The sequence below is a fragment of the Glycine max genome, chromosome 17 (assembly GCF_000004515.6).
Source record: "Glycine max cultivar Williams 82 chromosome 17, Glycine_max_v4.0, whole genome shotgun sequence".
In the NCBI taxonomy this organism is placed as follows: Eukaryota; Viridiplantae; Streptophyta; class Magnoliopsida; order Fabales; family Fabaceae; genus Glycine; species Glycine max.
Window position 1 is genome coordinate 31,585,324 of NC_038253.2, and position 135,045 is coordinate 31,720,368.

Genomic DNA, 135,045 nt, shown 5'->3' on the forward strand with positions numbered 1-135,045 from the left:
ATTACAAAACTACCCCTAATACAAAAACTAGTCTAGGTGCCCTAAAATACAAGGGCTGGAAATTCCTATATTTCTAGGGTACCCTACCTACAATATGGAGCCCTAAATACAAGGATCAAATATAATGACATCCTAGTCTAATATGTACAAAGATAAGTGGGCTCATACTTAGCCCATGGGTCTGAAATCTACCCTAAGGCTCATGAGAACCCTAGGGCCTTCTTTTGCATCTTTGGCCCAATCTTCTTGGAGTCTTCTATCCAATGCCCTTAGGGGGTAGGATTGCATCATTGGTTGTGGTTCTTCACCCTTGGTTTCCTCCAATCTTAGTGTTTTAAAGGCTCTTGGACTTTTCAGCACACGAAGGCTCGCTCAGCGAGCATGTCTCGCTAAGCGAGAGTAAATGAAATTCCGCTAAGCGAGAGTAAATGAAATTCCGCTAAGCGAGAGTGGGCGCGCTGAGCGCGATAAGAGACAACATTCTCGCTAGGCAAGCTGGCTGTGCGCTGAGCGCACAAATCTCTGACTTATCCTCTTCTAAGTTTTCCCATCTGCAAAGCAAGTTGGTTGCCTCGCTAAGCGGATGATGCTCACTTTGCCAATCTGCCTCGCTAAGCGAGTTCATCAACAACTTTTTGCACCTTATCTTCTTTGGCCTACAAACTGAGTTGGATTCAATATTAGGTCACAAAAATGGAGTTTCTACTCCATAAAATCACACAAGAAAGAAAATATATACAATTTCCACAAAAAGAACCATAAATTAGAGGCACATTGCTATTTTCTTGTAAATTTTCAATACAATACTAACTCATGAATAGCAACTAACAAACTCCCCCAAAGTTACAATTTTGCTTGTCCTCAAGCAAGGGAAATAACAATTTACTTGTCCTCAAGTGAAAGGAGTCAACAGTGGTTAAACAAAATTGTGTTTGTTTCATATGTATCAATGACTCAAACAGAGAAGACTATGCAATGCTTCAACCAACAACCTTTCACAGTGATATGCAGTATTTTCAAAGATATGAGCATGTCTATTGAGCATCACAAATGAAATAAGCTATCAAGCATGACAAGTATCAAGGAAGGTTAAACAAGCTTAATCCTCACGTCATTGTTTCTCTCATATGCACAAGTGTTTATGGTAATTCTTCAAATAAACAACCAACACAAGTCCCAACTTTTGCATTTCATCTCATTCCATACGATCACAAACACACAAAATGAATCTGAAGGACTTTCTTGGCTTTTAATGAGGTTGGGCTACAAACAATTCATGGTTTTTTTAGGATGCAAAACTTAGGTTCTAGAAGAGCATTCATCCTAAGATCACCTTCCTCTTTAATTCCCAACTTTTATTGATATGCCACAAGCACAATGAAGTTACAACACAATTAACAGTACATAAAGCTTCACTTATTCTTGAAATTCTCCTCTTTTTTTTTATTTTAGCAGTTTATGATTACTGCTGCTAGTTATTATTACTTTGGCTCTCTGTTTAGATGTTACTTTCCTACCTGCAACCAAGATCACCCAAACATACTCCCCCAAATTTGGGACAAATTTGTCTTAAACCATAATGCTCTCCTATAACCTAAGGAAAGGTAAACGGAGATCAAAATTGCATTTAAGCTCAGGGTTCAAAGACTCATTCAATCATATTCAACCTCAAAATGGGTGCAAGGGTTTAATCATTCATGAACAAGGTAAGGCTATTTGGCTAAGTGGCTAAATCAAATCAATCATGGCCTTCATCATTTCCAAATCATGCATTCATTCAGTATTCAAAGATTCATGCAAAAATTGGTACTTGATGCTAGTCATTCTCTCACAATTTAAGATTCACACATTTCACCGGGTTACAACAATTGATTACCTTCACTATTTACCTATCAAACAAGTTAACATTTTCACTCACGCCCTTGATTTTCATGTTCTTTCTCTTCTAGATACAACATACTTATTCAATGTATATGATCTAGTATCGCAAGTCACTCAATTCATGCAATCAATTGAATTCAAACCCATATCAAACAAACACCACTAGTAATTAAAAACCAAAAAGTGTTTCATCAAACCATTGTGCGCAATTAAAAACCGGTAAACTATTCAAAAAGCAATAAAAATATGCTAAGTAAATAAATAAAACTAAACTAAAATTGTCCAAAAAGTAGAATAATAAAATGGGGTCCTGTCATCAATCCTCCTGAGCTGGAGTTGGGTCATCCTGAGGTGGAATAGAAGTATCCTGAGTGGGAGTAGGCCATGGATCTCAAGTCCCCTGCACCATAGTGACATATGCTACATAATCCTCGTCAATTCCTGTCTTTGCTATGCCTCCCTCTTCATGCTCTTCCATAGGCGTGTCTGCTGGCATCTCCTCAGCCTTCACGTCTGCCTCTGGTGCCTATGGCTATGGTTCCAGGCCAGGCCACGTGAGCCATGAAGGTCTCCATGCTCATAATGTGCCTCTGCTGAGCTAAATTGTGAATACTCTGTATCACCAGGCAAAGGTCATGGTGAAGGCTCTGCAACATCAACATTATAGCATTTTTGCTCTGCATGGATGGGTCGGCTGGTGCTGAAGGGGCCGGAGGTGTTGGAGCTGGTGCTGGTGCTGGTGTTGGTGTTGGTGTGGGAGCAGAAGCTGAGGTGGAAGCATCTGAGAGAGCCCTAGCCCTGGCCTTGCGGGACCCGGGAAATGTAATCGTCGGATCATCTGGGTTCCAGTAGTTCTTGCTAATGTCAACCAAGTTAATGGTCGGGCTGAGGGACTCAAAGGTGAGTGAGTCTGGGACAACTCCTCTGGCAATGCACAATGTTGTGATCAATGCAAGAAAGCCAAGTCTAGAGGAGTTGGACTGGGCCATCTGGGAGATCTGGCCTGAGATGATCGAGCCCACGTCCATATCCATCTTCATCACGAGCCCGTAAACCAACCTCGCCCTGTCCAAGTTAAGGTCAAAGGTGTGAGAAGTGGGGGCGAGGTTGGAGTAGGAAAGGACACTCTATGTCTAATCCAATATGGCCAGGTCCTTCCTAAGGAGCTTCCATGGTGTTCCCTGTTAGTCGTTATTCAGGAGTTAGTTTTATGTTGAATATTTGCATGGAAATAGCGCTTTACCACCAATTAATGGTTCTTTTTGTAGAATTTGTACATATTTTTCTGTTTAGTGTGATTTTAAAGAGTAGATACTCTCATTCTATGAATTAATGTTGAATCCAACTCAGTTTCAAGCCAAAGAAGATAAGGTTCAAGTAGCCGATGACTCGCTCAGTGAGGCAGATCCGCTCAGCGAGTGGCATCCGCTTAGCGAGGGATACAACTCACTTAGCGGGTTGGGAAACCCTACAAGAGGATAAGTCAGAGATGTGTTCACCCAGCATGCAGCCAGCCCACTTAGTGAGGACATTGTCTCTTCTCGAGCTCAACGCACTCAGTCTCGCTAAGCCAAAATTCACTTACTCGTGCTTAGCGAGCCAGTCTCGCTAAGCGAGCATTCGAAAGATGAAAAGTCTAAAAGTCTTTATAACACTGAGGTTCGCAGAATTTGAAGAGAGAGCGCATTTTTTGAAGAATAGAGCGCAAGAAGAAGAGCAACAGATAGAGCTTAGGTTAGAAGTAGTGAAGTTTAGGGTTTAGAGGTTGTAGGAGACATCCTCAACCATCTTTTGCCATTTTCTTTCCCTTAAAGCTATTCCTTCCTTGTATTATGAGATTTCATTGCTTGTAATGGAAGGCTAGGCCTCTTTGTTATGGAGTTCTGCTAAAAACCTTGATGTAACATTCTTTCACTATCTAGTTAATGTTATTTTTATGTGTTCATTGCTTCTATCTATGCTTATTTTACATGCTTGTGGCTTGATCACCCATTTTTATGTATAGTTAGGATTTTTAGCATTGGGAAATGCTTTAAAGCCTTAGAACTTGGTAGAGCAAGCTAGAAATCTATATGTATAGGAATGGAGTGCAGTGATCTAGTCCATTTTATGTTGTAGACTTAATGCAACTCTTTTAGACTAAGTTTGTTGAGGGATCAAGGACGAAGTTTAAAGAGAGTTAGGCTCATTCACTAGAGGGATTTTGGTTTGAGTAGTTTCTTAGCATAAGAACACTAGGATAACGTCAAGTAAAGAAAAATACATATTAACATCAAGAAAACTTTAGTAGAACGATCCAACGCTTTTTACTTGATAGTTTTCACCTTCGTAATTTAGATATTTAGTTTAAGTTCAAATAGACTTTAGTACATAATCCAACTTGATATTTACTTTACTTTTACTCCATACAAATGTTTGCATACTGGATGTACAGTTTCTGAGTGAAACAAATTCCTTGAGGATATGATACTCAGTCTTACAGTTTTATACTACTTGAGCGAATCGGTACACTTACTGAAGAGCGAACACTCCCTCAGCATTAAGAACAAATCCTCGCCCTGGAATGCAAAGCTTCGTTGCAAGCTCCTATGGGTCTAGATAGGTGCTGCAGAATCGGGAGTAAGCCGAGTACCTCTCCCCAAGATCTAAGACCACTAGGGTCTCCAAAAATTTGTTAAGAGTAGCAGCATTGAATTTGATCAGCTTCCCCCACACCTTGCATTGCCTGGGGGAGCGATCCTCTAGATCATAGAGGTTTGTGTAGAATTCATTGACCAGGGCTAAATCTATGTGGTTATCTGGTCAAGGCTCTGTGCCACCTACACCTCTCGAGCTCCCAGAGGAACTCATCATACTGGGAGAAGGCCAACTCCACATTCTTCTCTGGGAGGATGTTCCTGGCATGGACATTCTGCTCGTATCGCTCCCAGGCAACCTCAGACACAAACCGAGATGAGTCATAGGGTTCTTGAGGTTTGGAGGTGGAAGCGTGTCTCTTTCTTAAGGCCATCTGCACCAAAACACAGCAAAGGAATCAAGTTAGACATGTTTTATTGAAAAACAAATAACAGAAAAACAAGCAGTAAAAGGGTTGGGCGCTTAGCGAGATGGGCTCGCTTAGTGTGCCTTCAGAAATAACAGACATGCGCTTAACGCGCAGGGTGCGCTTAGCGCGACAACCGAAAAACACTGACACTGGCTAAGTGAGACACTTTCACTTAGCTGAAACATAAGTGTGACTAAGCGAGAGTGGCTCGCTAAGCCTTATTGTTAGACAGAGAGCTAATTGCACTTAGCGAGCATGACTCGCTTAGCATGACACACTATCCAGGCTTAGTGCCAGTGGGCGCTTAGCGGGACTGACTACTGCAACATTAATGGCTTAGTGAGATAGGCTTGCTAAGCCTTATTCTAAGACAAAGTATGCACAAAGCCTACAAAAATTGAATTACCTTGGGCTTAGCTAGATACGCTCGCTTAACCCAATTTTATTCCAGAGGCACTTCTGGGCTTAGCGAGCATGGCTTGCTTAGCCGTGACAGGAATGCAAAACGCCTCTAAGTAACAGACTTAACTAAGTATACTCACTAAGCGCGGAAGCCTAGCTTAGCGAGTTCATGCAAACCTAGAAATTAAATACATAAAGTTAAAGGCTTGCTAAGCCGTAGTGTAGTGGCTTAGCGAGTTCATATGAAATTGCAGAAATTCAAACAAATATGATGAACTCGCTTAACGGGACAGGGCTTGCTTAACGTGTTCATTAGAAAACCCAGAAATTCACCAAAAAGGATGAACTCGCTTAGCAGGCAGGGCTCGCTTAGCGAGTTCATTGAAATTTCCAGAAATTGGGGCTTCTCAGCCTCAACTCCCTAGCCACTATTCAAGCATAGGAAGCTTGAGGTTTAGCCTTACAAAAAACCCACATTGCAACCTACATTACAGTGCTAACAACATACTAACTAAACAACAAACTAACAATAATCAACAGCAGCAGTAACACAAAATCAAAACGAAATCCTCTAAGGTCATCTATCCTAGGGTTCAAAAATTAAAAATAACAAGAGAAGAACGAAGACTTACTTGGATTGCAGAGGATGAAGTGAAAAAGGCAAGAAGCAGAGAGCAAGCGGTAGAGCATAAATGAGAAAATGATTGCAGAGGATGAAGTGGTGCAGTTATAGGATGTATGAAAATGTAACTGCCCTAAGGCAGTCATGCTTTTCTTTTGCAGTTTCGATCTGCTCGCTAGCACGAGTGACTCGCTAGGCGAGCACTCTGTGACCTTTAAATTTTCATAATTTAAATTCATGTGCTTAGCAAGACTGACTCGCTTAGCCCAATTTCGTAAAATTGAGAACCCGAGAGGTTTTCGGGCTTAGTGCGCTGATGCGCGATTAGTGAGTTTTGCAGCTCTGATTGGTCTGCAAATTCCGCTAAGCAGGCCATGGCTCGCTCAACGGATTAAATGCCTAAGGAAGCAGTAGTGGGGTCGCGCTTAGTGAGATGGTCTCGCTTAGCGCTATTGCCATTCTAGAGAGAGTTTTGGGCTTAGCGAGATGGTTCGCTCAGCCCAATTACTATGAAAGCCTAGACAGAGAGCCTTTTGCGCTTAGCGCATAGACGCGATTAGCGAGAGACCATGTCGCTCTTAGCGAGCTGACTCGCTTAGCCCAATTTCAATAAATGCACAACCCGAGAGGTTTTTGGGCTTAGCGCAAATGTCTCGCTTAATGAGACCCCAACAACCAATAGATGGGGGTTGGCATGCTTAGCGAGAAATGTTACTCGCTTAATGCATAACATATGGCTCGCTTAGCGCGGATGGCGCGCTGAGCGAGTTTGATGATTGAAAATTTTTCTAAGTTCTTTCCTCATCCTTAGCTTTAGAGAAGCTCTTGGCCAACCCCTTTTTTCATTAAAAAACATGCTTAACACTTTACTCTAACAGTCTCAAGTAAGTCAAAACCTAACTACATGCATTAATCAATAGAAAAATGATTGAGAAAAGTAAGAAAAAGTTGGGTTGCCTCCCAGTAAGTGCTTCTTTAACATCACTAGCTTGACATGTGTTACCTCTAAGGGTCTTGTAATTATAGAATGGTGGTCAATCTCTCAATGTTTCCACCATGGTATATCTCTCAATGTTCCCTTTTCGGAGTTGCTGACTGAGGATTAAATAATTCCACTGCTCCATAAGGCTTTACCTCCTTGATGGTGAATGGTCCAGACCATTTAGATTTTAACTTGCTTGGAAACAACTTTAACCTTGAGTTGAATAGCAGAACTTGTTGACCCGGTCGGAAGTATTTCTTCAGCAGCTTCTTGTCATGGTATGCCTTCACCTTTTCTTTGCACAACCTCGAAGACTCATATGCATTCATAGATAGTTAGAACATTACATCAAGAGTTTCCGTAGTTACTCCCCAACAAAGAGGTTCTAGCCTTCCATTACAAGCAAAACTTCAAAATACAAAGAAAGAAAATGTTTTTGGTGAAAGAAAATGGAAGAAGATGAAGGAGAATGTCTTCTCCAGCCTCTCAGCCCTATTCCTCTCTGTTTTTCCCGTAGCAAGGCTTAGCTAGACTCTGGTTGTGGTTCTTCACCCTTGGTTTCTGCCAATCTCAGTGTTTTAAAGGCTCTTGGACTTCTTAGCACATGAAGGCTCGCTCAGCGAGCGTGTCTCGCTAAGCGAGAATAAGTGAAATTTCGTTAAGCGAGAGTGGGTGCGCTGAGTGCGAGAAGAGACAACGTCCTCGTTGAGGGGGCTGACTTTTCACTGAGCGCGTAGATCTTTGACTTATTCTCTTCTAGGGTTTCCCATCTGCTAAGCGAGATGGCTGCCTCGCTAAGCGGATGATGCTCGCTTAGCCAATCTGTCTCGCTAAGCGAGTTCATTAGTAGTTTTTTGCACCTTCTCTTCTTTGACCTACAAACTGAGTTAAATTCAACATTAGGTCACAAAAATGGAGTTTCTACTCTATAAAATCACACAAGAAAGAAAATATATACAATTTCCACAAAAGAACCATAAATTGGAGGCACATTGCTATTTTCTTGCAAATCTTCAATACAATACTAACTCATGAATAACAACTAACATAGTCGTCGAGCCGACGTGATGGCATTGAGACTATTTTGGGAGAGAGTTGTGTTTTGTTAATCAACTCCTCCATAACTGGTTCCATAATTATTTTTGTTGAATTGAGGATGTAAATCAAAATTTAATTATATGTATGAACAAATTTATTTTTCATTATGTGAATGATGTGTACTGAGTTACTATACCTATATATACGTATTCACTTAAGTAATGGTGCATTGTTTGATGAATGTATATTGAGAAAAAAAAAATATTTTCATTTTTCATAAGCAAATTAATGAAATTTTCATTTAAAAATTAAAATTCTCGCAGTTTAGAGTAGTGATATCGTAACGACGAAGCAGGTCGTTACATAAAACAACTTTGCATGCTTGCAATCGTCACCTACACAAACAGCATGTCACATGTATACTTATATTAATTCAAACAAAGATAGATTAATGATAAAATTAAATTGTCCCAACATTTATATATTATAAGACCGAGACTAAATCTTTTAAAACAAAATTGACACAATATATGTTTGAGCACCAAATAAGTCATTTACCCAAAATAAAAACTACTATGTATTTTTTAAACAAAATTAAAAAATATTTAAAAAGAGAAGAGAGAATGAGTGGGAGAGAGAAATAAATAAGTCTTTAAAATATAAATAATAAACTATCATATTGTTCCCAAATAATATCATAGAAATTTCAAGTTAGGTGGCATAAAAGTTTAAACTCTTATCATTACATACGACGTCATCATCATTCAATAATTCATTCCGCCTTCAGTGTCGTCGCGTATCTTTCCAATCATAAGTTGAAAGTATAAGATAAGGCATCCCTGGTAAGATAAGAAACAACTCATTTCTGAAAAAGAAAAAGAAAAAAACACCGTTAGTAAGACTTTCACCACGGCTATGCCATTTTAATTTGTGCTATTCTTGAATTTTAATGTTTTTATTTATTGCGTCACAATGAAACGAAGCAATTAGCAGAATCATTATTGATTATACCATTAGCCATTTAGCCATGACATACCAGTCACGTAAAATAATTAAAAACACTGTCTTAATAGTTAGGTAAAATCAACATCTTATTTAACTCAAAGGGTTGATATAGTTTTATTGGGTTCAGATGAAGAAAAACGATTTATTTAATTGAAAATTTGTGTTTGATTCTTATCGTATATAAAATTTTCTTAAATTAGTGATAATTACATATTGTGAGCGGAATTAGACTTTGATCCGTCCAATAAGTTAGAAGATACTCATCTAAATTAGACAAAAAATTAACATCTTATTTTTATTATTCAAATGATTGGTTAAATACATTTCAGATGCTCACCTTGGACTATAATTTATTTCTTACATTTTTGAAATCACTAATTTAGTTTACAAATATATAAATATTTACATATTAGTCCAACTTATAATAAGTTTCAAACATTATCATGGTATCTTACAAAATTCCGACTAATCATGCCATGCGATCTAATATTATATTAGAATTTTTCCCATAATATTAATTCAACATGTCTGTCTTCCAATCAACCATTGATTGTGAAACTAAGTCAAATATTATGAATATGTCTCATCTTCCAATTATTTTTACATTTCAATAGACATAAATCATTCTGCCTTGAGTCTCTTGTAGTATAATATCTCATTTCCTGATCCTATCCTTCAAAATAATAATTCTACACTTAATCTTAATTAAGCTCAACTTCTCCAAAATGACACTATTCGGTAACTTCAGTAGGTACAATTAAACTTAACTAAAGTTCCAAAATCTCGTTACTACAGTACTACCAGGTTTCAGTTAAAGTAAACTAGAGCTAATTAAAGTCATATAAGAATGTAGATTTGGAGTAAAGTTACATAACTAAGATAATTCTTTAGGTGTTGTTTGCATGGTTATCTAATTCTTGTGACAAAAACGCGTTTTTATGATGGTGTTTCTAAGACAGTCAAGGTTTTAGAAAAGCAAGGGTGGCATTTTTGTAATTTAGTGGTAGTTATTTATGTGGTACATTCTAAGATCATTACAAAGAATCGAATGTAACCAGGTGGTAATTTTTTAATTAGCTCAAATAACACAACGACGGACATCCCTATGACCGTCTTTGTAGCTACTCGAACATTTCGAACGATAATCAAATGAACACTCTAGCCCGCAACTCCAACGTGCCCTAGCTGAAACCCCTGTAGTTAACACTCTACCTCGCGTCGTCAAGCACTCTCTCCTTGAAACCTCTCCGTGAAGCAGTGGAGCTCAAACCCCTCTCTCCTTGAAACCTCGCCGTGAAGCAGTGGAGCTCGCGTCGTGAAGACTGTCTCCCTCATACTGACCTCGCGTCGTTTGCCCGTGGAAAGCGCGTCTTAGGTCGTCGTACAGGTAAGTCATTAAACCCGCTTAATGAATGCTTACATGCATATGTCCACCTGATGGATTTGATTTTGTTGTTGTTGGTCATTCGTATATAAATAGAGCCTTTGAGGAAGGCCTTGATTTCTGCTCTGACTGAACACTGATAGGAATAGAGCCTAATCTAGCAGGGTCCAAACGATGGCACACTGTGTGTGAAAAATTTGTCCTCCTAATCCAAGAATTACCATCTTCCCCCATGTTATTCTCAACTTTTCTTTTCTATAAAAACCTTATTATTAAGATCATGCACTTGCAAAACTGAAACTCCGTCACCTCTGGCAGTAAACAGGTCTCAAAACTAGATTGATTTCACGAGACCCATCAACAACAATGATCGGAGGAATCACAAAAAACCGATGTTTTCATATGGAAAAAAAGGGTAGGATTGGTTCAATTAAAAGTTGCAGATAAAGGCAACACAAACACTGTTCAACAATGAACTTGGCCCTCCATAAACTCAACAGCCAAACACCCTGCTAGTCAAAATCCCACCTTCTGTAAAAGCCAGGAAAATCCCACACAGATATATCAATAAATTAATCCATCAAACAAAATAATAAAATGAACATAAACAATAAAATATACACAAAAATAAAGACTAATTTTTGTGTTGATGATGAAGAAACACCCATGATTACGTCCCTAATGGACACCGAGGAAAAAATAAGACCAATTATTGTATTAAAAGAATCACAAACACATTAAACTATTAGCAGATAAGGGTAATCCAGATTTTAAAAAGAAAAAAAATGATGCATGTAAAATACTAATAAAGCATGCATTACCTTATGGGTCACAAGGCTTTCACCAAGGTGGAGAGATCAAATCCCTATGCTAGAAAGGGTGTTTCTGTTTGGCAATACCTGTCTTCTGTCAATTTTGTGTGAGTTTGTTTTTCTATGTCTGGACAATGAGAAGGAGTACTGAATATGGATGTTTGATTAACTGATTGTGGTTCATGCTTAGTAAAACACTGCCTGTCAAGTAACAATTTAGGCTATAACTCAAAACCATACCCCAAGCTTCATATTAACATGGTGCTTTGTTTCCTTCACATTTCAATGTGAATATTTACTTAAGATAGATAGAGTCCAAAATTTGACAAGATAGAAACTAGCTAGTAGCAAATGCTATTTCCTGCTTCATGTCTCCAACATGAAGGTCCAAGTAGTAAGTATTTGAGAACTCATCAACTTCTTCCTGCAACTTCTTTGTCAGTCCAGATAGAAAAAGGAAGTACCTTTAAAAGGAAATATTGAAATCAATATACAATCACAAAACCTTCTATAGGATTCAAATAAGTTTATATTCAGTCATATAAGTCACTTAGGCTGTCAGCAGACAAGCTTCTTTTGTTCATAGCATTCTAACACCCAAGAGTAATAAATGATATCACCATGATGCTTTGCAGCTTCAAATTTAAACCCTACAGTACAGAAAACAATCTTTTATTAGATCTTAAGACAGTAAATTTGTCCTTTTAAGGCACAACATTTGCACAAATACATAAACACTAGGTTCCCATTTGGAGCTGTGGTCTTTTGAAACAATTCCCTCATTTCTAAAAAAAGGAAGAAAAGAAATGCATAACATGAAACACTAAGACCTAATAGGAGGGCAAATGTACAGAGGAACAAAAAAAAGTAGAGGATGATAGCCTTTGAAATAGTGGAGTTGTGCAACTCCCTAATAGCTGTGCAACTAAGAGAGGGATTTAGTTAGGATTGTTGTAATAGAAATAAAAGATGAGAAGGGGGAAGGAGGAACCAAAAGTTCAGACTTGAGACAGCATTGGTCTCTTAAACACAAGAATCTAAGACGGAGGGTCATGAATGATGTTAATATCTTTAATTTCAACTATATATATATATATATATATATATAAGAGGCATATTAAGTAAGAAATCCTGCTTATGAGAAATGAGAATTAAAAATTTGGATTGTAGAAACATACATAGATGGTTCGGAGTAAAACTTAGTAAACACATGGCCACTTAAAAAAAATATGTACATTTATCATTTAATCTTGAACATTGAAATATGATCTAACTGTCCATATTTATACTACTTATTTGTCATAGTTAAGCAAAAGCATGTTTGTTATCTTGTTTTTTATCAGTTTTAATGTTGTTTAATTAAAATTGCTTCGAGAAGCAATAATGGGAAGTTTCACTATAAACTTAAGTGAGATGATTGAAGTCATTGAACTATGAACATATATTGATATTTTTGAGACTTTTAAATATTTGCAGCATAATCTTGTTACAAGGACCACCTGGGACTGGAAAGACGTCTTTATGTAAAGCATTAGCTCAGAAATTATCAATTCGATTCAATTCGAGGTGCATTAATCTATTGTCAATACTTTTTAAATAGTCTACCAATATTTCCCAATGAAGACAAGTAAACAGAACAATAATTAACTTGCCTGCTTTTGCCCTATTCAGATACCCACAGGCCCAGCTTGTTGAAGTGAATGCACATTGTTTGTTCAGTAAATGGTTCTCTGAAAGTGGCAAGCTGGTATGTATACATGCTTTTATGTTTCTCACTCTTTCTTGCTGTAATGGATTTGGTTGTTGAAGTGAATGCACATTGTTTGCTTATTGTTTGTTCAGTAAATTAGTTCATGTCATCCCCATCTGGACACTTAAACACATACAAAATTGTTTCCTTTTTTTCCCTTTGTAAGATTCCAACAAATTTTGACTTTCCTAATAGATTTTGACTTGGGTAATTTAGAATGCACAGAGAATTATGTGGTTTATTTAGTATAGTCAGAGTTGAGAATATAAATGCAATGTATATTAGTTCGCATGTGAAAAAAAGGTGTGTAAGGTTGCCCTACTATTTCTTTGTTTGTATTCATTTTGTGTAGATACCACACTGTATTAGTGGCTTACTTAAAAGTGGAATCAGACAAATTATCTGTAGTTTCCTGGAAGTGAATGACCTTTGACTTGCATAACATTATGTAAAAATGACCACACTGATGTTGCTTCTGAAATAAAATAAAATAAAACTTCTTTCAAAAATATTGTTTAAATGTAAAAATGTTAACTCAGTTTAAATATAAAGACATCAAAAGATATGATGAAGATGCAGTAAACACATGCATGAGAATCATAAAGAAAACCAAGACAACACACACAAATTTATATTAGTTCACCCATAAATCTTGGAGGCATCTAGTTCCTATAACTGTATGATTTTCATTAACATAGACACCAAATACAATGTACTGTATCTCCTCAAACATCCTCAACCTTTCCAGGATTCTTCTTTAGCCTTTACAGGCACCACCAGTATTTTAAACCTCTGTAGGTTTCACTACTCAATATTCTTCTAGCCTCTACATGGCCTTCACTATTGTTTTCTAACCTCTGCTAGCTTTCCACTAGTATGAGTGCTTACTTGTATAGGCCGTCACCATTCTTGTGTAAGCCTCTACAGGCTTTTCACCTGTATTCTCAGTCTATGTAGGCTCCACTCAACCCAAGTACTATTTCACTAGTCTTTCGAAGCTTATTGTCCACCCTAACATCAACCTTGTTTTGTTCACAACCAACTCCAACAAGAGCAATCCCCAGATTGCTCTTCTGAGTTTTGGAATCACAAGGTTCAATATAAGGACAAACTCCTATAACATCTCTTAGGATAATTTGTTCACTGTGGATCCTCTTATAAAGGTGTTTATAAACGCTCTATAGTGTGTGAAGAATTTGCCTCTAATCCTATATTATTTTGGCTAACAAAGACTTGTATCAAAACTTAGATGTTTTCTCTATTCAATTCAAGCTCTTTTCATCATACCCTGTATATTTTATTTCCCTTCCTTATAATGAAGTTTAACAAGTCGAGGTCATTTTAAATCCTTGAGGTATCCGTTTGTAGTAGATGGAAAAGATTGGAAGTGAAGTCGTTGAAAGTGTGAGTGGTCCCTTTCACATTGCTGGTTGTTGGCTGTCTCTGCTGTATTTATTGTTGTTTTCTGAACTTTTTGTGTTGACACCTCTACTTGCCTAAGCAATCTTATGATATGGATTAATCTAACTACAATTATATAACTCTATAACAAGTTATCTCTAAGTAATATACGACTATAATATCAATGCTCAACTGTCGAAGTAATTAATCAATGTACCTTTACAATTATGATGAATACAGTTTCATCCAGAAAGAAGCTGTAGGACATTGTGAACAACACAAATATTAAGATAGTAGAAATTTGAAAAATAAAAGTAACTTCATTGAAGTAAATAACTCTAGAAGCAACACTTTCCTTCTACACCAGGATCTGGATCACCAACCAATTTCCACTATTTGGAACTGATTGATTTAAAGGAAAAGAGGGAAGAAATTTTAGTCCCTTCAATTTCCTTTGTTTCTCCTCCAAACTTACAAACGAAATAAGATATTTTGATTTCCCTCCCCTCCTACCAAACAGTGGTAGGTCTCTTGCACAATGCCCTTCATAAATTGATTACTAAAATTATTTCTCCAATAAACATCGAATCTAGAAAAAGATGCCTTCCTAGGGGTAAAAAGTAAAAACAAATATTGACAGCAACAGGGAAAAAAGAGAAGGGGCAAAGAGTGTCTATAAGATACACTTTGATAGCAGAAAGCCAAAAGCATTTAACTATACCAATCAAGAAAGAGGATTGAAAAAGTAAGCACAGATAGAAATAGTAAAAGAAATGTCCTGCTGCTGCTATTCCTCTGAATGGCTCGTGAGAGTTCTATGTTACCAAGCTCAACATTCTTAGTAGCTTCAACAGCCTGTAAAAGGCAGCAGAAGAACTATTATATTTCTTGGAAATTGGAAATGCAACTATTTGTGCAGATTAAACATTTTGTACAATACAATGTTGAAACCTGTGAAAATATATACCTTGATAGTATGAATTGCTAATACATAGAGTATGGATATTAGGATTTTTAGGTGATTAAAATACAGATTATTTATTTCTAGGATCACTGGGTTATCAAGTGGGATTTGCATAATATTTAGATTGCAACAGAGATATGATAGATGGCGACCTTAAAATGTTCACAAAATAATAATAAAAAAGGAGAACAAGGGTGAAGAATATGATATGTTATCTAACTTGATCATACAGATGCTCAATTTGCTGAGCTTGATGCAAAACATGTGTAGACATGAGGTGATTTAGTGCAGACATCTCCACCATGTTAGTTTCGGTTTCTTGACCTGTATTGAGAAGACTAGTCAATTCCACCTACACGAAAAGAAACAATGGCAAATGGTTAGTTATAACAATGTAATAGCTTACAATTAAACAAATGACACATGATAGAATAACTCCCACTTAAACTCATAAGGAAATCGATTTTTATCACCTGAAGGGCACGTGTTTCATCGTCTAAGAGTTGCTGTTGGACTCTTAGAGGCTCAGAGCATAACTCCTCAGGTTCTCTGAACTCCATGTCACCTGACTTAGAGGTTTCTGCAGAATGTTTCCTGGCTCCACAGTTAAATTTTCTTCGTGGTATTGCTTTGTTAATAGCGTCCTGCTCTGAGCTGATCAAACTGTGCGGTAACTGAATGGAGTCTCTCACTTAAAATTAGAACCTAAAATCAGAGCCAACTAAACATTAGCATACAAAGAAGCAAATAGTCATCTCAATTCATGAATGTATTAGTATTCAGGAGTTCAATGGAATAACATTATCAACCATTGACTGTGCATATGGGATCAAGATGGTTGTCTCATAGCCAGTGTTATTCAATTTTTTTTCCGGGGGGGGGGGGGGGGGGGCTGTTGTTATCCTGTGTCTTGGAGAAAAACTGAAAGTAACACTATTCTGCAGAAAATGTGATTCATATTTTCATGATCAACATGGACAAAGACAAATAGATAAAAAATAAATGTTCCTTTTAAAGTATTAGAAAAGGATACAACTGCTGACCCACATCAATAACTAATAACTGAAAAAATCAACAAACACCATAAATCAACAACTAACTGCTGACCCACAGGTATAATATGATATATAAAAATGATAATCCTATCACTAATTTAAAGAACCCAAATAGTGGCATCTATGGGATCATGGGATAGTTAATTAATAGTATAGTAACATGCATCGTAATACTTATAAATTGTCTATATATTAGTAAGTTTTCCACTTGTGATCACCTTCGTCCTATTATGACATTAATACTAAAATATTAGGAATTATAACTATATAGCATGCACAACTAATTGTAGATGGTCATAGCCTCATAGGCAAATATTCTTTTACCAGCTTGTGTTTATATCACTAAACAAATGATGCTTATTTAAAATTGCACGCCATATAATATTTTACCTTTTCTGTTTATTTGGCCATTATTATGCATTTATGCATAATATAGCTGAAGGTAGACTGGTAGAAAGACATTATCGGACAATGGATCTTGCTACTCAAATGCCTGCCCTTTATTTAACTGACTAAATCTGAATGAATTGGACTCAATAATAAGTCATGAGTGTGAATGGATTATTGTTATCTGTCTAATCCTATCAATCTAATGACATACTGAAAATACAATTGATGAATATATTTTGTCCCTGTATTGATGAATATATTTTGTTCCTGTATTGGTTCAGTCTAATCCTATGAATCTAATGACATACTAAAAATACAATTGATGGATTATTTTGTCCCTGTATTGGACTCAATAATAAGTCATGATGGTTTGCTTTTTTTAGCTGACTTGATTAGTCAAGAAGCATGTTACCATAACAAAACATAGGAATTAGTCAATCATCATTCATATAATACATTTTGGCCTAATTAGTTGACATATGAATATAGAATATTGGTGGAAAAGAGAAAGAAAGAGGGGAAGAGAGAATGATAACAGCAGAGAGAGACAGATAAAGAGAGATCAAAGAGTTGTGCAGTGCACTTGTTATTATCTAGTAGTGATGTATTATTACTAGACTTAGTTATTTAAATATTCTGAACTTTATGATTTATCGTTTTGCTTTATTATATTGTTGAAATTTTTAATTAGTATGTTATTTATATATATTTTGTTGTTATTTTTATATGAAGTAGATTCTTACGAGTCTACGAGTTGAGTCTATGGAGCTCTCACTGTAAACTCTCAAGTTTGATAACCAGGTAATAAGTTAGTTTAAAACTTTTCAACTTTTAGTTAGTTTTGTCTGATATAACCTTAATATTTTAAAGTGTTGATAAATATGACTTTTATTAATATAATTTTTAAATTGAAGTTTTACTGCATAAGGGTACTATTTTATTTTTTTAAGTTAAGTACAACAACATAAAAAATAATCTAAAGTGTTAAAAATATTATACTATTTTACTAATAAATTCAATTAATATTTTTCTGACCTATATATGTATATTTCCTTAAAAAAATCTAAACTGTATAAAATTTATATCAGGATATTAATTAAGACATGTGATTTTTATGAAAATATATAAGCTAAGTAACTATTAATTTACATGGAGTTCTTTTAGCTTATTGTCTCAATTTTAATATCTTAAATGAAGGTGGACATCTAAGAGGGCGGTAACACATGCATCCGTCATGTAATAAAATTTAAAATTGAAAATAAAATATGAGGAAAACATTGTAAGGCATATTAATTTTTGACCCAGCGAACACAAGGCTTGATACCCAAGAGCCCAAAAGGCCCAGCTTGTTCGCAAAAGATAATAATAATAATAATTTGAATAAAAAGAAAATAGGGTGATGAGTGGGTGCGTAGACATCGAACAAAGATGAAGCTGAAGGTATATGCGGACCGCATGTCCCAACCATCCCGTGCGATTCTCATATTTTACAAGTATTTTCTCTTATTATCTTTGCTTTTCCTTTCTTATTTTATTTTTGGAATTTGAATTTGGTCTCTGCCGCATGTTAGAGTGAATGGAATAGATTTTGAGGATGTCAAAGTCGATTTATCCCAACATCACCAGCTATCTCCCCAATTCCGAGGTACTTAATTCGTTATTTCTCTTCTCTTTTTTTTTTTTTTTTTTTTACTTTCACGGAAAACGCTTTGTCTCTCTTACCCTTTAACTTTTATTGGATTTTCCTTCAGTGATTAACCCTTTAATGAAAGTCCCTGCTGTTGTTGATGGAAGGTTCAAACTATTTGAGAGGTACTTCAACTTCATTTTTCATGCAATTCTGCTATTGATTTATCTTCATTCTTCATTCTTATTAATTTGTGTGTTATTTTCTTCTTTGCACTTGCAGTCATGCTATTCTCATATATCTTGCTTATGCATTTCCAGATAAATATATTTTACAGTTGCATGGTACAAGTATACAAAGAGTTTTTTCTTACAAAAATCGATATTGCAGAATTAATTAAATGTATCTGGACACCGGGAGAGTCCACATGCATCAGTCATGAAATAAAATTTAAAATTGAAAATACAATACGAGGAAAACATTGTAAGGAATACAATATAAGAAGCCTCGACCTTGGACTTGGAGTCTCTATTGTATATCATTTTCAATTCCAATCTCTCTCTTTCTAGACATAGATTTTGTGCAATGGCTGAAGAGAGACAAGTCATCGGCTTCCACACTGGTGATGCGTGGAAGGGCAACTCTAGAATGCAAAAGACTCCAAAAAACTGGTCAGTACCAAAACTTCTTCATTTGCTTTTTGCACCTTCCTAGTTTGAAGTTTCTCTTCTTTCCAACGTTGTTTTCCTGAGATCTCTTCATTTTTTTTTTGTCCCTTTATGTCTTTAATCCCTGTGGATTGCTAAACTTTCGAGTCCCTTGCCAGCAAATTATTAGATTGTCTGAGAAAAATGTGGTTCAGCCATTATTTTAATTTATAAAAAATTAATATTTTTTTTGGGAGGGATCGAATTTGGGGGCTGTAATTAATCGAGGGCCGAATGTGATTGAGCATTTTGATGTTTTCACTACTCAAGGAGGTGGAATAGAGGGGTTGTGTTGGCTTTGCATGGTTGGTGTTGGTGATCCATAGATTCTATTGGAAAATGATGCACACATGTTGTATTCTAGTGAGATGTAGTTATGTACAAAACTCTTGAGTCTTGATGATTGAAGCTTAAGACGTGCTGTTGCAATGTTGTGATTACATCACTTTTATGTAAGTGATTTGAGTAAAGAGAATTGTGGGCGTGCATTGATACGACTTATGGAGTGGGTATACTGTAAGTTTGCAACTCTTATTCCATGGGGACGGGCTTGGCATGATACAAGTCACTTTGGGATTGTGCTCCTGCCTCTGGCGGCACTATCCTAATTTCGACCTCGAGGACGAGGTCTATTTTAATGGGAGAGGTGAGGTAATGTGATGATTGTTGAGTTGTGTGCTGACTCTGTCAAGTTGGTTACAAGGACAGGTGGCAACTATAGCTGAAAACAAGGGAAATGGATTGGATTTGCAGGAATTCCTACTTCATGCTTGTGATTTAATATTATGAATAAGTTTCTGTGTGTCATTGATTGCTTTACATTTTATACATTTGTCACTTCACTCAGTAGCTACGATTACAGAATCAAGTAGAAAGTTTATGCTTTTTGATATTTTATGGGCAGCACTGGCAGAGGAAAGACTTTTGATATGAGAAACGATAGAGAGAGAACAACAGGGTGTGGAGGTGGGAGTGGCTCAGGAAAGGACAAAATTGATTCTCTTAGTAGGCTCCTGTAAGTATTAGCTGACCCTCTAATCATTTTTTATTTTTTCACAAACATTTTCTCTTTTATTTCCTTTCTTCGGAGCTACCAAATGTGAGTTTCTTTTTTTTTTTCTTTTTGTATTGCAAATCACAAAGTGGGTATTTTTATTCTTTGTATGTGTGGAAAGAAGTTTGGCAAAGGAAACCTTGTAAGCAATATTGTCTTTGCCTTCAGATTTGAATAACAGACAGAATGAACTTTGTGATATGTCTTAAATAAGTTGTTTTGTCATTGATTCTTGTATGAAGAAAATTCACTCAATTTATCTGTTTAATATCTGAAGGACACGAATTTTACGGCATATGGCATCTGAATTGAATTTGAATATGCGGAGTGATGGTTATGTAAAAGTTAATGATTTGCTAAAGCTGAATCTGAAGACATTTGCTAATATTCCACTGAGATCGCACACTATTGATCATATTAGGGAGGTTAGTTGTTTTCATATATGTTTTCTTCTCAACACATGTTCATTCCATTTTTTATGCTACTGTATCAATACCATTTCTGTTGCATTAGATTCTTGCGTCAAATTATCTGAGAAGAATTTGGGTGAAAATATAAAACTGTCATATAGTTGATATTAGCTAGACTCATCAATTTGGTTTTTATTGTTATGAAGCATTAAAGATCAATTCATTGCATTATGTATATTGACACTTTGAACCTTGAAAACTATTATGCATTTTATACTTGTATTGATTTACTAGTTTCCTTCCTCACTTCCTTAGAAATTTAGAAGATTGATACTTGTCTTTCTCTTGTAAAAGCTGTCAGGATATGGTTAACAGCCTAAGAATTTACCTGATCCGTTCTTTCTGCTTTCAACAACTAATTCTGTTATAAGTTAATAATTTATTAAATTGACTAGACACATTTTCATGTTTTTTTATCAGCCAAAGAATTTATTTGTTGGTTGTATGACTGGTTTTAACCTACTCTAATTTTAACTTAATTCTACGTAATGTCTGTAGGTTATGTTGATTTTGAATGACTATTTATGTATATGCTTACTTAACCTCTTCTATATCTAAATTATACTTAAATGTATTTGTTGAAAAGTCTATCTCATTATCATATGAATTAACTGAAAGAAAAACATTTTATTCTACAATATCTCTTGGTTATTCCTAGGCTGTTCGAAAAGATAATAAGCAGCGGTTTAGCCTCTTAGAAGAGAATGGGGAGCTACTAATACGTGCAAACCAAGGCCACACAGTAAAGGTAAAATAATTGTTTTATCAAGTGTTGACATATCCAATTTGCTCTTGAAATTTGAAGTGTTGAAAAAATAATAGAACTTAAAGTAATTAGGTCCTTTCTCTGTAATGCATTCAAATCCTAATGCACCGAATTCTCTGTTTAATTGATTTAGTTATTGTCATGTTCAAATGTCATTAATGAAAAATTCTACTATTGATTAATGTCTTGCTTTATTCTCTCTTTCTTTTATTGACTGCCTGAGTGTTTTGTTTTCTGTATAAGAACTGCTAATATGACTTCATAGTATATCTATTGCTTTCATGGTTAAATAAAGTCCAAAAGCACTTTAGATATGATATTGTTAGTAATGAAAATAAAACATATTTGTCATGTAACTAACATGATCTATTGTTCCTTTCCTTTTATGCCTTTAGATTGTTCGGTAGTTTTACGTCCTATTTGGATAAATGTCTCCTTAAGCATTTATCGTGGAAGAAAATAAGAAGGTAAGATGCATTGAGCTTCCATGAGCAAACATCAGCTTATGTAAAATTCAAGTACATAAGTTTATTTTAGCTTATGAAAGAAGCTTAATTCACTTTATATTTTTATTTTCTTCTCCTATGGCTATAAGTGCTTATGGAGATGTTTATTGAAACAAAGCCTTAGGCATATGAACACAATGGAGTGGAACAGTCTATTCTATTTGGTTTGAAGGTGGAACCAAAGTAATACTATTTTTAACCTTACTATGCTCTGTTCTCATTTTAAAAGACACCAAACATAGAACATAACTCACGTATTATGTTCTATCCTGTTCTACACTGCCTGAAGGTTGAGGGAGGCAAAACATTAAGGAATTGAAATAGAATGAACACTAGTTAGAAATTGGGATTGTTATAGCTTAATATTCTGTCTTGAAAACAGAGAAATGTTGATAATAGTTAATGGTTTCTACTGTCAATGAGCTAATTTTTTTTAACCATTGGTTGTATATTCCCTTTCAGTACAATTATTGACCTTTCGTCTGCAGGTCGTTGAAACTGAAAGTTTGTTGAAACCAATCCTTTCCGCCAAAGAATTTCCAGGTGCATATTATTTGAGATGGATTTTTTTTATGATATACTTGAGTCTTGGTGAACAGTGTACATTGCAATACATTCACTTCTGAATGTTATGTTATTATGTTATGTACATATTTATAATTTAAAAATTATCTTTTGAATGGCTGATATGTTGCTATTTATGGTTACTGAAGTGCATATTCTAACTTTTATGAACACAATTCTAATTACTGAAGAGTTGTATATCTGTTTTTTCAAGTCATTCTATAAATTTGGATTTTTTTTCTTCTGTTTTGTTATTTTATTTGTTTCATATGCTTGATTTTGCCACTATACAGTTTGTTTGCATGGAACCTACAGAAAGAACCTAGAATCAATTCTAGGATCTGGTCTGAAGCGCATGAAGAGATTGCATGTTCATTTCTCTTGTGGTTTACCAACAGATGGAGAAGTAATTAGTGGTAATGTGATATTCTATTTAAAATGAATCCTATTTACTTATTGAAATTTAAATATAGATATTTTATTTTATTTTGGTTAGGCAAGTTAATTTTCCTTCAGGAATATTAAGAATATTAAGGAGGGCGAGCCCTGGTGCAGCGGTAAAGTTGTGCCTTGGTGACTTGTTGGTCATGGGTTCGAATCCGGAAACAGCCTCTTTGCATATGCAAGGGTAAGGCTGCGTACAACATCCCTCCCCCATACCTTCGCATAGCGAAGAGCCTCTGGGCAATGGGGTACGAAGTTTTTTTTAATATTAAGGATGTTAGTATGGTTCTCAACTTTAAAATACATAAGGAATGACAATCAAGATGTCTATTATAATTGATAATGTAGCTTTGTACCAAAGGTGGAATCCAAATGAGAAATTTCTTGTTTTGCCTCCTACCCTTTCACTTGTATGTTTTTCCCCCAAAGCCGGAATATTAAAAATTTTAAACTTATTTCATTAAAGAGATTCAAATAATAATTTGTTCATCCTCCGAAGTCTCAAATATGGTTAAGTTAGTAACTTGGAAGCAAAAACCTGTATACTTTAGTGCTTTTTATTAGTGACTAATCATTTCTCATCCTATTATAGATAATTGTTTCAATTTAGCAATACAATATCTTTCACAGTTACTATTAATGATCACAGCTTGAATCTATTCGCATCTCTTTATCCCTATGCAACCAACCTGTTGGAGGGTGGAGACCTTGGAATTGGAAATCTCCTTTTTTTTGGCTGACATGGGAGTTAATGTGTCCTGTGAAATTTGTTTAGAATATTATAGTTGTTGCATAGACCATTTTACTCAATTCTTTGAAGAAAATGGTCTCGGCTTTTCGAGTACTAATGTGTAGAGTGATCTTTAGTAGTTTTCTGTTATTTCATGAGTTGTAGTAAGTTCTAGTACTTAGGTTGGACTCTTGTGTGCCTGTTACTTATTATTTACATCCATTTTTCCAGGTATGAGGCAGGATGTCAATGTTCTGATCTTTCTGGACGTTAGAAAAGCATTAGAAGGTATGATATGACAATATTCCAAACATGTTCTGAACTGAATGTCTACAAGTTCATCTTGAAATGTTGGATTTTTTGTTGTTTGTTGATAGTGAGTAAAATCTACAACAAATAAGATTACTGATCGCTACTTCTCTATATATTTTTTCATCCTATTTCAGAAAGTATAAAGCTTTACATTTCTGACAACAAGGTGATCTTGACGGAAGGTTTTGATGGTGTTGTTCCTCCGAAGTATTTTGAAAGGATAGAATCATGGCCGAGCAGACAGCCCATTTCTTTTTAAAGTTATTTTACAATTTTGCTTTTAGGATCACAATACGTTGAGGATTATTTAAATAAAATAATATGAAAAAGATATAATATATTTTAAATAATAAAACATTTCAAAAATATATAACATATTAAATAAAAACATAAAAAATATACAACATATTAAATAAAATTGATAATAAGTAAAATTAAAATTATTTATTTAATAATTAATTAAATAAATATTTTTAGCAATTTAAAAAAAATTGAAAACAAAACAAAACAAAATAAAAAATGTCTAAAAAATTCTTAATATTATAAAATAATATATAATATCATAAAATAAAATAAAAAGGCACAGTGAAGTCGTAGCCAAGTTCACGACTTCAACTCCATGCACTTCTAAATTAAAAAGTAAGGATTACGACTTTGAAGTCATAATATAAAAAAAACTTTCGTAAAATAAAAGAAATTACATTGAAATTATAAATAATTTTACGACTTTAATTTTTTTAAAATGTTACGCCTTTAAAGTTATAAAATAAAAAATAATTTACATTGAAGTCATATATAATTTTATGACTTTAGTTAAAAAAATTAAAGTTGGATTAGATGTTACGACTTCTCACTCAGATGTCGTAACCCCTATTACGACTTAAATAATTCAAAAACAATCTCATTTAAAAAAAAAACAAAAAAAATATCCCTTTTCACTAAAAAAGCCAAATTGTGTTCTATTTTATTACCATTTATAATTTATAATTTATGTTTTGTTTTGATATTTGGACTGTTTTGCGTAGGTCTCAAGAGTTTGAGAACTACAAAAAGCTTGTTCTTTTTGCTTTTTTAATCAAAGCCTTATTTATTGCTCCAAGTCTTCAACTTTAACGACATTTACAGCAACCAAGCTTTATTTAGTCAAAAAATAAGAAATTGATAGTGTTGCAATGAAGAAGATCATCATGCTGTCGGACCCCACTCATCATATTACACTTTGCTTTCAGTTAAAGAGTTAAACAGTTAGGAATTTCAAATTTAAAGTTTTTATTTTTATTTTTATGTATATACTATATAGGATAGGATAGTAGTAGTTAATGTGTAATATCATATCAACAAATTTTAAGATCAAGTGAATTTTTTTTTTACTAAATTGGAATGTTTTTACATGTATGATCCACACCAAATGTGCTTTTGACATTTTAAATGCATTTTAGACATTTAGAGTAATTTATTTAAATAATAAAAGTCAAAAACATTTTACTGAGATGGGATTATTTTTAAGCAGCCAATTTTACTTAATAATATATTAGTTAAAGTATTTATTATTATTTTAATAACTATTTTTTATTTTATAACATCTTTTTATTTTATAAAATATTTTTTGAGACATAAAATTCAAAGATACGCTAATGTAATAAAAATATATTAATAAATATACAATATCGTATTTAAAATTAATTTTGTGATACATTTTTTCTATAATTAAAATAGTGTGTACATGTATTTTTTTTTAAAAAAAAGAATGTACGTTTATTTTTACTTTATGTCTATTGTGTCTTATTAATTTATTAATTTATATATACAATTATATATATTTATCTATTGTTAAGAGTTACATGACTTACATCACTAAAAGGGTTATTAATTTTATTTTTGTGTAAAATGAGCAATGTATAAATTACATTAAAAATTTAGATAACATTGAAATGTTTAATAAATTACTTCAACTAACATCATTATTCATAATAAAGTAATTAAAACATTAGTATGTCTAGGTGATTTATTTGTTGAATTCAAATTTCTTGTAATTGCTTTTCCCACACATTTACATGGGTGGTAATTTGGAACTGTATGATAAAAATCAAACGACTAATAGTTTATTTTGATTAATTAATTATATTTAAAACATGCATTTGATATTTGAGGCCTTCAATCTTCATCTAAGGTTACGAATATGGTACCTACGTAAATGTGTGAAAATGGCAACTGCAGTAAATCTACTTGGTCCATATGTGTCTCCTCTATTTCTAACTTTGGTTTTCAGTTTTAATGGTTTTTGAAATGATACTGTTGTGAACTACAGAATAAGCCTAGAATTTGAGGTCTAGGACCTCCAGAACAAGGTTAAAGAAAAAGAAAATTGTTTTATTGTTATCCTCTAGAGTTACATCTTTCTCATATATATAGATGTTCTGCTACAAATTCTAGATGAAAAATCTAACAGATTTTGGTAGTGTATGCCTTGGAGGAATTCAAATGCACTACCAGGGGGGACAACCTATAACAGCACGAAATGATTTGTGATTCTATTTCTAGAAGGTCAATGCCAGCTCAGCCTTAGCTACATAATCTTCAAGGTATCGTGGCCTGCTGATTTCCATTTTTGGCCTTTTGGCCTCTTCCTCATTTGGTTCTGCCTCATGCTTTGTCATTGTTGCATCATCTTCATTCGATTATGCTTATTGTTCTATGTTTTTCTTTCCATTCATAACATCCCTTCGGGCTTCCAAAACAACCTTGTCCTCAAGGTTGTAATCTTCCTTAAGATTTTCCCACTTCTCCTATGAAGTGTCTTTCGGGAATAGCCCTGACCATTGAACCAATACTAATAGTTGCTTCCCTGAAGCCTTCCTTTCCCACTTTGTGTCTAGAATTGTGAGTGGTGTGATGAAGGGCTGATTGTCTTCAGATAGAGCCGACAATTCCAGGGGATGTCTGTTGTGGCTGACTGATACGACTTTAATAAGGAGCAGTCGAACACTGGATGGATCTTTGAGGTTGCCAACAAGTCCAACTGATATGCAATTGCCCCTATCCTCTTAGTAACTCGAAAGGGTCCATAGAATCATTTTGCTAGCTTGGAGAACTTACTTTCGGCGGTGATCGTCTACCGGCGCAGCCACAATTTGACTAGTACCCAGTCTCCTTCTTTAAAACTTACATCTCGACGCCGTTGATCTGTGAACTGTTTCATTCGTTGTTGTGCTTTGGTAAGTTTCTTCCCATGGTCATGCCGGAATGGGTAAGGGACAAAGTAATCTTGGTTGGCACCGATGATCATATTTTGTTTGTTGGCATGTGATGCAATTGGCAACATATTGACGGGCATCCTGTTTCATGCTTGCCCAGACGAAGTTTTCGCGAACCCATGCTAGCGTCTTCATAACCCCCATGCGTCCTTTGGTGGGTGTGGAATGAAATTCGACGAGGATGGTTGGTATTGACTGAGCTCCCTATGGTAGCCAGATGCATCCCTTCTGCAAGATTAAATCCTGCCGGAGAAGACAATCAGAATGATTGTGGGATTCGTCCATGATCTTCTATCGGTACCCCAAAAATTCCTAATTAGTTAAAAGCTCTGCCTTCAATTCCTACAAAAAAATACAATTGGAGATTGTTAGCACAAAAAATTCTCCCGAAGAAATCTGCGGTCGACGTGACAGGGCATCTGCCGCCAAATTCGACTTGCCAACACGATATTGAATAGTATCATCATAACCCAATAATCGTGCGAGATATGTATGTTGCTTAGGGGTTTGAATTGCTTGCGCCATGAGTTCCTTAAGATTCCAAAGATCTGTTAAGATCGTGAAAAGGTGGCCCAATAGGTATTGGTGCCACTTTTTGACTGCCGCCGTGATCACCGCCAGTTCTCGCACATACGTGGACTCACGAAGCAATTTCGAACAAAAGGGTAAAAATCGAAGAGGCCCAAGAAGCCACGTAAGGCTCTGACAAACCGTGGTGTCGGCCATTGATGAACAACTTCCACTTTGGCAGGTACAGGTTCCACCCCTCGCTTCGAGACGATATGACCCAAATATTCGACCTGTTGGGTTGCGAGTGAACATTTGGATAGTTTGAGGAAGAAGTTGTGATCTCGGAGGGTCTGAAGAGCTATCTTCAAGTGGTCGAGGTGTTTCGAGAATGATTTGGTGTAAATTAAAATATCATCAAAGAAGACGATGATGAATTTACGCAAATAAGGGCCAAAGGTCATGTTCATAGTAGCCTGGAAGGATGATGGGGTGTTATAGAGGCTGAAAGGCATCACCAGGAACTCATAGTGGCCATGATGAGTTCTAAACGTCGTTTTGCACACATCCGCCGCCGCCATCAGAATCTAATGATAACCCTATAGCAAGTCCAACTTGGAAAACCAACGTGTGTCACCCAATTCGTCTAGCACTTCATCAATCGTTGGAATCGAAAAGCAGTCTTTAATGGTGATCACATTTAGAGCTCTGTAGTCCACGCAAAATCGCCAAAAACCATCTCTCTTTTTGACTAATAATACCGGTGGTGAAAAGGGACTAGTGCTTGGCTTGATAATTCCGTTTTGGATCATGTGTGCGACTTGGGATTCAATTTCTTGTTTCTGGAAATAGGGGTACCTGTATGGATGAACGTTGACCAGGGTGGAATTTGGTGAAAGGTGGATAGAGTGATTGGTGGTTTTGGAAGGAGGAAGGGTTGTTGGTGTCTGAAAGAGGGAAGAGAATTGGGTGGTCAAAGTAAGGATATATGGGTGGGTAATTTAGGCAGGTGGAGCTTGGGGACATACTCTGATATGGAAGTATTCACTAGCACTCCTGGTTTGAGTCAGTCGTCGGAGCTGAGGAGGAGTGATTGCCATCAAGGCCATGTTGGAGTTGCCCTTCAATTCAATTAAGCTACCATCATAGACAAACTTCATGGTCAACTCATTGTAATCAGTTAACACCGGTCCAAGGGATTTGAGCCACTGGACCCCTAGAACAACATCAGCCCCGCACAGGGGAAGCACATGGAGGTCCACCGTGAATGCGCGTCCCTGTACATGCATTGCCACGTCCCGGCATAAGTTGCAACTTTCAACTTCATTACCATTGCCGACAAGCACGCGCAAATTTGGAGTAGGTTGGGCCCTCAGACCCAGGGACTTCACCAAGCGTTCTTACACGTAGTTGTGCATATTACCTCTGTCAACCAAGATCACGACGTGCTAGTGAGAAATCTGACCCACTATCCGAAGGTCTCGGGGGCGGTTTGGCCCGAAAGGGCGTGCAAACTGATTTGGGCCTGAAGCAGTTCGGTTTGAGGTTGGGTAAGGTGCGGGTTATTTTGTGGGTCGGTGCAGGTCGGGTCATCTGAGTGTGGGTAAGGGCTGGCTATTTTAGGGCTCCAAGCTTCATCCCCTTGTTCCTCATCTGCGACGAGAAGAAAAAATCGCGAGGCACAACAGTGACCCCTCGTGAACTTCTCGTCACAGTTAAAGCATAGTCTGCGCTCTCTGCGACTTGCAAGTTCTTCAGGAGTGAGTCGTTTTAAAGGGAGGGGTGGGGGCTTTGCTGGGGAGGGTAACAGGGGAATGTTAGGGGTGGGTGAAGGTATGATGGTCGGTAAGGGTGAGGAAAAATTAGGCCCCAAAGGCATTCGTCCACGAAGGCCCTTGCGATTTTCATGGATTTTCTCCTCCTGGAGTCAAACTAAACCGGCCGCATGCACCAGGGTCAAAGGCTGAAGAGCCTGCACCTCACAGAGGATATCTAGGTCGAGGTCGGAGATGAAGCAGTTCAAAAGGAAGGGTGGCGGCAGCCTGACAATCCTGTTGGCTAGCACTTCAAAGTGGGTCAGGTATTGAACCTTTCTGTGTGAGCTTGAAGAGGAGTCCAGTGGGATCCTCATACGGTGAGTGTGCAAAATGGGCTTCAATGGTTTGTAAAAAACTAGGTCAGGTAGTGAGTTGATGATTTCTCATCATCCATTGAAACCACGCTAAGGATGGCCCCTCCATATAGAAGGAGGCTATGGTAAGCCGTTCTGACTCACGTGTGGCATGATATTCAAAGAACTGTGTAATTTTGAATACCCAGCCCGAGGGGTTTGAGCCATCAAATCTTGGAACATCAAGTTTCATTCTGGGTGGGTTAACTATATGGGTGTTTGGTGTAGGTATGGTGGAAGATGAAGAAGGAGAGGTCGAGTGATGGAAGGTGGTTTCAAGCACGGCCACGCGATGAATCAGGTCGTCAAGCTTTTCGGTGATGTGAAGGTGGTTTGAGGCTAGTTTGGCCATAGCCTCCTCCAAGCGTTCCATGTTGGATTTAGAGCGAGTTGATTCCACCATGAAAGTCAATGAAAGCACCAAGTTGTTGTGAACTACAGAGCAAGCCTAGAATTCGAGGTCTAGGACCTCCAGAACAAGGTGAGAGGAAAAGGAAATTGTTTTATTGCTATCCATTAGAGTTACATCTTTCTCATATATATAGATGTTCTACTACAAATTCTAGATGAAAAATCTAACAGATTTTGGTAGTGTATGCCTTGGAGGAATTTGAATGCGCTACTAGGGAAGACAACCTATAACGACATGGAATGATTTGTGATTCTATTTCTAGAAGGTCACTGTCAGCTCAGCCTTACTTAGCTACATAATCTTCAAGGTATCGCGGCCTGCTGATTTCCCTTTTTGGCCTTTTGTCCTCTTCCTCATTTGGTTCTGCCTCATGCTCTATCATTGTTGCATCATCTTCATTCGATTCTGCATACTATTCTGTTGTTGCGTATTGTTCAGTGTTCTGTTTTCCATTCATAACATATACACACTAGATTTCATTACAAACTTCAGTTTCAGCCCAACAAAAATATCTTTGTTGGTCGTAAAAATTGAGAGAAAGAGCTAGATGAGAAAAAGAAAGTTGAGGGGTGAGGCTCAAACAGAAGAAAGAAAATAAAGGTTTATAACTAAAAGGGGTTAAAAAGAAAAAACGAAATTAAAGTGCAACAAAATTGAGAATTAAAACTTTAAATAAGTCAAATAGTTTTTGTACATACACATGACATAATGTAAATTATTTTTATACACTAGGACACATGACAACATGCCAATTATTATCACATTAATGAAGTTACACAATGTATTTACATTTGTCGAGTCACATAAAAATAAGTAAATTGTTAATTTACACTTAGACATATAATTTCAAATCAATTATTTTACATTTAAATGAAGTGACACAATAATTATACTCATCAAGTAATCTGATAATATGTAAATGATTTTATACACTTAAACTCATATGACAATATGTATACATATTAATAAAGTGACATAATTGTTAAACTTATCAAATTATATGACATCATATTTATTATGTACATGGATGAAGTGATATAATAATTAAATTTATCAAACCACAGGATAACATATTAATTATTTAATTTACACTTACTACAATATATTAGTTATAATACATATTAATAAAATGAGAGAATACATAACATCACATTTATTATATATTTAAATAAAGTGACATAATAATTACACTTGTGAAGTGAGGTAAGTAACAACATATACAAATTATTTTTATACACCAGGACACATGGCAACGAATTTAAATTATCTGCATTTACGCAATTACGGTGGATTCATTGCTGAAGATTATGAGTGTTGTGATTAGGGGTGGGAATAGGCCAGACCAGGCCAGACTTTGAAAGGCCTGAACCTAGCCTACGATGAATCTTTGAGGCCTGAGTCTGACCTATAGTCTATCAAAGACTTTTATTTTGGCTCGGTCTGGCATTTTTAAAAGCCTGGTGTGGCCTGATAGCCTTTTTAAAAGTCTTCTTCACAATAAATATTTAATATTTTATGGAATAGGAACGTAATAGGAAAGTTAAAGAAAAAGAAAAATCAATCAAAATAATGAGGAATATAAAAGGGCACATGACTCACACATAAATTGTTGTAATTAAAGTCCTTAATTATAGGAATAGAAGTTATGGAACAGTAATGTGTAATCAAAATCTAATAGTTTCAAAAAAAATTAATTGTATCCAAAAAATAATATAAGTATATATATATATATATATATATATATATATATATATATATATATATATATATATATATATATATATATATATATATATATATATATATGTCGGCCTATCAGGCTTATAAGGCTTTTTAATAAGCCTAAGCCTGGTCTATTTAATTTAATAGGCTTTTAAAAAAGTCTGAATCTAACCTTTTAATTAAATAGGCTAGTTCAGGCCAGACTTTATGTAGGTCAGGTCATAGGCCCCTATAGACTGACCTGACTTATTCCCACTCCTAATTGTGATAAAACAAAAACCTAACAGTCGTGAATCTTACGTGTAAAAAATAACCATAATCCCAAATTATTCATTTTTTTAATTTACACTTTTGATAAATTATTTTAAGTTGTCTTATTTTTATCTACAATCAATCCATTTTTTTCCTGAACAAATTAAGGTAACATTTCAATAACTTTTTTTATTATTTTAACTATGTTTTTTTTCTTTTGATAATAATGGATATGCTTTTCTTATCCCCGAAAACTACATTTCTATTGAATTTTATATTGCCACAATGCCAAATATATTATAATTAATTTGTTATTAAAAAACTATCTTCCTTTCTTTTATATATATATATATATTCCTCTGGAGATAGGGGTAGCAGCCCTTTACCACATTGTGTGCACTGTGCACCATGCTACGTGTTTGCATGTGCAGTAGACCCATGATCTCTTATTGTGGATGAGTTTATTATTCTCTCACGACGACAAATTTTATCATCTATGCATGTTTGTTCTGTTATTTGTCCGTGATGCCTTGTCTTGTGGGGTTTTAGAATTAATTTGCTTCCATGTGACAAGATATTTCACATTCGTGGTCTCGTGATTTTGCCTTTTTCTTCTTCTTCTCCCTTTCCTCCACAAGAGAAAAGGAAAATGTATACGCATGTTAACTTTTATAGATAATAATTACTAATGAAGTAGTGTTTTAGTTAATGTGTCAAATTAATATACCATATATAGGTCATGAACTGATCTGTACATTAAATATATTATTTGCCTTTCTCTTCGGAAAGAGATGGGTAAATCCATAAATATTAGCTTTTATAGATAATAATGGAGTAGTGTTATATAGTCCGTGTGTGAAATTAATATACTATATATAGTAATTATAGGTAATGAGCTAGTGAGCTACGTACTCTGTAATTTGGACATATCTGTGCTACTTTCTTTTTAACATTCGTGTGAAATATCTATAAACTTTATTAATGATGAATTTTTTATTAAAACCTACATGTTGATTAGTTTCACTAGAGAAATTCAAAATTTTCTAATTGTGAAGATAATATTCACATATATTAATTAGGGGGAACTGTCCCACTATATCTTGGATAAATCTATCCTTTTTAGTGAAATCTTTTCTTCTATCATATATATTTTTTTTCATTTGTAAAACTCAAACTCAAGATTTTGTTTAAAGATAATTAAATTCAAATTCATTTGAACTAACCATGTAATGATACCATGGTATATGTTTGAAACCAAATTTTAAAAATATATTCACACTCTTTTTTCATGTTCAAAGATTTAAAAACTATTTCAAATTGTTTCAAGTAAATGTGGGTTTTCACATTATAATGAGTGTCCAAACATTCCAACAGTTGACAAATAATCATATTTGTTAGGCATATAGTTTGGATTCAATCTTAAAGTATGCGTGTATAAAAAATTCATTAAGAAATACTTCATTAGTTTTTAATTATAAGATTATTTTAAAAAAATTGTTTGTCCTTTTTTTATAAGGTTATTTTCTAATTTCTAAATGTATTAATAATTTTAGTTCTCTATATACCTTTACTTGATTTTTTTTTTTTTGAGCAAAAGGGGCACTAAGCTGAGGCCATGTGTTTGTTGTCACAACAAGCAAAAGACCAGAGCACCAAAGACCAACTATACCAACAAAAATCCTGGTGGCATGTGAGGCAAGTCTATTTACACATGAATTGCCTTCACAACAAGTGTGACTCACCACTAAGGGTGGACATGGATTGGATTTTTAAGAATCCAATTCATATCCAATCCATATATACTTAAATAGATTGGATCTTAAATCTATATCTCTATTTTTTTAAAACAATTTGGATTCAAGATCCAATCCATTTAAGTGTATATAAATTTGGTCATACTCAATCTACATCTACTTAAATGTTATATGCATTCTTTTTTTAAAAAAAAAATATGAATATAAATTTAAAAATTCACAACGAATATTCATAAACCCCAACTCTTACACCTACACCATTGCATATATTAAACCAAGACCCGTTCCAATTCCACTGAGATCAAAAACTGAAATAACAAATCAAAAGAAACAAATTTTATGCGATTTCTACCACTTATCCCTACAACAAAGCACTCAAAACACACAACTAGCAAAAAAAAAAAATTGAAGTTCCACAAACCTAGGTCTGGCAATGCAAAATTCAGAGCAAAGAAATTTCATAAAAAAAAACACATATTTGAACAGAAAGCATCAATATCCCTTCCAAATTGTTCATATATACAAGTTAGTTAGTAGAAATTGTTCAAATTATAACCAAATAGGAGCAAAAGTGTTGGAAAATGCAAGTAACTCAAAATCCAAAATCTCACAGCACGTTTTATCTATAAATAAACATCTTTCACTAAAACCAAAAATGAAGAAAATAAATAAGAGAGATACCAATAATTAGTGGTAGTAATTGGAGAATAATTGGGGAGTTATTAGTGGAAATTTAAATTAATCAAATCGGTTGCTGTAGAAACACTTTCTAAGCAAATGAATGATCAATGATCCCGTAGACGAATACTAATGTATAAGAAACACATGATTATTGAAGAATGGATAGAGAGAGTTGATGAAGTAATTTTGAAGGAACAAGGATACAACTAGATGTTGTTTTTGATTGGTTTGGATTCAAATGTTCACTTAAGATCCATGTATCAGATAATAGATTTTGGATCTTAAATAAGATGTGGATGAATTTTAAAAGTTTAATTCATTAAAGTGATTTAAAACAGATGGGACTAGACTCAAAATTGGTTAATTTAAAATATTGAACATTTTTGCCCAAGTCTACTCACCACAAAAATTCATTGATTTGGTGAGTCAAACTGTATTTTGTCACTTGTTCTGAATTTGTCATGAGACTATCTCCACAAACTTTGGAGTTAGGACCCCTAATATAATTGAGAATCACATTCCAAACATAGATTCTTCCAATTCTTATCAGAGGCTATTTCAATAGCTTTTGGCAACATTCAAAAGCTTTGCATATAACACAACTTGATTCGTGTATTCAAAGCATGACAAACCAAGATATATACTTAATTATTCTCTTTTTATACATTAATGATAAAAAAATTAATTAAGTAAATAAAATAATAAAAAAATGATAATTTTTTAATAATAATATAAATAATTAATAAATTTAATATGATTAATTAAATTAATTATTTTTCTCAAAGTAACATAAAATAGTTGAAAAAATCTTGTGAGAGGAGTATAAACTTAAACAAATCTCAATATTTCTAGATATTGGTGTTTGGCTTGAATTCACCCAAATAAAAGTATTTTTCTTACCCCTGAAGACAATTAATTTCCGTTTCTATGTCTCTTTCAAGTCCTGAAAACGATTAAAGAAACACCCAATATCAATTTGTAAATCTGTATATTATTATATTTTGAAAAGGCTATCGAAGATATATAAAAGTATAAGGAGACAGCTAGCGCGAGACATCGTAGTTTGTCTCTCTGCAATGTTTTTTGAATTCCCACTGTACAAAGCTACAAATGCAACAACAAGATGGATACAATTGTAGATGGGATGTTTCCTTTTTCCTTGAACGTCGGTGCGAGCTATTTAATGCCGAGGATGAGATGAGATAACACAGTGCTATATAAGGTGGGTGTGTATATAATTATGTTTCCTCATGCATGCATGGGTGGCAATATGTGGTGACCCCATTGGAATGGATAAATAAGGAGAATAGTAATCATTAGCCTTGCGACTCCCATTTTTTTATTTATTTTGTATCAACAAACGTCTTTTGAAAAGGAAAAGGAAAAGGAAAAAAAAAAACATTTTCCTACTCGATCGCAGTTATTCATTAACTTGGTGATGGCACGGAGCAAATAAAAATTAAATAAAGAGAACAAGCTTAATAAGTAGTAGCATATTACTATTTACACATTATCATCAAAAGAAAACAACTAAAAATAATCGATGCTTCACATTGTAACTAATCCATCATCAACACTTTCATTTGTTATAATCACTATTACTATTCTTGTTATTATCGTTATCGCACCATTTATTATAAATAATAAATAATGATATTAACTTTCTATTAGACAAGTAATCGTTCTATGATTATCCCTTAAAATTATATGAATGTGTTGTTTTCTGGTTTCTACCAATGATTTGAATGTTTATTTGGAATAGTGTAAAAAGGATAGAGAAGACTTTTCAGGTAAACCGATCTATTTCTTTCACTTTTTGTTTTTATTTTTTATATTTGTTTGATTAAGAGACCTCGCTCTTTAACTAACTTCAGACAACAAAAACACATAATGACATCGACTTTGACAGACACTAATTATAAAAAAATTGACGTTGACATTTTCGATAATTATGTTGTTGCATCAAATAAAACATATACCAATTAACATTGGATAAATGGACCCATAAGTGGTCACTAAGAAAAGCCAAACAACTCTTCTTTTTTTTTTTAAAAAAAAAAAATCATCTTACGACGCTATTTTGTTTTTAAAATTCTTTGCAGTCCCAGTTCTTGCACTCGTTAAATCCATTCCAAATATTGGTGAGTTTCTAGAATGGATAAAGAATAAAAGAGCTATGGTTAAAGAATCAGAAAAATGAAGTCAGAGAGAAGCCTGCACTCGTTAAATCTATTCAAATTGAAGTACGCAGTTCAGAGAATAAAGCTATTGTCCAAATCCTACCAAAATAATAATATAATAATGCTACTTTAAAATTCATCTTCTCAATGTTCATAGCTACATGATGGAAATATTAGAATGGTAGGTACATAAAGAAACGCGCATACAAGAAGCCACTACCAAACTGGAATCGCACGGCCCAAATATTAGGTCTTAAATTTTGCTAACTATCATTATTTCTTTTGCCGACAAAGTAAGTGCTTGTTTGCAAAAGCTCCAATTTGCTTTAAAATAATTTGGGCTGTAAAATATGTATTTAATTAGAGTTTGGACAAGAAATTGAGTTCTATTATTCGTATAGTATTTTTATAATTTTATTTTTTATATTTTTTCACATTACTTATCATATTTTGTTAATATTAATTTTTTTTATTCTTAAAAAATGTAGAAATAATAATAGAAAAATAAAATTTTTCTAATAAATTGTGGGCCAATCTACACAATATGCAATTGGGTGGACAAAATATTAAATCATTTAAGTGGAGATTTACGCAAATGAAATCATTAGGTTTGAATGGCATTTTGTTTTTGTAAAAATTAGTGTTTTTTTCTCATGAAATTTTGAGATATTCTTACAAGTTTACCTTTAAACTGACTACTATGAAGTTAATTTTCTAATTATACTTAAAACACTAAAGTCTAAACTCATTTTAAAATGAAAAACAAGTTTACGACTTCAAAGTCTTAAACCTTTAAAAAAATTAAAAAAAAAGTTTTACAACTTTAAAGTCGTAAAACAAAAAAAAAGTTATAAATAATTGTAGGACTTCGGTTTAAAAAAAGTAAAAATATTTATGACTTTGAAGTCGTAAAAAAATAACATTTGAACTGAAGTCGTAAATAATTTTACGACTTCAGTTAAAAAAATAAAAATAAAAAATAACAAGTCGTAACAGGTGTTACGACTTCTGACTACTCTGTTTTGGATAATTTTTTAAAATATACCCCGATAGGAAAATTGGAATTTTTTTTCCCCTAATTGGGCCCATTTCGATTCCTCCAACCCTAATTCGGCTAGAATTCTCAAAGAGGGAACCTCTACTTCAAACGGAAGCACAACCTTCATCCCGTACACCAACGAGAACGGAGTTGCCCCAGTTGATGTGCGTATTGAGGTTCGATAACCATGTAGCGCAAAAGGGAGCATCGCGTGCCAATCTTTGTATGACACAGTCATCTTCATAACCATTTTTTTATGTTCTTATTAGCATCCCCAACTGTCCCATTCATCTTGGGCCTGCAAGGCATAGAATTGTGGTGTTTGATCTTGAAATCCTCACACATTTCCTTCATCATTTTATTGTTCAGATTGGTGACATTATCAATGATAATCTTCCTAGGGAACCCATACCGAAAAATTATCTCTTTCTTGATGAACTTGACCACCACACTCCTTGTCACACTGGCGTATGAAGCTGCTTCAACCCATTTGGTGAAGTAGTCGATGGTAACCAAAATGAAGCGATGTCCGTTCGAAGCCTTGGGCTCAATAGCTTCAATCAAGTCTATTCCCCACATAGAGAATGGCCAAGGCGTCGTCAAGACGTCCAAAGGCACGAGCGAAGCATTGACATTATCTATGAAGGCCTGACACTTATGGAATTTTCTCACATGGAGGCAACAATCGTTTTCCATAGTGAGCCAATAATACCCAGCCTTCAGAATCTTCCGGGCCATGGCATATCCATTGGCATGTGTTCCAAAGGACCCATCGTGAACTTTCACTAGCATTTGCTCAGCCTCCCTGGCATCCACACATCGGAGCAAAACCATATCATGGTTCCTCTTGTATAGGATATTTCCACTCAGGAAGAAGCCGACTGTTAACCTTTGCAACATTTTCTTGTCATTGTCGGAAGCCTCCCATGGGTACTCCTTGTCTTTGATGTATTGCTTGATATCGAAGTACTAGGGTTTATCATCTTGCTTCTCTTCTATCAAGCAGTAATGTGTGGGTTTGTCGCGACATCTAAATTCGATGTACGGAAAGTCCATGTGCATGGTCATCTAAAACATGGATGCTAGAGAGGCAAGTGCATCAACCATTTGATTCTCCTCTCTGGGAATGTGATGAAAGGAGATATCATCGAAGTACCCTATCAATTTTCTAATGTAAGCCTGGTAGGGTATCAACTTGTGATCCCTGGTCTCCCATTCTCCTCTCAATTGGTGGATCACTAAGGTTGAGTCTCCATACACCTTGAGCAACTTAACCTTAAAGTCAATTCTGCTTGGATCCCAAGGGCGCACACCTCGTATTCAACCATGTTGTTCGTGCAGTCAAGACCCAATCTAGCAGTGAAGGGTATACATTGGTCGTTGGGGGTAACCAAAACCGCCCCTACTCCATGGCCTAGTGTGTTGGATGCACCATCGAACCACACAATCCACTTGTCCCTGTCTTCATCCTCTACTTCCACCTCAAACAAGGCCATGATGTCCTCATCTGGGAATTCTGGATGGATAGGCTAGTAGTCGTTCATGGACTGCTGAGCCAGGTAATCTGCCAAGGTGTTTCCCTTTATCGCCTTTTGAGTGACATAAACAATGTCGAATTCCGATAGAAGAACCTGCCACCGAGTGATCCGTCCTGTGAGAGCAGGTTTCTCAAATATGTACTTGACTGGGTCCATCTTGGACACCAACCAAGTGGTGTAGCTCAGCATGTACTGCCTTAAATGGTGGGTTGCCCACACCAGGGCGTAACATGTCCTTTCGAGCAAAGAATAGTTTATTTCACATGCCGTGAACTTCTTGCTCAAGTAGTAAACGACTCGTTTCCTCTTTCCGGACTCGTCATGCTGCCCCAACATACACCCCATCAACTTATCCAACACCATCATATATAGGATGAGGGGTCTTCCGGGCACCAACGACACAAACACAAGAGGATTCATAAGGCATCACTTAATCCTTTTGAACGCCACTTGGTAGTCGTTGTTCCATTGGACGGACTGGTTCTTACGCAATAGCTTGAAGAGAGGCTCACAAGTAGCGGTCAGCTGCGATATGAAACTCGCTATGTAGTTCAGACATCCTAGGAAACCTTAGACATGCTTCTCAGTGTGTGGCTCAGGCATTTCGAGGATGGCTTTCACCTTGTCTGGGTCCACCTTCTCATGTCATGGAATAATGCTACCCTAGCCCATTGGTAGGTTGCCCCTACGTTCTTAAGCCCAAAGGACATTACTTTGTAGCAGAACGTTCCCCACAGGATGATGAAGGTCGTATTTTCCATGTCCTCTGGTGCCATCTTTATTTGGTTTTGCCTGAGAACCCGTCCATGAAAGAAAACAAAGCAAAACTGGTCGTGTTATCTATGAAGACATCGATGTGCGGTAAAGGAAAGTTATCCTTTGCACTGACTCGGTTTAGATCCCGATAGTCCACGCATATTTGCACTTTCCCATCCTTCTTGGGGACTGGCACAATGTTGGCAACCCACTCCGAGTATCGAGCCACAGCCCAAAAGCCAGCGTCAAACTGCTTTTTCACCTCTTCTTTTATCTTTAAGGACATCTTAGGCTTCATCCTTCTCAATTTTTGCTTTACTGGGGAATACCTGGGATTCAGAGGTAATCTATGTTGCACGATGTCGAGACTCAAGCCGGGCATATCTTGGTATGACCAAGCAAATATGTCTTGGTAGTATCGCAGCAGAGCCACCAATTCATCCTGGATGTGTGTGGTCATGCCCGTGCCAACCTTTACCTCTTTTCTTTCTTCGCCAACACCCAAGTATACGATCTCCATTTCTTCTTGGTGTGGCTTCACTTCCTAGTTTTCTTGTTTGACCATTATTTTTAGCTTTGGGGGAAGCCCCCAATCCTTATCTTCTTCATCCTCATCTTGGTTTATTGGCTACTCAAAATCGACGTCCGGGTCCTCGGTATCATTACCTTCATAGGACTTATTGTCGGATCTGTACCATTTAATCGCAACAAAAATAAATATCCAGAAGAATAAAAATGGACGACAGTGCAAGAGAAAATGAAGAAGGATTGTATATTTATATATTTGTGGTAACAAAAGACATGCCCAACAAGGAGAAAACCCTAAAGCCTAGGCCCGACGATAGGGTTAGGACTAAAGAATTACATTGTGTTTGCCACGGAAACCGTGGGTTGTTTGACCATTCGCTAGTTCCCTAATTCGAACTCTGGAAGACACGACCGCATCCAGTTTAGTTTCTCTTAAGGGGTCTCTTCATGTATCATGGCGACCCGCCCTTCGCTCATCCAACCCACACTGACAAAGTTTTCGTTGATGTGACACAAGGGAACCCCTTTCGCTTACAGCCCTTGCCACTGACCCACGCTCCTTCCCCTCCTTTCTAGGGCACTTCTCCTCATGTCGACGTGCATAGGCTTATATCCTAGTCCGAACCTTCCACGGTTCTCCATGAACTCTACCAAGCTCGCCACGCCATCGTCGTTCCGGCCCAAACCCATTCCGGGCTCGTACCCATGCCTTAACATCACCCGAGCTACCATTAATGCAGCCCCAGATGAGCGTGGTTGTACTGAGGGAGACTCCACATAAGCGTTGCTTACCACTTCCAAGGCTTGGAAGGATGTCTCCAAGGACTCCTCCACGGCTTCCACATAAGGCGTAGAAGAAGAACAACTCACAAGAATATCCTATTCTCCCGAGACTATGATTAACTGCCTTTCCACCACAAACTTCAACTTTTGGTATAGCGTTGAAGGGACCACCCCCACTGAATGAATCCAAGGCCGACCTAGTAAACAGTTGTAGGCAGGGTTTATGTACATCACTTGGAAAGTAATTTGGCATATGTGGGGTCCAATTTGAATGGGGAGATCAATCTCCCCCCTTACATCCTGTCGGCTGCCATCAAAAGCCTGTACCACCATGGAGCTCGGCCTTAGGTGTGACACATTAAAAGGAAATTTGTCCAAAGTATCCTTTGGCATGACATTGAGTGAGGAGTCATTGTCAATTAGCACTTTGGCCACAATGTGGTCCAAACATTTGATGGACACATGCAAGGCTCTATTGTGCCCACGACCCTCCACAAGTATTTCTTCATCGGCAAATATGAGGTAATTATTGGCCATGATATTGTTGATTATGCCCCCGAAACCCTCAAAAATATGTCTTGGGCTTCGTTCAGAATCTTGCCCAATAGCGCCCGATGAGGTTCAAAGTTCATGAGTAGTTCCAATAGGGAGACCCTAGCTGGGGTTTTATTAAGTTGTTCAATTACCTTGAACTTGCTTTGCTAGATGATTTGCAGGAATTCATTTGCTTCTTCAGCAGATATTCCTTTTTTGCTGAAGTCTTCCTCTCACTTAGCAAACCTCCTAACCGGGACCTCCTCATCTAGAATCAGGCTTGCCTTGTCATTCTCTTTCGCACCCATCTCCGCCTTTCCCTTTATGTCCTTGGACCGCACCAACAGCTCGGGTGCTGCGAAGATTTGCCGGCTACGGGTCATACCACTCGTGCCAGAGACGTTAGTGACCTTGGCAGAGGATAGATCATCCTTAGCATGTATGACAGAAGCGTCCTTCTTACCGTTGGGCCCTTGTGTGGCGTACCTACATGGCACCGCCTTGTCACTTTTGTAGGGGCTTTTGCATGGCCACATCCCTGGTGAAGTGGATCACCAAGGGCTTGGGTTTGCTCGGGCTCTTATCAGACAATTGCATGCACACATCTTGCTCCCCCTTCCTTGTGCCACAAACCTCAAACACGCCTTTGTCCATCATTCCTTGTAGCAAATCCTCTACCGCAGGGCATGCCTCTACATCGTGTGCTGCTCCTAAGTGTATCAAACAAGCATCTCCCTTGCCCCTTTTGAGGCAAATCATGCTCGCTTCGTGCAGCGCCTCCAACATGAACCTCCTCGAGGTTAACACATCTTCCATCAACTTCGACCTCTGAGGCCCACACTCCTCCACCGCATTAACCATTGGTCCCCCATGACTGGCAAGAGGATTTGTCCTTACATTTGGGTTGTCCTCTTGAAATGTTAGCCACCCCATGTCAATCAAACTCTGGACCTTATGTTTGAAGGCCACACATTGTTATTGAATGCCCTGGGCCACCTCCATGGTAAACACAGGTTGCACTAGGGTTGTGCTATCGAGGGAAAAGAGATTGATAGATCTTCCTAGGGCTCACCACCGCCATCTGGTTGGTGATCAAGGACGATAGCAGATCAATATACGACATCGAGATCAGGGTGAATTTTGCAGGCTTCTTTGTTGGAAAATTCCATCCTGAATTGGTGCTTGTGCTAGGGTTGGAGTTGCCGGCAGGACGAGATTGTGCGGGAGCTGAGTTTTGTGGGGGATTCCTTTGTGGTTGAGCAAGCACTCTTTGTTGGACGGGCGTCGGTTTGGAAGGGTTTCCGACATGGGCCGAAAAGCTTGGTTGGTGTGGGGCATATTGGTAGGTGTTGTGAGGGGTTTGCTGGGTTTTAGGCCACGTCAGAGCTAAAGTCACCACATATGCATCTCCCTCCTTCTTCTTTGCTCCGCTTGCCCCAAACCTCCTATTATTTGTGCTTGTGGAGGCGGCATAATCAAACTTTCCCCTCCTTAAGCCTACCTATTCCTCTTGCCCACAAATACCAAATCAGCGAAGCTAGAGGGCATGTAACCACACCATCTTTTCATAGTAGAACACTGACAATGTGTCTACTATCATAGTGATCATTTCTCTTTCCACCATGGGGGGTGCCACTTATGCTGCCAAGTCCCTCCATCTTTGGGCATACTCTTTAAAGGACTCATGCTCCCTCTTGCTTATATTTTGCAGTTGGGTTCTGTCAAGATCCATGTCGGTATTATACTATGTTGGACCTTGTGGCCTCAATAATCTTAAGAGGGATAGGCTTAGAATGCAGAAGAAGCAACAATAATCAATTTAATAATGTTCTATAAACATGCAAGGCAAAATTGATTGCAATAACATAAATGAGATAAGGGAAGAGAGAATGCAAACACAGTTTTATACTGGTTCGGCCACAACCCGTGCCTACGTCCAGTACTCAAGCAACCCACTTGAGATTTCCACTATCTTTGTAAAATCCTTTACAAAGTCTGAACCACACAGGAACAACCCATCCCTTGTGTTCAGATGCTTTACAACAAGAGACTCACAGTCTCTTAACCAATCTCATTGAATAAGAAGAATAGAACAAGAATTATCTCTTCAAGAGAAGAATATTACAATGAAGATCATGTAAGAATCCTTATAGATTTTGCAAGTGTTTGGTCAAGGATTTCTTTTGAGAGAGCATTTGACAATGAAGTTCTTTTGGAATCTCTCTCATTGTCTTTTGAGAGGATAAGACATTTTGGACCAAAAATACTCTCTCTCTAAAATTCGTGCCCAAGTCACCTATTTATAGGCCTTTGATGACCATTCACAAATCTAATGAAAAGATGTGACTGTTGGCAGATTTTTTGAAAACTTTCCACTGGTAATCGATTACAATGTTTGTGTAATCGATTACACAGTTATAATTTGAAGGGTTATGACTTTTGAATTTGAATTTCCAAAGTTTCGTTGCTGGTAATCGATTACAGACATATGGTAATCGATTACATGTTGAAAATTCAAATTCAAAACCTTTTTCAACAGCTATTTCTCAACCCTGTCTTCTGGTAATCGATTACACTTCCTGGTAATCGATTACCAGAGCCTTGCATGTCTTGAAAGCACATTGTTTTAAGGCAAGGCTTGGTCTTTAGTGAATCTTGAAACAAGGCTTTGTTTGTTGAAGCAATCTTGAATTATTCTTGAAGCAAATGCTTATCATTTGAAGCAGCCTTGTTAGATTCTTCTTTGACATCATCAAAATCATGTATACATACATTCACATACTAGTACTACCTGATAAAGGCAGTAATCAAGTCCTTCCATGAATGGATCCGAGAAGCCTCCAAATTGGTGTACCAGCTGACCGGTACTTTGGCCAAACTCTCTTGGAAGAAATGCATTAACAACTTCTCGTCTCTGGAGTATGCCCCCATCTTTCGACAGTACATCTTCAGGTAATTCTTGGGACAAGTAGTCCCCTTATACTTAACGAAATCCGATACCTTGAACTTTGAGGGGATGATAACGTCAGGTACCAAACACAAATCTACTATGTCAGCGAATGGGAAATCACCAAAAACTTCGAAGACCCTTAATCTCTCCTCGATGAGATCCAGCTTCTCCCTTTCCTCCATGGTCGAAGGCAGTCTCCCCACTGAGAAGTGCAGAGGTTGTAGTGGGCGGTGTTGAGGAGCTCCCATGGTAATAGGCTGAGGCATAGCATTAAATGCTGGTCCCTCGGTGGTGAATGTGGGGTATAGGTCGAATTCACCTTGAGCATGATCCCGAGGCTCTTCACGGGTGTCCCCTACAAGCTGGGGTTGTTGGCCTTCAAGGGGAACGGGAACGGCACGGTTAGCGTTCTCGTTGGGAATGTGTATGGCATTGGGTGGTGTATAGTTGGGGGGGGGGGGGTAAGCATTCCTATTATGCCCTATGTGTTGAATGCTTGTGCTGACTAGCACCTCTCCTCCTTAACCCACCATGTCCGGCACCAGTTGGTTCGCTTGGTTTATGGCGGATGGATGGGTAGGATCCGCCTCAGCGGCGACACTGTAGTGGAAACTATGACCTCATTGCTTTCCATCATTCGCTTCATGCTTAATATGGCCTCTATCATGGAGGCCATTTGATCCTTCAAGGCCTCCATATCGGCCTTCATTTTCTCTTGCACCTCCTTTATCTCAGCCATGTTTCTAGTTTTGGAACGGGTTTGATAGGGGTGACGTAAATCATGTTTGGTTATGGTGTTTACTACTAAAAGAACAAAATGCAATGAGTAATGCAACAAAGAATGTAAACATGAATGCATGCTAATGAGAAGTTGTCAAAGTATTGGACCCACGCAAAATTTTTAGCAAAGACATAGGATTGAACCAAACTCATTTTCATTAAGGGAAAAAATTGTTCATCTCGTCAAAATCAAAGCGTAAATACAAATGCCCTAGCGGTTCCTAATTATGTGGGCCATCAAATTGTCCATATGCTGACAATAATCGAAGAGCCCACAAACTTCCTCGGGAGTCAGGTACACGTCCGCCATTGCCTTGGCTTTGGCTAGCAACCTTGGAAGCTCTTGGCTCCCATTCAAAGTGAAAGCAAACCTATCCATCCACATTATAGCCTCTATGTGTAATGAATCAATCACTCTATCCTCTGCTTCCCTTTTTGCTTGGAGAGCCGATACCTTTGCATGCTCGTCCTCTAATTTTTGCTCATGGCCAGCAGCTAGATTTAGTTTCTCTTTGTACTGGTCAATGATCATCCACATGTTTGCTTTTGTCCTACTCAACTGCTCAGTCAAACTTCTCTTTGACCTTTGACAAGCCTTCAACTCATCCTCTAATATCATACCTTTGAATCTCGACTGGTCTCTCTCGGCCCTTCGAAGCTTAAGTTCATTGTTGCTGCCCCACAAAGCCCTTCAGAACTTGTTTCGGCCCCATTCTTCTTTTCGGGCCCTCTTCGTTTCCCATTCTAATGCCTCAGTTGTGGCCATGCTGACGTCCCTCATTTTGTCGCAATCTTTCCAGACCTTGATGGTCGTCGTCTTGAACTTTTCCTTGACCACTTGGGTTCTTTCAAGTTCCGCCTTCAAGGCTTGCACCTCTTCACTCTCCTCAGGGGTTTCAACCTCTTCCTCACTTGAAACCTTTAGCTTTAGGAGCCAGTCTGTCTCTTGCATTCGAGCCTTCAACCACTTGTTATAGCCGCCGATGATCTCATTGTTGCTTCCTCTAAGCTCCTTATCCTTTCTTTGCACCACATTCCATGCTTTTCGGACTCTTTGAACCATTCTTGCATTGGGGTCACTGAAGCCTCATGCGATGAATGACGCGATACTCTCTTCTGACGGTGCTCCTTTCATGGGGTAGCCAAGTTGTCTTATGGCAAGTACATGATTATAATTGATACAACCCCTCATTCCTATCAAAGGGACATTAGGGAACCCTTCACATGAGGACCAAACTTCGGCCCCCACTTCCTTCCATCAGGGGAACCAATTAACAGATGCCCCTACCATACTAGCCAAGAGTTGTTCCCAATTTGCTTTCCCTTTCTCGGCACACATGTGGTGACCTTGTAGGGGACAGACGGGTCTACGTTCATGATGAAAGTTGTGAGAGACCATCCATACATAAAGAGTAGGTGTGCAACAAATAATCCTTGCGTCGCTCTTCTCGCATCTCTAGTCAAATGTGTCATAGACATTAGCCAACACAGCAACGACCAGACTTTCCTTGTTGTGGTGATAAGCAAGGAAAGCATTGATGGCCGCTAGATTCACTAGCCCATCCACATTCGGAAATAGGACGATCCCAAACACTAAGAGTGCCAGAATATCAATGAATGAGGCCCACTCTCCTTGATCTACCAAGGCCTTTGCACTTTCTTCCAAGTGATTCCTTGGTATCCAAATCACCCCATTTCTATTTTGCTTTACTCGATCCAATTCTTAAGCCGAGATCTTAACCACCTTCGCTACTCTTGCCATAGAAGGGTACAACCCAGAAACCATATACGACTTCCTTCCTCCTAGCAGGCATCCCAAGACTCCTTCAAATTCTTCTATGGTTGGTACTAACTAAAAGTCCCCAAACGTGAAGCACCTTAGCGGTTGGTCATAGTATTGAGTGAGGGATGCGATGGCTTCAACAAATACTTCTATCATCGCCAAATACCAGATCTTTCCATATGTCTTGCGGAAAGCTTGACGTTGCAGCTGGCCCATCCGTTTCCCTAACTCTTGCAAACTCGCTACTTCTAGGCTTTTGATTTTGACATGATAGAACCTTTTCTTAGAAAAGGGTGTTTGATTTGATCCCATGTTTGCTAGAATGAAAAACTCTGCTGATCAATACTTCCATATCCTATCATGGAGGAAGCATGATGAATGCATGATGGAATGTTTATGCTATGCATGAAAAAAAAACATTTATTTACAGACACGAGAGCCCAAAAGATCATCTCTTCCTACCCATAATGCATTGAGCATTATGGTTCATTTATAGTCATTACCATGGTGCCCCATGCATGCATTTAAGAAGGTGATACGGACCTTACGACTTCCCGTGACAAAATAAGGAGACAAAATGCAATGCATGAGTGACGACACGGTATGAATACACATGCTTGAGAGCACGTGGTTGATAGCACAAAGACAATCATAGTGGAAAAATAAGAATGGTAGCACAATCAATTAATGCCAAAACAACATGGCAAACATAGGAAATACGCACACAATCATGGCATCATAAAGATATGCATGACAATATCAAGGAAACAAACATAGTGTGTTTGCTTCATGCCCCTATTTCAGGAACCTAATGAGAGGGACTAAAAGTTTGCTACTTAGTGATAACCCCCAAGGTAGTTGCATATAACTTTCAAAGGTTTATAGAGATATCATCCTCTTTGATATCAAACATTGTGGTGGTAGGGACTACGAGCAACAATGTATCATCAAAGAGAAAAACTCTAAATGAGATTTCACTGTCATCAAGCGAGTCAAAGACCTTATGTGCAAAAGTGTAGGTGCCTTGTGTGCATGTACAAATATTTAAACATGCATATGATAAAAAAAGACAAATACACCAAGTAAAAAAACATCCTAAGAGTTATATGAATACAAGAACATAAAGGAATGAAAAGGGAAACAATGCAAAGAAAAAGTCATGATAAATTTTCACACAGGTTAAACGACCTAACTCTCTAAAAAAAAAGTCCCCAGTGGAGTCGCCAACTGTCGCAACCTACCCTTTGGTGGGAGGGTGAGCGAGACTTAAGGGTGCGTCTTCCAATAAAGAAAAACGCATGGGAGTCGCCACCAACGTTTATTTGAGGAAAACGATAGAAAAACCAAAAAGGGTTTGCGAATTTTAAGAATAAAGGTTCAGGAGTTGTTTACGTGCAGGGAAGGTATTAACACCCCACGTGTCTGTGACAAGGAACAATAGACTTTAATCAAATGTGCAAAATCATGACTTTAATATTTATTTTATTTTTCCTTTTTTATATTTTTTATCTTTTTGGGGTCGACAAGAGCGTGGCTTTTGCTCCTACGTATCCTCAAGTGCGATGAGGAACTCAGACCTACGTAATTCTTATTAGCAAGAAAATTACATATAGGGGTTGATTTTAAACTTTGAAAGGTTCATTTTAACCAATAAAAGTAAAGACCGTTAAGGCATTGGACCTTTGAACGGATTCAAGCGATTTTCTTGTGGATAAAAGCTTGATTATATGTTGATTTTAACTTTAGTTTCACTTATTTACTTTCAAACTCATTAAAAGAGGACTTGCAAAGTAAATAACCGGTTGAAACTTTATTTTACAATGATTAAACGAGGTTACAACACAATTAATTGGTGGAAACTCACTTTACAATGATAAAAATGAGATTACGGCATAATTAATCGGTCGAAACTCGCTTTACACAAAGAAATGAGATCACTGATGGTAGAAGAATGAAGATGAAGATGTGAAAAGCAAGAGAGAACCCCTAAGGGTGCATAGAAAGAATTCATAACTTCAAAAGTAAAAACTAACCGGTCGATGGATGAAGAACGATGAAGAACGGATGAAGAATGGTGAAGAATGATCATGAAATTGATCACGAAAAAGTTTCGGAAGCGACTCGGCCTTGTTTTTTCTTCTTTGTCCTTCTTCTCACTAATTTTACTCAAAATCTCTCAAATTCAGATGCTGGACCTTTCTCCTCAGCCCCCTCACGCCTATTAATAAGAAATTAGGGGTGGAGGTCATGCAGCAACTCGCCAAGGCAAGCTCAGCTCGCCTAGGTGAACTGGTTGCTTCCTCTAGAGGTAACCTTGCTCGCCCAGGCGAGCTGGTTACTTCAACCTTAAGCCTTTTGGTGGCCCAAGCGAGCCAGGGGCTAGCCTGGGGAAGCCATGGGCCTGAAAAAGTCACCAAATGACCATTTTGCCCTCCATTTTGGGTATTTTCACATTCTTTTCCGAAACGTCAAAAACCTTACGGATTACACGACAACTAAAGTTAAGCAGCTCAATTCGGCTAGCAAGAATCCAAATGTTTGCAAATGATCGTCCCTAGATGAAATTAGGGTATGACAAACCACAATTAACATTCCAAATTGAAGACTACACCATAGAGGGGGCCTTGGAATATGAAGATTTGTGGTAACAAGTTATCCCTATTTGAGATACTATTGCATAGAAGATTATATAAAAAAAAAAGGCTAAATAGTTGAAAATGGGGCTGTTTTCTCTTTGGTGTAGGTGTACTCTTGTGGGAAATACTAAAGCATGTCTTCCTTGAAATATTTACCATCATCTCAATCAGCCTAACATAAAGTACCCTGTTAATAATTTATTTAACATCTTAATAAGCTTAGTAAGATGACTGTTGTAACCTATTTTATGCATAAGAGCCCTATTGCATTGTTGATCCTTTAATTGGTTGTTGTTATTTCTTGTCTTTTATACAGAAAAAAATAGACATCACAACATATTTTCATCATGGTTGTACTTTCCAAATTTTATAACAAATTCTTTTGTATAAAAAATGCTATTTGAACAAAATGTGTCATGTTTGTTTGTAGGTTAAAAAAAAGGTGAAGAATGTGGGTGCAATTATTTTTATTGGGTTAGACCTGAATGGGTTAATGACAAAGATGCTACCATCGCGAGACAAAGAAGGCACATCCCCAATCCGCAAAGTAAACTGAAGCAATGTTTTTACCATATGCAATTTTATTTGATCCATGTTTGTACCAACATGGGATTAATTAATTGTATTGGGGCAGTTGCATATAATTGTTAACATGAAAAATAAGCCCAGTTGGATGAGCCATTATGTTGATTTGTTGATGTTGTGATATGGTTAATTTTATAGGTAAATGGTATGTAGATATAATGCAAATTTTAACATTTTCAGTGCCAATACTAAGATTGGTGTCTAGTTTTACGGGCAAGAATTAAATATGGCATGATGTGCTGCCCAAGAAAGAGATCCCAACCCCAGGAGCCCGATAAAATGGTGATTGAATTTGGATTTACATGTTGGGACCAAGCCAATTTTGGAGCAGCTTTGTGATAATGAAACCAACCAGCAAAAAGCATGAAGGCTGCAAAGACCAATGCACCAATTGTTTGGCCATTTCTAAAAAAAATCATAGAAATGATGGAACCCACCCAATTTTTATAGATGTCCTATTTTATTTACTACTACTTACTATGTTTTATTATATCCACTATCAATACAATTTATTATTTTGAGGTTGAATATTTAGAATGTGTGTGTGTGTGTGTGTGTGTGTGTGTGTGTATAAAATCGTGGTTGGGGAGGTTAGAGTAGCAAGAGGGGATGTTTAAAAAAACTTCATTTTATTCTTCTTTTTTACAACTTAGTTGAAGAAATTCCATTTGTTTAATCAGATTCTTCAACCCCCTCTCTTTTTATTTGTTCACTACGTATTATATGTAACAAAATATTATATTTTAGATCACCTCATATATTGTAATTCATAAGTATGCAATGAACCGCTAGAATAATTGTAAATCCTTGTAAATTATATAAAGTAAGAATTAGGGACATTTAGATTGACTGCAACATATATGTAATTATTTGGCATTGCACGGGGAGTCCAAAATACAAAAAAAAAAGTATCTTTCATGGTTTCTACTAGACTTTATATTGAAATATTGGGCAAATCAAAATCAATATTGATAATATATTTTTAATATTTCCTTTTATATGCAATATTAAAGATATATTAAATGATTGCCCATCCCGTTCACCAAACAAAAAATACTCCAAAAAATATAGTGACTGTCAATGTTTGCCATGAATACAGTCATGCCAAGTGCGTTTTGCATTTCTGATCAAGTCTTCCTTGTAGTGGTTGTGTGTCCCTAGTCGCAATATCATTGTCACCTTTATTCTCACTGCCTTTTCATCAAGTTGCAATTTCATGTCATAAATTAGGACATTTATTATGTACATTATGGAGTACATGAAATAAAAATGTGGTTGCTTTAAAATAAAATAAAAGTTATCAAATTTTAACCATAGGTGCAACATTCCTACCACTCCATACAAGACACTCACAAATGATTGCTCCATTTGTTTCCACTCTAGGACCCATAATGCTGATTTCTCACTGCAATTGTATTAATTACATTTTTTTAAACCAAAAACATATTTTATGTATTTCATTATTTGTGAAATATAACATGAATTTATACTAAATGGATTATGTTTTTAAAAGTAACTTGGATCCACAATTAGGGATTCTTCTAGCTTCCACAATGTCCCAACTATCCATTCCATCAAATCCAAAAAGCAAATCTTGTGTTTCAAACACAGTTTGGAGAACAGTGAGCATGACATGACCCTGTTTATATATATCAATATTATTATTGTTAGTCAATGTACATATAATAATGTGATTAATTTGATAGTTAATAAATTTGATATATAAACAAACCATGATTTTAATAGTGACTTTTCGATCATATGTGGTTTGACTTGTTAGTTCACAAACCAGATGATAAATTTTTTTGTCATGCATGTGTATGACCATCAGATACCAATGATCCTTATTTTGATGGATGGGTATATATATCTGAAGAAAAAGTAATTATCATTAATTAATATATACCATGTAATAATAATTCATTTTTGTCATGTGTCTCATCAGCAGGACATGATTTTAGTTTTATTGTAACATTATGTACCCATTTCTTTTCATTTTTTATCAGTCAATGATGAGTTTCATTTAATTTATAAAAATTATTTATCAGCTTTAAGTTTGAAAATGAAGGCATCCAATCCTTCCCATAATGCTTAATGAGAGTTTCCACTGGGGTTCCATCAATTACGTCCAACTGAAATCAAAATGAAATGCCACTTTTTGGAATTATTTACATAAATTATATAGGTTAATTAATATTTGTGTTGTCTTGAATAGCCATATGATGTATCCTGTACCGCATAAGCTAGGGGCATACACCAAACACTCCTTGTGTGGTAGAGTTGGCTATAAGCAACCTTCAAAGTCATGAATACTATTATCTACAACCAATTAATTGTCAAATTTTTCAACTTCCAAATTTGTGAATTATTTTTACTACAATAGGATACTTAGGGATGAAAGAACCATATACCTCCTCCTTTATTGGCTTATTGGGACATAATGACGAAAATTTTTGTCGTGTCCCCAAGTTGTTTCCTGCTCCATACAAAATTGTGTTCCCGCTAATATAAGCATTCCCAAAAAATTAAACAATTATAGTAGTCAAAATCCAGTAAAATAATAACCATGAATATAAATGACTTGAACCATGACTTATATAATTTGTATGAGTAAAAGGTGAGCCAATGTACCTCGGGTCCATGTTTGGATTGAAGACATATGCACAAACCTGTGTCTCCTCAAAAGTAAGTGATGTGCCATTATTTTCTCTTATTTCTTAACCCTTTTTGCACCATTTTAATTACTGATTAGTCTTAATTATCAAATTAATTATGCAGTTTTATCATTTGGGCCTATTGGACTAATTTTGTGTTTTTAATTTAATTTTAGGAGAATTATAAGCAATTGGGCTTGAATCCAGAATTGGGCTTGGACTTGAAGAGAGCAGACAATTTTATCAAATTTTATCTTACCTAGATCAAATCTTATCTTATCTAGATTTTATCTAATCTAGATATTATTTCATCTAGATCTTATCTTATCTTATTAAGATTTTATTTCATCTAGATTTTATTTTATTTATGGGCTTGGACTTAAAACATATTTGTAAGCTTTGGGGTTGAAAACTATATAACAGCACCAAGGTTCTAGTTTAGGCTCTCTCTTCCCTTCTCTCTCTCTCTCTCCTGTTTTCGTTTTTAGTTTTAGGCTTTTCTTCTTTTAGACACTTTTCCGTTTTGCAATTCCAGTTTTTACTTTTCATTTCAACAATAAAATTTCGTTCTTCAATCTATAATTTCGTTCTCTATTGATTAATGGAAGGCTAAGTCACCAGCGTTATTTTCTCTTGAGGATCAAGCACAGTTCTCTTTGAGGTTCTATTATTACTATTAAATTATGTTCAATTTTTCCTCTTCACTAATTACTCTGAATTTGTTGCTATTAATTCATGCATGCTTAGTGCTTGAGTAATTGTCTCTGCGCTTAATTTACGTTCATGCTTAATGATCGTTTATGATTAATTGGTGTATGTGTTGCTTAATCACATAATGAATGCCTTATGTTAAATTTCGCTTAGTAATTTAATTTAGGGTTGGATTAAGTAGTTGAACTGATAAAGGATAAACTCTCGTAACCTAGGATAAGAGACTTGCTTGTGAATCAAGGGGAAGCAACGTGTTTTAATTCTGATATTTTCTAATTCAATTTTACTCGCTGTTTAATTTACAAAAACAACAACCCCCCCCCCCCCCCCCCAATTCGTTACTATTTTCCTACTATCTGTTATGAACGTTTGGTTGGCCATTGCTCGTTGGGAGACGATCTAGGATCACTTCCTAGATACTGCATTTTTAATATTTATTTGATTCGGGTACGGCCTCGATCAAATTTGGCGCCGTTGCTGGGGAGCAGTGTTCAAAGGTTCATAATAGCTAGTGTCGTGTTAGTGTTTAATTCTTTCATGTTGTGTTAGTATTGTGTTAGTACCTTGTTATTTTGTTTATTGTGTGTTCTGTTTTAGTTCAGCGCTTCCCCTGTTTCAGTTTTTGTGTTTTGCTGTGAATAGAGCTTTGCGACGGATTTAGCGACCACTTTTGTGAACTGGAAAACAGGGTAGTAGTGGAAATCCCTTAGCGACGGATTTTAGAGACCACCCTTGCTAAATTAATTAGGATATTTTTTTTGGTAACTATAGTTGTTATTTTTGGCTGAATTTTTTTTGTGATCACTTCTTTTGATCCATATTTTGTGGAAAAAATAGTTGGAGCCCTTAGTTTGGTCAGATTTGAAAGTTCCAAAAAAGTAGCAAATTTGATTTTTGTCAAAACTTCAAACGGCCATAACTTTTGCTCCGGTTATCAAAATCGCAATTATTATATATGTATTTGGGGTAGAAAAAAATTTCCCATGCCATGACAGCCCGCTATAGGCCAGCTGAGGTCTTTTTCTTCCAAAAATTGCGATTCTGCCAAAAGTTTTTTATTTTCCAAGTATTATTCTCTTATTTTTCTTAACTTATTATTTTTAGCTTCTATAGTTACACTTTGAATTTTTGTTTGAAATTTTTTGTGCTATCTTATCATCATTTTATAAGGTTGCTCACAAAATTTCAAGTAATTTGGATATCATTTAATGGTAGCTGTAGTTCAAACCTACAGTGTTACTTGCATAAGAAGGCAACTAGTTGTGCATGCTGAATATAGTGTATAACTAGAGTCAATCAATCTGACTTACAACCCTTTGATCCTGAGATAGATAGGACATTTCATAGATTAGTTAGACATCATTTAGTACCTTTTGAGCATCCTGAGCATTCTGTTATTGGTGATTTTGAGCATTATAGTTTTGCTCATTCTGATTTTGAACATTCTGAGAACATGGCACAACCTCCACCCGTGAGAGGACTCTAAGGGAAATGGTTGCACCTGATTTCACCTACGAAAGCTTGTGCATCCAATACCCTGATGAGGATGTCCCATAAGTTCTTAAAACTAGACTAATCCATTTGCTTCCAAAGTTTCATGGCCTTGCAGGTGAAGGCCCACACAAGCATCTGAAAGAATTCCATATTGCCTGCTCCACCATGAAACCCCCAGATGTCCAGGAGGATCACATATTTCTAAAGGCCTTTCCTCATTCTTTAGAGGGAGTGGCAAAGGACTGGCTTTATTACCTTGCTCCATGGTCCATCACGAGCTGGGATGACCTCAAGAGAGTGTTCTTAGAAAAAAATTTCCCTGCTTCCAGGACCACGACCATCAGAAAGGATATTTCAGGCATTAGACAACTTAGTGGAGAGAGCTTATATGAATACTGGGAGAGATTTAAAAAATTATGTGCCATTTGCCCTCACCACCAGATTTCAGAGCAGCTTCTTCTCCAATATTTTTATGAAGGACTCAGTAACATGGAGAGAAGTATGATAGATGCTTCCAGTGGTGGAGCCCTTGGAGACATGACCCCTGCTGAAGCCAGAAATTTAATTGAGAAGATGGCTTCCAACTCCCAGCAGAGTGCATGAAGTAGCCACGAATTCATCTTCATCAGGTGAGACTAAGAAGCTTGAAGGTAAACTAGATGCCTTGGTTAACCTGGTAACCCAACTGGCCATGAATAAAAAATCTGCACCTGTCGCCAGACTCTGTGGTTTATGCTCCTCTGCCGACCACCACACAGACCTTTGCCCTTTTGTGCAACAATCTGAAGCAATTGAACAGCCTGAAGCCTATGCTGTAAACATCTACAATAGACCTCCTCAACCTCAGCAGCAAAATCAGCCACAACAGAACAATTATTACCTCTCCAGCAACAGGTACAATCCCAGGTGGAGGAATCATCCTAACCTTAGATGGTTGAATCCTTCACAACAGCAGCAACAACAACCTTATTTTCAAAATGCTGCTAGCCCAAGCAGACCATACGTTCCTCCACCAATCCAACAGCAACAGCCCCAGAAACAGCAAACAGTTGAGGCTCCTCTGCAACCTTCCCTTGAAGAACTTGTGAGGCAAATGACTATGCAAAACATGCAATTTCAACAAGAGACCAGAGCCTCCATTCAGAGCTTAACTAATCAGATGAGACAATTGGCTACACAGTTAAATCAACAACAGTCCCAGAATTATGACAGATTACCTTCTCAATCTGTCCAGAATCCCAAAAATGTGAGTGTCATTACATTGAGGTCGGGAAAGCAGTGTCAAGGACCTTAACCAGCAACATCCTCCTCATCCACAAATGAACCTGCCCAACTTCACTCTACTCCAGAAAAAGATGATGACAAAAATTTAAAGGGTAAGTTACCTAACAATTTCTATCCATGTGAATCTAACGAGAAGCAGCATATCCCTCTTCCATTCCCTCCAAGAGCAATTTCCAACAAAAAAATGGAAGAAACAGAGAAGGAGATCTTGGAAACATTTAGAAAAGTAGAGGTAAACATACCTCTGCTGGATGCAATAAAGAAAATTCCAAGATATGCTAAATTCTTGAAGGAGATGTGCACTAATAAGCGGAAGCTTAAAGGAAGTGAAAGAATTAGTATGGGCAGAAATGTCTCTGCATTGATTGGTAAATCTGTTCCCCAAATCCCTGAAAAATGTAAAGATCCAGGTACATTCAGCATACCATGTATTATAGGGAACAATAAGTTTGACAATGCCATGATATATTTAGGAGCTTTTGTTAGTGTTATGCCTCTGTCTATTTTTAATTCTCTATCTCTTGGTCCTTTGCAGTCAATTGATGTGGTAATTCATTTAGCTAATAGAAGTGTTGCCTATCTTGTTGGTTTCATAGAGGATATCTTAGTTAGAGTTGGTGAACTGATTTTTCCTATTGATTTTTATATTTTGAATATGGAGGAGATTGTTAGTGCTTAGCTCTACTGAGTGTTTAAAAGATTGGCTAAGATTTTGTTAAAACATAAGCACTTAGACAATGAAGGAAAGCTGGAAGTTGCTGCACAAGATGTCCAACGCTATGTCAAGGAATAAGATCGGGCTGCACTATGCACAAGGCAAGATAAAATGTCAAATGAAGAATTGAAGCTGCAGGATCCACGATGTCGGATACAATGTCCTGGACATCCTGCCCGAAAACACTGGAGGTGCTGCACAATGCACAAGGCAAGATAAAAGTCAAATGAAGCTGCAGGATTCACGATGTCGGACACGATGTCCTGACATCCGGCCCGAAAATACTGGACACATAAATCTGTTATCTCTTTAACAGATTATTGTGCAGTTAGCAACAGATTAGACGATCTATCTTTAGGAACGAATTAAAAGATAACTAAAGTTCGAATTTCAAAGTAGAAGAGTTCGTTCAGGGATTAAAGATTAAAGATAAAAACTAAAAGATCAAACTGTATCTTTTAGATCTTTAAGTGCAGATTTTCAGGAAAGTGATAGATCTTATCCAGCACAAGTTGTTGCAGCCCAGAAACGCACACTGCTATATAAACATGAAGGCTGCACGAGTTTTGTACCAAGTCCGGGATTGAAGAGTTATTTTGTGAGTTTTGGGACTTGAGTCTTTTGTGAGCCACCTTGATGTTACCCTAACATCAAGTGTTGGACCTGAGTGTGTAGAGTTGATCTCTAGAGTGTGTAGAGTTGATCTCTATAGTGTGTGGAGTTGATCTCTATTGTTCAGAGAGTAATCTCTGGTGTGTATTTGATTTAATTGTAAACACGGGAGAGTGTTGAGAGGGAGTGAGAGGGGTTCTCATATCTAAGAGTGGCTCTTAGGTAGAGATTGCACGGGTAGTGGTTAGGTGAGAAGGTTGTAAACAGTGGCTGTTAGATCTTCGAACTAACACTATTTTAGTGAATTTCCTCCCTGGCTTGGTAGCCCCCAAATGTAGGTGAGGTTGCACCGAACTGGGTTAACAATTCTCTTGTGTTATTTACTTGTTTAATCTGTTCATACACTCAGAGATAATCTGCATGTTCTGAAGCGTGATGTTGTGACATCCTGTACGACATCTGTCCCCAGTATCAGAATTTCATTTGGTATCAGAGCAGGCACTCGAAATCACTGAGTGAGATCTAGGGAGATAAATTCTGATGAACATGGAGAAAGAAGGAGGACCAGTGAACAGACCACCAATTCTGGATGGAACCAACTATGAATACTGGAAAGCAAGGATGGTGGCCTTCCTCAAATCGCTGGATAGCAGAACCTGGAAAGCTGTCATCAAAGGCTGGGAACATCCCAAGATGCTGGACACAGAAGGAAAGCCCACTGATGAATTGAAGCCAGAAGAAGACTGGACAAAAGAGGAAGACGAATTGGCACTTGGAAACTCCAAAGCTTTGAATGCTCTATTCAATGGAGTTGACAAGAATATCTTCAGACTGATCAACACATGCACAGTGGCCAAAGATGCATGGGAGATCCTGAAAACCACTCATGAAGGAACCTCCAAAGTGAAGATGTCCATATTGCAACTCTTGGCTACAAAATTCGAAAATCTGAAGATGAAGGAGGAAGAATGTATTCATGACTTCCACATGAACATTCTTGAAATTGCCAATGCTTGCACTGCCTTGGGAGAGAGAATGACAGATGAAAAGCTGGTGAGAAAGATCCTCAGATCCTTGCCTAGGAGATTTGACATGAAAGTCACTGCAATAGAGGAGGCCCAAGACATTTGCAACATGAGAGTAGATGAACTCATTGGTTCCCTTCAAACCTTTGAGCTAGGACTCTCGGATAGGGCTGAAAAGAAGAGCAAGAATCTGGCTTTCGTGTCCAATGATGAAGGAGAAGAAGATGAGTATGACCTGGACACTGATGAAGGTCTGACTAACGCAGTTGTGCTCCTTGGAAAGCAGTTCAACAAAGTGCTGAACAGAATGGACAGGAGGCAGAAACCACATGTCCAGAACATCCCTTTCGACATCAGGAAAGGTAGTAAATACCAGAAAAGGTCAGATGAAAAGCCCAGTCACAGCAAAGGAATTCAATGCCATGGGTGTGAAGGCTATGGACACATCATAGCTGAATGTCCCACTCATCTCAAGAAGCAGAGGAAAGGACTTTCTGTATGTCGGTCTGATGATACAGAGAATGAACAAGAAAGTGATTCTGACAGAGATGTGAATGCACTCACTGGGAGATTTGAATCTGCTGAAGATTCAAGTGATACAGATAGTGAAATCACTTTTGATGAGCTTGCTATATCCTATAGAGAACTATGCATCAAAAGTGAGAAGATTCTTCAGCAAGAAGCACAACTTAAGAAGGTCATTGCAAATCTGGAGGCTGAGAAGGAGGCACATGAAGAGGAGATCTCTGAGCTTAAAGGAGAAGTCGGTTTTCTGAACTCTAAACTGGAAAACATGACCAAATCAATTAAGATGCTGAATAAAGGCTCAGATATGCTTGATGAGGTGCTACAGCTTGGGAAGAATGTTGGAAACCAGAGAGGACTTGGGTTTAATCATAAATCTGCTGGTAGAATAACCATGACAGGATTTGTTCCTGCCAAAAACAGCACTGGAGCCACGATGTCACAACATCGGTCTCGACATCTTGGAACGCAGCAGAAAAAGAGCAAAAGAAAGAAGTGGAGGTGTCACTACTGTGGCAAGTATGGTCACATAAAGCCCTTTTGCTATCATTTACATGGCCATCCACATCATGGAACTCAAAGCAGCAACAGCGGAAGGAAGATGGTGTGGGTTCCAAAACACAAGACTGTTAGTCTTGTTGTTCATACTTCACTTAGAGCATCAGCTAAGGAAGATTGGTACCTAGATAGCGGTTGTTCCAGACACATGACAGGAGTCAAAGAATTCCTGGTGAACATTGAACCTTGCTCCACTAGCTATGTGACATTTGGAGATGGCTCTAAAGGAAAGATCACTGGAATGGGAAAGCTAGTCCATGATGGACTTCCTAGTCTGAACAAAGTACTGCTGGTGAAGGGACTGACTGCAAACTTGATCAGCATAAGTCAGCTGTGTGATGAAGGATTCAATGTAAACTTCACAAAGTCAGAATGCTTGGTGACAAATGAGAAGAGTGAAGTTCTAATGAAGGGCAGCAGGTCAAAGGACAACTGTTACCTATGGACACCTCAAGAAACCAGTTACTCCTCCACATGTCTATTCTCCAAAGAAGATGAAGTCAAAATATGGCATCAAAGATTTGGATATCTGCACTTAAGAGGTATGAAGAAAATCATTGACAAAGGTGCTGTTAGAGGCATTCCCAATCTGAAAATAGAAGAAGGCAGAATTTGTGGTGAATGTCAGATTGGAAAGCAAGTCAAGATGTCCCACCAGAAGCTTCAACATCAGACCACTTCCAGGGTGCTGGAACTACTTCACATGGACTTGATGGGGCCTATGCAAGTTGAAAGCCTTGGAGGAAAGAGGTATGCCTATGTTGTTGTGGATGATTTCTCCAGATTTACCTGGGTCAACTTTATCAGAGAGAAATCGGACACCTTTGAAGTATTCAAGGAATTGAGTCTAAGACTTCAAAGAGAAAAGGACTGTGTCATCAAGAGAATCAGGAGTGACCATGGCAGAGAGTTTGAGAACAGCAGGTTCACTGAATTCTGCACATCTGAAGGCATCACTCATGAGTTCTCTGCAGCCATTACACCACAACAGAATGGCATAGTTGAAAGGAAAAACAGGACTTTGCAAGAGGCTGCTAGGGTCATGCTTCATGCCAAAGAACTTCCCTATAATCTCTGGGCTGAAGCCATGAACACCGCATGCTACATCCACAACAGAGTCACACTTAGAAGAGGGACTCCAACCACACTGTATGAAATCTGGAAAGGGAGGAAGCCAACTGTCAAGCACTTCCACATCTTTGGAAGTCCATGTTACATTTTGGCAGATAGAGAGCAAAGGAGAAAGATGGATCCCAAGAGTGATGCAGGAATATTCCTGGGATACTCTACAAACAGCAGAGCATATAGAGTATTCAATTCCAGAACCAAAACTGTGATGGAATCCATCAATGTGGTTGTTGATGATCTAACTCCAGCAAGAAAGAAGGATGTCGAAGAAGATGTCAGAACATCGGGAGACAATGTAGCAGATACAGCTAAAAGTGCAGAAAATGCAGAAAACTCTGATTCTGCTACAGATGAACCAAACATCAACCAACCTGACAAGAAACCCTCCATTAGAATCCAGAAGATGCACCCCAAGGAGCTGATTATAGGAGATCCAAACAAAGGAGTCACTACAAGATCAAGGGAGATTGAGATTGTCTCAAATTCATGTTTTGTCTCCAAAATTGAGCCCAAGAATGTGAAAGAGGCACTGACTGATGAGTTCTGGATCAATGCTATGCAAGAAGAATTGGAGCAATTCAAAAGGAATGAAGTCTGGGAGCTAGTTCCGAGACCCGAGGGAACTAATGTGATTGGCACCAAGTGGATCTTCAAGAACAAAACCAATGAAGAAGGTGTTATAACCAGAAACAAGGCCAGACTTGTTGCTCAAGGCTACACTCAGATTGAAGGTGTAGACTTCGATGAAACTTTCACTCCTGTTGCTAGACTTGAATCCATCAGATTGTTACTTGGTGTAGCTTGCATCCTCAAATTCAAGCTGTACCAGATGGATGTGAAAAGCGCGTTTCTGAATGGATACCTGAATGAAGAAGCCTATGTGGAGCAGCCAAAGGGATTTGTAGATCCAACTCATCCAGATCATGTATACAGGCTCAAGAAGGCTCTCTATGGATTGAAGCAAGCTCCAAGAGCTTGGTATGAAAGGCTAACAGAGTTCCTTACTCAGCAAGGGTATAGGAAGGGAGGAATTGACAAGACTCTCTTTGTTAAACAAGATGCTGAAAACTTGATGATAGCACAGATATATGTTGATGACATTGTGTTTGGAGGGATGTCGAATGAGATGCTTCGACATTTTGTCCAACAGATGCAATCTGAATTTGAGATGAGTCTTGTTGGAGAGCTGACTTATTTTCTGGGACTCCAAGTGAAGCAGATGGAAGACTCCATATTCCTCTCACAAAGCAAGTATGCAAAGAACATTGTCAAGAAGTTTGGGATGGAAAATGCCAGCCATAAAAGAACACCTGCACCTACTCACTTGAAGCTGACAAAAGATGAAGCTGGCACCAGTGTTGATCAAAGTCTGTACAGAAGCATGATTGGGAGCTTACTATATTTAACAGCTAGCAGACCTGACATCACCTATGCAGTAGGTGTTTGTGCAAGATATCAAGCCAATCCCAAGATAAGTCACTTGAATCAAGTAAAGAGAATTCTGAAATATGTAAATGGCACCAGTGACTATGGGATTATGTACTGTCATTGTTCAGATTCAATGCTGGTTGGGTATTGTGATGCTGATTGGGCTGGAAGTGCAGATGACAGAAAAAGCACTTCTGGTGGATGCTTCTATCTGGGCAACAATCTTATTTCATGGTTCAGCAAGAAGCAGAACTGTGTGTCCCTATCTACTGCAGAAGCAGAGTATATTGCAGCAGGAAGCAGCTGTTCACAACTAGTTTGGATGAAGCAGATGCTGAAGGAGTACAATGTCGAACAAGATGTCATGACATTATACTGTGACAACATGAGTGCTATTAATATTTCAAAAAATCCAGTTCAACACAGCAGAACCAAGCACATTGACATTCGACATCACTATATTAGAGACCTTGTTGATGAGAAAGTTATCACACTAGAGCATGTTGACACTGAGGAACAAATAGCAGATATTTTCACAAAGGCATTGGATGCAAATCAGTTTGAAAAACTGAGGTTGTCTGCTAGAAGACTTATAGCAATTACTTCTATGTGAATGTGCTCAAACGTTAATAGCACATTCACTACTGGGCCAAAACAGATTCGACCGTTGCTTCACAAGTCTCTCTACATTCCTCATTCAAATTTATATTTTCGTGGCATTCTCGTTTTCATCAGCATTCCCCAACATCTCTCAGATTTTCACGAAACCATTCCAAAAGCTCTGCTTCTCCATGGCTACCTCACCAAAAGAAACTTCAGCTTCTGGTTCACCCTCTGTACCCTCATCTCCGCACCAGGAACAACCTGAATTCAACATCCAACCCATACAAATAATTCCTGGTTCAGCCCCTGTTCCTGAGAAACTGGTCCCTAGAAGACAACAGGGAATGAAGACCTCTGAAAACCCTAGCCTTGCAACAAGTCCTAGGGAAGTAGACATGGAGATGGATAAGAAGATCCGCAGTATTGTGAGTAGAATTTTGAAAGATGCCTCTGTCCCTGATGCTGATAAAGATGTTCCAACATCTGGCACCCCAAATGTTTCTGTGCCTGATGCTGATAAAGATGTTCCAACATCTTCCGCTCCAAATGCTGAAGCCCTCTCTTCACCCAGTGAAGAGGAATCAACAGAAGAAGAGGATCAAGCCTCAGAGGAGACCCCTGCACCACGGGCACCAGAACCTGCTCCAGGTGACCTCATTGACCTTGAAGAAGTAGAATCTGATGAGGAACCCATTGCCAACAGGTTGGCACCTGGCATTGCAGAAAGGTTACAAAGCAGAAAAGGGAAAACCCCCATTAAGAGGTCTGGACGAATCAAAACTATGGCCCAGAAGAAGAGCACTCCAATCACTCCTACCAAATCCAGAAGGAGCAAAGTGGCAATCCCCTCCAAGAAGAGGAAAGAAATTTCCTCATCTGATTCTGATGATGATGTCGAACTAGATGTCTCGACATCAAAGAGGACTAAGAAATCTGGGAGAAAGGTGCCTGGAAATGTTCCTGATGCACCATTGGACAACATCTCTTTCCACTCCATTGGCAATGTTGAAAAGTGGAAATATGTGTATCAACGCAGACTTGCGGTTGAAAGAGAACTGGGAAGAGATGCCTTGGCTTGCAAGGAGATCATGGACCTCATTAAGGCTGCTGGACTACTGAAGACAGTCACCAAGTTGGGAGACTGTTATGAAAGCCTAGTCAGGGAATTTATTGTCAACATTCCCTCTGACATAACAAACAGAAAGAGTGATGAGTATCAAAAAGTATTTGTCAGAGGAAAATGTGTTAGATTCTCCCCTGCTGTGATCAACAAGTACCTGGGCAGACCTACTGAAGGAGTGGTGGATATTGATGTTTCTGAGCATCAGATTGCCAAGGAAATCACTGCCAAACGAGTCCAGCATTGGCCAAAGAAAGGGAAGCTTTCTGCAGGGAAGTTGAGTGTGAAGTATGCAATTCTGCACAGGATTGGGGCTGCAAACTGGGTACCCACCAATCATACTTCCACTGTTGCCACAGGTTTGGGTAAATTTTTGTATGCTGTTGGAACCAAGTCCAAATTTAATTTTGGAAACTATATTTTTGATCAAACTGTTAAGCATTCAGAATCTTTTGCTGTCAAATTACCCATTGCCTTCCCTACTGTATTGTGTGGCATTATGTTGAGTCAACATCCAAATATTTTAAACAACATTGACTCTGTGATGAAGAGAGAATCTGCTTTATCCCTGCACTACAAACTGTTTGAGGGGACACATGTCCCAGACATTGTCTCGACATCAGGGAAAGCTGCTGCTTCAGGTGCTGTGTCCAAGGATGCTTTGATTGCTGAACTCAAGGACACATGCAAGGTGCTGGAGGCAACCATCAAAGCCACCACAGAGAAGAAAATGGAGCTGGAACGGCTGATCGAAAGACTCACAGACAGTGGCATTGATGATGGTAAAGCAACTGAGGAAGAAGAAGCAGCTGAGGAAGAAGAAGAAGTTGCTGAGGAAGAGGAAGATGCAGCAGAGGATACAGAATCGGATGATGATGATTCTGAAGCCACCCCATGACCATCAGACCTTTATTTTTGCCTCTTACTAGCTATAGGGGCATGTCCCTTTGAACAATTTATTACTATTGGTCTGTAATATTTGCACTTTAAGTTCATGCATTCTACTTTTGTCAAATTCTGTCTAAAAAGGGGGAGTAATAGTAATAGTAGTCATGATGTATGATTTTGAGTAGTAGGATACGATGTATGCATGGTTCATGATTTTGAGGGGGAGTTGTATGATACGCTGTATGCATGATTCATGATTTTGAGGGGGAGACTGCTGCTGCTGATGATGACTGATGTAAGCTACTGTAACTACGAGTAGCTGATAGAAGATACTGCAGAAGATGCTGCAGTAAGGGGGAGCAGAACGCTGATGTCACATGAGATGTCTTGACATCCTGGAAAAGACTAGTAGCTGATAGAAGTTGCTGCAGTAAGAGCATGGAGACAGGGGGAGCAGAAAGCTGATGTCACGTGAGATGTCTTGACATCCTGGAAACGACTTGCAACTTGCAGAATTTTGCTGTCGCCATTACCAATTCCGCTGTGCTTGATTACTCTGATAATGGAAGTTGCTGATCCCACTTGCATAACTGCTCGTACCTGCTCAGGAAGTGTCTAAGTATGTTTTAGACAAAATTTGCCAAAGGGGGAGATTGTTAGTGCTTAGCTCTACTGAGTGTTTAAAAGATTGGCTAAGATTTTGTTAAAACATAAGCACTTAGACAATGAAGGAAAGCTGGAAGTTGCTGCACAAGATGTCCAACGTTATGTCAAGGAATAAGATCGGGCTGCACTATGCACAAGGCAAGATAAAATGTCAAATGAAGAATTGAAGCTGCAGGATCCACGATGTCGGATACAATGTCCTGGACATCCTGCCCGAAAACACTGGAGGTGCTGCACAATGCACAAGGCAAGATAAAAGTCAAATGAAGCTGCAGGATTCACGATGTCGGACACGATGTCCTGACATCCGGCCCGAAAATACTGGACACATAAATCTGTTATCTCTTTAACAGATTATTGTGCAGTTAGCAACAGATTAGACGATCTATCTTTAGGAACGAATTAAAAGATAATTAAAGTTCGAATTTCAAAGTAGAAGAGTTCGTTCAGGGATTAAAGATTAAAGATAAAAACTAAAAGATCAAACTGTATCTTTTAGATCTTTAAGCGCAGATTTTCAGGAAAATGATAGATCTCATCCAGCACAAGTAGTTGCAGCCCAGAAACGCACACTGCTATATAAACATGAAGGCTGCAAGAGTTCTGTACCAAGTCCGGGATTGAAGAGTTATTTTGTGAGGATTGGGACTTGAGTGTTTTGTGAGCCACCTTGATGGTACTCTAACATCAAGTGTTGGACCTGAGTGTGTAGAGTTGATCTCTATAGTGTGTAGAGTTGATCTCTGTAGTTTGTGTAGAGTTGATCTCTATTGTTCAGAGAGCAATCTCTGGTGTGTCTTTGATTTAATTGTAAACACGGGAGTGTGATTGAGAGGGAGTGAGCGGGGTTCTCATATCTAAGAGTGGCTCTTAGGTAGAGGTCGCACGGGTAGTGGTTAGGTGAGAAGGTTGTAAACAGTGGCTGTTAGACCTTGAACTAACACTATTTTAGTGGATTTCCTCCCTGGCTTGGTAGCCCCCAGATGTAGGTGAGGTTGCACCGAACTGGGTTAACAATTCTCTTGTGTTATTTACTTGTTTAATCTGTTCATACACTCAGAGATAATCTGCATGTTCTGAAGCGTGATGTCGTGACATCCTGTACGACATCTGTCCCCAGTATCAGAATTTCATATTTGATTTAATTGTAAACACGGGAGAGTGTTGAGAGGGAGTGAGAGGGGTTCTCATATCTAAGAGTGGCTCTTAGGTAGAGATTGCACGGGTAGTGGTTAGGTGAGAAGGTTGTAAACAGTGGCTGTTAGATCTTCGAACTAACACTATTTTAGTGAATTTCCTCCCTGGCTTGGTAGCCCCCAGATGTAGGTGAGGTTGCACCGAACTGGGTTAACAATTCTCTTGTGTTATTTACTTGTTTAAACTGTTCATACTGTCAAATATAATCTGCATGTTCTGAAGCGTGATGTTGTGACATCCTGTACGACATCTGTCCCCAGTATCAGAATTTCAGAGGAGGGATTTTCTAAATGATCAGTTCCCATCATTCTAGGCAGACCTTTTATGAAAACTGCTAGAACTAAGATAGATGTATATGCAGGCACATTATCTATGGAGTTTGGTGATATAACTGTTCATTTTAATATTCTTGATGCTATGAAACACCCATCTAAAGATCTTTTTGTATTTCGTGTTGAAATAATTGACCATGTTGTTGATGAATACATGATTGATCTTCATTCAAATCTGCATGCCTGTCAATCTTCATGCAATGAATCTGAATTTCTACTTGATCATATGTCTAAATTTGATGTTGAGAGTGAATCTGAATTTGATATTGATTACATGTCTGGTGATGTTTTACCTCTTGAGATTGATTTTATAAAGTCAGTAGAACTAACCATATTTCAGGAAGTACACATATTTCTGACTTTCTTTATGAGGTACAGGCTGAGAAACCATCTCTTTCTACCACTATCCAGCCGGCCACACCAGAATTGAAGCCTCTGCCATCAAATTAAAAATATGCTTACTTGGATGATAGCAAAAGTTTTCCAGTAATTATATATGCCTTCCTTGCTGATGAGCAAGAAGAGAAGCTGTTATCAGTTCCCAAGAAGCATAAGAAGGCTATAGGCTGGACCCTGGAGGACATTCCTGGTATTAGCCCATCCACATGTATGCATCAGATAAATTTAAAGGATTGGGCTAAACCAGTAAGATAACCACAGAGAAGACTCAACCCGATGATTCTTGATGTAGTGAATAATGAGGTTACCAAGATTTTGCAAGTTGGAATCATTTATCCTATCTTCGACAGCCAATGGGTGAGTCCCGTCCAGGTAGTCCCGAAGAAAACCGGCCTTACCATCATTAAAAATGAGATGGAGGAGATGATTCCTACTCGGGTGCAGAACAGTTTGAGAGTTTGCATTGACTATAGGAGGCTGAACCAGGTTACCAAAAAGGACCATTTTCCCCTGCCATTCATTGACCAGATGCTTGAGCGCCTGGCAGGTAAATCTCACTACTGTTTCCTTGATGGTTTTTCTGATTATATGCAAATCACTATTGCTCCTGAGGATCAGGAAAAGACCACATTCACCTGCCCCTTTGACACTTTTGCCTATAGGAGGATGTCTTTCGGCATGTGCAATGCCCCTGGTACCTTCCAACGGTGCATGATTAGTATTTTTAGTGATTTTTTAGAAAATTGCATAGAGGTGTTTATGGATGATTTCACTGTATATGGTTCCTCTTTTGATATTTGTTTGGATAGTCTGGAAAAGGTTTTGAATAGATGCACTGAAACTAACCTTGTTCTAAATTTTGAAAAATGTCATTTTATGGTTGAGCAAGGTATAGTTTTAGGCCACATTATTTCCAATAAGGGCATTGAAGTAGATCCTGCAAAAATTTCTGTTATTTCACAATTGCCTTACCCCTCTTGCGTGCGAGAGGTGCGATCTTTTCTTGGTCATGCAGGATTCTACAGGCGCTTTATAAGAGATTTTAACAAGGTAGCCCTTCCACATCCAACTTGTTGCAAAAGGAGGAGGAGTTTGACTTTAATGATAAATGCAAAGAGGCTTTTGATTGCCTCAAAAGAGCACTAACTACCACCCCCATCAGCCAGGCACCTGACTGGACAACCCCTTTTGAGCTAATGTGTGATGCATCCAATTACACATTGGGGGTTGTCCTTGCTCAAAAGATCTCCTTACTTCAGCTTACTTCTTTTCCACCATGACTTAGGGAGTTTTTCTTTTCCAATATCCTTCTTTACTTTTATTACATTTGTTCGATTCTATTTGATGGTTTAATTGCTTTTAATCTTTTAATTGTGCTACATTGAGGACAATGTGTTTTTTAAGTATGGGGGGGGGGGAGAGTGTTCTTTGGTTTTGGTTTTGCTAGTTTTGTTAGTTTTGTTGGGTTTCTAGTTTAATATTTTAGGTTAATTCTGTTTGCATGTACAACTTTGCATATGTTTCTTTGAATTATAGGATATGTTCAAGAAATGGGTAATTGTTCTGAAAATAAAAGTCTCTTGACATTTTGTGATTTGAAATCCTTGTTTTTCCTCTACATGTCATGATAGTTTTGAAAGCTCAATTTGAAAGTGATAAGTTTACCTTTGTGGGAATTTGAGCCATCCATCATCATAATCTTTTGGTGTGTTTTGCCCCATTGATTGCTTCCACAATAGCCTTGGCTTGATTCTTGTTGATGCTTCCTAATTCACATGCATATTTGGAAATGATTTAGGCAATTTTGTTCTTATAAGCCTCTAGCCTAATGGACTTACCTTGAATTAATTCCTTTGATAGCCCCTTTGAGCCTATGTTCCCCTTTCTTTGTTTTGAAGCTCATTACAAGCCTTAAGTGAAAAACCATGATCTCACCCTAACCTTAAGGAATTTTGGAGCTTTGGAATTGTTTTGGGAATAAGTGTGGGGGGGTTTTGTTGGATAACATGTTTTGTTGGCTATGCTTCATGACGTATTTTTGGGCCATACTGATGTACATTGTATATGGGTTAAATGTTGGACATGCTGCTGAATGATATGCTAGTTCTCAAATGCTACTATTCAAAAAAAAAAAGGAAAAAAACAATTCAAGTTGAATCAATTCGAAAAAAAAAAAAGAAAAAAAAAAAGAAAAGCAATAAAGTTGAGTGAATAAGATCTTAAATGGAAAAAGAATGACGAGACTCTTGGCTCTACTCTTTGCGTTTAAATTTTATCTTCAGGTTTTCTTTTTTTTTTCTTAATATGCACTTATTCCCCATTGCTCCTCTATTCCTTTGGGATTTAGCTACTTATTCCATAATTTTCCCTACATTGTCCTTGGCCCCATTACAACCTTAAAAGACCTTTTGATCCTCATGTGCTTGTGGTTATGGGTTGATTGTCAATTTTAGAATCTTGCCAAGTTTATGTGGTGTTGGTTTTCATGGGTGCTTTGAGGGTAAATAGTAGCCTAGACACTTGAGAGATAGTGTGCATATCTTGTGAGGCTTTATCACTTTTCATTCTTGAGCTGATTAACTATTTTGCCATGATTGGGTTGCTTGGATGATTTTCACGAATGTCTGGACTCTTTGGATCTCTTCATGCTAGATGTTACCCATTCCTTTCATTCCTTGATGTTCATTGAGAATTATGTAAATGTTTTTGTTTGTCTCTCTTTGATATCCTTGGGTTTTGCTTTTTGTTTCATTTTGCCCAGGAGTGCAAAAGGCTAAGTATGGGGGGTTTTGATGTGTCATTATTTTCTCATATTTCTTAACCCTTTTTGCACCATTTTAATTACTGATTAGTCTTAATTGTCAAATTAATTATGCAGTTTTATCATTTGGGCCTATTGGACTAATTTTGTGTTTTTAATTTAATTTCAGGAGAATTATAAGCAATTGGGCTTGAATTCAGAATTGGACTTGGACTTGAAGAGAGCAGACAATTTTATCAAATTTTATCTTATCTAGATCAAATCTTATCTTATCTAGATTTTATCTAATCTAGATATTATTTCATCTAGATCTTATCTTATCTTATTTAGATTTTATTTTATCTTATCTTATCTTGTCTAGATTTTATTTTATTTATGTGCTTGGACTTAAAACAGATTTGTAAGCTTTGGGGCTGAAAACTATATAACAGCACCAAGGTTCTAGTTTAGGCTCTCTCTTCTCTTCTCTCTCTCTCTCCTGTTTTCGTTTTTAGTTTTAGGCTTTTCTTCTTTTAGACACTTTTTCGTTTTGCAATTCCAGTTTTTACTTCTCGTTTCAGCAATAAAATTTCGTTCTTCAATCTATAATTTCGTTCTCTATTGATTAATGGAAGGCTAAGTCTCCAGCGTTGTTTTCTCTTAAGGATCAAGCACAGTTCTCTTTGAGGTTCTATTATTACTATTAAATTATGTTCAGTTTTTCCTCTTCACTAATTACTCTGAATTTGTTGTTATTAATTCATGCATGCTTAGTGCTTGATTAATTGGCTCTGCGCTTAATTTACGTTCATGCTTAATGATCGTTTATGATTAATTGGTGTATGTGTTGCTTAATCACATAATGAATGCCTTATGTTAAATTCCGCTTAGTAATTTAATTTAGGGTTGGATTAAGTGGTTGAACTGATAAAGGATAAACTCTCGTAACCTAGGATAAGAGACTTGCTTGTGAATCAAGGGGAAGCAACATGTTTTAATTCTGATATTTTCTAATTCAATTTTACTCGATGTTTAATTTACAAAAACAACACCCCCTCCCCCCAATTTGTTACTATTTTCCTACTATCTGTTATGAACGTTTGGTTGACCATTGCTCGTTGCGAGATGACCTAGGATCACTTCCTAGATACTGCATTTTTAATGTTTATTTGATTCGGGTACGGCCTCGATCAGTAAGATTCATGTCAATAGTTGGCTTGAAGCTGCAGGGCATATCCTATACATGTAAAACATGTTATTATTTGCAAGTATAGTTGAACAAATACAAATGCTATTATTTGCAAGACCTTAGGAATTGTATGTGTGTATCCCCTACTGGAATTGGTCTGAGGCCTTTGAAAGATCTAGCTTGCCTTGTTCATGTTGCCCAAGCAAGTGCCTTTGGTGTATTGGAATTTTGGCGCATTCGAAATATGTGGTTGCTTCTCAATTTTTGGCTTCTTTGAGGTCCGACTAATAGAGTTATGATGGGGGAACGACAACTTTCTAGGCACCATTGAGGTTTCTTTATTGCTTTTGGGCTAGAGTACATGCATGTGACAAAATGTTTTATATGCAATATTTTCTATGTGTCGCAACCTACCCTTCGGCGGGAGGGAGACGCGGGGCTCACGGGTGCGTCTTCCAAGGGAGGAAGGCGCGCGGAGTCGCCACCAACGTTTATTCGAGGAAAACGTCAGAAAAACCGGAAAGGTGTGGTCTACGAACATTAAGCGTGAAAGGTTCGGGAGTTGTTTTTACGCACGGGGAAGGTATTAGCACCCCATGCGTCCGTCACAAGGGACGACAGCCTTTAATCAAGTGTGCGAATATGACTTCAAAATGTTTTATTTTCCCTTTTTATGTTTTTTTGTGTTTTTATGCTTTTTTATGTTTTTAATTTTGGTGTGGTCGACAAGGGTGTTTCCCTCGCTCCTACGTATCCTCAATTGTGATGAGAAAATCAGACCTACGTAATTCTTTGAGAACTGAACGTTGGTTAAGTTGTTTTTATCTTTTTTTGCAAGATATATTTTGACCAAACAAAAGTCGTTTAAGGCATTTGACCATTAAACGATCTTTTGATTTTTTGGAAAGGATAGAAACGTTAAGTCGTTGGACCATTAACAATCTTTTGGTTTTGAAAGGAGAGAAACGTTAAGGCATTGGACCATTAACGATCTCTTGGTTTTTTGAAAGGAGAGAAACGTTAAGGCGTTGGACCATTAACGATCTCTTGGGGTGGTCGACAAAAGCGGGGCTTTTGCTCCTACGTATCCTCAATTGCGATGAGGAAATTAGACCTACGTAGTTCTTGCAAAAGCGGTAAAGTTATGTGTTGATTTTATGCTTTTGAACAGTCCATATTAACCGATAAAAGCAAAGAGGACCGTTTAAGGCGTTGGACCTTAAAACGGTTTTGAGTGACTTTTGCGGACAAAGCTTGATTTGTGAGTTGATTTTAACCTTAGTTTCACTTTACTTATTAGTCAATTCATTCAAGGAAACTTCCAAAGAAAAACGTCTGATTGATTTTTTTTATTATTTTATTCAAAGATATTTTGATTATTTTATTATTATTTTGCTTTTTTTGGTTTAACCGAGGTTATAACGTGAACGATCGGTTAAATTTTGTTTTAGCGGTGATTAAACAAGATTACAACACAAATGATCGGTTGAAATTCATTTTATCATTTATTAGGTGAGAAAATGGCTTAAATAAACGATTAAAAGCTCATTAAAGACGGAAGAAAAGAAAACCGAAAATGAACGAAATGAAGATGAAAGCTAACAAAACAAGAAATGAATTGAAAGTCTCGGATTTGAAAACTTACCGGTTGAAGAACGAAGAACGAACGAAGAACGGTGAAGAACGAAGGAAAACCTTCACGGATTTACTCACGGAAACATCTTGGAAGCGTTACGGAAGCACCTCGGCTTGGATTTTCTTCACAGAAACAATTTTTTTCACCCAAAATAGCTGAAATGCATGGCCAACGGGGTTAGGGATATTTGGAACAACCTCCCTTCGCCTATTTATAGGAAAATGGGGGAGGAGGTTGCCGCCCAGCTCGCCCAAGCAAGCTGGGTTGCTTCCTCCATAAGCAACCCCGCTTCCAAAATGTTCTGGAAGGCCCAAATTCAAAAATTTGAAAATTGTTATTTGCACCCCCTTCTTTCGTAATTTACGGAAAAGTTACGGAAGCATATAGGACTTGACTTTCTTCTTTTTTTCTCTTCCTTCTCACCCATATTAGGTGAAACATGCTTATTTAGGGTTATGGGAATTTTACGGAAGCCTTATGAAAGCATATAGGACTTGATTTCCCTCTTTTTCCTCTTCTCTTTCAGCAATATTAAGTGAAATAGGCTTACTCAAAGTTTTAGGAATTTTACGGAAGTATTAAGAAAAATGTGGAGGATCTTGATAAGTTCACGCCCCCCTTTGCTAAATACACTTCCGTTTATTTACACCCACCCCACTTTGCTAAATACATTCCTGTTTTCGTGTTTTTGACCGGTTTCTTCCTAAAACATCTTGAAACTTTACGAATTATGCAACGATACTCCTTTTGCCCCTCCAGAATGTTGCGGGACTTTACGGATTACGCAACAATGCTCTTTTTTACTTCCGAAATGTTGCGGATCTTTACGGATTACGCAACAATGCTTGTTTTGATTTCCATAATGTTGCGAGACTTTACGGATTACACAATGGTGGGTGTTAAACATTTTGAAGTGGTCAAGCGAAGGCCACATGCCAATAAATAATGGTCCCCGGAAGAAATTAGGGTATGACACTATGTAAGCGTTTAGTGGCAATACAGTTTTATTAAATAAATGTTTCACCTTTGTTTTCACTCCTCTAATATAGTTGCTCATAAATGGCTGTTGTGGGGAGGAGTCATCTATGGTCTTCACCTCATTCGGCCCTGACAGGTTCGCTATTTTGGGAGAGGAGTAACTGCTATTCTTTTCCTGACCCAAGAATTTTTCCTTCACAGCAGTATGTTTCGACATTAGAAAGTCATCATCATCGTCCCCTGGGATGAAGATGGTTTCTATATTTTTTAAATCTTCTCTACATTTTCCATATGCTTCCTTTCTGCTACACTTGATAGTCGCCTTGGACACTGCCTCATTAGGATTTCCACAACATAATGCTTCATCATAGGTGGGAGTATTGTGAGTCCCACTCATTGCCACATCCTCGACAACATCTTTGGCTGACTGATTGTAGTCTTGTTTAACCAAGTTGCACATGGCCTTCAGCATTGTTGTGTTAGTCTTTTCCATGGCATCAAGTCTCCTTTTGTTATGATTATCCATGTTTTCAATTTTTTGTCCCAAATTCTTAAGCCGAATGTCAAACATGTGTAAATTGTCATAATGTAAGAGTCGTTTATCAATTCACATTAAAAGTTAAAACATGTTTTAAATTGAGGGACAAACTGAATTGAAGTATAAGTTGTAACCTTTATTGCAGCCACCATATCATCCAAGGTTGCACCACTAGAGATATCCCCAACCACCACTTTATCCTTTTCCACCCTGAGTGAACCCATATTGGTTGGCAATGGTACCTGGCAATATAGTATAAAAGGAAGTTGAAAGCAATAAAAGTTAATAATCAGAAATGGTGAAAAAATTCCAAATACACATCTAGCTTCGTTCAATGGAACATTTTGTACCTCTAAAGAATGTTCTTTCCCAGCTTCACCCTTGCTCCCAACTGATTTTTCAGCCTCATTGTCTCTATTCCTTGTAGTCATGCAACAACGTTGAGTAGTAACATACACAAAGACAACAATGGCAGTATAAGGAGGTTTTTTTGTCATAAATAAAGTCAAAATAAATAAAGAAGCACCATATAACTCACCCTCTGTCATCGCTCCCGAGCATGTGACAATCCATGTATGTTTGATCCTATTCACAATCGATGCCCAACACCATGTAAAACTTGAAGAATAGGTAATGGAGACCCCCTAAATTGGTTTTGAAACCATATTGTTTCCATAAAGTGTAGGATGTCATATCATCCTAGCTCTTAGCATTACAATTTTTTAAAATGTTATTTAGGAAATCATGTATGTGTCTGTAAGTGGGTGCTGATAGGTATTGGTAGTCCAATATGGATAGATGAATCCTTGTCAATCACTTTAAGCGTCAAGCTTTATTTATCTAATAGGGATTTTTTTTTTAAATCCAGAAACTATTGGACTGTATCAAAATAAAACATTCAAATTTTTTATTTGACAAAATTGGAAAATTTGGAATGGTTTTGTCTTTTTACCATAAGAAATGAAAAACAAAAATGATATAAACTTGTGACTAAATTAAAATTATCAACATAGAAGCATTTAATACAATAGGTTTGTGCCATGCATGTAGTCACTTCCAATTGGCTACAACGGCAATCTACTTATGAAACAAGAAACATAGACTAAGTCATCTAGGAGAATGGCATTTTAATCTTCCACAGTTTTTGCTCCATTGTACTACATATATTGTAGCTGATGCTCAACTTTCCTTTGGAAACAACTGGCTTTCATGAGTTAAGAAAATAAATAATAATTGAAGATGAGTATTTCAGTGCTTTTCGATCTCTTAAATTTCAAGCCAACTGGATTTTGATATACACCTACTGAATTGCACCATGTTTTAATATATTTTTTGGCAGGGTTTTATGCTATGCTAACAATTAAGTTGGGGTAAGTGGTTCCTCTCTCTCTTTTTGTTTTTGGAATATACATATGTTGGACAAGTGACCTCAATAACTTAAGCGAGAGGTGAATTAAGTTTCAAAATTTTTCCACTAACAAACTTTAACCCCCTTTTAAATGATAGGCTCAGAATGCAGAAAAAGAAGCAACAATCAATTTAATAATATTCTTTAAATGTGAAAGACAAAATTGATTGCAATAAAATAAATAAGATAAGGGAAGAGAGAATTGCAAACTCGATTTATACTAGTTCGGCCACTTCTCGTGCCTACATCCAGTCCTCAAGCAACCCACTTGAGATTTTTCACTATTTCTGTAAATCCTTTACAGACTTTGAACACACCTTGGGATCTCTCACCCTTGTGTTCAAGATTCTCCAAGAGACAAACAATCTCTTGATTACAATTCTCACAATCCAAGAGACAACCAGTCTCTTGATTAAAACTGAGTTCAAGATGAACAAAAAGATTTCTCTCCTTTAGAGTAGATGATACAAATTGAAGATCCTAGAAGAATTCTCAATAGATTAGCAAGTGTTTATCCAAGAGTTGTTGAGAGAGCATTTGCCAATTAAGTTATTTTAGAATATCTCTTTCTTACGTTCTTTGAAGTCAGACACACATATATATAGGCACATCGTGCCTTTTCAAAATGGTTTGAAGAGATGTATCTTTTCAAAAAAAAAATTTCTAAAATTCTTCACTGGTAATCGATTACAGGTTTCTAGTAATCGATTACACAGTTATATTTTGAAGGATCATGACTTTTCAAAGTGTTTTCTAAAGTGTCGTTACTGGAAATCGATTACACACATATGGTAATCGATTATAAGATTCAAATTTCAAATTTCAAATTTCCAAACCCTTTTGAAAAGCTTATTTGCAAACTTGTCTTCTGGTAATCGATTACACTGCCTGGTAATCGAGCCTTTGATCTCTTGGAAACAATTTGTTTTAAGGCAAAAACCAATCAACCAGTGAGATTGTTTGAGGCCTTATCTTTTTCTTGATCTTGTTTGCTTGACCTTGAATTATTCTTGAAACAATGCTTAACCTTTGAATTAATCTTGAAGCAATGCTTAACCTTTGAATGTTTGTTGAAGTAACCTTGTAAGTAAACTTGTTTGATTCTACTTTGGCATCATCAAAACCCCGTATTCATACATTCACAACATATAGAGGGAGACAAACAAAAAAAAGAGAGGACATCCTCTAAAAAGGTGAGTCAAGAAGTTGATTTTTAACTGTATGTTTATGATGAACGTAGCATGTTTAAATGAGTGACCAAGCGCAGGAATGATGTTTCTTTAATAGGTTGTTGGTATAAGTCTCTCGAGAAACTATTATATCATTGGTGATCTCATGTAAATATTTTGATTCTCAAATGAGCTAATCAAGTAACAATATCTTTTGGGCATATATATATACTTGGGAGTGTTTGTCACTCGTAACTTTAATTTGAACTATTTACTTTAATTATTAAATAATTTTTTTAACTATAATTCTTATTAGTTTTATTTAATATGTTGCATATATTTTTATATAGTTTTATGTAATATTGTTTTATTTAAAATATTTTGTATAATTTTTGTATATTTAATATATTTCAGTTACCAAACAAATTAAATTCAATAAGATTATTAAAAAAATCTAAATTTTAAATATTCATAATATATTAAATAAAACATTATTGATAAATTATATGAAATATTTTAAATAAAACAATATTTAAAAGTTATATAACATATATTTTTTAAAACCATATAAAAATATATGCAACATATTAAATAAAACTAATAACAAGTAAAATTAAAAAAAATATTTAATAATTAATAAATAAAATAATTTACTTATTTTTAAAAAAATTAAAAACAAAACAAATGAAAATACAAGTAAATAAAAAATGTTAAAATAAAAAAATTTACATGTAATTATTTAAAATCGACCCCCAAATGAAAAAAAAATTGCATCCTTTTAGTAAAATTCCCAAATTTCACAAACAAAACCTTTCTTTCCTATTGTTTCCGGGTTTCCGGGACTTAAAAGTCTAGTCGGAAACAAATGCCCTCTAAGTTTCTTAATTTTGCCTTCATTTCAATTTTAAAATGACATTATATCACAATTACAATATATATAAATTATAAATCTAAAATATAAATTGCATATTCTAAATATTTAAAATATATATATTTATGATGCATTGTAATAATAATTGATCTTGGCCGTTGTCGACCAAGAACTATCCCTTGACCAAAGGGTTTCTTGTTTCCTCTTACTCCAAGCTTTTCGTCCATCTTTTCTAAAGTTATGTCTAGGTCAAAGAAAGAGGTTCTTACAAAACATACTTCAACGAATTACTATCATATCTTGGGATGGATTGAAGTGGAAAGAGAAGATAAATAGAGACAGAAAAGAGGATAAAAAAGTGATAATAGTCTCTCAAATTTGGAGTATGTATTTTTTTACTCACATTTTGTCATTTGATATTCAATATAAATCTCTAAAATCAATTTACATTCATATAAATATTTATATGTAAATAAGACAACCACAAGGTAGGAGCCATTTGGTTTAAAAGAGATGATAAATTTACAAAACCCATTCACATGCTCGTTGAATTTTATCGAGTTTTGGTAAACTTGCATGAAACTCATGTAATTTTTTAAATTTTATTTTATATATATTTTTAAAATATTAGTTATATAAAAAAGAAGTCATAAAATAAAATAAAAACATTAATTTATTTATTAAAACCTTGTTTTAAATATGGCTACTAAATTTGACCCTTTTTTACTTCTTTCTTCCTTCTTTTTCTCTTTTCTTCGATGGATACACAATTGCAAAAAAAAAAAATCCCCAACAGATAGCCATTTCAACGGCATGCGTATTTTAATTTGAGTACCCAATAAAATTTACATTTCAAGCGCCTCAATTTCGTGTATGCATGCAACCTACACTATGCTCGTACGCTAGGCTATGGGTGCTTATAATTATGAAGACAACTGTAAAGTCTCCTATAAAAGTACTTGTCATTAGTACTCTAACACCAACTTTGTCACGTGTAAACAAAGACATCAGCTCGCTGGAAAAGATATATGTTGTATTTATAGCAAAAGACTCATTTCAATTGATAACCAGTCACTATTAGTGTGTTGTGGGATTCAATATGGACCGTCTGATAACTGCAGCGATTTTCAAATGTTGATTAGTGCATAGTGATAATAATAGACTCTACATACAATACTATTTATTTAATCGGGTGACAAGCTTCTACAAATGCAGCTCACTTTACAACTTTTCCAAGCTTCCATTGTGATCATGGCAGCCCAAATTGGTCGTTAAACTACTCTGCAAACAAACCATTGACAATGAATCATTCACAACATGCTTCACCATTTTTTGTACATGTCTGATTCAATGGATCCATTCATACAACAACACATGAAGGAGCAATGTTTAGCAACACTTATGGGCAAATTTCCCCATCTGGGGTAGTTTTACAAACTATTTCCCCAGATGGGGCTCTTTTTAAAGATTTTCCAGCATGGGGCACTTTTGGACGTGTTTTGCATGCATGCAGCACCCAAACCGCCAGAACCACTGGCGAGTTTGGTGTCTGTGAGAAAATCGCCATTCACACTGGCGATACGTGCATGCATAGTGAACAACTCACCACTTCAAATGGCGACATGCACAAAGCATAGGGAACCGCCAGTTTGACTGCCGAGTTCCATGGACTGAGGGTGTAGACCTAGATACGCAGCAGTTCAGGCCGTGGCAGTGCAGGTGCAGTCGCGTCAGCAGGGTGCAGAGCAAATCACCATCCCCATTGGCGATTTGCGTTTCACAGGAATCGCCAGCATGGCTGGCGGTTTGCTTTATTTCAAAAAATTTCCTCTCCTTCCATTACAAAAGAGGAAGCTCCCGAGAGTGCACCTGCACGTTCCTTCTTCCTTCCATTGCTTTGTTATTCTTCTTCATAAGTTCCCCCATTACAATGCCTTCTTCATATTTGTTGTTATGTTAACTTAATTTGTAGTTGATATATGAAATTATTTTGTTTATGTTTGTAGGACTGTGCTTTGTTCTTTAAGTGGTTTCGCTCCTTTTACGTGGTTTCACTCCTTGTACGTGGTTTCTCTCCTCTTCCTGTTACCTGATTTCTGTGTTTGGTAAGTGTTTCTTAACTTGGTAACTTTAGTTGATACATTAATATTATTTAAGTTAGGTTTTATAAATTATATGTTATTAGTTGTGTTATATATATAGATATATGTTAGGTTAGTTATAGTTAAATTGATAATATTATTTTCTTTAAATTTTGTAAATTACCATAGTATTAATTATTTTATATATACATATGCTATGTTTGTTGATGTTAGATGGAATTTTTAAATTTTAAGTAGTACATTGAAATATTAATATTATTTGTGTTAGATGTATATGTTACAAATTTGAGTTGGTATATTATGATTTGTACGTTAGTTGTAGTTGATTTATTAATATGATTTTGTTAAGATTTTTTAAATTTGTATGTTATTATTTGTGATAAAATTATTTGTACGTTAATTTTAGTTGTTATGTTATTATTATTTGGTTTAGATTTATTAGGTTTGTATGATATTATTTGTATTTTATATATGGTATTTTAGGTTTAGTTAGAATGTGAATATTATTTAATTGACTTATTTATAGTTTTTATTGAAATATATGATATTTTATTAATTTTATATATATACGTTGTTTAAATTTTTTATTCCATGAAATTTTTTTGATTTAATACCATTTTTTGTGTATAATATTTGTTATTTAATTTAAATTTTAATAATTGGAAAAAAAAATATGGTCATTTAATTAAATTTATGTAGGCATTTTAATATTTAATTTTGTTATGTGTAGAGTATTTTAGTTAGTAAATTAAGTTTTGTTGTGTTAAATTTATGTACGTGTTTTATTTTATTATTTTATTATGTACGTATTTTAATTTGGTCATTTATTTAAATTTATGTTGCTATGTTAATTTTTAATTTTTTTATTTGTAGAGTATTTTAGGTATTATTTTAAGTTTTTTGTGTAAAATTTTATGTACGTGTAAAAATTTTTTAATTTTATTATGTATTTTAATTTGGTCATTTATTTAAATTTTTTGTAGCTATTTAATTTTTAATTTTGTTATTTGTAAACTATTTTAGGTAAGTATTTTTAAGTTTATTTGTGTAAAATTTATGTACGTGTTTAAATATTTTAATTTTGTTATGTATTTTAATTTGGTCATTTATTTAAATTTTTGTAGCTATTTAATTTTTAATTTTTTTATTTGTAGACTATTTTAGGTAGTATTTTAAGTTTATTTGTGTAAAATTTATGTACGTATTTAAATTTTTAATTTTGTGTTATATATTTTAATTTGGTCATTTATTTAAATTTATGTAGCTATTTCATTTTTAATTTTGTTATTTGTAGACTATATTAGTTAATATTTTAAGTTTTTTGTATTAAATTTATGTACGTGTTTAAATTTTTAATTTTGTTATGTATTTTAATTTGGTCATTTATTTAAATTTGTGTAGGTATGTAATTTTTAATTTTGTTATTTGTAGAGTATTTTAGGTAGTATTTTAAGTTTTTTTGTGTCAAATTTATGTACGTGTAACAATTTTTAATTTTGTTATGTATTTTAATTTGGTCATTTATTTAAATTTGTGTAGGTATGTAATTTTTAATTTTGTTATTTGTAGAGTATTTTAGGTAGTATTTTAAGTTTTTTTGTGTTAAATTTATGTACGTGTAACAATTTTTAATTTTGTTATGTATTTTAATTTGGCCATTTATTTAAATTTGTGTAGCTATTAAATTTTTAATTTTGTTATTTGTAGAGTATTTTAGAACATTTATTTAAATTTGTGTACGTATTGTTATTTTTAATTTTTTTATTTGTTCAAATTGATGTATTTTGTTATTTATTCAGATTTTAATTATGTGGTATGTATATTTAATTGATTTTTTCTAACTGTAGTTAATTTTTTTAATGTAAAATTTTTGTTGTCAATTTTTTGTATTATATTTTACTTTACAGTATCAATGGTATCTTCGTCGTCATCTTCATCTAGTATACACATTAAGTCTGGTCCAATAGATGGAGACATTTTATGGATGCAACCTAAACATGTTTCCGAACATGTTTGGAATGGGGAACCAGACAGAAAATTACATATCAGACGAGTTGTCCCCATCTATCAAGGACAAGAAGAAATACCAGAGGAAATTATTCCTCTGCTTCGCCAATCTGGATTTTATTGGATAATGAAGATGGGGTACCTAAAAATAAATTCGTCATTAATTACAGCCTTGATTGAGAGATGGAGGCCCGATACACACACGTTTCACTTGAGATGCGGAGAGGCTACGATTACTCTTCAAGATGTGTCAGTTTTGTTAGGTCTTCGTACTGATGGGGCACCATTAATTGGTCAGACTAATCTTGATTGGGCTGAACTGTGTGAAGAATTGTTGGGAGTCAGACCACAGGAAGGTGAACTCCAAGGCAGTGTGGTCAAATTAAGTTGGCTGGCTCACCATTTTTTCACAAATAAATATCCATGACGGTAACCCAGAACAATTACAAAGGTTTACCCGTGCATGGATCCTCAGATTCATAGGAGGTGTTCTATTTATAGACAAAAGCAGCAGTAAAGTTTCCCTAAGGTACCTCCAATTTTTACGGGACTTTGAACAGTGCAGCATGTATGCATGGGGACCTGCCGTGCTTGCTTATTTATACAGAGAGATGTGCAGCGCCACCGATTACAAAATAAAATCAATCAGGGGGTATATGCATCTTAATCCAAATGTGGGCATGGGAACGCTGCACGACTTTGGCTCCAAAGAGAACTCCTCCTGTAATAGAAAATAAACCACTCGGGCACAAGTTAGTTGTTTTAAAAAAAAATCATTTGAAAATAATCAATAATGTAACGCGTCGCCACTAATTATTTCATATTTTTTTTGTAGGTGGCTGCGATGTGGAAACCAACATATTGGCAATGATGATCTAATAGTTTTCCGTCGCAAATTAGATATCATGAAACAACATGAGGTAAGAAGATCATTATGTATTCGTTAAATAATAAATAAAATGTCATGTTTAAGTCAAAATTAACAATTGTGTTATTGTATGCAATTTCTGTGGGAGCCTTACACAGCAACTGTTATGTCGATGTTGCCTCCCATTTGTTTGGTTAGCAGTGTGGTGTGGTGCGCAGTGGTGCCACTCATTTGTTTCCATGTTGCAGAGTGGCACCAACCGGATAGAGTGTTGCGACAATTTGGAATGCAACAACCTATTCTGGAGTCTCATTCTCAATCACAAAATATCCATGGGCTAACGCTGAAAGGCAAACAAGATGAAAATGGGTTCCAGTTGTTGGCCCCAATGATCAATCAGTGGAATAATCGAGCTGAGTTTAGGGTCGACGTTTATCCTCGACAGGAGGGCCTATTGAGTTTTAACTCCGATTACATGGTCTGGTATAGGCGAAAAACAATGATGTTTGTCGACCCAAACAATGCAAACACAACTACATTGGTATTTATTTCTTTTTAATTATTTAACTTCAATTTATTTTTTAAAGCATTGGCATTAATTTCCTAACCCTAACAATTGCAGGGTGAAGTTGCGGAGACATTGCAGTATATGGTGTCACCACAAGGGCGGAAAACATGGACAGTTGATGATCTCGTGCCTTATGTGGAGAAGCTAATGATTTTATCCGAAGAGCAAGAGAGGATCACTGAGCCTGTGGCACATGGTCTAGCATCAGAGCGCCGATTTCCCCCACAACAGTTTCACATGCTTCAGTCAAGTGTTGAAACTCGAGGTTTTGACAGACGAAGGGAGATTGTTCAAGCAGAAGATTTTTCCCAACAAATGCAGCAGCGTGGCCATGGAATATATTACATGCCACCAACATTTTCTCAATATCCTTTGCAGATGTATCAGTATCCTTTCGAAGGTCATGACACTGATATGTCTGCAAGCGAACATTCATTTGGTGGTGTTGTGGAAACACATCCTCATTTTTCATGGTCGACCATGACCTCTTCGCAGTAACATGATGCCCCAATGACAACACCTAATGCCCCATTAGCTCCGTAATGGGATGTTCCCGGAGCAATACCTGATATGGGTGACTTATTAGGTGTTGATTTGTGTCACGAGTTTTCTGCAGAGGCTGAGCAACAAGGGCGGAGACAGCGTGCAAGAAGAAATCCAGATCATCAAGCCCGAAGGTGGGATTGACCATGTGGCACATCCTCACGCCATCACGGACACCATAATGACTGATTTTGATGTCTCTATTTAAAATTTGTGTTGTATCTTTGTAATTTGAATTTCAGACTTAATTTATGGTATCTCATACTACTTGTTATGGAATTTCGTTTTGAATGACGATTTGTTATGGAATCACCATTGCGGACACCATAATGACTATTTTTATGTCACGCATCAAACTAGAATAATAAAGTCATAAAGAAAAATTAAAGTAGACAAATCAAAATAAGTAATGGTACTAATCATAATGACTATTTTTATGTCGCGCATCAAACTAAGTAATGGTTTAGGTTTTGGGTTAGTGGTTAGGGTTTATGGTTTATGGTTTATGTTTAGGGTTTATGGGTTAGGTTTAGGGTTAGTGGTTAGGGTTTAGGGTTAGGGTTTATGGTTTAGGGTTAGTGGTTAGGGTTTAGGGCTTATGAGTTAGGTTTAGGGCCTAGGGTTTAGGGTTTGGGGTATAGGTTTAGAGGTTAGGGGTTAGTGTTAATGGTTAGGGTTTAGGGTTTGGGTTGATGTTTATGTTTTTAACTAAGTCCATAGTTCATCATTGTAGATAGTTCTCCTTTAGTATCAATTTGAATACCCTTAACTACAGCACTGGACATTATTTGAATACTCATTAGTTCATTAATTGCCTTAGGGTTTTGGGTTTAGTGTTCAGTGTTTAGGGGTTTACGGTTTAGGGTTTGGGGTTTAGGGTTTAGGATTTACATTTAGTGGTTAGGTTTAGGGGTAGTGGTTAGGGTTTAGGGGTTAGGGTTAGGTTTATGAGTTAGGTTTAGGGTTTAGACTTGAGGGTTTATGGTTAATGGTTAGGGTTTAGGTTTAGGTTTAGGCCTTAGGGTTTAAGAGTTAGTTTAGGGCTTAGGTTTTAGGGTTTTAGGGTTTAGGTTTAGGGTTAGTGGGTAGGGATTTGGTTTAGGTTGAGGTTTAGGGTTAGTGGGTACGGTTTTGGTTTAGGGTTTATGTTTATGTTTTTAACTAACGAATTCATTGAACCCCACAAATAAGTAATGTACAAAGGCCAAAATGTTTTTAACTATCGAATTCATTGAACCCCAGAAATTCAATACATTGAACAGAACGTAAACAAATACAAGTCACTCGACTAACATACATAAATCAACGATTTGAACAACTCCCACGCTCAGATTGCATTGGACGGCGACATCTGTTATGCCCTTTGGCTCCACATCTACTACATTTTTGTCGGTGCTCAGATGGTTCGACCCAATCCATATAATTTCTTATCCTTGTTGATTTTGGCCGACCTTTCGCACGAATTGTAGTTGGGTCAGGGATAAGTGTCCATGCGTCATCAGAAGGAGGAATAGCCGCTTCATTCCCAAGAGGCCACCATTGTGCGGAGTAAGCTTTTAAGATGTGCTTGTTTGTATAAACAACATCTATATATTGGTAGTAGTTCATGCTCACGTAACCACAAGCTGCAATAATGTGTGAACATGGACAGTGAAGCGTAGAATACCTTCCGCATTGACAATGATGACCATTCAAGTTAACTGCCCACTTTTGTCCGCCACGTTGCGTTATAAGGTTGAAGTTCTCCTCTACTTCAAACCTTGTGGAGTGGATATCATACACGTGAACGATGTGCGTACAAGCTTGTTCTTGATTTTTCCTCAGTTCTTTAACAAGCTTTGAACAATATACTTGTCCTTCATTTAACTATCTTTGGGCTTGGCGGCCACACTCAACATAGTACTTTCGGCACCTACTGTACCTTGATTTCACCAATGCTGTTATGGGAATGTTGCGACAATCCTTTAAAACCTTATTGATACATTCTGAGAGGTTGGTTGTCATGTGGCCATATCGACGTCCTTCTCTATCATAAGTCATCGTCCATTTTTTCTTTGAAATGCGATCAATCCATGTTGCTATGGCTGGACTCAGTTAACGAAATTTTTCTAAATTTTGATCAAAAATGTGTTTGTAAGAAGTGTAGGCTGCATAAAATTAGTTATGAATAACAATTTTAAGTATATATGAAAGTTAAATAAAAGTGACCATCAAATAAGAAATCTTACCCAATTTCTTCAACATTTCTTTTTGTTTGGCATTATTGAATTTTCGATTGAAGTTGCTTGCTATGTGTCGCACGCAGTAGACATGATAACCGTGGGGAGGTTGCCAACCAAGTGCTTCATTAGCGACAACAGACTTTATACTCGCGTGTCGATCAGATATCAGACAAATACCATTTTTATCTGTGACGTGTTCACGCAAGTGTGCCAAAAACCATGACCACGCTGTCAACCTCTCACCTTCGACCACCGCGAATGCTAGAGGAAGGACACCACCATTTCCATCTTGTGATGTGGCCATTAAGAGGGTCCCACGGTATTTTCCGTACAAATGTGTGCCGCCAACTTGTATGATTGGCTTACAGTACTTGAAAGCTTCTTTACATTGGCCAAAAGTCCAAAAAACTCTATGAAATTGGCGGTGTTCGCGATTAACCGTATTCCCAACGATAAAATCGTCATGTAGTATTTGAAAATACGATCCAGGAGAATGATTTTGCATGTGTGTTAGCCACGACGAAAGTTTCGCATATGACTCATCCCAATCGCCATATTCAATAGCAATGGCTTTCTGTTTCGCCAACCAAGCTTTTTTGTACGACACCTTGTACGCAAATTGATTGTTAATCCTCTCTTGCATCAATGAAATTTTTATCGATGGATCTTCTCTGATCATGCCTGTCAATAGAATAACAAAATTTAAATGACAATTAAGGCTAAACAATAATATAATATGAACATAAAATACGTGCCTACTACACAAGTGGCAATTAAATCTGAATCAAGTTTCTCGTGATCTTGGGTCATGGTCATATTGAGACGTGTGTGGTCCACCTCATTGAGTGACTTTCCATGAATCAGTTTTTTTAGATAGAATTGCCCTCATATAGAAAGGGCAAGGACAATCTACATTTTTATTCAAGCAACAAACGACATACTTGTCCCATTTGCTTCAAATCACTTTGAAATTTTGATGCACCTTCATAACATATTGTTTGACTGCATTCTTGACCGCATCTTTACTATCAAAATCCATGCCAACATATAATTCTTGGCCAACATTAAAACTGGATGGCATCTCCAAACCACAAATGTCCTCCTCATCATTCCAAAATTGATTCTGAATTCCTTGTACACCTTATAGTCCAAAAAAAAATCAAATCATACTTATTTGGCATTAAATACAATTGTCGTAAAATAATAAATGTATTGACGTATTTTTTAAGAGGAAATTATACCTTCTGCTGGGTGAACGATTCGTACTAGTGGAATCATCTCGGTGACTTCATTGTCTGTATCAGATATATCGTCAACACTGTCATCTTTGTCTAAAGACTCTTCAACGTATAAGTTAGACACAAGATAATCATCATCATCATCATCATCATCATCTTCGTCAAGATGTATATTGCTCATATTTGTTGGCGGTTGTGTCTCATCATTAGATAAATAATTTCCACATGATGTAAGCGAATTTGCAGAATGAAACATTGAACCACCAGCCACATCCTTTTCTATGTACAATTCTAGAACTGACATTTCTTGTTGTTGTTTAAAACTTTCCAGCATCGTTTCAACGTCTTCGTCATCGCAAATTTGCAAGGCAATATATTTTCCTAACACTAAAAATCTACAACTGATAGCAGAAATAATTTCATTATTTTGTAACTTTACCTTGTCTCCAATTTTTTTCTTCAAAACACTGAAACCAATTCCACGTTTAATCTGAGTCGCTTTTTTACTGCCTTCAAATATTACACCATCATTATCTTCATATAACCTTCCATTGAAATACAACACTGTTATAACCGAATTCATCGTGTACTTACAAAAAAATATTTTAATTAATTAATCATAATAAATTCAAAATAGTAAAATGTAATCACAAAAAGTCTCTTTAACACAATTTGACATTAAAACTTTATTCTATAAAAAAATTATTAACTTTAAATATTTTTTATGGTAAAAACATAAAAAAATAAACGATTCCTAGGTAGTAATTTTAAAGCCCAAATAAACCATAAATAAAGTTAGTATTATTTATAAATAATTCATTTTCATAATAATAACTTCAACTTATGTACTACAAATAAATATAATGGAAAAAAATAATTTTAAATACCGTTCAAGTTAAATGCTCATAAAATAAATTTACTATAACTTTAAATACTTACTTCAAATAATTATGATGTTACAAATTTTTTTACTTCCAGACACTTTTGACAATACACGCTTGATCAATTTTTAACACTAACAAAGTATTAACACCAACCTAATCTAATTAAAAATATACTAAAAATTTCATATTTACCAAATTTTTTCGGGACTCAAATATTTTCTTTAGATATATATCATCACAAATTTCTTCTATTTTATACACACAAACAAGCATATCAAATATAAGACTAATTTAATTAAAAAATTATTAAAAGCTATACATTCAAACTGCTCTCAAAAATTACTTAAAAAATATTTTATAATACTAATTATTTGACTGAAAATTACCAACCTGATTCAAAAATTTATGCCTCAACAAATAAATTTCAAACCTTATGCGCACAAATTTAAATCTCAAGAAATGCTTGCAGTTTTTGAAAACTGAAATGTAATTTTGAACACACAGCACCAACACTTATGAGAACTTGCAGTTTTGAACACAGAACTAAAATGCAGTTTTGAACACACAGCAAGACTGAGGTTTTTATTTTCGAGTTTATAAAGGCCCTAAATCGCTATCTCCAATGGCTATTTCCTTGGCCCTAAATCGCCAATGGCAATTGCAACTTGCCATTAACTCGCCAATGACAGTTGCAACTTGCCTTTTGGCCTATCATCTGAAAAAAGCAACCTGCCACCTGAAAAAGCCTGAAAAAGCAAGCCTACGAAACAGCACCTGGAACTCGCCCGTTTGACTGGCGATTCCCACTGGCACGTATATCACCAGTCACACTGGCGATTTGTTCAGCTTGCAGGTGCATATCGCCATTGCAAGGAGCGATTCCTTCACGGAGACCAAACTCGCCAGTGGTACTGGCGGTTTGGGTGCTGCATGCATGCGTTTTACGTCCAAAAGAGCCCCCTCGCGGAAATACTTCAAAAACGACCCCATCTGGGAAAAATGTTTGTAAAACTACCCCAAATGGGGAAATTTGTCACACTTATGCAACAACTATTAGCATGGATAAAGATACTAATCTGGGTGGGTTGAAGGAGAAGATTGTTGAACATGTCGAAGGGCTATATCCTTTTTTAGGGAAGAATATATCTCAGATTTACTATCACTGTCCTTATTTTCCAATTGGTGAATTTGTGACCTACATGATACTGAAACTTGAAAGTGATAACGATGTTTGCTGAATGTTTTCTATTTAGACCAAATACTGTAATCTCCCATGCATTAACTTAATGGTGTCTATTGGCCATCACGTGTGGACTTGAAGATTGAAGAGTAAGTGCATTAGTGGATTTAATGCATGTCTAAATAAAAAGGTCGAAAAAAATTAATGGCCTTAGCTAGGTACATAGGTTTCCTTGGCTTACTAGCATGTGTCTTTTTGTGTGAATTTGTAGATTTATTGGCCTATCACCAATGTCAAGTGAAGTGTGTGTATGTCATAATCTGGCATGCATATATGCCTAAGGGTTTTATCCCAAATTAGCTGCCTTAGTATGTAGCATGTGTATATTAGTAAATCTATGACAAGTTTAAGAAGAAAATTAATTTACTCATTTTTGTGTGTGGTTTAACAAAAAATACTCGCACTCGCTTTGAACTAGCGTGAATAATGATTATAATATATAATTTTATACTCGATGAGTAGTTATACTTATAAGGGACATATCAAGAGGCAAATTTAAAATTATTTGTTCTTTTAAAAATTTAAAAATATTTTTTGTTTAAATTTTGATTATAAAAATTAAATGTTGAATAAAATAATTTTTCTTGTTCCTTAATTTATTTATTATGTTCAATTTGGTCCTCTATTTTTAATAAGTTAAATTAGGTCTCCTATTTTTAAAATTAAATTTATTTATTAAAATAAAGACAAATTTCACATGGATGAATTGAATTTGGTCTGATTTCATTATGTTAGCTTCAAACTTTTTTTTTAAAATACAGTCAAATTTAGTTTAATATATGACTAAATTGAACCAATTTCTTAAAAGATAAGAACTTAATTGAAACTCTTAAAAAAATAAAAAGACCATATCATATATATTTTAAAAAATAATAACCTAATTAAAACTTTTAAAAATAAAGGATCAAACAAAATCTAATAAATGAATTTTTTTTATTTCTTTCTTGAAAATTTATTCGCAACAATATTTTTAATATCTATGTTATGTTAAATTAAATTGTTTGATATGTTTTAATTGCCCGGTCGAATATATAAAGAAAATGTTATTTTTTTTCAAATTTTGAAGGATAAACGACATGGCCAATTATTACTTAAAAAAGTCATATTTGTAACCTTTAAATTTAGCTCAGTACCCTGTTCTTATTTCTTAAAAATAAAACCGTTATTATTTGAAAATTTATTGTTTAATTTTATTTTTAAAATTCCAAAATACTATTATTTAAAAACTGTCAATTTATTAAATTTAAAATTTTAACCCATTACTCTTTTGTCATTAACTTTTTAAAGTAAAATTCACCTCCTTTACTACCGCAGTGTTCTTGGCGTCTTTTTCCTTTTAACTGACTATTTTTTTTTTTAATTTCAAATTAAATCAAATAACTATAGAAAATATTTAGGTTGCTGTAAAAAGGAAAAACAAAAAAAGTGGCTCAGGTTTTTTTGAAAAAATAACTGAATTAAAAACAAAAGATAACTCTTGCATACATAATTTGAGATGTTGTAAACTGTTAATAACATAAATAATAAAATCTAAATTAACAATTTTAAATTATTGTTACAAAAGATAAAATGAAAGAATCATACCATCTCAAGGCATCTATTTTTTACTATTCACGAGAATTAACTAAGGAGTTAAAAAATAGAATAGATTGATGTCTATTTGTTTAAAATCCTAGTATCCTAGTGTACTTACTAACAACATAGTAGTAATTCTATCATTAACCTTAATGTAAATGATAACAAAGTACAAATTGTTGATGTGATTATATGGGAATAGAAGGTGTGATGAAAAAAGTTATCATTAAAAATATTATAATTATTATTAAAATTATTATTTCCATCTATTTACAATTTAATCATGTAGTGTATTTTTTACATATTTCAAAAAAAATTATAATTAAGAAAAATACAAAAATTAAACAAATTTTTAAACTAATTATTTCAACTAAAAAAACTTTGTACTCGATTTCAGCTCAATCATTTTATAAGCAAATAACAAAACTCACATTCAAGAAAACAAAAAAAAATTGTAAATTATTTTGAAAAACTCTTAAAGGACAATATTAGATGCCTGTTGTCCACTAGAATACTCTACCGATATTGCCATATTTATATAATAGGAAGGATATATAATCCGTTCAACTAAAACCCCTATATTATGACTTCATCCAACAAAATTACCCATACTTGGGCCTGCACATAACAACACATTTGCTAACTACAGGTGTAAGTGTGAAAAACCCATTGCAACTATAAATAACAGTCGACCCTAGTACAAAGTGTGACTCAGGCTCATTTATTTTTTTCCTTTGGGCATTATAGTAATGCGGGAATAAAATCAAGGGACCAACAACTCAAAGTCTAATTACAACCATTAATATGAATTCATGGTATCCAATCAATATTGCCAATACAAATTAAAGACCACTGAACCAAGTGAAACAATGTCCCATGCCTTTCTGCCTTAGTCATTCAACAAGTGAAACCCACTAACAGAATTTGCTTAAGAAGTGGATCAATGGTGACCCCATTTGAAGAAATCAGTTATTTTCATTTGTTTCATTTTCCTTCCTTCATGTACCAATCACAAGGGGTTCAAGACCCATGGTTCAAAGAACAAACTATACTGGTAAACAACGAAATTCATACAAAATTAGCATAATTCATTTCCTTCCAAGTTAAATAAAACATGTCGGTAACTATTATAAGTGTTAACACATTGTCCTATATGTTTGTGCAGATTTAACACAACCAAATAATAAATTAGAGTCACTATTGATGACCAACATACAAAATGAAGACACCAACTACCAAATATAAATTGGTGTTTCAGTTAAACATGGATCAAATAAAACCTCATGTGCTATAAACATTGCATCCACATCTAGTATAATTGCATGATGCTTCCATAAGTTACTTTCAAGTGGATAATCCTGGAAAAAAAAAAAACAAACCACCACCTACATATACTCAATAACAAGGTTAAGCCAACAAGGTTAAGCCACTTATATCCAAATAGATAACAATTTAAAAATGACGCCGATATTAAGTCATTACCAATCAATTTGTTCAACACAGCAAAATTATGATTATCGACCAACACAACTGCTACAACCAACAAATGTGTGTGGGTGCTGCATGAACTGCAACATTAACAAAAAAAAAAAAATCAGTGTCCCAAACAATATGTGAATAAATGAATTCATTGCTCATGATTAAGTGCATAACATAAAAATTATAAAACAAATTGTCCCAAACAAGTAGATGATTACCAATTCATAGTTATTTTTCTTTGATATCTTTTGTGGCAGATTTTGACCACCTATTCAGAACCAAAGAACTTGGCAACTCCATAAAATTTAAACAAACCAAAATAGCCAATATGTGATCACACGGAAGACCAATGGATTGCATTCTCATACAACAACAACTAAAATGAACTGTGGATGGGCAATAGGACACACGCCAAACACTTCCACTACAATACTTCACAACCGTGTAAACCGAGAACATCATCATCTCTTTGCAATCAACGACTCTTAGCTTAATAGTCCTAGAGACATAGGACTGAAAAAGTATAAACATTTCCTTAGCAAGCAAATGATCAGCAGACAGCTCAAGAGATCAGAGATTTGTTTGCAAAACTTCATTCCTGTATGTTGAGAAATAATCTGCCACAACCACTATATCAAAAATATGTGAGGCACCTTTGAAATTGTTCTACAAAATCCGTCACATTAGTTCACGAACGAACATATTTTGAAACATGAGCATGGAAGGCTTCACATCGAGAAGTTGTTCGTATGCCTACAAAAAAGTTACCCCTCAAATGCGCAGGAGACCACTTCATCCTTTTTTCGTACAATTCAACAATCCAATTATTATCTTCCAATTGAAAGGTAGCAACCATCTCTTTCCATTTTTCTTCAAATTCAATCACTTCAAAATCACCAAGCATTAGCTTCTTCAACCATTTCAAAACTTGTTTGTCTCGAACATGGCTGAATGCATTACGCAATAAGTTTCATGCACACAGTCTGTGAAAAACACCAGGCATCACTCTTGTTATAGCATTCCTCAAAGCAAAATCGCCATCAGTTATTATTGAACAAGGAGTTTTTCCTTTCATTGCTTCCAAGAATTGTTCCAACAACCAAACATATGTTTCTTCCATCTCATCAGTCACGATAGCAGCGCCAAAAACTATTGTTTGATTATGGTGGTTAACACCAGAGAAGACAACAAAAGGGCATAAATACTTATTTTTCTTATAAGTGGCATCGAATATGAGTACATCACCAAACACCTCATAAAGCAATTAGCTCTCAGCATCACACCAAAACAATTGTTGTAGTCTTGAGCCTTCATCCACAGTGTATGAAACATACATCATTGGATCTTTCTTGCGTAAATCATGTAAATACTTCAATGAACCACTTGCATCAGAGGTATGTTGCTTTCTCATGCGCACTTCTTGATTGTAAATATTTTTTCAAATAAACTCCACTTTGTCATTTCCACCACAATGATTGGCAAATGTTGCGTATGTGCGGAGGTGTAATGCCAACTTTTCTATAGTTTTCAATTTGCATAATATCAGTTGCTGACATCTTCCTATGTGCTGGTAACAAAGATGACAATTTTAGGTCCAACAATAAATGACTGTGCTCAAAATTCCAACATGTCACATACCATCACCCCATACAAAAATGCACGTGAACACAAAACATTGCATCACAACCACACCTGCTTTCTTTTTTTTCTCGGTGCTTCCTTGTATTTGATGTTGATCCTTTATCTCTTATATAACCAACACATGAACAAACAAATGTTTGTTGCAGTATTTCCCTAGATGTGTTTCTAATAATATGACTCTTCCTAACAGAAAAACTAGTAATTTTACCATACCAATAGTAGAAGAGATATGCTATCCCCAAGTCACAAAAATTAAATCTACTTACATCTTCAACGGTCATTTTTCTCATGTCAAACTGCCTAATATCAACTATGGTATCCGTAGTTATACATTCCTCTTTAAAGAAACCTGGAATCCAAAAATCATCAGAATCTCGATAATCGTCGTTGTCTACCTCATAATCCACCTCCTTCTCATGTTCAAGCCCGTCATCATCTTGGTTGTCACTATCCCCCACACGATTGTGGTCAATATCTTCCTCATCAGCTTTGTCATCATCATCATCATCATACACTTTAGTTACATCATCGTCACAATCATTGTTGACAGAGCTACAAAGATTGTCACTACTTTCCATCTCTAACATTATATCGTCCAACTCCTACACACCAACACATTTGAAAATAAAAAAAAATACACGAGCTAATTAATGCCTTTGAAACACCGTAATTTCTCTATCATTAAGTGGTTGTAATGGTACACAACAATGATACTAGTATCTTCCATTAATAGAAGAAGAATGGTAGAATTAAAATAAGTTTTTACTATAAATAAATTTTTTTGTTAATAATATATTTTTTAACATACCCTAAACTTTTTATTATAAATTAAAATTTATCAAAAAATTATATAATTTTATAGATTTAAAATTTTATTTAATGGTTTATGCATAATTTACAATAGTTAATAAATTTTGATAAATAATAATAAGTTAGATAATGTGTTAATAACACTTTATTATACTTAAATGGTATTGAAATTTGGTCGTCTATCTTCTTTCCCAGTCAACATTATCATTTCATTGACCATAACTTACCATTGGGTATGCAAAATTTGTATAAGTTTAGCCGCCTAAACAGTTATACATCTAAGTGTTAATATCATATAGCTAAGTTTTCTGCTATGATACAATCCTTTTCATTTCAAATGTTCTTTTAATAATAAGTTATGTCGACGTTCCATAAGAACAATAATATTTCTAGTGTTATAATTTCAGTATCTTTTCTCAAATAAATAAATAAATTTTAGTATCTACCCACTAGGTAGGAACTTCATTGTTAAACAAATGCATTAACTCTACTCCAATTCCAACTACAAAGGCAGAGCTTTAATTAATCTTCTCATTTATGTGCTCTGCTTCTCCACCCATCAAAATGAATTTCATTGTCAAATTATTACTTCTTTATCTCATATATTATTTACTATATATTTCTTAAAGTTATGTATATTTTTTAAGAAAATATCAATTAATCAATTGTATTGATTCTACAAGGGTAGTGATGACATAACTCTGAGCAATTGAATTAGACTGAAATTGTGAAATATGCCAACCTTATGATGTAATGGAGAAAGGGTTGCATCCTACTTACCATAATCAATCCTACCATGTTCAGAAATAAATCTTAAGACATGGTGGTTCAACTACACTAGATAATGAAGTTACATTGACATTGACTGTACAAGGAACCTGAGACACACAGGCACAGTATGCAAACATGCTCATCTATAAATGAATATGTATATTTTTTTATAAAGGCATTAAACATCTGCAACTACAATAAATTGAAAAAGTGGTTTACCTTCCTACAAATACATTTGCTATACATTAAGTCACTTTTTTTTTGGGTGGGGGTATGGTAAAAGTTAACTGAATTTTGGCATTTTAAGGGATTAGGTATACCCAAACCAGAGCCACATAAGCCTATAGAGCCAATGCACAAGATCTGAACCTCAACAAATGACAAATGAAAGATACATTAATTGTATTGGAGAGCTAAAACACTATATGCATCATAGAAATAGAAATACAAAAGAATCACATTATACAAGATTATATGATTGGTAACAAAACACTGAATTGATCACATAGATATTTAGAGAGACGATCTAATATTAAAAACAGAAATAGTCATCATATGCAACAGTAAATTAATGACAATATTACAGAAATTAACTCATCAAACATGTCAAGTGAACAAGGTTAATCATAATCTTATCACTTGTTCCACTTACTACATAATGGAAGGATTGTAGATTAGATGAGTCACGAAAGGTTTGGAACGTTACTTGTGGATCTACTCCTGGAGCTCGTCCTTTGCACCACAAACCAAGTCTACACAAACTAAATGTAACATAAAAACCGAAACATAAGCCTAAGGAGAGCGACAACCTTAAAAACAAAAAACTACAATCAATTGGGGCATACCCTTCTCGAGGTTTTTGACGTGCTAGGAGGAAAGGGTGAATGTTACTTGTGGATCTGCTCTCGGGGCCCCTCCAAGCTGGGCTTTGTGGGCTTCATTGCAGCATATGTCGCCATTATTCACGCCAATGAACAAAAATGGAAGAAGAAGCCGCTGCTGCGTCTGGAAATAAGAGAGGGCTTTGGCGTACAATGGAATAGAAAAAAACAAGATAGAGGACCCTCCGTTCGTCCTTTGTTTCAATCGTGCTAAATTGGAGAATCCTCTACTTCAATCATCTAGCCACGCCCTTTGCTAGGGCAACGTTACACCAAAGGGGGAGGGGAACCCTATACCTAAGGGGAGATCTTTGTCCTGTTACACATTAAACTGGTTGCCATCAAGTAATCTGGTCCATTTAATTTTTTTATTGTTAAATCAGACGAACCCAAATGGTTATCATTTTTTTAAAATTACATTGTGTGTGAAAGGAGTTTCACATTCACACCCTAGTCTTCGTCTAATTTGGAAGCCAAGCTAGCAGAGCCAGTATCCTTCAAATGAATTTCTCTCAAAACCCACAACACTGATTACGTGGCCAGCATCATTGTATAGCTGCTTTAATTTGCACAATATTTTTTTAGTTAAATGATAGAGCAAATCTTGTATGCACAAAAACCTAACACGCATATTTATACACATCCAATTAAAAAATGACAACTCATCAAAGTTAAAAATAAAATAAAATAAAAACAAAGGTAAAATTTAGTAACATGAACGCTTTCTCTCTTCCATTGCAGAGCCTCTAACCGGACCCTGGCCTCCATTATGACAATCTCGGTTGAAGACTAAAATATCAAAATAGAATATGAAGGAACCTATTTATGTACATTGCGCTGTCACCAGCGCCAACGCATCTCCTCCGCCGTCAATGTCATTGGCAAAGGAACCTCACAAATACTTCGACCACGTCATCATCACCGTTCGCACTGGTGATGGCGGCCACGGCGCGGTTCTGAATCAGCAGCAGCAACAGGAGCAAGGAAAAATGAAGTTGAAGAAAGGGAAAGGCTCCTTGAAGAGGGACTTCGACGGATCCCTCATTCTCCCCATAGGTGGCCACGGAGGTGACGTCGTGCTCTATGCCGACGAGTCCAAAGACACGCTGCTGGAGTTTCACAACACAGGCCGCTACCACACCAAACGCAGTGGCAACGTTGATGCCATGGGCATTTTAACTTTGATGCTTCGCGATGGACTTACTGCACCAACGCTATGTATTGTTGTTCCCGTAGGTTTGTATGCTCTGGTTTTGTGTTTTAATCTATTTCGTCAATATAAAGTAGGTTTAATTATAAAATTGGTCCCTTAATTATAATTAAGAGTTTAATTGGTCCTTCATTTATTAAAAAGTTCAATCAGGTCTTCCAATTGGTTAAAAACACTATTGAACTAATGAAGTTGGCGGAAATAACAATTGTAGATTTGTAGTGTTTTTAAACAATTGAAGGACTTGATTAAACTTTTTAATAATTGAGGGACTCAATTGAAGTGTTTCTAAAGGACCTGATTGATCCAATTGAACTTATAATTACAATTAAGAGATGAATTGTATAATTAATCCTATAGAGTATAGACAAACTTGTTACAAGTATTTCATTTTGAACCTCTATGATTAGCTTTGTCACATTAGAAAATGGAAATATTTCATTTTGGTTCTTTCTTTCTTTCTTTTTTTGCAAAGGAGATGGTGAAAGCCTCTAAAGAATTAAATTCCATTATGTTTATAAATGTAATAGGTACAGTTGTGAAAAGCAAACGAGGGAAGATGTTGGCTGATCTAGCGCAACCTTGGGATGAAGTTCTTGTTGCAAGGGGAGGACAAGAAGAGGTACTATACATACATCACTAAAATTCTTTTAAAATCTATTTTTTTTTTTGTAATTGAGTTATGAATCATGCTCATTTAATCCATTAAAGGCATTGCAGGATTGTTTACTGGTACTAGTTAAGATTGGTGATAAAATGAAATAATTAGACCCTTGGAGTTCATATATACATATAAATAATTTTGGCACAACAGTAAAGTTGTTGCCTTATGACCTTTTTTGTAAGTCATGGGTTTAAATCCTGGAAATGGTCTCTTTGGTTGTGGGGTAAAGATGCATACATCTACCCTTCTTAGACCCCGTTAGGTTGGAACATTGTGCACTGGGCTGCCCCTTTTATTCATGGCATATACCTATTTCCAGTTTGTTATTGTTGTACTTTAATCCTAAATTGAATTTTCTTTTCTGCCTGCCTATATTAGCTTGTTAGAAATGCCACAGCATAAAAGGAAAACGATGATGGCTCTGCCAACTATTGTGATGAGCGATGACTCGGACAAGGTAAAGCTTATTGTGTATGGAATATTTCTCATAGTGTCATCATTGGTATCATTAGTAGCCTCTTGTAGTTACAAATCTGTGCAAATTGAATATTGTATACAAGGATATAATCAACAAGGTTCTTCTCTTGTTGTTCCTTATTAGCCTTCTCTCTCATTTCAGTTAGAGTAGTTATAATTGTTTTAGCCATTTCAATTAGAGTAGTTATAACTGTTTTAGCCATTTTAGTTAGTTTGTTATGAACTAACTCTTGTATATAATCTATATTCATGATTGAATTGAAGAATGAGAAGCATTCCTTTCATCTACTTCTTCAAGCTTTTTTTCTCTTTGTTTTAGAATATGTTGTGCCATGAGTTTTACATGGTATCAGAACTCTTCAATTGAAGAGCTCTGCTGCGCACTCTCTTTGTTCTTCCCCGATACAAGCATTGTTTCAATTCTCCCATGGCTTCACCCATCCGTCAGCACTAGAGGATTTGCTCAATCCTCATAGTCCATATTATGTGCATTCGAGTGAGAATCCATCAATCTCATTTGTTTCTTCTCTTCTTGATCCCACAAATTATAACTCATGGTGCAGATCAATGTCTATTGCACTCAGTGCGAAAAATAAGTTGGAGTTTATCGATGGTTCTTTGCCACCACCAGTACCTAATCATGCTCTTCATACTGTGTGGAAACGTTCCAACAATATGATGGTTTCATGGTTGATACATTCAGTATCACCTTTAATCAGACAGAGTATATTGTGGCTGGATAATGTCATTGATATTTAGAGAAATCTGAAATCAAGATATTCACAAGGTGATTTGTTGAGAATCTCAGAATTACAGTAGGAAGTTGCTTCCGTCAAACAGGGCGATGTCTCTGTCACAAAATACTATACAAAATTAAGAGTAATATGGGATGAATTAGAATCATATAGACCAAATCCAATATGTAGTTGTGTTCAAAAATGATATGTGATGCTCTTGTGTAGAAGCAAAGCTTCATGATGAATTAAGATTGATTCAAAGATGTTTTGATGATAACAAAGATGATAACAAAAGATGATGACAAAGGTGATGACAAAAAGCTCAAAGGCCAATCAAACAATGAGTTCAAGATATTCAAGATAGAATCAAGAACACTTCAAGATTCAAGAGGAAAGTTGATTTCAAGAATCAAGAATCAAGATTCAAGAGATCAAGATTCAAGACTTAAGACTCAAGAATCAAAAGAAGGCTTAATCAAGATAAGTATGAAAAGGTTTTCTCAAAAATTGAGTAGCACATGGATTTTTCTCAAAACATGTTTACCAAAGAGTTTTTACTCTCTGGTAATCGATTACCAGATTGTTGTAATCGATTATCAGTAGCAAAATGGATTTGAAAAAGTTTTCAAATGAATTTACAACGTTCCAATTGATTTCAAGATTACACTGATTTAGTAATCGATTACCAGTGATTGTTTCTGAATAAATCAAAAGATGTAACTCTTCAAATGGTTTTTTTTTTACCTTTTCAAATTGGTTTTTAGTTTTTCTAAAAGTTATAACTCTTCTAAATGGTCCTCTTGGCCAGACATGAAGAGTCTATAAAAGCAAGGCTTTGATTTGCTTTTCAATACACTTTTCCAATCAATCTCATACAATCCTTTACAAGCCTTGAATCTCTTTGAACTTCTTCTTCTTCTTTGTGCCAAAAGCTTTCCAAAGTTTTCTGGTTTTCTAAACCTTGAAAACTTGTGCTATTCATTCTTTTCATCTCTTCTCCCTTTGCCAAAAAGAATTCGCCAAGGACTAACCGCCTAAATTCTTTTTGTATCTCTCTTGTTTCTTTTCCAAAAGAACGAAGGACTAACCACCTGAATTCTTTTGCGTCTCCCTTCTCCCTTGTCAAAGAATTCAAAACGACACAGTCTGAGAATTCTTTTGATTCTTCCCATTCCCTTATACAAAAGTGTTCAAAGGACTAATCGCCTGAGAATTCTTTTGTATCCCCATTCACAAAGTATCAAAGGTTTAACCGCCTGAGATCTTTGTCTTAACACATTGGAGGGTACATCCTTTGTGGTACAAGTAGAGGGTACATCTACTTGGGTTTGACTGAGAACAAGAGAGGGTACATCTCTTGTGGATCAGTTCTAGTGGAGGGTACATCCACTAGGTTCAAAGAGAACAAAGCAGGGTACATCCCTTGTGGATCTTTGCTAGTAAAAAGATTTTTACAAGGTTGAAAGAAATTGATGAGAATCCTGAAATTGGCCAAATACAGGCTAAAGGCCCAAGTGGAGAAGGACGAAGGCCCAAGTGGAGAAGGATAAAGCCCCCGAGTGGAGAAGGATGAAGGCCCAGAGGCAGAGACACTATCAAGACTATTAATTGTTGCTAAAGGCCCAAACTAATTTAAAGGCCCAAGTTAAATATATTTTTAGTTATAATTTTTATTTATTGTAATTTTGGCCAAAACTGTTTAGAAGGCCCATGTCTATTTTTATCTTTTTGTTCAGATACACTATAAGTATTGGTTTTTATTTTCAATAAAGAAAAAACTTTTGGCATTTGATAAAATTTGGTGAGAGTTTCTCTCTAGGTTCCTGGTTGAACCAATTATCAGACTTATCAAGGTAAACCTTGTGGCGTCTACCCTGACTTATCTTCCTTCACCGGAAGTGGCGTCATCCAAACCTCCGTAGCCTGTATCAAACGATCCGCTCCTACTCAGGTTCACATCATCAGGTATCAGAGCTTCGGCCCTTGATACAAGTTCTATCCTATCCTATCCTATTTTTTTTCTTTGTAATTTGTCTAGGTTTGTGTTTTTGTCCTTGTTCTATTATTTGCATTCTTATTTACATCTTGTTTTGTTCTTGTTTGCCACTTGGGCCTTTAGCCTGTATTTGGCCAATTTCAGGATTCTCATAAAAAATCTCAAGGACCGCAGGTCGCTTGGGGACTGGACTGGATGTAGGCACGGGTTGTTGCCGAACCAGTATAAAAACTCTTGTGTGTTTGTCTCCTTCTTCCCTACTCTTTTACTTTCCGCTGTGCATTTTAATTTCCGCTTTTACTTTTGGTTAAGTTTCTCTTCTACTCCTTATTCTCTTAACAACATAAGTAAAAGCCTTAGAAGAGTAAATTTTTAATTAGTAAAGGTTTAGGAATAATTAATTCAACCCCCCTTCTTAATTATTCTGAGCCCACTTGATCCAACATCTTGTAATTGTGAAACAAAGAAAGGTACAAGATCAAGTTATGCAGTTCTTAAGAGGATTGAATGATTAGTACAGCAATGTCAGGTCCAATATACTGATGATGGATCCTCTTCCCTCAATTAATAAAGTTTTCTCATACGCTACTCAACAAGAAAGACAACTCAATGGGACTGTTAATTTGAATAATCTCAGCTTGATTAATGCTACTAGTGCTTCTCATTCTAGAAATTTGTGTAGCTATTATGGGAAGAATGGACATGTTGTTGAAGATTGTTGGAAAAAGAATGGCTATCCAAGTAATTTATCATCGAATAGAGGAAGAGGAGGTCAAACTTTTCATGGTAATGGTAGAGGCTCAAATGCTGACAGAAGCGGCAAAGTGTACAATTACTATGGTATCACTGGCCACACTAAGACAAAGTGCTTCAATAAACATGGATATTGTTAGTCGCTTTATATGACTAACTTTTGTATAGAAATCATTTTCCAAAGCTTGTATAGTTCCCCAATTTATGGTTATTTTGGGGTAAATTTTGTAAATAAAACTTGTTTTATGGTTAACGTTGTCTCTAGAACATTTCCATTGGATTTAATGATGAAATCTGTGCATTTTCAGGTGAAAAAGAGGCTAAATTTTGAATTGAAAAAAGTAGCAATTGGGCTAAGCTCAATAGTTGAGCCAAGCGCTTATCCACCGCTAAGCGCAGCTTCAGTGTGCTTAGCGCAAAGGAGAATCTGGCAGAGCATCAATATCAAAGCCGCGCGCTAAGTGCTGCGCTAAGGGCAGCAGGTGCCTTCAGCCAAGCTCAGCACAATACTGACGCTAAGCCCAATTCCACTTACTCGCACTAAGGGCGAGGGTGGCGCTAAGCGCAAGGTCACAAATTCTGAGCCTATTTAAAGTCTATTTTGTGCAGAATTAGGGTAGACACACCTTTTGAGACTGGGCACAGAATTTTAGGAGGCACTGGTGCACAACATTCCACAGTGCCTATTTTGGGAAAAGAGCCCTAGAAGCAGCAAAGAGGAACAACTTGTGCACTAAAGCCTAGGTCTTTTCGTTTGAGAGAGATTATTTAGTAGAGAGTGAGTGTGAGATGCTGAGAAGAGGAGGAGGAATCCCCCTTCTTGTGTAAGAAACTATCATTCTCTGCTTTTACTCTCATTTATTGTTAGGGTTTCTTTGTAATGGTTGGCTAAACAACCTAGTTGGGGATTTCTAATGAACAGCTGATGTAAATACATAATATCTAGTTGATTGTGTTTTCTGTGTTCAAAGATTATTTCAATGCTTAATGTTTGTATGCTTTTGGTTTGATCACCCAATTGTGTGCATAGTTAGGTGACTTTAGCATTGGGAAATGTACTATTGCCTTAGAACTTGATTGAAGCAAGATCGAAACTTAGTCTTAAATGAGGGATCTGCGAGTTAAGTTTTGGTTTTAATTATGTTGTTACAATAATGTTGTTTAGTTTAGGCCTAGTCTTAAATGAGGGATCTGCGGACGAAGCTTAGGCTAAATTAGGCTAAACTTTCGTAAGCTACTTGAGCTGAGTCTAGTCTTAAATGAGGGATTTGCGGACGAAACTCTGTTTAAGTTAGTCTACACCTAAGAGGGTTGTCTAAATCGGGCCTAGTCCAACAAGAGGGATTTGAGGACGAAGCTTGGATTAATTCAGCCTGACGAGGGATCGAGGGTTTAGTAATTTAGGCTACAACATAGAACACAAGAGCACGATTGATTAGAGAAATATATTTCTATGCATTAGCTTGTTTGTTAGAAAGACCCAACATTTCTACCTACTGTTGTCATTTTATTTACCTTGCATTTTATAGTTTTTAGCATAAAAGTTTAGTTTAAATTCTGTTTGAAATTATAACTCATGCATGTTCTCTCAACAATGCTTCGATTCTAAACTTAATTCAGGCTAACATTAGTTCCCTATGTTCGATACTCGGATTCATCCGTTTTAAATTTTAAATATTTGACGATCCGGTGCGCTTTCCAGTAAACCCTCATTGAAATTTCCTTGAGACATAAATGAACAAAAAGTAACTGCATTGGGGAGTCAACAGATATCCACCAGGATATCGTTTGCACAAGGCGCCTGGTGCTAATATCAATAACAGCTACAGAATCAATGAATAATGAGAATTCAGTAGCAGTAACTACAATTCATGAAGGACAGAATTCAGAAATGAAATTGACATCACAGCAATATCAAGCTCTAATGAGTTTGCTACAACAAACATCTACCATTGGATCTTCATCTTCTACATAGACAACCCATATCAATCAACTTGGTATAGTTCCTAAAATTGATTATGTTATAGGAAGTGTTTTACCTATAGTTTGCACCATAAACAATGATTTTGATCTCAATACTTGGCTCCTTGACTCGGGGGCTACTGATCACATTGCATCTTCCCTTGATTTATATAGTGAGTGTAAACAGATTTCTCCCATCACTATTAGCCTTCCTAATGGAGAACAACTGATTGCTAAAAACTCTGGGACTGTGCATATTTCAGAATTTCTTGTTCTGACTAATGTGTTGTATCTACCTAATTTCAATTTCAATTTGATCTCCATTTCCAAATTGACTAATTCCATGCATTATCAGCTTGTACTCTTGGCTAATAAATGTCTGATACAGGAAATCTCCACCAATAGGATGATTGGTACAGTTGATGTTGAATCTAGTTTGTACAAACTCAAGTCAACCTCTAGCCATCACAACAGTACATCCCTTGCTATACTCAATCCCTCCAATTATGTCAATTCTTGTAATAAAATACTCATTGATATATGGCACTACGGATTAGGACACTTATCCAATGAAAGAATGTTAGCCATGAAACAATATTATCACATTTTAAATTCTGCCAGAGACATTATCTGTGATGCTTATCACAAAGCCAAACAAAAGAAATTGATTTTTCCCGTTAGCAGTTCTCATTCTCTTTCTCCCTTTGCTTTAATACATGTTGATATTTGGGGCCCTTGTTCAACCACTTCTATACATGGTCATAAATATTTTCTTACTATTGTTGATTATCATACTAGATTTGTTTGGGTTTTGCCAATGTCTTCTAAAGATGAAACTCAATCTCTTTTACAAGGTTTAATTAAATCTGTTGATAGGCAATTTGATACAAAAGTTAAAGCTATTCGCTCAGATAATGGTGTCGAATTTATCATGAGTCATTTCTTCCAAGCCACTGGTATTATTCATCAAACAACCTGTGTTGAAACTCCCTAACAAAATGGGATTGTCGAAAGAAAACATCAATGTTTACTTAATGTAACTCGAGCCCTTTTGTTTCAATCTAACCTTCCAAACATTTTTTGGTCCTATGCTTTACTTCATGTTGTTACTTTGATGAATATCATTCCTACACCTTTTCTGAAAAATGAGTCCCCATATCAAAAACTCTATTCTGCATTATATGATGTTAATTTACTTCGAGTTTTTGGCTGTCTATGTTACACTAGCACTCTCAGTGCTAACAGAAAAAAGCAAGATCCTAGAGCCTTACCTTGTGTGTTTCTAGGTTTTAAATCCCACAAGAAAGGTTACATAGTGTACAATCTCCATACACAAACCATTGAAGTATCTCGAAATGTCATTTTTTATGAGAACTGTTTTCCCTTTTCCACTCTCAACATTAATGACCCTACCATTCTTGCTCACCCTTCCATCACTACCCATAATCCACAAGCCTTTTCTTCCCCTATAGATTCCCTTTCTCCTACACCTTTACCTCCTCAACCTAAACCTATATCTATTGACCATCCATATACTGAACCCACCTCCTTTGAACATTCCCTTCGTAAGACTGACAGAGTCCAAACCAGACCCATCAAATACAATGACTATCAAACCATTAAAGAACAATTATGTAGGTGAATTTGTTCCATATTTAAACAACATTGTTAAATCATTGCATGATAGACTGAAGAAAAACCCCCTTCTTGGTTTGACCTCCATACTTAAATTGTCAAAGACATCAAACTTAAAGTCCAATCCATAAAATGTCTGTATCTCCCTATCCCACAGGCATTCAAAATTGTTGAAACTGATGCATCTGACATAGGTTATGGTGGTTTCCTTAAACAAAGAATCCATGACCAAGAGCATGTCATTGCATATACATTAAAACATTAGAATTCTACACAACTAAAATATTTAATTGTTAAAAAAGAAGTTTTAGCAATTGTTTTGTGCATTTCCAAATTTCAATCAGATTTATTAAATAAAAAATTTTAATCTGGGTTGATTGTAAGTTAGCCAAAGATATTTTACAAAAGGATGTTAAAAACCTTGCCTCGAAACAGATTTTTGCAAGATGGCAAGCAATTTTAAGTGTCTTTGATTTTGACATAGAATATATCAAGGACACCTTAAACTCTCTGCCTAGCTACCTTACCCGTGAATTATTACAGAAAAGTGATAATGCCTCCTAAGGCAGCAGGGACCTCCCTGAGAGGAGGTCGAAGTTCAGGGAAAGGATTCAAGCTAGCTCTACCAGAGCCAACTACCAAGAAATCATCTTCAAAATCTTCTGGGTCACCAACCCAGGCTGGGTCATCCACCCAGAAAACCAAAGTTGAATGGTCATCAACCCAAATCATCTCAGTTAAACCTGAGTCATACACTCAGGAATCCCCCAAATCGACAACCGCCAAACAAACATCGGCCGACTATGCTTGGTCAATCCAAATACAATAGGCCCTCCAAGAAATGAGTCTGACCAAAATTCCAAAATTAACCAAGAAAACCTGGGCTGAAACAAACCTACAGAACATCATTCAAGATACAAAAATTTCCAAAATAACTATTAATTCTAAAGGGAAAAAAACCCTAGCCCATACCCAAACACCTTCCACAAAGCAGACTAACATTTATGTTCACAAAAACAAATTTTCAACTATTTTATAGATGGAACCTGAATTTTGGGATAAAAATCCATTTAAAGCGACAGATAAGGCGTTCCCATCAGACTTTCATTTCAAACCAATAGCAGTCAACAAGACCAGAACCTTCTATGAAATTATTTTGGTAGACTCAAATTCAGTGTCTATCAAACATTTCAAAGACCCAAAGGATCAATCGTTGAACACTCACTCAACAATTCAAATATTAAAAGTGCTTCAACCAAGACATTTTGGTTCGGACTTAAAAAAAGGAAAGAAATTTTCAGTGCCTTTTGATCCTATAGGTTATACCTATTGGGATTACGTTGAGGCTTGGACCAAGGTTTTCTGGCATTAGAACACACGCTTCAAGCACTCGTGGCACATATATTTCAAGACTAACACAGTCTACAATTTCCCAAACTAGTTTCTCGAATGGTGGGATTTCTTTGGACCAATACCTGAGATTTTCCCAAAGCAGGTTCAACAAGGATTTGCTCAATTTAAAAAACAATATACTTCCCAAGAACCACGAATTCCAATGAACCTTAAATATTTTTAGCCGACTCTAGATCAAAAGAGAGCCTGGCCAAGAATCTCAAAGAAGTTCTCCAAATATTACAAGAGGAAGAAGGCTCTTCATCAAAGAAGGAAGAGGCAAGTTCATCAGAAGAAGAATTAGAAGAAGACCCTTTCTACCAAAATGAAGATTATTGTTTTGGTATCCCTTTAAATGATGATTAAAAGTTAATTGTAATTACAGTCACATAATTTTTTGTATTTTTAATCTTGTAATAGTTCTAGGCAACCTGTCCTATAGCAAATAAGTACCAGTCAAAACTACAAGTCATGTAACAAACAGTCAAATAGTTTCGGTCAAAACTGCCGGTCTTATAGCAAAATTTTGGCTCTATAAGGAGTCATCAACCATAATGTGAGGCACCCTTTGATTCATCCATTTTCAGGAGTCTTAAAAGAGAGTTGCTCTGCATAAGAAAAACTTAGTAAGCTCTTCTTTTGATTTGAATAAATTTGAAGTTTTCTACCATCTCCCTTTTGCCCCTTCTGTCGATCTTGTGCGGCTCTGCCGCCGCTTCGGTTTCTTTGTTTGCGAAAACCTAGGATTTGTAAGCCTGTAAAGGTGTGTCCTTGATACTTGTTTTGAAAACTGCATCTTCATCTTTCATATTGCATCATTCTTACTTTCTATTTGTCCGTCTGATTCTTTTCCGTTGATCTCTTGTATCAGAGCCTGATGGGGAAGTAGGAATACTATCCGTAAGGACATAACTGATTTCATGGATATGAACTTATGTACAATAACTTGTTTCGTCAATGTATAGTACTTTTAAACTAAACAATATGTTTGAACAGTATTTTCTGGAAGCACAATAGTCTGATATTTTAGTTGAATGATACTGTAGCAGTAAGACTCGTGGTTGAGAAAGGACAGTAAGGCTAAGGTGTATTGTTCAAATAAAATATTAAAACATAATATACTCGTGGCTATAGAAGTAGTGTTCAAACTATGTTGTCTGTTTTTATAAAAAAAAAAGAGTAAAAATTTTTATTTATCAAATCCAAGAAATTTAGTAACATATATACTTACGGATACATTTCTATGAAACCATATGATGACAAAGATACTAGAGGATGTTTTAAATATGTCTCGTCTTTTACATTCTTTCTCCTGTATATATTTTAGATCTAACTCATTTTCATATTCATCCTCAAACAATTCCCAAAGAAATGTCAATTTACTCAATGAACAAGAAAACCAGACCCATGAGGTCACCCCAAAACACAATCTCATCGATGAGGAGGTCCGATTCGAAGATATAAATCAAAACATAGATGACTGGAATATTCCAGAAATCTCTCAGGACACACTGTATGTTCCTGAAATAATTAAAGACAAACATAACTTTGATTACATAATCAAAACTGTAAAAAATAATATTCCTCTAGGACAAGATATAGGGGAAGAATTTCACTTACTTTCAAAAAACTCAATTTATGAACATAGCCATAAATACAAATATTTACACATCGGTTGTGTACAAGTAGCCATCAAGCCCTTAATTGATATGGGCATAGATGTTGCAGTTTTAATGTGCCTTAGAGACATTAGGCATAACAAATTTGAAGATTCCTTAATAGGAATAGTAGAAACAAGCCTATGATAAGGTCCGGTCTACTTCAATTGTTATCCAAACAAAACAGTGAGTCTGATGGACAGGAACATTCTTGACTCTCTATTCTTAAGCATCCACTTTCATGGCCTTGACATGAAAGAAGGATCAATTCCAACAACTTTAATCTATAGGATCCAGTACAAAGTCATGAACACTTGTATGTCTAGAGTCCTATTAAAACCTCAAAGAGGAGAGACAACTTTGTTTATCACTGATATGAAAAAGGAAAATGTTTCTCCTGAGAACAATAAAATGGGATGAGGTAACTCTTCCTGAAAAATGGGTCATGGATAAGGTCACACCGTCTATCCCCCGACCCGCTCCAACAATAGAACAAATTAAACAAGACAACTTCGGTAAGGTAGAGATAACCTTCAATAGGAGAAATTCTTTCTCATCAAGGATAGAAGCCTCTAGGTCTGAATATGAGTCATCCAGAAGGTCTTTCTCGGTGAGAACCTGTTCAATTCCAGTAGCATTAACCAGATCTGAGTCACATAACCAGTTCCCTGCTGTAAACCTCCAAGGATTAGATACCACATCTAGTATACCTAGAACAACATACAACCAAGAATAGGAGGACGACCAAAAGTTGATCCAATCCCCAACTTATTCCTTTATGCATGAACCTTATGATGTTATCTGACAACTTTAGCATTGATAAGGAAACTCTTAGGAAAGACTTTTATTCTTCGGAGATTGAACCTCAAAGGAGATGGTTTTTTCAACATTTTAAGGGTCCAAACAGAAAACAAATCCAAGACAAGTTCTATGAATTTTTCGAAAGAGTCAAAATTAATGTTCTTTTCTTTGATTGGTTTCAAGCTTATACCATTAAAGAAGATATAGATTACACGTGGAAACAAGATATCATAGGTGATCCAACAACCAACGCCATTTGGCAAATTAAAGACGGTGAGATAATCCAATCAGAATTACCTCCCACAACACAATTCCAATTACCAAAAGTCAAAGACAGCAATGATAGACCTGTTATGGCCAGTCCATTTAAGACAAAAGGACATAAATCCAATAAATTCCAAACACTGGAAAACACCCTTCAAACTATATTATCAACGTCCAACTACCCCTGACCTTCTACTAGAAGAAAGAGGTGAGAATAATTTTAAAAGCTTTAGTGCAAATAACATTTACGAATGGAACATAGATGCCCAAACGGAGTACAATATCATGAATACACTCCAACACATGACCATGGTAGTCACAGCCTACCAAACATCCCATGAGTGTTCGGAAGAAACCATTATTGATATCTTAGTGGCAGGATTTTCCGGATAGTTAAAAGGTTGGTGGGATAATTATCTCACTAATGAGGAAAAATAAAAAAATTTATGACGCAGTTAAGACGGATCTCAATGGAAAAGTCATTACTAATGACGATAATAAAGACATTCCTGACGTTGTTAATACATTGATATTTACAATAGCCCAACATTTTATTGGAGACCCATCTCTCTGGAAAGATAGGTCTACAGAATTATTATCAAATCTTAAGTGTAGAACTTTAGTAGATTTTAGATGGTATAGAGATACTTTCCTGACTAGAGTTTACACTAGAGAAATAGTCAACAACCTTTTTGGAAAGAAAAATTTCTAGCCGGTCTTCCAAGATCATTAGGAGATAAGGTTAGAGATAAAATTCATAGCCAGCCTGCTAATGGAGACATTCCATTTGAGAGTTTAAGTTACGGTCAATTAATTTCTTATGTCCAGAAAGTGGCCCTAAAAATCTGTCAAGATGACAAAATTCAAAGACAATTAGCCAAAGAGAAAGCTCAAACAAAGAGGGACTTAGGATCTTTCTACGAACAATTTGGACTACCAACTTGTCCAAAACAAAAGAAACAACAAAGCTCTACAAAAGAAACCCAAGAGAATAAAATTTCCCACAACAAGAGATTTCCAAGAAGGAGATACTCGCACAAACCCTCGACTAGCAAAGAAATAGAAAATCCTAAACAAAAATTAAAATAAAAAATGACGTGTTACAATTTTGGAAAACAAGCCCACATTAGCAAATATTGTAGGTTAAAGAAAAAAATTAATAAATCTTAACCTAGAACCAACCATTGAAGAGCAGATTAATAATTTGCTCATAGAAATTTCGGAGGAAGAAACAGAAACTTAATCCTCCATACTCTCTGATGAAAACCTCAACATAATTCAACAAGATGACCAACCATTGCCTACGGATGATGAAAGAAAGATCAACACCCTAACAAGAGAACAAGATCTCTTGTTTGAGGCAATTAATGCCATACCTGATCCCTAGGAAAAGAAGGTTTTCCTAGAAAAATTAAAGAAAACTCTAGAAACCAAATCCAGACAAAAAGATTTTATTACAAACAATAAATTTGATGATAGTAACATATTCAAAAGGTTACAAAACACTTCAGCTAAACCAACAACAATCCAGGATCTCCAAACAGAAATTAATAATTTAAAAAGAGAAGTTAAAGAACTTCGCCAACAATAAGAAATTCATCAAATTATCCTTTCCCAACTCGATGAAAGCAGTGATTCTGAGAGTACTGAAAAGGATATAGAAAATCAAACTGAAAATCTGGAAGATGATATGTTTATGGGATTAATCAACAAGATTAAAATCTAAAAATTTTACATAAACATTAGAATCATTATTAATGATTTCTTCTTAGATACTATGGCCCTATTTGACATAGGGGCAGATTCAAATTGTATTTTGGAAGGATTAGTTCCTATAAAATTCTTCGAAAAAACCTTAGAAAAACTGAGTAAAGCAAATGGATCAAAATTAAAAATTAATTACAAGTTATCAAGTGCCATAATCGAAAACCAAGGTAACAGGATTAACACAAATTTTCTTCTGGTAAAAAAACCTTAAGAACGAAGTAATCCTAGGTACTCCATTTATTATAGCACTTTTCCCCCTTCAGATATCTAAAGAGGGAATAACTACAAACCCTTTAGGAAGAAAAATTGAATTCAATTTTTCTACTAAACCAATCTCCGAAAACATAAATTTCATAGAAAATAAAATCAACCAAATCAACTTCTTAAAAGAGGAAGTATCCTTTAATAACATTCAAATGCAATTAGAGAAACCCCAAATAAAAGAGAAAATTCAATCGTTATTACATCATATCGAATCAACCATTTGTTCCGACTTGCCACATGCATTTTGGAATAGGAAAAAACACATTGTTGATCTTCCTTATGAAAAGGACTTCATGGAAAAACAAATTCCCACAAAAGTTAGGCCAATCCAAATAAATGAAGAACTTCTCCAATACTGCCAAAAAGAAATTAAGAATTTGCTTGATAAAGGCTTAATTAGAAAGAGCAAAAGCCCATGGTCTTGTGCGGCTTTCTATGTCAATAAACAAGCTGAGCTTGAGCGGGGTACACCTCGCCTAGTTATAAATTAGAAACTTTTAAATCAAGCCTTACAGTGGATTAGATATCCTATTCCAAACAAAAAGGACTTGCTTAACCGATTAAATTCAGCAAAAAATTTCTCCAAATTTGATATGAAATCTGGATTTTGGCAAATTCAGATCCAAGAATGAGATAGGTACAAAATAGTCTTCACTGTACCTTTCGAGCAATATGAGTGGAATGTAATGCCATTCAGACTGAAGAATGCCCCTTCAGAATTTCAAAAAATTATGAATGATATTTTCAATCCTTATTCAAAATTTGTCATTGTCTACATAGATGATGTTTTAATCTTTTCCCAAAATATTGACCAACATTTCAAAAATCTTCAGACCTTCATTCATATCATTAAACAAAATGGTTTAGTGGTCTCTAAATCAAAAATCAATCTCTTCCAAACTCGGATTAGGTTCCTTGGTCATAACATATATCGGGGAACAGTCATTCCAATAGACAGATCAATAGAATTTGCCAGCAAATTCCCCAACCAAATCTTAGACAAAACCCAGTTGCAAAGATTTCTCAGTTGTCTGAATTATGTAGGTGAATTTGTTCCATATTTAGACAACATTGTCAAACCACTGCATGATAGGCTGAAGAAAAACCCGCCTTCTTGGTCAGACCTTCTTACTCAAACTGTTAAAGACATCAAACTTAGAGTCCAATCCATAAAATGTATGTATCTCCCTATCCCACGGGCTGGGTCATCCATTGAGAAAACCAAAGTTGAAGGGTCATCGACCCAAATCATCTCAGTTAAACCCGAGTCATCTACTCAGGAATCCCCCAAACCGGCAACCGCCAAACAAACATCGGCCGGCTATGCTTGGCCAATTGAAACACTTCAGGCTCTTCAAGAAATGAGTCTGACCAAATTCCCAAAAATAATCAAAAAAATCTTGGCCAGACATTGCTTCAGAATCTGACAATGATTCTAAACCAAACTTACAAAGCATGATCCAGGATACATCAATGACCAAAACAACTATCAATTCTAAAGGGAAACAAACCCTAGCCAAAACTCAAACACCATCCACCAAACAAACTAACAATTATATTTATAAAAACAAATTTTCAACTATTTTGCATATGGAACCTGAATTTTGGGACAAAAACCCATTTAAGGCAACAGCCAAGGCATTCTCGTCAGGATTTCATTTCAAACCAACCACCATCAATAAGACAAGGACTTTTTATGAACTGATATTGGTAGACTCAAATTCAGTGTCTATCACGCATTTCAAAGACCCAAAAGATCAAATGTTGAACACCCACTCAACAATTCAAATCCTAAAGGTTCTTCAACCAAGACATTTTGGTTCAGACTTAAACAAAGGGAGAAAATTTTCAGTACCATTTGACCCTGTAGGTTATACCTATTGGGATTATGTTGATGCTTGGACCAAAGTTTTTTGGCACCAAAACACCCGCTTCAAGCACTCATGGCTAATATATTTCAAAACTAACACAGTCTATAACTTCCCAAATTGGTTCTTACAATGGTGGGATTTCTTTGGTCCAATTCCGAAGATTTTCCCAAAGCAGGTTCAACAAGAATTTGCTTAGTTTAAAAAACAATACAATTCTCAGGAATCACGAATTCTAGCAGATCTTAGATGTTTTTCCCGTTTTGCTCTGTCATGGATTTTTTCATGGCAATATCGTTACAGTAAAACGAAGAAAAAAAACCAATATCCATCACTACAGAGGCATGAATTTGTAAAATGGTGGACTCAGTTTGATTCGTCCAAGGCTAATCAAGAACAAGTGAAGCCCTGGTTCCAATCCTATCCAGAATTTCTCAAAGCAGCCGATCCAAAAACTTATGTGTTTTTGAACCAAAAGTCTCATCTGGCTGCATTTTTAGCAGGATCAAAATCAAAAGAAGTCCTGACTAAAAATTTTAAAGAAGTTCTACAAATGTTGCAACTAGAAGAAGGTTCTTCCTCAAAGAAGGAAGAAACAAGTTCTATTGAAGAAGAAGAAGATCCTTTTTACCAAAAGGAAGATGATTGTTTTAGTATCGGTTTAGATTAAATTTAATTGTAATTACAATCACATAACTGTTTGTATTTTTTCTTGTAATAGTTATGGACAATACTACCTGTCCTGTAGCAAATAAGTACTGGTCAAAACTACCAATCATGTAACAAATAGTCAAATAGTTTCGGTCAACCGGTCAAAACTACTGGTCTTATAGAAAATTTTTGGCTCTGATACCGGAGATCAGCGAAAAAGGATCAAACGGACAGATATGAAGTAAGAATGATGCAGTATGAAAGATGAAGATGCATTTTTCAAAACAAATATCAAGGACACACCTTTACAAGCTTACAAATCCTAGGTTTTCGCAAACAAAGAAACTGAAGTAGCGGCAGAGTCACACAGGATCGGTGGAAGGGGGAGAAGGGAGATGATAGAAAACTTCAAATTTATTCAAATCGAAAGAAGAGCTTACAAAGTTTTTCTTATGCAGAGCGCCTCTCTCTCAAGACTCCTGAAAATGGCTGAATCAAAGGGTGACTCACATTATGGTTGAGGACTCCTTATATAGTCAAAATTTTGCTATAAGACCGGTAGTTTTGACCGGAACTATTTGACTGTTTGTTACATGACTTGTAGTTTTGGCTAGTACTTATTTGCTACAGGACAGGTAGTATTGCCCGGAACTATTACAAGATTAAAAATACAAACGGTTATGTGACCGTAATTACAATTAACTTTTAATCATCATTTAAAGGGATACCAAAACAATCATCTTCGTTTTGGTAGAAAAGGTCTTCTTCTAATTCTTCTTCTGATGAACTTGCCTCTTCCTTCTTTGATGAAGAGCCTTCTTGAACCTGCTTTGAGCAAATCTCAGGAATTGGTCCAAAGAAATCCCACCATTGGAGAAACCAGTTTGGGAAATTGTAGATTATGTTAGTCTTGAAATATATGAGCCAGGAGTGCTTGAAGCGTACGTTCTGATGCCAGAAAACCTTGGTCCAAGCCTCAACGTAATCCCAATAGGTATAACCTACAAGATCAAAAGGCACTGAAAATTTCTTTCCTTTGTTTAAGTCCGGACCAAAATGTCTTGGTTGAAGCACTTTTAATATTTGAATTGTTGAGTGAGTGTTCAACAATTGATCCTTTGGGTCTTTGAAATGTTTGATAGACACTGAATTTGAGTCTACCAAAATAAGTTATAGAAGGTTCTGGTTGTGTTGACTGCTGTTGGTTTGAAATGAAAGTCTGACGGGAACGCCTTAGCTGTCACCTTAAATGGGTTTTTATCCCAGAATTCAGGTTGTATCTGCAAAACAGTTGAAAATTTGTTTTTATAAATATAATTGTTAGTTTGGTTTGGGTCTGGACTAGGGTTTGTTTCCCTTTAGAATTAATAGTTATTTTGGTTTACCAACAGTTCTGTAGTCATTTATCTTGTGGTTTACCAACAGATGGAGAAGTAATTAGTGGTCCATATTGTTGATGCTGCCACTGAGAATCCTATAATTGCATGTTCATTTCTATTGTGGTTTACCAACAGATGGAGAAGTAATTAGTGGTAATGTGATATACTATTTAAAATGAATCCTATTTACTTATTGAAATTTAAATTTAGATATTTTGTTTTAAGTTAATTTTCCTTCAGGAATATTAAGGATGTTGGTATGGTTCTCAGCTTTAAAATACTGAAGGAATGACAATCAAGTGTCTATTATAATTGATAATGTAACTTTGTACCAAAGATGGAATCCAAATGAAAAATTTCTTGTTTTGTCTCCTACCCTTTCACTTGTGTGTTTTTCCCCCAAAGCCGGAATATTAAAAATTTTAAACTTATTTCATAAAAGAGATTCAAATAATAATTTGTCCATCCTCCGAAGTCTCAATATGGTTTAGTTAAGTCAGTAACTTGGAAGCAACATACGTGTATACTTTAGTGCTTTTTATTAAAGACTAATCATTTCTCTGCAATCATATTGTAGATAATTGTTTCAATTTAGCAATACAATATCTTTCACAGATACTATTAATTATCACAGCTTGGATCTATTCGCATCTCTTTATCCCTTTGCAACCTATCTGTTGGAGGGTTGAGACCATAGAATTGGAAATCTCCTTTTTTTGGCTGACATGGGAGTTAGTGTGTCCTTTGAAATTTGTTTAGAATATTAAAGTTGTTGTATAGACCATTTTACTCAATTATTTGAAGAAAACGGTCTCGGCTTTTCAAGTACTGATGTGTAGAGTGATCTTTAGTAGTTTTCAGTTATTTCATTAGTTGCAATAAGTTCTAGTACTTTGATTGGCCTCTTGTGTGCCTGTTACTTATTATCTACATCTACTTTTTCAGGTATGAGGCAGGATGTCAATGTTCTGATCTTTCTAGACGTTAGAAAAACATTAAAAGGTATGATATGACAATATTCCAAACATGTTCTGAAGTGAATGTCTACAAGTTCATCTTGAAATGTTGAATTTTTTTGTTGTTTGTTGATAGTCAATAAAATCTACAACAAATAAGACCACTGATTGCTACTTCTCTATATATTATTTCAGAAGGTATGAAGCTTTACATTTCTGACAACAAGGTGATCTTGACAGAAGGTTTTGATGGTGTTGTTCCTCCCAAGTATTTTGAAAAGATAAAATCATGACCGAGCAGATAGTCCGTTCCTTTTTAAAGTTCTCTTACAATTTTGCTTTTACTTAAGATCACAGGACGTTGAGGATTACCAGATGATTGTGTAAACTTCTCACAATAATTACTATTTGATTCCTAATTTTTGTTGTTTTTAATGATTCAGTTAAGTTTACTTTGGGTCATTAAGTTATATATACTATGTTTTTTTTTTGTCAGATTGAGTTATATATGTGTAAAGATTTTTTTTACGGAATATAAGTGTGTAAATACTATGCAGGGGTCACATTCATATTTATGCATTTTTTTTAAATAACATTTATTTGTTTAGAAATAAATCATAAAACATGAGATAAAATCAAATATTTTGAACATAAGCAAAAAATAATATATATATATATATATATATATATATATATATATATATATATATATATATATATATATATATTTCTAAATTTTAAAAATAGTTCATATATAAAATTTAAAAAAGTAGATTACTTCTTCTAAATCAATTATCAGGAAGCATGCTTTTTTATCAATTGATTTAGTTGATTGATTAGAGGGCATGAATTGTCATCTTTTTCTTTCTTTTATATTCCGAACATTTAGCCAAAAAGAAGTAGATGTGTTTCTCTTCAAAGATCAGCGCATGAAAAAAAATGTATTTGGTTGTCATCTAAATCTCACGAGGGATTGAATACAATCTAAAATGTGGAAAACTATGGAAGAATGACGTCATCTTAAGGCCACAATTAGGTCAAATTTCCTAGAAAGAAAATATTATTTTAATCCGGTAGAATTGTAGAAGGTATGAAGCTTTACATTTTCTGATAATAAGGTGATCTTAATAGAAGGTTTTGATGGTGTTGTTCCTCCCAAGTATTTTGGAAAGATAGAATCATAGCCGGGAAAACAATCCATTCCTTCTTAAAGTTCTCTTACAATTTTTCTTTTACTTACGATCATAGTACGTTAAGGATCACTAAATGATTGTGTAAACCTCTTACAAGAATTACTATTTGATTCCTAGTTTTTGTTTTTGTTTTTTTTTATGATTCATATAAGTTTACTTTGGATCATTGAGTTATATATACTATGTTTTTTTTGCCGGATTGAGTTATATATGTGTGTGTGCGTGTAAAGAAAGAGCATTATGTAACATTATGAGTTATATTTTCTTGTTGAATTTTTAACTATTCATCCTTCAAAATTATGCTAATTACCCTTTTAATCAGTTTTATAGTTTTTAATCAATTTTTTAAGCTTATCCTGATTTTATAGTTTTATGAATACTATGCAGGGGTCACATTCAAATTTATACATTTTTTAAATAACATTTTTTCTTAAAAATAAATCGTGAGATAAAATCAAATATTTTAAACATAATCAAACAATAAAAATTATATTTATATTTCTAATATTTTAAAAATAATTCATATATATATATATGTATATATATATATATAAAAGTAAATTACTTTTTTTTAATCAAATGTCAGAAAGCAAAAAATGGTACAAATTTGCTTTTTTTTATCAATTGATTTAATTGATTGATTAGAGTGTGAATTATCATATCTTTTTCTTTTATGTTCCGAACATTTAGCCAAAAAGATGTAATAGATGCCTTTCGCTTCAAAAATCAGGGCATGAAAAAAAATGTATTTGGTTGTCATCTAAACCTCACAAGGGATTGAATACAATCTAAAATGTGGAAAACTATGGAAGAATGACGACATCTTAAGGTCACAATTAGATCAAACTCGCCAGAAAGAAAGTATTATCTTAATCCGGTAGAATTGCAATTTTCTCCAATTTCATGGGAACACTAATACCTAAAGAATGCAGTATGACCCGAAAGATCTAGATAGCCTAAAAACTTCGTACCCCATTGCCCAGAAGGTATGGGGGAGGGATATTGTACGCAGCCTTACCCTTGCATATGCAGAGAGGCTGTTTCCGGATTCGAACCCATGACCAACAAGTCACCAAGACACAACTTTACCGCTGCACCAGGGCTCGCCCTCAAAGATCTAGATAGCCTGCTACCAAAAAATTTATACAAGAGTATATGAAGACAACTTTACACTACTGATCAAATCATGCATGCACCAATCCCTTATGTGGCAAAAAAGGCACAATGTACGCATGATTCATTCCCCAACATCCCAGTAGATATTTAACTGCTTTTCATTGACTTTTAAGAAAATCCTTCAAGGAAAATGGTGGAGGCTCCCCATCCTGCAATGAGCAAATGAAGGAATCAGTTTGAAACACTGACTAATTAATTTGTGGACAATAAAGTAGTTACATCTCTTGTTGCACTTGTGCACGGGTGCTTACGTGCTCTTAAAAATAGATGAGCAACCAAATGGTTTATCAGTTGGACAGAATTAGTGTCAAAGCTTAAATTGCAAAAGCTATTCCGTGAAAAATAGCCAACATATGCTGCCATCGAAAACTAAAACTGAAACAGGAAATGCCTAACCTCCTGGCTTAAGCATTGTCTAACTACTGGGGTATGTTGTATAAGCCGCTCCATGGCAGTGTGGATGGGAAGGTTAAAGTGTGCTGGCCATCACCAACATCAACAGAAAAAATAAACAAAAAGACAAAGACTATATAGATCATATTTAGCAGGGATAGAACAAAGTATTGAGATTTGCAATAAAATATATATTAAGTATACAGAGTATAATGAAGTTAACCAACCGAGAATAGTTTGATTCAAACTATCCACAACTTGTTGCCGATAGTCTAAGCCAATCAGATGAAACATTTGGCATTCCACTGGATTCTAATAAGCAAGAAGGGACATAAAACCCTGAAACAAGGGCAGCTTTATGTTTACTTCAACCTTAAAAGCACACTCATGTATCAATAAATTGTTAGCAAAAGGTAAACATACTTCTATTTTTTCCATATATTTCTGCTTCTTCACACTAAAAGGACTCTACTTGGTCTGAGCAAACTCCAAAGCTTCTGCCCTGCCAATAACATGAGATTCTATGAAAGCAAGAAGTTTGCAACATGCTCTCTAGGAAGTAAAATTAATCTCATCTTACCATTCCTTAGAGCAGACAAGGTCTACCAAATGAAGGCTTAGAAGATCAAACAGCAAATCGTTATTGTCCTCCAGAATATCCTGTGCCAGCTGCCCTGTGAGCTCAATAGCCTTAAGTACATTTCCCTCCGATGCATGGTGAAAGATTCCTAAAGATGAATGAAATTTATCCATCAAGGAGGCCTTACTACCTATAATATGCTCCAATTACAAACAATTTAGATTTAGGAAGCAATCCCCAGCATCCTCTGCAAGTGGAGAGGAGGGGAGAAATATTAAAAAGTCAAGAGAATGCAACAAGATATGTTAGTTCAAAGGTATGCAAGAAAACAGTAGGTTTGACAAAACTCAGACAACATTGTCAAAAACCAATAAATGTTTCAAGTGGCATTAAGAGCAAAAATTGATTCAGCACCCTTCAATTAGAGGTCCAGTAATCCAATGCTCATGTTTATATGATACAAATCTCTCAACTGTGACAACTAAGCAGGGTTTGAAGTGACACAAATCTCTCAATTTGTGTAATTTTTTGTAATAATTCATTGAATATTTTTAAGTGAACAAATGTCATAAGAAATTAAACTTTATTAAAATTAATAAATAAATATTGCCCACTCAATTTTTATATTTAATTTTTTCCTTTTTATTAAAAACTTTATTATTGTAATTATGATAAATGCCAAAAAATAATAAAGGTAAAAATATAAAAATATCAATTAGGACCGATTAAAATAAGTTTAACATGTTAGAGACTTTGACAATGTCTTTCTAAGAACAACAGAAAAGAAGATATGTTAAAAAAAAGTATATATATATATATATATATTAATCAATCAATTAATATTTTATCATATCAATTAATAATTTAAGATTTAATTCAAATAAAATAGAATAAATATAAAATTCGCATTAATTAATTGAATTATTGGGAGGAAATCACTATCATCATCTAATAGAATCAAACATAATCTTATATAGTATAGTAGATAGTAGTTGTAGGTTAAGGGGGTCTAATTGAATTTGTTGAACAAAATGTGTGAGTTGTTAAAATTTTCTGACATAATCTTCAATTCCTATGGATAAGCTTGGCAATAAAAATCGAACCCGTTAGTGACGTAAACCTTACGGGGCAGAACGTTTGATACAGGAATGTTGACGGAGAGGGGCGCCACTTCCAGAGATGGAAGATAAGTCACGGTGACGCCACAAGGAATCAACCTTGATAAGTCAGAATTTGGTTCAACAGAAACCCTGAGAGAAGCTTTCTCACGTATTTGAAAAGAATGTCAAAAGTCTCTTTCATTCATTTTGAAGAAAATATATATAGTTCACCAAACCCTAAAAACAAAATAAATTGGTGCAACTAAAAAGGCATAGGTTTCAGCCACAACCACCAATTTTATTTATTTAATTGCAAAAATTAAATAATAAAATAAAAATAAAAATTATGGAAAACATGGGCCTTCAATCATCATCAATGGCAGATATACAAATGACCAGTCTTGTCTCTATGACGTGTTGGGTCTGTTTAAGTCTGCCTCTGGTCATGGGCCCTTCAAGTGCTTCATGGTCATTGCCCTTAGTTGTGTCCTCATCACTGTATTGGGCCTTTTTAAGTCTGTCTCTAGTCATGGGCCCTTCAAGTGCTTCATGGTCATTGCCCTGTGTTGGGCCTTTTTAAGTCTATCTTTGGTCATGGGTCCTTCAAGTGCTTCATGGTCTTTGCCCTTAGTTGTGTCCTCATCAATTGAATTGTAGTAGTTAGTAGTTGTAGGTTAAGGGGGTATAATTGAATTGGTTGAACAAAATGCATGAGTTGTTAAAATTTTCTGACATAATCTTCAATTCCTATGGATAAGCTTGGCAATAAAAATCGAACCTGTTAGTACCTGTTCAACCCCACCCTGATTTTCCCCAACTTGGAGAAGCGGGTTTGAGTTAGGGTTTAGGTATGTCACTTCGCCCCATATGTGTCCCACTAAAATCCAATGAGGATAGGATTTGGTTTCATTTTTCCACTCATGTTTTGTAAATCTGAATCCACCTTGTTGTCATTCCTACCCCCTACGGATATCATAACATAATGTCTGAAAAAGTTAATATGAATGAAGACAATGAAAAGAACCTGGTGTGTTTGAAGAAGTTAACATGTCTTCAATACTTCTCAGGTATTAATATAATTGTGTATATTGTTAAAGTAAGTAAATGAATGTTCCTCGAAAACTAAACATGTATTATCTCTTTCGTAGGTGTTTGTTACCCATGATGACGTTTTGCATTGGACTCGTTTTATTGTGTATGATATTGGTTTTCTGGTGATGATAATAAGGTCAAACACAAATACTGGAAAGATAGGAAGAACCTCATATGTTTAAATTGGTTGTGAGAGGAGTGGAAAATATAGGGAATATAAGAAAGATTTAGTATGAACAATGACTCACATTAGAAAATGTGGGTGTCCCTTTAAGCTGTCAGTGAAACAAGTGTTGGGAGGTGAAGAATGGATGGTGAAGTTAATATGTGGGAGTCATAATCATGCATTGGCTAAGTCATTCGTTGGACATTCATATGTTGGTCGACTGACCGATGATGAGAAGATTATTATTGGTGATATGACAAAGTCAATGGTTAAACCAAATAATATTCTTCTCACTTTGAAGGAGCACAATGTCAACACTTGTACAACAATGAAGCAAGTGTACAATGCAAGATATGCATATCGTTCTTCTATAAGAGGCAATAATAGTGAAATGCAACAACTAATGAAGCTTCTTGAACACAATTAATATATTCATTGACATAGGTTAAAGGATGAAGATGTTGTACGTGATATATTTTGGAGTCATTCTGATTAGTGAAATTAATCAATGCCTGTAATTTGGTATTTCTTATAGATAATACCTACAAAACAAACAAATACAGGATGTCTTTACTAGACATTGTTGGTGTGACACCTACTGAATGACATTTTCAATTGCATTTGCCTATTTGGATGAAAAATGTATAAATAATGTTGTTTGTGCTCTAGAACTATTTCGAGGTATTTTTCTAAGATATGATGCAATCCCTCAAGTTATTGTTACCGATAGAGATTCAACATTGACGAATGCAGTGAAAACTATTTTCACTGAGACAACTAACTTTTTGTGTCAATTTCACAATGATAAGAATGTGAAAGCAAAATGTAAAACCTTTGTGGATAAAAAAAAATGCATGGGATTATGTCATGGAAACATGGGGGAGTCTGGTGGATTGTCCTTCCGAGCAAGAGTTCAATGAGTGTCTTATGAAGTTTGAAATTGCTTACTCACCATGACCAATGTTTTTTAACTATGTCAAACAAACATGGTTGATTCCCCACAAGCAAAGATTTGTTAAAGCCTAGACGAATAAGGTGATGTATATAGAAAACACAACAACTAATAGGTATGACAATTGTAAATGTATATTGGTTTTAATAAAAACACTTCAATGGATAAAAATAATTGTTTGTTTTTCAAATGCAGGGTTGAGTTTGTACATTGGGCCTTAAAGAGACTATTGCATAATAGCATTGAAGACCTATGTAGTGTTTAGGAAGTCATGAACAACAGAATCACTCTGCAACACACTGAAATTAAGGCATCTTTTAAGACAAACACACATGTGGTCAGACATTTTTTAAAAGTTACCTTATACAAGAGACTAATTGGCATGATATCAAGGTATACGTTAAATTAGATTGTTGCTGAGTTTGAACGTGTAAATTATGCTGGCATTGGCAGTTCTCGTTGTAGTTGTATAATGAGAACTACTTACGATCTTTCATGTGCATGTGAACTAGCTAGATATGTTCTTGGTAACATATCACTTGACACAATCCATATGTTTTGGCGGAGGCTAAGTTTTGTAGACCAAGGTTTATCTGAGCCCAAAGTCAACATAACCGAAGAGATGGAAACCATATCCAAGTGGTTTGAAGAGCTTGATGTATGTGGCAAAGTGACTCTAAAGAGTAAACTTAAGGAAAAGCCTACTTTGATCTAAATTCTATGTGTGCTTCTCCTGAAAATGTCAAAACAAAATGTGCTCAAAAGAAACACAGAGGGTGACAACAGAACTCACGGTGACTCATGACAGCGATAACGTGACGATGGCGAACACCAACAACAAGCACACACGAATTGATGAAGATGAACCACCGATTAATGAAGATCAAACACAGATTGAAGAGAAGAAGATGAGAGGAGAAATACAGTGAGCGTGAATGAATAATGCAGACAGACGAAATCCCAATCTGTATTTCACATTTTAAGCATCAATGAATGAAGGACAAAATTGATTTTTCATTCCATATGTTGAGTGTAGAAGAAATGGTGTTGGATGCTGGAAGAAAATCCCTTAGTTTCTTAAAAAGCCTTTAGAGGCTCCTTAATGTTATGGGTCCATCTTTGAATGTCTTTGTGCAAATGGGTCTAGCTATTGCTTATAAACTTATAATCGATTCATGACATGTCAACAATGGGCCATACAAATAAGTTAGTGTTGCTTGAGAAAAACTTTATCACTTTTCGTTTGACTTCTAATTGTAAATTGGCTCCAATCTAAACGTTCATGTAGGGTCCTAACCAATCTAGATTTGGACGAACTCTATCTTTAATCGTGACCGCAAATCAATGTTGTCTTCCCTCATGTCAAGCTTGGTCAGAAGCATGTCAAACATTGTCTCTTTTGATCGTGGACTCTATAAGAAAAGTGTGTTTGTTGACTTAGTTTTACAATTTTATTTGGTCTTTAAAATAAGATTTGAGATCGTGTTAAGATCAATTACACACAAGGAAAATATTAATATCCTAGTCCATCCTAAAATGGTTACTTTTATTTAAATAAATAAATTAAAATAACTTAAAAAATATGTATTTTATCCCTTAAGAATAAGAAGGAAATAGCTTTTCATATATTTTATTTATCTACTATTTCTTATTGAGACTTGTTATTATTTTTGAAATAAATAAAAATTTAAAACCTAATCCTAATTTAAAAAGAGCAGTAAAAAAAAGAGTTTGAGTACAAAAATAAAAGCATAGAATGAAGACTAAGGCATGGTAATTTTCAGTTTTGAAATGATATTTTTAACTCAAAATTTGTTTGGATAATTTTGAGTCTATATTTTACTGGTTGTTAAAATACTTTTTACCATATTTTTAAAACAATAAAATTAGATTTTAGGATTTGGGAGGTAAGTTTTATTCTTTCTTTCCTTCATCCAACAACAGCAGAGTCACCAATTATGTTCTCTAAAATTCACTCCCAAAAAACTCTATTTGATTTCACCGAAACCCTAACCCCTTTCGACGAACGAAGGGCAATCAGTTGCTCGCTCCTTCGATCCATTCTTGAAATTCTCGTTATCGCTCTTCGAACTCAAGCTCTCTCGCTCGCGATTTCTGCTTCTGCACCAATTTCTGCGGTTTCTCAAGGTAAGCCCTAAACCCTAAACCTATCCTAGTTCATTTTATTGCTTTTTAATTTTCTCGCGCATTTCAAATTCATGTCTGTAATATTATTTAGGTAGTTTGGGGTGGTTGTGACTGGATTTTGCAGATTTAGAGGTTCAAAGTGGTTCATTCCTTTGAAGCATGCCGGGGTTAACGTGCAACGCTTGCAACACCGAATTCAAAGATGACACAGAGCAAAAGCTCCATTACAAATCCGAGTGGCATCGATACAATCTCAAGCGCAAGGTTCTCTTTCCTTTTTCTCTATTTTTATAATTAATCGATTTATTTATTTAATTTTGTTAAACCCTAGCTTTTTTTTATGAGGTTTGAGGATATGCGATTAAATAAGGTTTTTATGTCCTCCTTGAAAGAATGAACTAGCTTCGTTAATTATGTGCCTTGGTATTTCATGTTTCTCAGTTAGAATTGTTATTTTACAACTTGAATCCTGTGGAAAGATCTGTTTTTGTATTGTGTTATGGAATGTGTAGAATAGAAACAACTGCAAATCAATTGTGTTAAGAACATTTCATAGAGTAATTGTTGAAGGTATATTAATAAGGTCTTAGACCCTGTTTGAATAAGCTTCTTAAGGCTTGTGAAAAAAGTAAGAAGTTTAAATAAATTGAGTTTTTCTTGTAAGTTATACATCTCAGCTTTTGGAGAAATTAGATGAGAGAGCTTATACAAAAGTTGAGTACATGAGTCGATTTTATGTTATGGGAGAAACTCAATTCATTTTACTTTTTAGTTTATCCAAATAGTGTCTTATAATATTAGGACATGGGAGGAAGATGTTGTTACCAAAGAGGCATATCAAGTGAGATGAAAGTGGAGGGGTAAATTTATATCATACAATCACTTGAAAAGGCTGAAAGTTTGAGGGAAGCAAATTTCATCCATATAATTTTTACCATCTTAGTACTAAGAATTAAGATATACTCCTCTCATACTTTCTCTATACATGACCCTTCTATATGTGTGTGTACTCACATGCATGCCTTGTTTGGGAGGGGGAGGATTTGGTGACTATCCATTTTTTTTAAGAACTTGGTTTATTTCCTTGAAAATATTAAATGAATGTCTGTTTTTTTTATAATAAAAAAATGCATATAGGTGGCTGGGGTTCCTGGGGTGACCGAAGCGCTATTTCTGGCTAGACAATCTGTGCTTGCTCAAGAGAAAAATAAACTGGGTGAAACCCCCATGCTCTACACCTGTGGTCTTTGTGGAAAGGATTATAAAAGTTCTAAGGCTCATGCTGAGCACCTTAAATCACGTGGTCATATGATGCGGGCCTCTGAAGGAACTAGTCACGCAGATGAGAAGGCAATAGTTAAGCCTCTTCCACAACGTGTTGTGAATAGGCCTCCTCCTAGGAGAGAGGTAGATAACTCTGAAAATGAGGAAAGTGAAGATGAATGGGAGGAGGTTGATCCTGAAGAGGATTTGGTTGACGGTGCTGCAAAGTCCTTGACTGATTTGAATGTGAATGAGCATGGTGAAAATGTTGATATGGAGGTAGATGATGATTTTGAGGAGTTAGACCCCTCTTGTTGCTTTATGTGTGATCAAGAGCACAAAACAATAGAAAACTGCATGGTTCACATGCACAAGCATCATGGGTTCTTCATTCCAGATGTTGAGTATTTGAAGGATCCAAAAGGCCTCCTCACCTATCTTGGCCTTAAGGTATATTTCTGGGTTCCCCCTCCCAAACAAAAGGAAAAACAGGTTTGGTTTGGTTTGGTCCTTAACTTTGCTTTTTTCCATTTTCTAGGTCAAAAGGGACTACATGTGTCTGTACTGCAATGATCGATGTTATCCATTCAGCAGCTTGGAAGCAGTCAGGAAACATATGGAGGCAAAAAGTCACTGTAAAGTGCATTATGGTGATGGTGTTGATGACGAGGAGGTAGAATTAGAAGAATTCTATGATTATAGCAGCAGGTTAGTCTAGTTCCAACTGCATGGTTTGAATTACCTGTCTCTAAAAACTATCCCTATAAAATTTGCAAGGGTTGCTGATACATCCAATCTCAAACGTTCTTTATTTTTGTTCAGCTATGTGGATGATCAAGGCAAGCAGCTTGTTGCATCTTGTGATGCATCTAACAATGTAGAACTTGTTGGTGGGTCCGAGCTCATAATCAGCAGGAAATCTGGTGATAGATCATCAACCAAAACACTTGGTTCCCGTGAATTTTTGCGTTATTATCGTCAGAAACCTCGGCCATCACTAGCAAATATGGCTATCACTGCTGCGTTGGCTTCAAGGTCCACCTTTCTATCCTTGTTTTCTATTTCTATGTAATGCTGAGGGACATTTGCTGTTTCATAATTTCATTCAAGCAAATCATAGACACATGGTGGTGATGATGCTTCTTTTTTTCTTCTTTGTTTTCAGGTACAGGAGCATGGGCTTGACCACTATCCAATCAAGGGAGAAGATTGTGAGGATGAAAGTGCTGAAGGAAATGAATAGGTCAGGTGTGGACAATATGCGTACCAAGATGGCGATGAAGAGTAATGTCATCAGGAACCTGCCAAAGAATGTACCATATTAGTCCTCACTGGTAATAGTTTTACTTGAGTAGCTGTGTATTAGTTTTTTCTATAAGTTTTCCTCATGAAATAATTTAACATTTCTTGATCTCATGAATCATCCACAAGGTATCCATCAAAGGTAGTAGAATGACATGATATACATGATATTTTCCAATGTGGAATTAGGCATTTTACTTTTTTCTTTGTCGTTAGGGGTATCATCAACATCTGGATGATAAGGACACCTTTCTGATTGGTGCTTTTTTTGGGGGGAGTGCGGCATGGAGTTGATTTTTTTTTTTTTTTTTGAAAACGATGGAACCATAATGATTGGAAATTTTAATTTTAATTTAAATCCTAGAGGAATTACAATTTTGCATTCTGATCGTTTTTTTTTTTGTTTGGAGAGGGAGATGAGGAATTGAACTAGTCTCTTGTTCTTTCGAGATATTGCATTTTATTTTCAAGTTTAAGCTTGAGAATAATTTAGGCCTTGTTTAGGGAGGTTGCAAGTTTTTTGTTTTTCAAATGTAATTTTCAAAATAAAATATGTTTGACAAAAATAGAGTTTAAATGGTTTAACTTAATTTTGACACAGTTTTACCATTATTTTCAAAATCAGGAAAAAAGATTTTGTGAATTTGGTTTTTAGTTTTAAAAAACACACCACTATCCTTTCATTATCACCGTCACTCCCACTGTTTCACCGCAGCACCACACTGCTGGTGGCAACACCATTTTGTCATTGTTGTCACCACCATTATTACGGTTACTACAATCACACTATCGCCCTACTACTATCATCACTCCCAATCACACTCCTACCGTCATGATCACCTCGAACGGAAAATTGAAAATAAAAACTGAAACTAAAATTGGTTTTGATTTTTAAAAATAAATCGAAAATCTCCTCAAGTGGGATATTAGATAGTATATTGTTTTTGCAATCCTTATGGATTTAGTTTCCTATTTTCACAAGCCAAGAAGTTACAGATTTTTAAGATGGTGTTACGTATTCATGAATCTTTGAAATAAAAACTCTACTGGATTTGCTTACTTGAGTATTAATCTCTTGATACAGTAAATTTCATAGTTATTAAGTGAAAAATCATTAATCAAGGGAATAAGTAGTCATTCATATTCTAATCACTCAATTTTTTTTATCAATAATTATTTTACTCTCTTAAGGGATTTTGTATATAGTTTTGATCAGCAACGGGATTTTGTATTGTTGGTGTGACAATTTTATTGTAGACTATTAACTTCGCAGGTAGCGGAAATTAATAGAAATCCAATACGTAGGGTCAATATCTCTTTCTGAATATTCGGATTTCATAGTAAAATTTGATTGTCACGTCATTTTCATATATCATAAAGGATTAATGGGATGTCCCGTGATGAAAGTTTCTTTTTTTTTGGTATGAAAGGAAACACTATATAATCACTATCCCAACTCTTATGGATCCATAATTTAACTTATTAACCTTCAGTAGAATATTGTAAAACTATCTTTGGCATTCTAAACATAAAAAATGAATAATTTTTTTGCCTGGATTAGAGATTACAAATGTTTTTCACTCCACTGGATTAAAGATTAATCTCGTTTAAGATATGTAATTACAACTAATCCAAATGAATTTTGTATTCAGTTTGAATCAAACATGACTTCTAATGCTAAATAGACCATTTGCACCAACCCTTTAGACCAAAAATTGAATGGTCTTTGTTTATTTTATTTTTTTGTAAGGAAAGAGAATAAAATAATAAGAAAAAAAATTATAAGTTAAAATTAGATCATGCATAGATTAAGATTAGTTTTTTAGAAGAAAAAAAAACTTATTTTTCTTTTGTGCAAGAAGAAAAACTTATTGTAACTTGTGCATAAGCAGTATAAACGTTTATTGAAAAATTTATCCAAACAAAACCTAAATATTTTCGGTCTTCAGAAATCTTCTATATTCCACGTCCAGGAGTCAAAGACTAATTCTTACATTTGGACCACAATTTTAGAAAAGGTCCTGTTAAATATTTTAACAACATAAAGTCAAGTGGAACCAAATTGAATCCATACTGAAAAACCACTTGCAAAATTGTGCAGTTACAAATGTAAGAATTTTGTAAATGCCTCATATATGAAGTCAAGTGGGCAATTAGTAAATGGGCAAAATATAGAATAATTTTGGAGTGACATGGAAACTGTCATCTTTATGGTATTCTAAACATATCACAATCAATTAGCTATATCCATATGTACAAGGAAATTAAAATTAAAAAAAATCATTATTCCATAGTTTGGCAGCAGAATGCTAGCTAAATCACTAGCCTATGAGGAAATTAACAGGCTTCTGATTGCTAGCATACACTTCCTTAGATTCAGACAGAAACTGTGATTTTAAAGCTAAAAGCAAAAAACCAAAGAAATTGAGTATGTGACCACAAGGAACTGTCAAATTTATAGAGTTCTCCAATCACCACATCTCATGGTAAAAGCAACAAACAAGTTAAATGTAATATCTTTGCATGGTGAAAGACAATGTTTTCCATGCCCTCTTGACTTTTTCTTTCATTCAATTCACATGCTGCCTGCAAACATAGAGAAAGTTCATTAGTAATTTTAAGGTAATGGAACAAAAAGCCCCAGCACCATCACTGTGAACTTCCTAGCCAGAATGAAATCTACAATTAGTTAGTAAGTTAGTTTAAGCCATCAGGGGTCTTTAACAATAAAGGATCTTCTTAAGCTGTCAACACATACCTAATTGTCATAAAAGCGGAACGGCATCTATGGGATCTGTGAATAACATAAATGAAATAAGGATATCGAAATTCTAAAGACAACTGAAGAAAATCATTCTAACTCAAAGTTCAAACATCAAATAACCACATAACTCTAAATCAAATACACTAAGTCACTCCTATGATAGTCAATCACATAGGATCCTTCGATAGCCATATTACTTATCACACTGAATAAATTCGAAAATGGTAGAACATGCAAACACTTGAATCAGATGAAATCTCATCATTAATGGCCCAGGGAAGTATCTTTTAAGACCAACAGTAAAAAGAAAAACAGTAAGAAAACCATACCATTCTCTTAAAATACAATAGCAAGTAAAGAACTATTGAATAATAACTTTCAAAAGCTAACTAGTACAAAATTTACAACTATAACCACTTCTTAAGTATGATATACATTGAAATGAACCACAATAAATCAGCTAGCAAATAATGAGTGAGATCATGTTTCTTTTTCAAATCAGAATATTATGCTTTACAGTAATGCACATGAAACACCATTCACTAATATGACTAGTTAGATTATTGACATCGAAGCATAGTAAAAAGAGTATGATTCTAGTAAGCTGTATAGTGTATACTGATACATAATCATGTTCATCTAGAAAGAGGAACAGTAGAAACTAGTAATTGTTTAGAATGTTGTGTTTAGAAAAATACAGCTTTAGCGCTAGAAAACTGTTTATCTTGATACAAAAAAAAATAGTGAACAAATTCTGCCTGCAAAGTCTTCTACTGAAATTGTCAGAGCTTAACAACCTAGAAAGTAAAGTAAAAGTAAAAGGCATGAGATGGAAATGACATTAATATTACTGTATAGTAAGAGCAAAAATGAAAAAAGAAGGAAAAGTCTATGCACCTGCGATAACCACTGCTACCCCTTGAAGAGCCACTAGTACTAACAATCTCATCATCGATCTCTTCTATCCTATAATCTGCATACTCCATAGATACTACAGAACCTTCATCAGAATTAGAAGTATCATAACTTAAACGACGATTATCCCTTCTTGTATGACTGACTCTTGTCCTTCTTCTATTTCTGGATCTTCTAAAGTTGTCGAAATATAGAATACATGAGGTCCACCAGTTGCCCTCATCTCCAGGGAAGTCTTCAAACTCGTCTCTAGCATAATCATCCCCATATTCAATCACATAATCTCCTAGAACCACCCCTCTGGGGATTTCTGAATGAATAGTGCTCAAAACATCTATGATCTCTGACGATTGTTGAAAATTCTCCCAATCAAGCAGGCGGGAAGGATCAATTTTTGATGGACGTGCATGAGGGTGTTCAAGTTGAGCATGTGTCTGTAGCTCCAAGTAACTTCCCATGAAAGTGCATCGCACCTCATCACAACAACGCTTCTTCTCATCAAGATGAATGCGAGCTTTATCAACTATAACCCACCCAGAAACCTCACCTCTACACAAGGGGCAAGTCAGATTGCATTGACCATTTGATACCTCAGGATCATCACTATTTTCAGTACTTTCAGTGGAAATTGCATTAGACGCTGGAGAGGATGGCATGCCACATGAATTTTTAAAGCGATCCAAACAATTAGAGTGCAATTGATTTGTGTCACAAACAAAAGCACGACATCCTTTATCATAAAATGAACACCGAAGGAGAACACTGTTATGAGGAAAATCCAAGCATATGGGACAGACAGCATCGTCCCAACTGATATCCAATTGAATATCCTCCATACTGCTTACACTTGCAAGACCCAAAACCATATACAGGCCACTTATAGTAAAACCATATCTGTAGTAGTCAATTGCATACTCCTTATTCTTCAAAATCAAAACATGGAGATGAAAACTTGAAAATGTATCAAGCAAATTGTGTCCTGAATTTTGGAACCAGCCAAAAATGGTAAGAGACAGAAAAAATCTAGTTTAGAATCATATAGCAAAGGTACTTAATAAACTGATACTAGTTGATTGTCCAACAAACTGATATAAAGACACAACCCAAAAGCCACATTACAGTGTCATCTAAGAGAGATCACACCAGTTAAACTCCATAATCAATATCTCACCCAAATCTGAAATTTTGGGAAAGAAACCAAAGAAAACTTGTCTGCACATAAAATAGCACAAAAGCCACCATCAAAGAAAAACAAAATGAACCCCATCTTGAGACACATAACTTACCAGATAATAAAGCAGGTGGTCCAAATGAAAAAAAAAATCCACCAACCAAATATAAGGAATTAAACCCTTCATCTAACATCCAAATTTTTTTCTCAAAGAAAAAGAAAATAGAGAACCCAATTTTCATTATTTATACAAAAATGAGCAAGTTGACCAATCCAAAATAAAGGGTATTCCAAAGGGATGGGAAAACTGGTAAAAAAAACACACACACAAACAGCTAAGAAGACATAAATTGAAGCGGACCCAGCAAACAATCAAAGACCCAAAAAAGAAGAAGCAAAAAAGAGAAAAACTTCGAAAGAAAAAAGTGATCAAAGTACATTGAAAAATACAGGGTCCAAGGGAACCAAACCTTAAACACGAGAATTGATAACGGAACAGTACGATGAGGGATTGGTGTTTTTCTGTTTCAACTTTCAAGTGTTGTTGGGATCTTTGTGCAAATGGCGAGCGATGGCAGTTTCAGCAATCAGCACTAGTATGAAAAGGTGCGCAGCTTCTCTCTCTCCTTTCTTACCCTTCGCAAAGTGCAATTCCTCATTTTCTACCATTTTATAATTTGCAAAATAAAAATAAAATAGAATTTAAGAATTTAATAAATCATCCATCGTTGCAATAATTTTTAACAACTTTTAAGAAAATAAAATAAAATAAAACTCAATAAAATTATTATATATATATATATATATTATAATTGAATGATATTATAAAATTATTTTAAAGTATATCTTAATATGATTTATGATTAAATAATAATATAAAATTGTTTTATAAATTTGTTATATCAATATTAAACTCTAACAATACTGAGTTTGGATTTGGATT

The 135,045-nt window shown here is 35.7% G+C and overlaps 3 protein-coding genes, 1 non-coding gene and 1 pseudogene across 13 annotated transcripts; 2 read left to right on the plus strand and 3 right to left on the minus strand.

The window, feature by feature from the left end:
- The first annotated feature begins 10,086 nt into the window (after positions 1 to 10,086).
- On the plus strand, positions 10,087 to 118,400 carry LOC100795797 (tRNA 2'-phosphotransferase 1-like). 8 transcript variants are annotated; one of them, XM_014769315.3, is made up of 14 exons: positions 10,087 to 10,363; positions 12,649 to 12,738; positions 12,844 to 12,919; positions 17,465 to 17,533; positions 18,304 to 18,377; positions 18,484 to 18,544; positions 18,929 to 19,030; positions 19,971 to 20,081; positions 20,398 to 20,545; positions 21,249 to 21,338; positions 22,351 to 22,405; positions 22,720 to 22,842; positions 23,832 to 23,888; positions 118,083 to 118,400. In XM_014769315.3, the coding sequence occupies exons 3-14, from the start codon at positions 12,873 to 12,875 to the stop codon at positions 118,178 to 118,180; spliced, it is 1,035 nt and encodes a 344-aa protein (XP_014624801.1). In that variant the 5' UTR covers positions 10,087 to 10,363; positions 12,649 to 12,738; positions 12,844 to 12,872; the 3' UTR covers positions 118,181 to 118,400.
- LOC113000033 (small nucleolar RNA R71) lies at positions 55,952 to 56,058 on the minus strand. Its single transcript, XR_003265304.1, has one exon. It is a non-coding gene; the product is annotated as a small nucleolar RNA R71 (small nucleolar RNA).
- Positions 118,401 to 120,253: 1,853 nt separating the features above from the next.
- Positions 120,254 to 121,671, minus strand: LOC121173787 (glucose-induced degradation protein 8 homolog; annotated as a pseudogene).
- Positions 121,672 to 126,427: 4,756 nt separating this feature from the next.
- On the plus strand, positions 126,428 to 129,393 carry LOC100796317 (cytoplasmic 60S subunit biogenesis factor REI1 homolog 1). 2 transcript variants are annotated; one of them, XM_003550092.4, is made up of 6 exons: positions 126,428 to 126,687; positions 126,812 to 126,951; positions 127,825 to 128,400; positions 128,489 to 128,658; positions 128,773 to 128,985; positions 129,116 to 129,393. In XM_003550092.4, exons 2-6 carry the CDS (start codon positions 126,847 to 126,849, stop codon positions 129,273 to 129,275), a joined length of 1,224 nt encoding a protein of 407 aa, XP_003550140.1. In that variant the 5' UTR covers positions 126,428 to 126,687; positions 126,812 to 126,846; the 3' UTR covers positions 129,276 to 129,393. The 2 variants fall into 2 exon arrangements, with proteins under 2 accessions (XP_003550140.1, XP_006601093.1); XM_006601030.3 differs by having other exon boundaries at positions 126,461 to 126,687; positions 126,779 to 126,951.
- A 2,047-nt stretch (positions 129,394 to 131,440) lies between these two features.
- On the minus strand, positions 131,441 to 134,762 carry LOC106796597 (uncharacterized). 2 transcript variants are annotated; one of them, XM_041010947.1, is made up of 4 exons: positions 134,573 to 134,762; positions 132,914 to 133,910; positions 132,011 to 132,046; positions 131,441 to 131,838 (listed from the first exon to the last, which is right to left on the minus strand). In XM_041010947.1, the coding sequence occupies exons 2-4, from the start codon at positions 133,795 to 133,797 to the stop codon at positions 131,823 to 131,825; spliced, it is 936 nt and encodes a 311-aa protein (XP_040866881.1). In that variant the 5' UTR covers positions 133,798 to 133,910; positions 134,573 to 134,762; the 3' UTR covers positions 131,441 to 131,822. The 2 variants fall into 2 exon arrangements, with proteins under 2 accessions (XP_040866881.1, XP_040866883.1); XM_041010949.1 differs by lacking the exon at positions 132,011 to 132,046 and having other exon boundaries at positions 134,573 to 134,761.
- Between the last annotated feature and the right edge of the window lie 283 nt (positions 134,763 to 135,045).

Coding starts and splice junctions, on each gene's coding strand:
- LOC100795797 (XM_014769314.3), top strand. CDS start 12,873: ATGCACATTGTTTGTTCAGTAAATGGTTCTCTGAAAGTGGCAAGCTG. Junction 17,534..18,303: donor CTCTCAAGTTTGATAACCAG/GTAATAAGTTAG, acceptor GCCGCATGTTAG/AGTGAATGGAATAGATTTTG. Junction 23,889..24,046: donor CGTTAGAAAAGCATTAGAAG/GTATGATATGAC, acceptor ATCCTATTTCAG/AAAGTATAAAGCTTTACATT.
- LOC100796317 (XM_003550092.4), top strand. CDS start 126,847: ATGCCGGGGTTAACGTGCAACGCTTGCAACACCGAATTCAAAGATGAC. Junction 126,952..127,824: donor GATACAATCTCAAGCGCAAG/GTTCTCTTTCCT, acceptor AAATGCATATAG/GTGGCTGGGGTTCCTGGGGT. Junction 128,401..128,488: donor TCACCTATCTTGGCCTTAAG/GTATATTTCTGG, acceptor TCCATTTTCTAG/GTCAAAAGGGACTACATGTG.
- LOC106796597 (XM_041010947.1), bottom strand. CDS start 133,797: ATGGTTTTGGGTCTTGCAAGTGTAAGCAGTATGGAGGATATTCAATTG. Junction 132,047..132,913: donor GGTAGCAGTGGTTATCGCAG/GTGCATAGACTT, acceptor TGTTATTCACAG/ATCCCATAGATGCCGTTCCG.